This window comes from Euprymna scolopes, chromosome 18, assembly GCF_053919585.1.
Source record: "Euprymna scolopes isolate OS-2025 chromosome 18, ASM5391958v1, whole genome shotgun sequence".
Taxonomy (NCBI): domain Eukaryota; kingdom Metazoa; phylum Mollusca; class Cephalopoda; order Sepiida; family Sepiolidae; genus Euprymna; species Euprymna scolopes.
Genome location: NC_136499.1, coordinates 78,385,977 through 78,530,155, shown reverse-complemented (window position 1 = coordinate 78,530,155; position 144,179 = coordinate 78,385,977).

Here is a 144,179-nt window from a genome sequence, read left to right as displayed (position 1 = left end):
GACTCCTTCTTTTTTTTCTTTTCTTTTTTTTTTTTTACAAGCTTGCTTAAGTGATTGATCAATATAGCTCGTTAGAAATGTCCTTTTTGGAGCACTTCACATAACTTGGAGTTATTGGCTCCAAATTTTGTTAACACATTACTAAGTTGGTTTTCACCCTCAATCCACTCAACATCAATTTCCTGTTTGCCTATGGATTCTCAGATGCTTGAGATTTCGAATTGAAGACGTCTATCCTCGAGATGGTTGCATGAATGAGCAGCATCGTATAAAGATTTGTTATCCGTTAAGCAAGTGATGGGTAGAGAGAAATCCTTTTCACCAAATATGATTTCGGCAATTAGTTTGGACCATGAATATGCATGATCAGAACCTTCAGCAAGAGCCAAGGTTTCAGCTGCTAGTGCAGATTTTACTACCCTTTTTGTTTTCGAAGATCTCCAGACAATGGGGCATGATAATTCACCATTTGTTAAAAATAAAATGTATGCAGCCTGACTACCACCGCCTTTTGTACTGTTAAAGCTTGCATCTGAATATACCTTCAGCATCAAGTTTGACAGAGTTTCAAACCTTGGAAATAATATTGAGGAAGGCCTTGACTTAATTTCTCTAACTAATTTATTTAGGTTTTTATGTTTTCTATAGTTGGTGCTTTTTGAGAGATACTTGCTTGGTGTACACTGAAACTTAGATCAGGTCTTGATGCGTTTGCAAGCCAATTAATTTTACCCATTGTGGATCTGAGTATTTTGATCTCTTCAGTATTTAATGGAGAAGATTTATCTGCAGATCTGTCTTTTACTATAGCAATTTCGGACAAACTTTGGCCATACTTATTCTGATAGATACAGATTGACTTATCAGCATATTGAGTTAACTCTCTTCCAACATACATAAAGGCACTAGTGTTTTCAACACCCACCACAAACAACGACCTCAGCTTTTCAATAACTTCCTTTTCAAATTGCTGTGTACCACCCCACAGCTGATCATCTACATAAGTGACTAATATTCCTTCCAGATTGTCATTATTATGCCAGAAGAACACACCAGGATCAACTGAACTCTTCCTACATCCAACGTCAAGAACAGCTCTTCTTAAGGTAATGTACCACTTGCGAGGTGCATCTTGAAGCCCATACACGGACTTGTTCAAGCGCCAAACTTTTGATGTTTTTGCTTCTTTAGGTGGTTGAACAAAGATCTTTCTTTCAAGCTTTTGATTCTGAAGGAAGGCAGTTTTGTAATCAAGGGAATGCAATTTCCAACCCTTAGAAGAAATGATACATAACGCAACTCTTACACTCCCCTTAGGCAGGTAGGGCTGTCTGTTCTAAAGGTGGCATTTTCTTCAAAGCCCCTAGTGACTAACCGTGCTTTAACAAGGTGTTTGCCATCTATAATTTTTGTTTTTAAAATCCATTTTACTGATATAAGGGTTTGACCTGTATTATCAACTTCGTCGTAAACATTATTTGATTTCCAACTGTCCAGTTCTTTCTGTTTTGCTGATAGAATTTCTTCTTTAGCTTCAATAATATAAGTATAGCACATTAAGATTTCATCACCAATTTCATTACCAACCTCCTCTTTTGACTTAAGTTCTTCTGTGACATCCACTTTCCAATCTTGAATGTTCCTATCAAAGTCAATAACCGTAGTCTGACCATCCTTGTTTATAGCATTCCATTCATTTCCATATTTTCCACTTTTCCAGATCGTGATACTAATTTTATAGCTTCCCACGACTCAGAATTATTCTTTTTGATGTTTAATTCCATATTCTTCTTAAGTGGTGGAGAGGTGGTAGTCATTGTTTTGTTCACAGCACCTTTTAATGATTTATCTTGGAGTTGTAGATTATTGCCAGAGCTTCCATTTTTGTTGATGCTTGCTGCTGGATCAGTATTATTATTGACACACTGTTTACTTTCTTCACTATTGCTGTCACTCAGTGAATCATCGTCTGATATATCTTCAAATGATGTTTTATTTTCTGTTACCTGAAAATGAGAGTCTTTAGATTGTTCATCTGTAGTAGATTCATGTTTCAAAGTTGCTGAGTTCACTCTGCTTATCACCGATTTTGTGGGCTTTTCTAGTCGAAGGCGAGAATGATGTACTCTGACATATGTGCTACCATGTTTCACCAAAATTTGCTGACCATCCTGACCCAAAACAGTAGCCGCCCCCCTCCACCTCCTTCTGTCCAAACGTTTATAATATACAATGTCACCAATGAAGTACTTGATGTCTCCTGAAGTTCTAACATTGTGTCTACGTGCTCTCTTCAGTTTTTCTGAATTTTCCATAGCAATAAATGCTTTCCGAGCTGAAAGTAATGCATTTAAATTCTCTCTAATGATATCACTGGAAACCTCTGGGTTCAGTGCAGGGGGTTTATTTGTTAATAGAGATGGTAGTGTAGTATTCCGAGAAAAAACAAGCTGGAATGGGCTGAAACCATGAACATTTATCAGACTGTTCTTTGCACAGAGACACCACATAACAGCAAATTCAAGTGAAATAGTCAGAATTAGCAACTGTTTTCCGAATCATTTCCCCCATGATTGTGTCTTTCTACTAAGCCATTTGACCAGGCAGATTCAGCCGCTGTTGTTTTTACGTTAATATTCAGTTGTTCGCAGAACTCTAAATCTTCTGCATTTGCAAATTCCCCTCCATTGTCAGTAAGTAAACTACAGGGAGTACCATGAATTGAAATCCAAACTTTGAAGAGCTCTCTGACGACTGTAGATGGAGATTTATTTCTTATTACTGTTCCTCCAGAAATTCAACCAGATGCAGCAGAAAAACCTTCCCAAATTGTTTGAGGTCCACAGCAACACTCATTGAACCTAGTTGCCATGGGTGAGCCAACAATTGGCCTTGGAAGGGCTCTTTGATATTCTTTGCAGATCTTACAATTCTTTGATATCTTATAGATTTCATTAATAATTTCTTGATTATCATTTCCCTCAATATGTAGCAGTTCAATGATTTTCCTCGGAGGACAGTGAAAAAACTGACGATGCAGTTTCAGGGCAGCATCCTTTGGAGACATGTGCTTATTACAAAGTGTAACCTGGACCTTTGGATTCCTACTTGCTTGAACAAAAATTTGCTTTTGTTTAGACAAAGGAAGACAGTAGTGACGACTACTAACTAAAGATAGCAAAAGTTTTTGTCCCATAATTATAGCGGTATCATCTTCACAATCAATTTTTGCTTTTGTAGATTTCAACTCATCTTAAGCCAGCAAAAGGCGAATGTCTGCATCTATAATATCAGTGATGATAGAGGTTTCAATCTTGCCAATAGTGACCGGTATACAGGCAGTCTTCGAAGCAGGAATCCAATTGCCATCACCAAACTTGAATTTGTTATGGCTATCTTTATATTGTACACTTTTTCTATCATTTTCCGATAAGGAATCTAAATAACATGAGAACCACACTTGTCCACAAACTGTTTTCTTGGCACCACAGTCAAGAACAGCACTATTCATAGCTTCACCAACCAGACTCTTCATATTTTCAGAGCTGGAAAATACATCCTGAAACAAGGTTATTTCATGATAAGTGTCCTCACTAGGATGATCTTGATAATCACAATCATCAACAACTGATGTTTCTGTTGTGTATGACGTATTTCTGGACAGTTTTGTACCCAGTGATTCTTTGAGTCACAATTGAGACATCTACTGACCTGACCATATTGATCTAGGTGATTTTTGAAATGTTTTCTCTCTGTTACTTTATGATGACGACTAACAGAGAAAGAAGAGTCACCTTTAAAATTCCGTGGAGGCCATCTGCCTCTTCCACGTTGGCCTCTACTTCTGCTTTGAAAGTTTATACCAAAAAATATACCATGTACAGTGGGTTTTTCTATGAAATCAGTTTCTACTTTGATATTGAACTTTGAGTCTTGAGGGGCACTTCCAAATATCTTTTTCATTTGTTCACACATCTTATCATAATTTAATTCAGTGACTGTGGCTCTCACTAGTTGTTCTTGATGTTGAGGTAAGTTTGCCGATTTCAGCAAACGATAAGCAAGTATATCTGTTGACATAGTCATGCCATGTGTTTTTGCCTTATTCCATCTAAGTTCAAATTCTGTTATATAATTTGGAATAGTAAGAGACTGTGGTCTTTTGTAGAGTTCAAAATTTTCATACGCTTCAAAAGCGTTGATATTTTTTTTTTCAAAGAGTTTAGACAATTCTAAAATAACTTTATCTGAACCTGTATCTGTAGTAATATCAGTATTTCCTAGTGCTTCTAAGACTTTATCTTGAGTCGCTTCATCTAGGCATAAAATCAGCAGTCCACCATGTTTCTTTTTTGTCGACATTTGTACTTGATTTCCAAATACTAAATTTCTTCAACCATTTTTGGGAATCATCCTTCTCTTTATCAAAAGGCGGAGGCGCCTTATCGGTGAATACATGTGCTTGGGTCATTTTTTTTTTTTTTTTTTTGATTGCTGCTCTGCTGTGTTAAACACCTTAGTTCCTTCACTGAGTAAGCAACTGGAATAGTCTCTGTTGCTCGGAGACTTCTTCTGTTAACCACTTGTGATTAAGTTATGTCTTGGAAGAGGCTTACCTGTGCTTTTACACACAAAGCATCTGCAACAAAAGAGAGAATTAGAGACACTTTAACAAACATTACGTGAGAAAAATGCCATTCATGATGCTCTTCTTATAATGCTCATGATGCTCTTAGAAATCCAGCATTTTCCACACTCCTTGAGTGTTTCTCCTCCCTCCATGCCATGGTACATCGAGAATTGCATCGGATGGAGAATGAATGGTGGCTGAAGAAGGCTAGGGAGATCCAAAGCCATGCAGATCTTGGCAACACCCACGGTATTTATGTGGCAGTAAAGATGATCCATGTCCCAAGGCAATACTCCATGCACTATGTGCATAGTAACGATGGTGCTTTCATCAAAGAGAAGAATAATATCCTAATGCTATAATAACTTTATTAATCGAAAGAAAGCCTGGAGTTGAGCACCATTATCAGGTGTGGGCATGCTCTTTCTAATTTCTGATTTTCTTTAATCTCAATGATCTGCCCTAAAGATTTTATCTTCTTTAGGAAGAACTTGCATTTTTCACACTTGAACCTGTGTTTTTAATTTTCTGAACTTTTGTAAGATGTGCCCGAATGAGTACCAGAAAATAGTGAATGATAAAATTTCGATCTCATATAGAAAAATATTTGTGATAACGAATCCGAGATCAACAGAGACACAGATAACTTTTCCACAAAATTAAAAATCAAGGATAAAGAAGAAAAAATCAACAATAAGAATGCTTATATCTTGGTAAAGGACCACAAGAAAAATTTTCAAAACAATAAGCAATCCAGGTTGATGAATCCTACCAAAATTGACTTGATACTGAATTCGAAAAGAATCCTTCAGGCAATTATCAGAGCAACGGGATTCAACCTATGGAGGAATTTATATGACACTATATAGTAATTTAGAAATATAAAAGATAAACATAGAGCTGCCTTCATACAATTCGATGTTATGGATTTTTACCCCTCAATATCAAAGGAGCTATTAACTAACAACATTAACTACACCAGCAATTTGACTCCACAGAAATTGCAGACTTAATGGGCATTTTTATATGTTCAGCAGTATCCTAAACCCCAGGCAAATAGGACTTTACAGGGATGATGGGCTGATAATGATTGAGAACAGCAATTGGCCCTTTATATCGAAGATTCATAAAAATATTAGGCATTTAAACATCTATAACTAAAGATTATATGGATGAGATAGATATCATACTGAATCGAACAGAAGAAATATACTAACCTTATATTAAAGATAACAACACACCCTTATACATTAGCACTAACTCTATTCACCCTAAGTGCACAATTAAACAAATACTGATCACAATACTAGAAGAAGTAAATTTTCAACAAGAAATATTTTTCAACAGTAAATCCTTAGTAAATCCATTTTGCAGGCGATCCAACATTAACATTGGTCATTTTTTCTTGAGACTTTGGGACTTCAACACAGAAAAGCCTCTTTGCAAAATCGTTTAGAAAATTTGTAAGGATTAGTTATTCCTGCACCAAAAGCATGAACAGTATAATAAGTTCACTCAACAAGAAAATATTGGCACACCAGCAGACAATACTATACTGAGCACACTCAAAATATAAAAATCCAGATATCAGATTCGATATTAGAGAGAAACTTTAAAAAAATTAGAATTCGAAATTCAAGAGAAATCTCCAAAACAATAAAAAATTGAGAATTGATTAAGAATAAGAAATAATAATAAATAGCAATAGAACTGGAAAAGAATGATTAAAGCTAATTAAATAATAAAAAAGTATAATTATATTATATAGTAATTTATGAAGATATATGGCAATTCGTACTCATCACATCATATGAGTCCAAAAAATGATATTGTTGGTATTGGGTTACCCGATATTTTTCCAGTCAGAATTCTTTCTAGAAATACATCAGGTACTTATGGGAAGGACCACGATAAAGGTGCCAAAGTAAAAGAGAATTTTTGTGGAACGAGCTGGATTCAAACTTGGTACATTCAGGTTGTCAGTCCGTGTCATTAACCACTGAACCACTATCACCTTCTATATGACTATTAAGCTACAGAGAATTATGAGATTTCCCATGAGGAGTCGTCCAGCTGGAGAGTATTCTATCTTGACGATGCTCTATGGGGACGCATTGTGGAAGATTCTGTGTAGCTTAATTGCCGTATATTTTCATAAATGTGTACCTAGCTTTTCTCACTTAGTGCATACTCTTCAAGCAAATACTGAAAATTGATACATAAAACATTATCTTTTCTTCATAACATTTCAGATAGATACGTGATATATATATATATATATATATATATATATATATATATATATATATCTATAGAAATATATTATTTTATAATATATACGAATCTTTATTTAATGTAATGTAATTACAGACCAATATAGTGAATAAATTACAAAAAATAATATTCTATATACGCTATTTCTTCTGATGAGTTAAGGGCATAATAGATTCACTGATTGATATAATGATATAAGTGATTGATTTTCCGCTACGAAACAGATACTGTCAACAATTGTAAATGTCAACTGAATTAAAGCAATAAATAATAAGATGGTCAACATCATGAATTTTTTAATATAGTTTTTTTTGTCATTTATTCACTATATATATATATATATATATATATATATATATATATATATATATATATATATATATATATACATAAAAGGTAAATTGCTTTGTTTTACTGAACGTTTATCTTTTCTTTTGGCATCTTTTATCTATTGCTGTAAGTATCTATTTGTTATTCGCCAAATAAAGAATCCGTCAAAGAAAATGTGAGTTTCCTAAAAGGAGTGAAATCAGTTTCTTCTTTTCTGTGAGGAATACCAAATATCATTAGAATATTTGGTATTTGTAGAAAATCGAAAATAGTTTCAAATTCTAGCTTAATGTTATTTCCTCTCTGACTAGAGGTAAAGGCTTTAACCAAAACTCCTTAGTGCATTCTTCTAACAAACTGAAAATAGTATGAAAAACAATTTTAAAGTTGGGCCTATACTTACGTCGACTCGTATATACGTTTGACTGTGTTGAGTCTCACAGAAAAAAGCAGATATTTATAGGTGCTATTTATGGAGATGTGTTTGCGTGCATATCTATTGCTTCGCATGATATTCAATGTGTTATACTTTTTAAAAGGCAACTACTTGTAACATGTGCCTTTGGCAACTTGGTATTAATATTCCAGAGTGCTTCCACATTTTGGTAATGCTTTATAAGAGGCGCAGACATCTGCGAGATATTTATATTTGAATAGGAAAGAAAGTTATCAACAGAGCTCGAATTATATCAATAGTTTTATTCTTTGTGTTTTATTACAGTGTTTATTGATACATGTATCTATCTGTAGATATACGTGTGTGTACACATATTTATGCAGATGTTTTCATATGTATATTTATGTGTATCTGTGTACTGGTATATATAGATATGTATATGTGTGTGTCAGTATGTATATGTGAGAATATATGTATATAGGTAAATTTAATGTTTATGTATAGATTATATGTGCAAATAGGTATATGTGTGGCTGTGTATTTGTATATATATCTATTATGTATATACAGATTAGTGTTTGCACACGCACACAAATCTGCATATACATACATGGATATATATATATATATATTTATATATATATATATATATATATATATATATATATATATATATATATATATATATATAGTCCTGGTCAAAATCATAAGACCACTTAAGAAAGTAAGCGTTTACACATATTATCGAATTTTTAATCAAACAAATGGTTGAAACCATTACCAAAAGGGAAAATATGATGGAAAAAAATGAAATCTGCTCCATTCGAAACCTTAACCCTGATCTAATAATTATTAAAATCGGCTAGTTTTGAAAAAATGAATACGAAAAGCTTTCTATGTTACTAAAAGCAACTTGTTAGTGGATAAAAAACATCTTACTAAATTATAAATGGCAAAAGGGAAACCATTATCAGAGTTTGAGAGAGGAAGGATCTTTGAGCTTAATAGGGGTGGACTCTCCCATAGATCCATTGCAAACGAAGTGAATCGTAGCAAAACGGTCATCACAAATCTTTTCAGAAATCCAGATCAATATGGGCACAAAAAGAGTCCAGATCGACCAAAAAAATAACCCCATCACTGGATCGCCGTATCAGAAGAAGTTTAAAAAAAACTCCAGTATGAGCTCAAGTCGATTGAAAAGCCAAATAGCAGCAGAATGTAGTCCTAAAACCATCAGAAGGCATCTGAAAATGAAGGGTTTCAATCATTTAAAGCGATTGCAAAACTAACTGACTTAAATATGCCACCAAATACCAGACTTAGGATGAAGAGAAGTGGGAAAATGTAATTGTCTCCGATGAGAAAAAGTTTAATCTAGATGGTCCAGATGGATTTCAACATTATTGGCATGATAAAAATTTGCCCAAAGAGACTTTTTCTACTCGGCATTGTGGAGGAGGGTCTTTAATGATATGGGGTGCTTTCTTGTCAGCTGGAACCCTAAAGTTGTAAGTAGTGAAAGGTCGGCAAACATCATTGGCAAATCATCATTTCAATGCTTGAAAATGCTTCTATCAGGACTGAAGGTCGACGTCTGTGTGGAAGAAATTGGATTTTCCAGCAAGACAACGCTGCAACACACACTTCTCGACATGCACAAGAATACTTTTCTTCAAATAATATAGAATTGTTAGATCATCCAGCTGTTCTCCGGACCTCAATCCCATTAAAAATCTTTGGGGATGAATGGCAAATGAAGTGTTCAAGGATGGAACCCAGTATGATTCGATAAAGGAACTTTCTGATTCAGTTTTCAGTACATGGGATAAAATTCCTTCGCAACTGATAAAAAACTTAGTCGCAAGCATGCCGAAGAGAATTTTTGAAGTAATTCATAATAATGGAGGCTATACTAAATACTGAGACCATTTTTAGTAATTTATAATTGCCTTTTGTCAGATAAATTATCAGTGGTCTTATCATTTTGACCAGGTGAAAATGTTTTGTTTTTTAAAAAATAATTATTAGATCAGGGTTAAGATTTCGAATGAAGCAGATTTCATTTTTTTCCATCATATTTTCCCTTTTGGCAATGGTTTCAACCATTTGTTTGATTAAAAATTCGATAATAAGTGTAAACGCTTACTTTCTTAAGTGGTCTTATGATTTTGACCAGGACTATATATATATATATATATATATATATATATATATACGTACATGGATCAGATTAATATTTTCCAGAGGTGAAGTAACCAATGAAGTTTTAATAAGATTAACATAAGAGTGTTCAATACCGAAGTAGGGCAAAATATACGTTTTATTTGTGTTAGATAATCATGCAGCCCGTCACCAGAAACTAGCGATCTCATTTAGGCGACATAGTTTATACAAAATTAAATTCCATAATGACTTACAGACTATACTTTGGATACGCAATATTGCTTATTAACTTCTGTCTTATTTTATCCTTAAGTACACCTAACTACAGATGGACTACTTTGCAAGAACTTGAGTCGATTTACTTTTTCATTTTATTAGTTTCTTTTTCAGAACTTTACTGAAAGTTTTTTTTAATTTTTGAAATATTTTAGAAATTACATTTTTTTCTTTAAATTTGGAAGTTTTTAAAAGACTTTAAAACAATTTTGCAATATTTTTATAAATTAAAGAAATTTTTCTTACTATTTCATTTTCTCATAAAAATTTTTGAATATTCTTTTAGAATTTATTGCTATTTTCTGTCCCTTCTCTCTTTTACTTCCATCATATCGCCTTCTATAAAATATTTTTCCCGATTTTAATTTCAAAAATTTTTCCATTCAAAATCTGAATGTTTCCAAAGTCGGTATTGTCTTTTTACCTTTACTTTTGTTTAATGCCGGCGTTTTCTCCTCTTCTGACGAGAAGCATTTAGCTTTGAAATGCCATAGCATAAAGAGGTTTTATCTTTATTGCTCTTTCTTAAATCCTTGTTGACTTGATAATAAAGTTCCTATGTAACTTTACACTTTCTCTTCTTAACTTATTCTATATACAGTATATCACAATATATATATATATATATATATATATATATATATATATATATATATATATATATATAAAGTGTATCACAAAAGTGAGTACACCCCTCACACTTCAAATATTTAAGTATATCTCCTCATGGGACAACACTGTAAAAATGATTCTTTGACACAATGAAAAGTAGTCTGTCTGCAGCATTTATAACGGAATTAATTTATTTTCCCCTCAAAATAATTCAAAGTATAGCCATTAAAACTAAATCCCTGGCAACAAAAGTGAGTACATCCCTTACGAAAAGTTGTCAATATTAACATACAGCATGTCAACTCTCAATATATTGTGTGCTGATCTTTCAACTGTTGTAACTCGTTATTCTAGTGGTCTTTATCAATTTGTTGTTTTGATACCCAATTGTAATACAAATCCCTATTCCTGAATTTTTGGAAGTGATCTGGTATATGCCTTTTGTCTTGGAATTCCACTACTTACCTTCTCATTTTTCGTAAACTCTTATCTGAATCTATTTATTTCCACATCAATTCACAAGATTATACCTGCATTCTGATTTTGCTATACTATGCAAATACTTTATGGATTCATGAGGATTGTACTAGTGACTTGATGCTTCACAAATTTTTACCTTGTTGTATTTGTAAACAGTTATCATATTCTTCACCTTGGAACATTCAACTAAAGATTTCACTAGAACTTGTATCATTTTATTTTATATTATACTAGCAAAGATACTTTGCACGGCGCTTTGCTATACACTCAGGTACCTGCAAAGCGGGTACGCGAGTGTACTTGATCTTGACCTTGAAAATAGTGTGTATCATCCCTAGGTCAGAGACCATCATCGTGCCAGGTTTGGTCATGAGCTATCCAATGATGTGAGCTGTAAGAGAGTATATATACACATGCTATGACCTTGACCTTTGACCTTACCCTTGAAAAATGGTGTGCATCATCCCTAAGTGAGGGACCATCATTATGTCAGGCTTAATCATGATCGGTCAAGTGGTGTTGGCTGTAAGAGGGCTGTACACCCCCCACACACACTACATTATACAGTTGTGCGCAAAAATATTCGACCCCTGTCTAAATTTTCTTGTTTCGTTGAATCTATACTTCAAAAATCTTCATAACCCTTTTAACGGCTAATTATGAATAAATTGTATATTTTTCAACAATAAATGAGGAAAAGTAATTCGAGATTAATAATATATATCAATTTATTTACAAAAAATATAAATATGGATGTTGCAAAAATATTCGACCCCTTTAATTTAAAGTTTAAATAAAAGCGTCATTAAGTTTATTATTTTAGTCTGACCTTGTATTTATTTCCTATAAATAATATTTATGACTCTACTGAATCTAACATCAGTTCAAATCGAACTTCAATGCCATATTGAATGATTGAATAATTGTTTCAAGTAAAAGAAAATTCTTTTTCAACGTTAACAAATCTGCAACTATGACAAAGACCAAAGAGTACTCTGAAGACATTAAAAAGAAAGTAATCGATGCCTACCAGTCTGGAGAAGGTTATAAAAAAATTTCCAACGTTTTTCTATACCACGGTCGACTATTATGTCGATTATCAAAAAATGGAAAGTAAAAGGGATTGTATCAAGTCTTCCAAGATCAGGTCGTCCAAGAAAAATTACGACACATGGGGCTAGGAAAACTGTTAGACAAGTTTCAATAGACTCTAAATCTAACCTAAAGGACGTGCAGAACGATTTAAAGAAAGAATACTGGCTCAGATGTACACTTGTCAACTATTCGTAGGGCATTAAATCGTGCCGGATTGCATGGATGTATTGCCAGAAGGAAGCCCTTACTTTCCAAAGCTCATCAAAAGACTCGATTAAATTTTGCAAAAAAGTTCCTAGAAATGCCTATTGATTACTGGAATAATATAATTTGGTCAGACGAAACGAAAGTGGAACTATTTGGACGCAACCAGCAACACTATGTTTGGCGAAAAGAAAATACTGCTTATAATGTAAAGAATACCGTTCCACCCGTTAAGCATGGAGGTGGATCAATCATGGTGTGGGGCTGTTTCAGTATAAATGGAACTGGAATATTAAGCATAATCGATGGAAGAATGGATTCAGTAAAATATCAGTCCATACTGAAAGAAAATCTTGTTCCGCCTGCGAACCAGTTGGGGCATGGAAGGAGGTATACCTTTCAACAGGACAACGATCCTAAACACACTTCAAAGAGCACTAAGGCATTGTTAAAGAATAATAAGGTGAAAGTTCTAGAATGGTCTTCCCAGTCTCCAGACCTAAATCCGATTGAGCACTTATGGCATGATTTAAAAATTGCGGTACATAAAAGAAAACCATCTCATTTGATTGAATTAAAACAGTACTGTCAAGAAGAGTGGCTTAAAATTCCAGTGGACAGATGTAGAAGTCTCGTTAGATGTTATAGGAAACGTTTACTTGCAGTAATCAAGGTCAAAGGAGCTTCAACCAAGTATTAATGAAAAGGGGTCGAATACTTTTGCAGCATCCATATTTTTATTTTTGTAAATAAATTTTTTTATATTATCAAGCACTAATTACTTTTTATTATTTTTTGTTGAAAACTATACAGTTTATTCGAACTTAGTCGTTAAAGAAGGTTTTAAAGATTATTGAAGTATCTATTCAAAGAAATAAGACACTTTTGGTAGGGGTCGAATACTTTTGCGCACAACTGTATATGTAGATTATTTTATTTTATTTTATTTCATTTTTTAACTTATTTTGAACACCTTTTGAACATTTTCTTATCATTTTTTTCATTTTCAGATCGTTTTATTTTTATTTTTTTTATCTATATATGCATTTACGCATCCCCTGTTTACTGTTTCTATCTCCTCATCTCCTTTCTCCACTTTCTCTTCTATCTTACCTATTTTTTCCTTTCTTCTTTTATTATTGGCTCTTCTTTAATGATCCCCATTATTTCATAGTGTATGTTTTTACTATTTATGGTATATATATATTTTTTAATATTACCTACATATATACTACCCTTCTGATTCATTCTCATTTGTTGTACGTATTTGTAATTACCATTTTATCTTATTCCTTCATTCTTATTTCATTTCTAACTGTCATTAAACCAGGTTTTTTTTTATATGTAAATTTTGTATAATTCTGGTCTGTCTCCTCTTCTAATGAGAAGCATCTGGCTTCGAAATGCCATGGCCTAAAGAGTTTTTTTATTAAATTTTCCCTTAACTTTTTCTTATTGTTCTGATGACAATAAAGTTATATAAATTTTTTATTCCTCATCTTCCATTTAATATATATATATATATATATATATATATATATATATATATATATATATATATATATATATATATTTGGAAATATACATCAAGGGTCAGAGAGAACAGCACCATGTGATTTCCAGGGAGATGTTTTTTTTTCTATTGGCTGGCAAGTTTCAAGGAAAGGGGTCGCATCAGCAAGCAGTCATCAAACGAGGATTGTGAGCCAAGCTACCTGTCTACTTATCTCACTCTCTCTCTCTCTCTCTCTCTCTCTCTCTCTCACTCACTCACACACACACACACACACATACGAAAATGTGATTGTTCTTACCTATTTTAAATAAATCTCATCAAAAACTAAACATTGCCGTTGAAGTTGTTTTGTGTAAACAGATGATCAAAAACTTGGGTTCGCGATGACGTCATAAATGTTTTCAATTTTCTCATCTTTTTTGCTAAGTATGGCAGACATTTATCTTTTTTGCTAAGTATGGCAGACATTTATCTTTTTTGCTAAGTATGGCAGACATTTATCTTTTTTGCTAAGTATGGCAGACATTTATCTTTTTTGCTAAGTATGGCAGACATTTATCTTTTTTGCTAAGTATGGCAGACATTTATCTTTTTTGCTAAGTATGGCAGACATTTATCTTTTTTGCTAAGTATGGCAGACATTTATCTTCTATTTAGGAGACTTCAACTTAGATATCTTTTGAGAAAACCGCCCCTGTAAACGCAATTGTCTATATCTCTCTTGCACTTGATTCACCGGGTATATTCATCAAGTAGTTTTCAAATTCTTTTTCATGAGCCCGATTGCTCTTATAGTGATCTTTCTAAGATTCCAATTTTCATGTCGTACATAAGACTTTGGTATTTAATTATTTTTCCTGCTCAGATTCATTTAAGCTAGCATCATTGAGGACATTCACTTCAACTAGGATTGCTACATTTTCCCTCTTGTCTCCTCTCACTATGTCAAGTATAGCAGATCCGTTTTCTATGTATGTAACGGTATGCATTGCATATAGTCAAAGTGGCTAGTTTTTTATTTATTTCTATCAGTTCGTATTGGTAAATGTTCCAATGACCTTGAAACAGGATATTCAATGTTATTCAGAGGGTTCATTCTATTGTGCCATACTGAATCGTAGCCCTCTCCCAGCAGAACCTTGCAGCTGAATGTTAAATGGCTTACACTCTACTTTTCTGTGGAAGACCCTGCAAGTATTGTTGTTGCTGAACTTACTCATCTTCTTGAAAGCATTGGTTATGAAGCCTTCATCTTGGAATCCTCTCTAATCATAATGGAGCGATTTTCTTTGAAGCAAATCTGGCCTTGCTTATCTTCTTTATCTATATGTGCCTGAGATAGCTCATCTAGAAAATACTTGACAAATCGTTGGTTAGCCTGTTGTTTAAATTTTCTGCACGAGAAGATCTTGGTGTATATTTAGCGGTAATTTTGGGCTATTTCCGTGGTAGGTTTTTGTGTTTCTCATTTGTAAAACACTCCTGTCCAAAATGTTCTGTGATGAAAGTTGTTCTACTGGCTCTATTTGCTTGATGTTGATGTACGATCATAAGAGTTACGGTTCTGGGAGCTCATCAAATATTGGCAGGTGCTTACAATACTGACTTGATGTGGATGGTCAATTTCTGAATGATGCGTATGTAAAACCTGCAAGAGTAGACATGTCAGCATCTGAACTTGCATACAACTTGAGGTCAGCCAGTAAAGAAAATAAGCTGATTATTGGAAGATTCTTTACAGATCTTAACGTCAGAGATTGCTGTTGTTCTATTAGTGTGGCTTAATGACATGGTTGTTTGCCACGTTTTGATATGGACAACTAGATTTTTCTTCATTATATAATTGAAGGCATCGCACGAATGAGGCACACTATTTATGTCTTTTCCTATTCGTCCAATTCTTAGTTTTCTCTGTAACTTTCTACATTTTTCAAGGATAGACTTGTTAATGGTTCTAGGTCCCTAATCGCTTCATTCTGCATCCTGCTTGTTACTTTCAAGATATGCTCCAGAAGAAAGGTGTTCACAGATGCTGCCTACAACCTGACTAGTGAAGAGCTTATAGGTCAGAATGAGACAGAAGATGGGTCCGTATTTACTAAACTGTTTCAATCGCTTTATTGCAGATTAGTAAAATATCAATTTTTCACTGTCACAACAAAATGACAATTATATCATTAAACGACTGCTTTAAGGTTAGTTATTTCCAAAAATATTATTCAAATTCATGCGATATTTGCGAAGTTATGACATTTTATTCTTTATCATGGAATTTCCACTATCCATCGCTTTATTGCAGGTCTCTTAAAATGTTGTTTTAGGGCAAAAATACAATGTCTTATCGTGCAAACTTTATTTTTCATTATATTTTTCTGTCAAGAAATAATGAGAAAAAGCACATCCTAGATGATAAGCCTCAAATAAATGAATTATTTATCGACATATCCACCACTTTTTAAATAACTTAAAACAATCTTTTGTCTCATGGGGAAGTCAATTGTTTTACTTCAAAAAAGACCAATATCAACTATGTTCTCCATAAGGCATCCTTTGAAGTAAATTGCTTTCCTCCCTCATAAACTCCTCTTTTTAATATTGGCCAAAGATATTCAATGGGGTACAGGTCTGAAGAACACGGTGTTCAGGAGGTCATGAGAGTTCCTCCAAAGAAGCCCATAGATTTAAGGAAGGCTGCAGTCACCCTAGCAGAATGGGGTGGTGCATTGTCACGCATAAAAATCATCTGAAAGCGACGTGACAATGGTAGGTCATCTAACTATGGTGGCAAATGTTTATCCAAAAAGGCCGTGTATACATTGCTGGTAAGTTTTACACCCTCTGGAACTCGGAATGGTCCAACCAACTTATCCCTAATGATTCTCGCCCAAAACATGATGAATCCACCTCTTCGTTGGCGATGAATTTTGTAAGAGGTTGGAGTTCCATTCGATTTCCAAACTTTGGGCCATCCATCCAGACCGTCAAGAGTAGTATGGGTCTTATCTGTAAATAGGACACGTTAGAAATCCATTTTCATGTAATTCTGCGCCCAAGCCTTTCGTTTTTCCCTCTGTTGTTTGCTCAATGGAGGCCTTGGAATAGTTTTGATTTTCTTTGCCATCTCATTCAACACATTACATCGGGCCATGGAGCGATTCCAACTCTTGCAAAAATGGAAGCACTGGTGCTGTTTGGGTTTCAGTTGACTTCTCTACAAATTTTCCGAATATCACGATGTGAAAGGTTTCTCCTGGTGCCCTTATCCTTTCTCGATTTGGTGTTGGAGTTGTTCACGAATAGAGCCAAAGTTCTTGGATCCCTTTCCATAGCTCAATCTTTGATGAACAATCCTTTTGTGAGTCCAGCAACAATCTTTTTCTTTTTGATAACCATTAATTGCCCTTTTTTGGCATTTTAAAAGACCTGCAATAAGGCGATGGACAGTATACATAACTAACCTTGAAACAGTCATTTGATGACATAATTTTCATTTTTGTGTGACGTATATTTAGTGAAATATTGATATTTTATTAATCTGGCAATTTTTTTGTGATTTTGGAATTAATCCAACTTTCACTCTATCATTTCTTGACTCTTGTATTTAAAGATTGTTGTCATTACTTTGACCCATGTCCAAGAGCCACTAGGTCTCTTTATTATATCGTCTCTCATCAAATGGCAGCTTTTAGTGTTCTTCATGCTCTTGCTTTTTGCATGACTTTTCTACTATGATTATTTCTCTTCTGAGATTCCTGTATAAAAGTCACTCATTTTATTTAATTCTTTGTTTTCAGTTTTTGTGGTGTTCTTATTGTCCTTTGTATTCTTTTGGCACGTGTTTTTTATTCTCTATATCTGTTTTATATTTTGAACTGAACTCCCAGATGGTATTCTTTAGCTGTCCCTGCACTGTAAAGGCTTCAAAGAATTTTCTAAACTGAGGCAATTTCGTTCTTTATAGGTTAACTTGCTTTTAAAGCTTCAGTTTCCAAGCTGTTGTTCTTAATATTCTGAACTTTATGAATTGAAGGAATGTTTTCCTGACAATGTAAAGTCCTTCAGCATACATATCCTGGTTCGGCGCTGTGATGGAGAAAACAAATCTTAGGAGAACGATGTTTGTTCTTTTTATCTTTAGTACCTCACGAGGCTTGGATTCTAAGCAGTTAAAGTTTTTTTCTTTAGCATTATCATCTGAACTTCCTCAATAGTACCAATAAGTTATTCCTCAAGAGTTAACTGTCTATTATGTGCTTCCTGCGACTCAAAAGTGAAAGTGCATATGTATGCATAGTTATATGTCCAGACACGTTTGGTTTAATTCGACGGATTTTTTTCTTGTTTTTATGTTAATTTTCTCGATTTGACGGGCATTTCTTTTGGTTTCAGGTGGTAAATTGTGTAATATGTAACGGAGTGATTTTGTGTCGGTCATATTGCTCGAGTGTAATCGATCCATGGTCGTCAATAGGAGGAATTTTGTAGTTAAAGAGAGATGTTCGGTTACTTTTATATAGATAATTTATTAACTTGGTTTTATTTCATCTTGATTTTATTTATTTGTTTAATTTTCTTTATTTAACTAAGTTGTTTGTTAGAGATCGAAGCACCTGAGAAAAAATGGACAACACAAAATCACTCGGTTATGTATTACACAATTAACAACCAATTCTCATCAAATCGAGAAAATTGACAGGAAAGGACAGAAAAGGCAGTCTGTCGTATTTAAACAAACTTTCCTCAACAATGACTTGCTTTATAGATATACACATACATATATGTGTCTATATGCATATATTTTCACATTTATATATGCATACATATCTATCTATATTACATTTTAACTACGTTTTTATTGACATTCTGCATGCTTCCTTAAATAATCTCAAAGGATTGGAATAAACATAATCTGTATACGAAGATAACAGTTTCAAAAAAGGCGAGAAAAAAGTAACAAAATACATAATATATTGTTAGAAATAAATTTGAATGTTTTAGATATGATATATATCTACGTATATGCGTGTACAATTTTTTATGTATAGACGTGTAAGCATATATTTGCATGCATACATGTTTACATGTATCTTAGTATATATATATATATATATATATATATATATATATATATATATATATATATATATATATATATATATAGCACATTCCTTCATATATATGCATCAATATCTTGTTATTTGAAACATTACATTTGCTGTCGATTTCCAGTTTTATAGTGAGTAATATATTAATTTCTTAATATATATATCAGGTGTGTGAAAATAAATACTGATAAATGTTGAGGCATTTTAGCAAATTTATATCATTAAACTCCATAAGGGAATATTTATAATCCTTACAAACAAAATTTCCAGCACAAATGCAACGAAATGACGATTTTTGTGTTAACAACATCTATGTCCATTCATTCTGACTCAACCCTTTTTCAGTCTTCTTTCTGTAGAGATTCTTTATATGTTCTCTAAAATTACTTCCCCTGGACATTTTTTCATAATACAGTTTGCCATACACAAAAATATTTACATCAAAGAAAAGTTCAGAAATGTATCAGATCTAAAGAATGTCGCTGAATTTTATGTGATATAATTTCTAAAATATATGTTTAAAATTGTAAGTTTGGCTTCTGCTTATAGCTTTTTTAATACTGACTTTTCAAAGGAGTTGGAACTTTTTAAAATTTATGTTGCATATATTCTGATTTTACTATGATGCATATACTAATAATTTAATGTATTTATTTCATGCAATACTTAAAATACAATTAATTAATATAATTAAATATAGGATTCCGTTCGAAATTGCATACACATTCCTGAGAGTTTAACAGAGTTCGGGAAGAGACATGAAGATGGTTGCAGGTTATATCTGCCGAAGCGTATTGACACAATAACACTCAAGATGTGTACAGTATGTTTGTAAGTTTTAGATTAATCATACGATTGTTCTAGAGTTTGAATTTTTTGATCTAGTTGGAAGTAAGATTACATTTTAACTTAGTCTAATTAAATTTTTAATTAAATCCATCAACCAATTAATAAAAAAAATTAATTATAATAAGTTGAAAATTATACTCCTAGGGTTCCCTGAGAATTCAATTATCTTAATAATTCGTGTAAACATACTTCCAACTAGATCCCAAAATTCGGAATCTTGAAGTGCAGAGCTGCCCCCTTTTTTTCTTGCCAAAACATGGCGATTTTTACACTTGAAAAAGGTCGGAGGTTACATCGACCAAAACATTTTGCAGATATCACTAAAGATGAACAATTGTCCAATTAATATAAACAATGTAAGCATTCATACCTCATCTAAAAAATTCAGAACTGTAATGTAAACAAACACCCCGGATATCTTAGCACTAAGTGAGACTAACCTACATTCCTCCATCCCCTCTAACTACTTTAACACGGCCGGATATCTCCCACTCTACCGTAAGGACTCTGACAGACATATGCACGGGCTTGGAGTCTATATTCAAAACACCCTCCCCCTGACTAGAGAAAGAAAACTAGAATCGAACGATCAAGCCTTTATGTGCTTTAGACTTAACATGCAACATAATATTAGTTACTTTTATTTTTTCTATCGCTCTCCCTCGACCCAGGACTGTACCCTAATAAACAAAGTCTCTGACATGATAGATACTTTCCCTCGATACTAGCGCACAAGTTCATGTATTTGGTGACTTCAATGTCCACCACAGTAACTGGCTTGGATTCTCTAATTACACAGACGCAGCTGGTACCACAACACATAGCTTCTCTATATCTCATTGCCTATCACAAACGGTTACGTTTTCAACCCGTTTCCCTGACCACAAGAACAACACGCATCACTTCTAGATATGTTTCTGACCACAGTTCCTGATGATTGTGTTACGAACACCCACAGCCCACTTGGGAATGCTGATCATGTAGTGATAATAGTTAAAATCGTTCTAAACTCTAGAGCTAAAATGGAAGAGCCATTGCCCAAAACAACGAGATATTATAAAAAGGACGACTGGAAAGCCACCAGGGAACTCATTAGAGACGCCCATGGTGAAATATCTTTTCAGTTCCTGCTGAACATTGCGCAAATAAGACCACCGAATGGTTCAAAACAGCAATTGAAGCACCTGTCACCAGACGGAAATTTTATAGCACGCCCCACTCTCCCCAATGGTTTACTTCCACATGTGCAGCTGCCATTGCGCAAAGGCAGTATGCGTACCACAGATTTAACCGACATAAATCCAGTTCAAACAGAAGTATATAGAAGCCAGAAGTAACTGTAAGAAAGAAATAGCGACAGCTAAGAGAGAATTTATTGAAACCACCCAAAAACGCATCGAAGCTCAGAAATTAGGAACCCGTGACTTCTGGAAAATCTACAACAGTGTAGTAAATAATGGGCAATCAACAATTCCCCCACTATCCAACAATCATGAAGTTGTTTGCTCAGCAACCGAGAAGGCTAACATACTTGCCAGTCGTTTGCCTCCAACTCCACACTAGACCCTGCTAATCACCCTCTCCCAGACTTTCCTTTGCGGACAGACGCCACACTCGACGATCTGAAAATCACCCCTTCTCAGGTGCATGCCATTATAAAAAATCTTGGTACTGCAAAATATGTGGACCTGATCTCATCCCAGCTGTGCTATTAAAATAGTTTTCTGCCGAAGTAGTTCCAATCCTCTCCAAACTTTACAACAAATGCCTTAATAAATCTTGCTTTCCTGCCTGCTGGAAAACTGCTTCTGTAGTACCAGTTTTCAAGAATTCTGGCGAAAGAACTGACCCAGCAAATTACCACCCCATTAGCCTCCTCCCACTTTTTGCCAAAATATTTGAGTCCATAATTAACCAAGCTCTAGTCCATCACCTTACAGATGCTAAACTTTTTACCGACCAACAATATGGATCTATGCAAGCCCGTTCCACAGCAGACATTCTAACTGTAATCTCTGAGCATATATACCATTCACTTGACAAAGCAGGTGAGAGTAGAACGGTAGCTCTAGATATATCTAAGGCTTTTGACAGGGTATGGCACGAAGGTCTTCTCAGGACAATCAGATCATACGGTATCACTGGACGAATACTTAACAATTAAATCCTTCTCAGGTAAGAGAAAAATCCAGGTTGTCCTCAATGACCATACATCTAAACAATATGATATAAATGTGGGAGTGCCTCAGGGGTCTATCCTTAGACCTCTATTATTCCTAATATTCATAAATGACCTCCCTGACTAAATTGTCTGTGAGATGGGTATATATGCTGATGACACCACACTCTATAACAGACATGACAGGAAAACAAATGAACACATATCTAAAGAAATGTCAGAAACACTAGAGAATGACCTCCAATCTGTAGTGGAATGGGGACAAAAATGGATGGTCACATTCAATGCTGCCAAGACTAAACTTGTTTCCTTCAATAACTACAAGAAACCTTCTCTTCCACCAATAGCAATGGCCAGTGACTCCCTATCTGAGAATACATCTTTCAAACTGCTTGGCCTAACGTTCACAGGAAACATGAGTTGGAACAATTACATTGAGAGCATTGCCAGGACTGCTGCGAAAAATGTAGGTTTTCTCTACCGTGCTAGAAAGTTACTGACCCCTGAAAGTATCCTGTACCTCTATAAGGCCACCATTCGCTCATGTATGGAGTATTGTTGTCATATTTGGGCCAGTGCATCTGCTACTAGTCTCTCACTCCTAGACAAGGTTCGAAAGAGAATCGCCAACCTAATAGGTCCTGAACTATCATCCAAGCTTCAGCCTCTGTCCCATCGACGCAATGTAGAATCCCTCTGCCTGTTCTACAAGTACTTTAATGGTGTATGTTCCGACGAGATGCAAGCACTTCTACCCTCTCTACGTAAATACCCCCAACAAACCCGACAAGCAGTACAATCCCACCCCTTCACAGTAGAGATCCCTAGATGTAAGAGAGCCTTCTACTCCAGTAGTTTCTTCCCCAGAACCGCTAGAATTTGGAAGTCCCTGCCAGGTTCCTGCTTCCCCAACTGTACTGACATGCAGAAGTTCAAGTGTAACGTGAACCGACATCTTGCTGCCCAACTCCCCACCTAGTGTTATATATAGGTTTTCTTATTAAAAGTGTGTCTTAGAAAGAGAGTCTTAGTGAGAGAGAGAGAGAGTCTTATTAAGAGGGATGTTGTTGAGAGTCTTATTAGAAGCACAGTCTTGGAGAGTCTTAGAGTCTTATAGAGTTTTATTGAGAGTTTGTTGTTGTTATTGTTCTTTGTTAAAATTGATGCTTAGAGATGTTGAGTTCACATTGTGTATGTAAGATGTGTATGTAAAGACATTTTAAACCACATGATATACAAGACATATAATAACAATTTTCACTTTACCTTTTGGTAGAATTACAACACAAAGACGACGTTTATAAAAACACATGATTGGTTTATTTCTTCTCCCGACCGGTCGTGGTTTTCTGAGTCAAGAATTCAAAGCTTCACATATTAAGTTTCAAAAGTGACCGTCTCGCTTCTAGACGTTCGAATGTCCATGTCTGGACTGTCGTCTGTCGTCCTCAGACTCTCTCTCTCAGTTTCTCCCCGTCTCTCTCTGTTTCTTTTTTTTTTTTTTTTTTTTTTTTTTTTACAAAGGCATCACCACATTATCAAGGCCCAGAGGCCACTCAAGGATAAGGGTTAAAGAGTGTACAGTAGAAGTTGGTCAATATAGTAATCATTAGTAATGAAAATTTGGTAAATTTAATAACTTATATGGAACGGCTCATCAAGAACTTATTTACCTTAGACTTGAACACAACCATATTGTAGTCAGCCGGAAAGCAGGAAAACGGAAGACAATTCCACAGGCGTGCAGTTCTAAGAAAGAAGCTTTGTTCATGGAATCTATGTTTAGGTTTAGGCACAGATAAAGAGTGGGGGAAATTATTGATAGTGTTTACAGCTAGACGAGTGTTTCTTGTGAAAGTTTGGCGAGGGGGGACCATAGATTGAAGCTCAGTTGAACACTTTCCATGAAAATAACGATACATCAGAGACAAACTCGCAACATCTCTTCTGTGAGATAGAGGTTGTAAGGAGGAGAAAAGGACATCTCCTACGAGGCTACGAAGTCTATTTTGAACTCTATCAAGGCAGGACAAGTCCTTTCTAGCAGCTCCTGCCCAGATGTGGCAACAGTATTCCATCCTTGGACGTACCTGGCTCTTATATAGATAGAGAATAGCATCAGCAGTGAGATATCTACTGGATCGATAGAAAGATCCCACCATTTTTCCAGCGGCCTTGGCAACAGATTTGATATACGTGTTCCATTTAAGATCAGGAGTAATGGTCAAGCCCAGAAGCTTGTCAAAACTTGAGGCCTCCTGAAGACGAGAGCCATTCATTTCAATTGATGACAAATGTGGATTAAAATGTTGATGATGTAAAGAGAGAAGCTTGGTTTTAGATGCATTAAAAGTAACCATCCACTCCTTTCCCCATTGTACTACATGCTCAAGATCAGAGGAGAGAGAATTGGAGAGTACTTGCTCGTTTACTGTCTTAGATGTGGTACCATAAATGGTAGTGTCGTCAGCATAAATGTCTACAAATGATGTAAGGATATGATTTGGAAGATCATTAATGTAGATCAGGAAAAGAGTTGGGCCCAGGATGGATCCCTGAGGGATACCGGCATTAATACTGAGAGCTTCTGATTTTTGCCCCTCAACTACTACTCTTATGAACCTATCAGAAAGAAATGATTTAATAATTGAGAAGACTTTTCCAGCTATACCATAGCTAGCGATCTTATGAAGTAAACCTTTATGCCATACCCTATCAAAGGCTTTAGATATGTCAAGAGCAATTGCCCTAGAAAGATTGCCACCGTCGAGAGATTTGCTAATCCTATGCGATATAACTGTAAGGACATCTGCTGTAGATCTAGCAGAACGGAAACCATATTGAGTGTCACTAAGAAGGTTATTTTTGTTGAGATGTTTGATTACTTCTGTATTTAACACAGATTCTAGCAACTTACTCATGACGCACAGGAGACTTATTGGCCTGTACTGAGAGGGGGATGAGCGATCACCTGAATTCTTAAATACAGGGCATACTGATGAGATTTTCCAGGGAGATGGGAAACTATTCTCCTTAAGACAACGTTTAAACAGTTTTGTAAGTATGGGCGCTAGTTCAGGTTGAAGTTTTTTGAGTACTATAATTGGAATACCATCAGGGCCAGTTGCTTTACTGGAATCAAGGTTTTTGATTAGCTTGGCAACATCACGTACAGATATACGTATATCACATAGCGTGTTTTCTGATACAGGAGGAAATATTGGGGGTTGGCGGTCTTGGTCGCAAAGGGTAGAATTAGCTGCAAAGTTCTTGACAAAGAGTTTGGCTTTGTCTGATGCTGACGAGATTACCTCAGGTTCATTGATAATAGTTGGGATGGAGCACACGCTTCTGTTCAGGATTCTGTTTGCTATTTGCCAAAACTGGTGGGAACCAAGCCGCTGCTCAGCTACTTTGGACTTAACAGATTGAGCATACAACTCTCTTGCGTTCCTTATTACTTTCTTACAATGGTTGCTGGCAGTCCTGAAAACGGCTTTAGTTTCCATACATCTATTACGTTTGAAGCAGTGGAAAAAGTGATTTCTGTGCGCAATGGCAGCAGCACATTCTGGAGAGAATCATGGCTGGCTGTTAGGTTTTTGCTGAAACTTTTTAGAGGGTATGAAATGGTCAATACCTACAATTAATCATTCAGTTAGGTCTAATACTATAGAGTACACATCCTTTTTAAACATGGAATGCAGAGGTAGATCAGATATAAATGTACGGAAGCTATCCCAGTCAGCCTTAGTGTATCGATATACTGTACGATGAAGTGGTACGTCTGGGGACTTATTACATTTCATTTTTATCTTAATTGATACAACAGAGTGGTCGGAAGATCCAAGAGGCGACAGAACAGAAACTGAACATAGTTCAGGGCAAGTTGTGAGAAAAAGGTCTAGTAGGCTCGCATACTGGCCGTCATTATCGGGCACACGGGTAGGTTCCTGAACAATCTGAGTGAGGTCATAGGCAATGGAGAAATCATGACAGAACCTCCCCTCATCATCGGTCTTGTTTGAGTGGGTCAACCATTCGACGTTGTGAACATTGAAGTCTCCACATACGTGAATGTTAGCTGAAGGATAAGTAGAAAGGACTTGGTCAATTTTCTCAGATATGCTTTGAAAGATAGTAACTCCGCTGTTGTGGGGGCGATAGAGAGTAAATATAAATGCAGTAGTGTGAGCTAAAGCAACCCGGAAGCACATCTATATCTAGAACTTCCCATTTTCCATGACGTCATACACATGTTAAAACATGTGTCTTCTTTCACGTGTTCTAGACATGCGTGTCCAAAACTTTTTCCTTTGTTTACAAAAGGAATTTTAACCTATATTCCCAGTAACCTATTTTTCCAATATGTTAAAAGCATGTTTATCAAATTATCTTGTATAGTTGCATTCCTCAATTGAATTTTTCATAACAGAATTGACAACGCACATTCTTTTCTTGAAACTATTTTATCTCTAAGCTAAACAATGGTTTGTTTTACATTCCATTCTCTAATTCTCTCTCGTAATCTATTTCTAAACCTAATTTACGAGGTTCGAATTTCGTCTATTCTATTTCATTTTCATTTTAACTAAATCTCTCTATTTTTATACTTACATGAAAAGGGGGCAGCCCTTATCATGTAACATCCCTCCCTTCTATATTTCACAAAAAAGTATGCATTTTTAAATTTAGTACATTTTTTTTTACATTTACACAACCACACAGCTAGGAAAGATCAAGCTAAAAAAAATCTCTTTCAATCAGCTCTCCTCAGCCGACTTCACAATTATTATATTTTTATAAGATCAGAACCTTTCTGATCTTCTTGGCATTTACTTTTTTTGGGGTGTAGGGTCTTTACCTATGATTCACATCAGCTACTTTCCAGCCACCCATATGCCGCAGACTAGAGGTTTCCACCTCCCTCGAAATGGACGACTCCCTTCGTCCCAAAAGTGTCCTGATCGTCTCTTTCCGCATGGTTAGTCTTATCAATTATGGCTTTGTTTTTTATTCTATAACTATCTTATCCGGGACATACCAAAGTTCATAACCAATTTTCTTGGTTGGCGTTAACTATCAAGATATACCTTTTTTTCTATCATACGGATTCACTCGGATTTCCTTGCTTGGATTCTTGAAACTTCGACGAGGATTTAGAAATATCACCCCTAACTAACTAACACCTTTTTTGCGCCACAACACCTTAATTACGCCTAAATTCTATCTAATTGCCCGATGTTTTGTGATTTTTCTTTTCTCTCACCAGAGCTTCCAAGATCCATTCATGCGTCTCTAAAAAAAAATACAAGGTTATATCTTTCTTACGTAATCTACGGCATATTTTTGCCTGTCTCTTACTTCATTAAGCTATATGTGATTGCCTCGGGACTACCTATCATCGGTTTACTGGTCTCCTTAAGAATTTTCGTATTCTTTCCAACGCCTGTTTATTAATTAAGCCAAGTCTTACCACTTGCTTGGAGTCGTTACGTGCAACCAGCTCATTTTAAGCACTTAATTAACCAGGTTCCAAAATTTTTCAAATAGGGGCACATCTTGTGCTTATCAATCCCTACCAAGTCACTTTTCTTGGAAAAAATTATAGGATCTCTAAAAAAAAAAAAAAACAAATGCTAAAAAAAAAACATCTTTCTTACGGCTTATCACATCTAAAAACTCTCTTAATACCCGTTTACGTAATTTTAATTCTTGTCCCCTTCTAAAATTCTAACTGAATCTGTAAGCCAACCATACGTCTTAACTAGTTTTATTTTCTCCTAGACTGTTTAAATCTAATGTATATTTACTGATAACTTTGAATTCTTGCTGTGAAAACAATAACATTTACATTACAATATGGTTCAACATCAACACATTTTCAAAAGAAAATACCTTAAACATTTTGCAACAAAACAAACAAAAAAATTCGTTACATTATACATTTCAAAAGTCCGTTTACACAAAACAAAAAATTGTCCCTTTTTCAAAGACCAGAACAATTAAAACACACTAAAAAGCCGAAAATTATTCACAATTTGATTTTCATTTCTGCATCCTTCTTTTTTTGCTATAGTGTAGTTTATTTTATTTATTTATTTATTCATTCTTCCTTTTAATACTCGAGAATTTTAAATGTACTTTCGACTTTTGACACTAAATTGTTATTTATTATGATTGACAGTTTCTCTAAACAATTCAGACATTAACACACATTTTTATGAATGACAACTGTCCTATTTTCTACTTGTGTGCATGCGTATTCAAAACATTATCCAAATACAACAATTTTTCTCTTTTTTTAAACATTTTATTTATGAATGAAATATTCGTGGGTAGTTTTTTGAACTGACCGTATCTCTTTTATCATTCATTACGGCATATCGGCCTTTTTTTTTTCTTTTTTAATATTTTCTTGTAAACTTTAGTTTTCTGTGTGCGTGTGTGTTCAATTTTTATTTCTTTTTGTTCGCATTTCTGTGATCGTGTAATTTTTTTTCCGTGGTATTATTTATTTATCTATTTTTTTTTAATTATCTTGGACCCTTTTAAAACTTTGTGTTTCTTTTTTTTATTTTTCCGTGGTAACCGAAGTTTTTTCCTTTTTTTTTTAAACTCACGCTTGCTGGGTGGTCAGGTCGCTACGGCTCCAAATTGTATTTATTGTATTTACCCCAGGTTCGGTATTGCATCGTTGATGCAAACTGATCAACGGCCACCAAATCGTGTTATAGAAGTCTTATTAGAGTGATGCTGTTGTGTCTTAGAGAGAGATGTTGTAAGACTTAGAGATTCATATTTATAAAAATGTTCATACTTAGAAGTGTAGATATGAGATGTAGAGTTCACATTGTGTATGTAAGATGTGTATGTAAAGACATTTTAAACCACATGATATACAAGACATATAATAACAATTTTCACTTTACCTTTTGGTAGAATTACAACACAAAGACGACGTTTATAAAAACACATGATGGGTTTATTTCTTCTCCCGACCGGTCGTGGTTTTCTGAGTCAAGAATTCAAAGCTTCACATATTAAGTTTCAAAAGTGACCGTCTCGCTTCTAGACGTTCGAATGTCCATGTCTGGACTGTCGTCTGTCGTCCTCAGACTCTCTCTCTATCTCTCTCTCTCTCTCTCTCTCTCTCTCTCTCTCAGTTTCTCCCCGTCTCTCTCTGCTTCTCTCTAGTTTCTAACTATATCTAGAACTTCCCATTTTCCATGACGTCATACACATGTTAAAACATGTGTCTTCTTTCACGTGTTCTGGACATGCGTGTCAAAAATTTTTTCCTTTGTTTACAAAAGGAATTTTAACCTATATTCCCAGTAACCTATTTTTCCAATATGTTAAACACATGTTTATTAAATTATCTTGTATAGTTGCATTCCTCAATTGAATTTTTCATAACGGAAGTGACAACGCACATTCTTTTCTTGAAACTATTTTATCTCTAAGCTAAACAATGGTTTGTTTTACATCCCATTCTCTAATTCTCTCTCGTAATCTATTTCTAAACCTAATTTACGAGGTTCGAATTTCGTCTATTCTATTTCATTTTCATTTTAACTAAATCTCTCTATTTTTATACTTACATGAAAAGGGGGAAGCCTTATCATGTAACACTAGTACCCCTGTAGCCTGTGTCCCTAATAGTAGCCCCCTACATCAAAGTGGCAATGTTTCTTGTTTGGGGTGATAATGTAATAAGAAAAAAATTGTGAACAATCTAAATAATAAAAATTATATTCTCAGTTTAATAAAAAAAATATAGCCTCTAATTTTGACTTTTTGATTTCATGTTATAAAAATTCCTTTTTTCTTTTATGAAACTAAACCAGTCTAGTAATAAAATCATTGTAATTTATTTTAAAAATGATTTACAATTCCAAATAAAAGTTTGTAATATTTGGAATTAAGAGTAAAATTTATGAATTATTTTAATTCATATTCCTTTGAAGACATAAATTCAGACAATAATTTTTGGTTGTATTCTTTTCAAAATAATAGTCAGGATTTCCCGTTATGCAATATATTTAAAATGAAATTATTTTCAATGCAAATTTTTATTTCAGATTTATTAATAGATAATAGATAATTAAAAAATAAAAATTTATGAATTCATGCTTGATAGCGGTGATCTTAATTCTCAAAAGATTTCACTTTGTATGAATAAAGTATTTAATTTAACAAGAATACAAAACCATTAACCTTCTGATTTATCATTCGAATGCATTGTCCAATTATTCTGGGTAGATAATTATCTTAAATGGACGAATTTGTTCTTGTCCATGTATATTTTTAGTCCAAAGAATCAAAATATTCCAATTACATGCAAACAATTTACTGTAAAAAATCTTATCTATTTGAAACTATTTATTTACTTTTCAGGTGAAGACAATTTTTTTTATTTATATTTTTTTATTTATATTTATTTGCTTTATTTTTCTAAATTCTAATGGATTCCAATTCCTTGTTTTCCAGACCAAACTTATCATTAAAGAACGACCAACACATAATCGTGAAATAACTTTTGACCTCGCCACGTCTGCTGACAGACGTCGATCCAGAATTCCACACCTAGAACATCGACTAGTGAAGAAGAATGATTCATTGCTGATACAGGTCACAGTCGGATTGGCAGTAAGTCATTTCCTTATGTATTCTGTAAATTGAAATTTTCTGAAAATAAATCGTTAGAATATATCATTATAATTAGTATTTGATGCATTTTAAACTATTTGTCATAATTTATCATAATTAAGTTTTAATTAAAATATGTAATAAGGAATCAGTAAATAGATTTTGCTTTGTACCAAGTCTGATCACTTAATGCCATTCACAAAAGTAACTAATGAAGAATATTACTTTAACGGTTAAACAATACATTTCGGGTCTTTTACATCATCACCAAAATGAATAGAGATTATATTATTCTTGTAATGACCTTTCCCTTGTTGATTACGGTATGATGCTGATCCAATGCAGTTCTCGGAGGTCCCCCCAGGCTTTGCCTTCACTCTTCCACAAGAGATTAGTTTATTGCTAATTGCATGAGGCGCCCTACCGATGAATGCATACAGGGCTACTCATGTATGTTTTGCAGGTCATAGTGCTCTACCTTGGGGGCACTAATTTTTCAATCTCACTTTCCAACCCTTGTGTCACATTTCTCGCCGTAGGAGGTAAAAGTACCACATTTATGATATTTGACGTTTGTAAAATACTCATTTTTTATACTTCTAATGATTACATGTACATAAATGTTTCGTTCATTATGATGTAACATAAATACCATTAAAATGCAACTGATAAAATGTGAAATGTTTAAACTAGCTAAGATATAAATGTTTCATTCATTATGATATAACATAAATACTATTAAAATGCAATTGATAAAATGTGAAATGTTTAAACTAGCTAAGATATAAATGTTTCATTCATTATGATATAACATAAATACTATTAAAATGCAACTGATAAAATGTGAAATGTTTAAACTAGCTAAGATATAAATGTTTCATTCATTATGATATAACATAAATACCATTAAAAATGCCAATGATAAAATGTAAAATGTTTGAACTAGCTAAGACATAAATGTTTCGTTCATTATGATATAACATAAATACCATTAAAAATGCAAATGATAAAATGTGAAATGTTTAAACTAGCTAAGACATAAATGTTTCGTTCATTATGATATAACATAAATACCATTAAAAATGCAAATGATAAAATGTGAAATGTTTAAACTAGCTAAGACATAAATGTTTCGTTCATTATGATATCACATAAATACCATTAAAAATGCAAATGATAAAATGTGAAATGTTTAAACTAGCTAAGACATAAATGTTTCGTTCATTATGATATAACATAAATACTATTAAAATGCAACTGATAAAATGTGAAATGTTTAAACTAGCTAAGACATAAATGTTTCATTCATTATGATATAACATAAATACCATTAAAATGCAAATGATAAAATGTGAAATGTTTAAACTAGCTAAGACATAAATGTTTCATTCATTATGATATAACATAAATACTATTAAAATGCAAATGATAAAACTTGAAATGTTTAAACTAGCTAAGACATAAATTTCATATTTTAAAACTAAATTACACATTAATTTGATTTGCAAGTATTACCTGAAGATCTTTGTTACCATAGCTCACAATCCGAAAGCCCAACTCTTGTCTGGAGGTAACAAGTTAACTTCCAGAATATTCACACAGTCATCTCAAATTATTATGCAAATCAGATGAACTTAAATAACTCTTAACAAATTCGAACACATCTTTCTCAAATTTAAACAAATCAATTTTCACACTCATTAAAACAAGATTTTGAATTACTTGAAAATAACTATTATTTCTGATGCATAGAAGTTACCCATATTGACTACAATGTAAAAAACTATGAATGTAAAGCTCAAAATACACATTTATAACATCACATAGGTAAAGCAAATAACCAATACAAACGTTATTGAATGAGCGAATTTTTACTTTGGTAGCATCAAATAGACCTCACAGAAATAATTGAATGATAAAGATAGCTGTTGAAAATCTATATAATTTTAAAGTAGGAATCAAACGAATAGACTTAAAGAACTTATCTTTTCGAAATGAACATAAACTAAGTTGAGACAACCACTTTTGCCCAGTGAGCAGATCTTTGAACCGATTTTAATTGCTATGGTCAAGGCTGACAAAAGGTATAAATACTTTTCAAATTAAAATCTGTCAAGATGTCTCTGAGGCAAATTTTCTTAATAAATCAAATATTTTAAAGCATCAAGAATGGGTCATGAAGTGCATAAAAACTGATTTTCTATAGTAATCCTCATGATCGAATTTCAACTGACACTCGATTGATCTGGCGAATGAGCCAAAGGATTGAATTTATCTGATGCAGATATAACCGTGCCTAAAGGACGACGTCAAGAAAGAAGCAGTGTGATTATATGGATGAAAATTGTCAACCTTATCATTACTGGATCATTCAAATTCAATGAGGTCGTGAACAATGAGTGAACAATGCTAGATATTGTGATTTCATGTGATTTCCATTGAATGGTACAAGTGTCAGCTTCACACTTTCACAGTAAAATGTATTTCTGCACGACTCTTTTCTTTCTAATTTAAGATTACTCATACATTATACAGGGAAGAAGGTAACTATTAAGTATAATCATATGAGCTGAAATTATCGACAACTATTATTGAATCATTAAAAGTAAATAAAATAGTTAAACTGAATAATTATAACTATTGTAATACATAGACAGTATATTCTTAGAAGGATACAAGTATTAGCATCACAGTTTAAGGGGTGGGGCAGTAATAACCGTCATGTGTTATGAGTTGATTTTACTAAACATGTACATTTTTTTTAACTAATGTAATAATGTAGATGGTAAAAATGATTTGAATTAATTATTGAAACAAGCATTCGGAACTTATTGTGTTAATATAAAAATATGATAGATTATAACTACAATGTATTTGTAACATAAATCACTTTAAGTATACAAAAATAAATACAACAATTATATATATTATTTTAGTTATGTATTATTTGTAGTGAAAATGTATACTGCAAATAAAGATGGCATCCATTTTTTAATATAAATTTTCTACTGATAACAAATGTGGCAGCCAATGGGAAATCTTCACAGCCGAAATAAGTATTTTTGAAAGCAACTCAAGCGAAATATTTCATTTTGTTTTTAAAGTTGTCAAAATTTAAGTTTTAGAAACCGGTTTAATTTTATAGATTTCAGTGCTTACAAGTGAATTGAATCTGAGTATTTTTTAACTTTTTATTTACAAAATCATTTTTCTGTTCGGTGAGCGATTTCAAAACGTAGCTGTCTACCTAGATCATAAAAATGAGTAAATTTTAATAATTTAATTTCAATCAAATAAATAAAATATTATGAAATATGGGAATACTCGTAAGTGCAAACGAAATGATCATCAGAAAACAGAAAAGGCATGACAAGGTAATCGAAAACAAAATAATATCTTGTGCCGTGGCAAAAGATGCGAATGGCAGTACTAACGAAACTGTATAGCACTCCTTATTGACGGTCAATGAAGAAAGGTAGCATTGTAGGAGGGAAGAAATGGAAGAAAACTTGAGGATTATTTAATTGACTTTTATGGCATTTTGTTTAGTTTCTCTGTTTTTATTGTAAACTGCTCTGTTTAGCAAAAAAAAAAAACAACTTTTGTAGATCTACTATATACGATTAATTGAAGACAACTTGCTCTTTTGGTCATACTCTCTTCCAACAGTATTAGTAAGTAACAGATCAGAATAAGTCCACGAGGATTCAAGTTGATTCCATAGTCTGTAATGTTATCTATTAGCCCATGGAAGAAACTGTTTGATTTTTGAAAACATCGACTGAAGTAAAATTAAACAAACAAAAAATATATATGTATTACATTCTATTACATTTTATTATATTTATTAATCATTTTATTTTATTTTGTGATATTTTATATTTTATATTTATTAATCATTTTATATGTCTGTGTTATACACAAATCAAAGCACAATTGCTGAACGTGGATGAAAAAAATAATTAAATGAAAACTGAAATGGAAAGTTATAATAAATACTTTAGTGAATTCAAAGAAAAAAGAAATTATAGTCAAACTTATTTCACATGCATAAATGCATTAACCATCTTTATACAATATCCATAGACTGTAATAAAATTTCACTTTTAAGAGACTAAGATTTTGGAATGGTGAAACAACTTTTCTTTCTCTTTATAATATAATGATAGTCTTTCTAAAAGGAAGTGAAACTTTAGTCATAGATAATAACCACTCGTAAATACCAAATACATTTCTGGGCTCTAATAAATAATGATAAATAAAATAATGCATAGAACATATTGCATAGGTATATTTGTATGGAAATCGCTCCAGACAAGGCGTAAAGCTACTTGATGTAAGACGAAAGATAATTATCACAAAGACAGGTGATGGCTATTGGCCTAAGCCTTGAAAAGAAAAATACTGAGGTAGGAGGAAAGCAGTCAGCAGGAAGAGTTCCACAAGCCTACAGTTCTGGGAAAAGAAACTACTGGAACAGAAAGCTCTATTACAATGAGATATCAAAACAGCAAATCCGTAGAGACCACGAGAACAACAAATGAAAGGAGCCGAGACAAATAGAGCAAGGAATAGATCAAACAATTGTGAAGAACACATGCCATAATTGTATTTATCAATGAAACACAGAATTTTAGTTAATCGTAATATTTAGATGGAAATATCAATTGGGAATATCAGTCACCATAAAGAGAGGATCATTGTAAAATCAATTTCTTTAATAACCTTGTCTTTCTTTAATAACATTGTCTTTCTTTAATAACCTTGTCTTTCTTTAATAACCTTGTCTTTCTAGCAATGCATTTTGCTACAATTAGATCCACTAAATTATCAAACCTTGACAGGGTAACTAGAATTTTTCCCCACTTATTCCAGTATTGCTTCTGGTATATTGGATTTCACTGTCAGTAGACTAAATTTAGGGTCAGAAAAAAGTGTGAGTGAAGATTGAGCAACATTTGTTTCATTATAATTTCTCCTTTCACAATTACTTTATTAGCGGATATCAGTTGTGTACTGAGACAGAAGGAAGCCAGTTAGAAGTATGTGGATGTTGTAAGTGAAGTTAATTCTGGAACAAAGCCAGTCATTTTGTAAGTAAGTAAGCAACTATCTTGCTAGTGGTAAGCAAACTGATTACTTTGAAATTACTTTATCTGGGCTCAAACACTGAATATTGGCACTATAGAGTAGAACGACCTCAGCACTACGCATACAAGATATATTGTATATTTAATAAAGAAGTACACAGCTGGAAAGAATCTCTCATCGGTTAAGTTTGTTTCGATTTCTTCAATGGAAAAGTGTATGCGTTCATTATTCATAATTTGGAGAGAATTGTCTTACAGACATTTCATTAGTTTTGACATAAGTTTCTAAACTTCGATAGCAACGAGATTGTCTCTAGTTGAGCTAAGATTGATGAAGAATGTTTCAATTTATTCCTATTTTAATATTGGTAGCCATACAGCCAAACCAATAATTTATGTGACTGACTCAATTTCTTACAATCAAATCTCTGGGACATCAATGTAGGAATAAACAAGTGAAGCATGCATGGTCTCCCGTGAGTGCACAATGAACGAGGCATAAAAAATGACTAAGTTCAGCACTGCCCCTCCATTTAGCCCCAAAAGACCCCAGGGATGTCAAATCCAGGTGAAAATGAACAAACGGTGCAGTTTTAGGCCTTGACATATGTAAATTTGAGTTCTGCATAAAGGAAAAAAAAGAAATGACTAAGTCCATCATTTGCACACCCTACCATTTAGCCCCAAAAGTCCCCAAGGCCTCAACATATTTAAATTTGAGCTCAGCACTATGCAAAACTGCTAAATAGACATACACAGAAAATTTTGACAAATATGGTAAAATTGTTCCAAAAATAGAGTGTTTAGCCTAAAAGAGCCCCCGAGACACACCCACGAGTTATCGCGAAGAACAGACAAACAAAATTATATAGAAATCAGTTAGTTACAACTTTTCAGAAAGTTTTATAAAAATCCTAGGAATCAGTTCTTTTTTAATAAGTACAAAAGTGTCAATTTTAGCCATTTTAATCTGAAAGGCATCCCTAGGGGATCAACCGGAGTTTTCCCAGAAAATTCGTTCTGTTACTTTTTTACTCATATCATGTTTAATGCTTGTGGAAAATTTCAAAAAATTCCATGGCGTAGTTATTGAGAAAAGTGTGGACAGACGAACAGACGAACCAACGAATGAACAAGGCGAATTTCAGGTTCATCCTCCTTTTGTTGGGGGACCAACAAAATTATGGCATATTCATTAATATCAGTTACAAGAATTTAACATCCTTACTGAGACAAAAGTTCTTTATTGATTCAAAGTTGTCCCATCATCAGCACCGATATCCAAACACTAGAATTAAAAGTCAAACAGTTAACATCATCAGCACCGATATCCAAACACTAGAATTAAAAGTTAAACAGTTAACATCACCAGCACCGATATCCAAACACTAGAATTAAAAGTTAAACAGTTAACATCATCAGCACCGATATCCAAACACTAGAATTAAAAGTTAAACAGTTAACATCATCAGCACCGATATCCAAACACTAGAATTAAAAGTTAAACAGTTAACATCATCAGATCCAAACACTAGAATTAAAAGTTAAACAGTTAACATCATCAGATCCTAACACTATAATTATAAGATAAACAGTTAACATCATCAGCACCGATATCCAAACACTAGAATTAAAAGTTAAACAGTTAACATCATCAGCACCGATATCCAAACACTAGAATTAAAAGTTAAACAGTTAACATCATCAGATCCAAACACTAGAATTAAAAGTTAAACAGTTAACATCATCAGCACCGATATCCAAACACTAGAATTAAAAGTTAAACAGTTAACATCATCAGCACCGATATCCAAACACTAGAATTAAAAGTTAAACAGTTAACATCATCAGCACCGATATCCAAACACTAGAATTAAAAGTTAAACAGTTAACATCATCAGCACCGATATCCAAACACTAGAATTAAAAGTTAAACAGTTAACATCATCAGATCCAAACACTAGAATTAAAAGTTAAACAGTTAACATCATCAGATCCTAACACTATAATTATAAGATAAACAGTTAACATCATCAGCACCGATATCCAAACACTAGAATTAAAAGTTAAACAGTTAACATCATCAGCACCGATATCCAAACACTAGAATTAAAAGTTAAACAGTTAACATCATCAGATCCAAACACTAGAATTAAAAGTTAAACAGTTAACATCATCAGCACCGATATCCAAACACTAGAATTAAAAGTTAAACAGTTAACATCATCAGCACCGATATCCAAACACTAGAATTAAAAGTTAAACAGTTAACATCATCAGATCCTAACACTATAATTATAAGATAAACAGTTAACATCATCAGCACCGATATCCAAACACTAGAATTAAAAGTTAAACAGTTAACATCATCAGCACCGATATCCAAACACTAGAATTAAAAGTTAAACAGTTAACATCATCAGATCCAAACACTAGAATTAAAAGTTAAACAGTTAACATCATCAGCACCGATATCCAAACACTAGAATTAAAAGTTAAACAGTTAACATCATCAGCACCGATATCCAAACACTAGAATTAAAAGTTAAACAGTTAACATCATCAGCACCGATATCCAAACACTAGAATTAAAAGTTAAACAGTTAACATCATCAGCACCGATATCCAAACACTAGAATTAAAAGTTAAACAGTTAACATCATCAGATCCTAACACTATAATTATAAGATAAACAGTTAACATCATCAGCACCGATATCCAAACACTAGAATTAAAAGTTAAACAGTTAACATCATCAGCACCGATATCCAAACACTAGAATTAAAAGTTAAACAGGTAACATCATCAGCACCGATATCCAAACACTAGAATTAAAAGTTAAACAGTTAACATCATCAGATCCAAACACTAGAATTAAAAGTTAAACAGTTAACATCATCAGCACCGATATCCAAACACTAGAATTAAAAGTTAAACAGTTAACATCATCAGCACCGATATCCAAACACTAGAATTAAAAGTTAAACAGTTAACATCATCAGATCCAAACACTAGAATTAAAAGTTAAACAGTTAACATCATCAGCACCGATATCCAAACACTAGAATTAAAAGTTAAACAGTTAACATCATCAGCACCGATATCCAAACACTAGAATTAAAAGTTAAACAGTTAACATCATCAGATCCTAACACTATAATTATAAGATAAACAGTTAACATCATCAGCACCGATATCCAAACACTAGAATTAAAAGTTAAACAGTTAACATCATCAGCACCGATATCCAAACACTAGAATTAAAAGTTAAACAGTTAACATCATCAGATCCAAACACTAGAATAAAAATTTAAACAGTTAACATCATCAGCACCGATATCCAAACACTAGAATTAAAAGTTAAACAGTTAACATCATCAGCACCGATATCCAAACACTAGAATTAAAAGTTAAACAGTTAACATCATCAGCACCGATATCCAAACACTAGAATTAAAAGTTAAACAGTTAACATCATCAGCACCGATATCCAAACACTAGAATTAAAAGTTAAACAGTTAACATCATCAGATCCTAACACTATAATTATAAGATAAACAGTTAACATCATCAGCACCGATATCCAAACACTAGAATTAAAAGTTAAACAGTTAACATCATCAGCACCGATATCCAAACACTAGAATTAAAAGTTAAACAGTTAACATCATCAGCACCGATATCCAAACACTAGAATTAAAAGTTAAACAGTTAACATCATCAGATCCAAACACTAGAATTAAAAGTTAAACAGTTAACATCATCAGCACCGATATCCAAACACTAGAATTAAAAGTTAAACAGTTAACATCATCAGCACCGATATCCAAACACTAGAATTAAAAGTTAAACAGTTAACATCATCAGCACCGATATCCAAACACTAGAATTAAAAGTTAAACAGTTAACATCATCAGCACCGATATCCAAACACTAGAATTAAAAGTTAAACAGTTAACATCATCAGCACCGATATCCAAACACTAGAATTAAAAGTTAAACAGTTAACATCATCAGCACCGATATCCAAACACTAGAATTAAAAGTTAAACAGTTAACATCATCAGCACCGATATCCAAACACTAGAATTAAAAGTTAAACAGTCAACATCATCAGCACCGATATCCAAACACTAGAATTAAAAGTTAAACAGTCAACATCATCAAATATTATTGTTAGGGAAAAAGTGAGGTGCAATATTAAGACCAAATACCAAGATTCGTATCTTTCCTGAAACAATCTATATATAAAGTAGTAGCGTTCGTGTGTCTGTGTGTACAACTCTCCTAGAGTCCACACCTTATCATGGTCTTTATCATGACTGTCATGATGATGGTCCTCCACCTGGGGATGGCACACACCATTTACCAAGGTAAAGGTCAAAGATCAAGGACATAGCCTGTGTATATATATACTCTCTTACAGGCCACACCATTGGACCCACCATGATCAAGCCTAACATGATGATGGTCTCCAACCTAGAGACGGTGCACACTATTTTTCGAAGTAAACGGCAAAGGATAAAGTCAGAACTTTGTTACTCGGGTACTTTGTTGTATGCTCGAATACCCGAGCATACAGCAAAGTCCATGCGAAGCCTGGGTATCTTTGCTAAAAATATATAATAGAACACATATCTAAAAATGTATAAAAATACATAAACGCCACGAGTTCAGGTAAACGTTACTATTGGCAACATAAAAGGAAATACAATTGCTAAATTTTCTTTTTATTACTCAATTGTGACATGTATAATAAGATGATTGATACAGTACTTCATTCCCAACTAATATAAATGCTAACTTAATATACTTAAATTTTATATTACTTAATATACTTATATTTTATATTACTTAATATACTTAAATTTTATATTACTTAATATACTTATATTTTATATTACTTAATATACTTAAATTTTATATTACTTAATATACTTAAATTTTATATTACTTAATATACTTATATTTTATATTACTTAATATACTTAAATTTTATATTACTTAATATACTTAAATTTTATATTACTTAATATACTTAAATTTTATATTACTTAATATACTTAAATTTTATATTACTTAATATACTTAAATTTTATATTACTTAATATACTTATATTTTATATTACTTAATATACTTAAATTTTATATTACTTAATATACTTATATTTTATATTACTTAATATACTTATATTTTATATTACTTAATATACTTATATTTTATATTACTTAATATACTTATATTTTATATTACTTAATATACTTATATTTTATATTACTTAATATACTTAAATTTTATATTAAATATTAGAATTTGTTCATAAAAATATGCCACAAATAATAGTTAAAAAATCAATTGTGACCCTTCGTGATTTCGGAATTTTCAATACATATTTTAATGTGCGTTACATTGAGGCCGTGTCGTTTAGTTTTAGCTTATGTGGAATTTACTTGACAGTCAACTTTAAAATTGAACCAAAGTATGTACTAAAAGTAGTTTAAATGTTTCCCTCAATGATCAATATCATTCATATTCGAAGATTATATTAAAGCACTTTCATCCAGTGTAGCTGAAGGCATTGACTAGTTTGAGTATTTGTGACTACACAAACTTACACTAACAGGATGGATATAATCAAAGAAAAGGCCTTCAAAGAAAATGTTTAATTGTTGCCTACTGTTTAAATCAGTTGTATATATTTCTGACAAAACGTTGAAAGCCATAAATTTCAACACATGTTGAAAGGGAATCAAACATTAAAGCAAATAAAAGCAAACAATTTTTATCTTTTTTATTTAGCAACTACTACAACGAAAGATTAATGTAATTTATTACATTTATTTTTTATCAATATTTTTATTGTGGGTGTCAATGCAGCTGCAGAGATAAGACGAAAAATCGTTTTTTGTTTGGCAAAAAAATAAGATCCTATTTGCTTTAGCTCAATAAAAAATGGATCCATTTCTTGGTGCCCACAAAAAGGAGCATGCTTCATGTAGAAGGGTTTGATATGCAAATTAACTAACATCTTTGGAGTCATCAGTTTGAAATGGCAATCTAATTATATTGGTAACGAAAACCTATTTAATTAATTGGAATTCCTTATTGAGATGAGTATTATTTATTCATTTATTTATTGTGGACTATCATCCTCATCTTTTAGTTGTTGTTTTACGACGTTTCGGCCAACTATTCCTCTAGCCTTCGCCAGGTGGTTATCGCAATGAGATAGGAACTCTGAATCTCCTAACTGCATTCTAATCGTAGATTTATAAGACCAAAAAATCCTTCAGGGCCCGTGGTGCAGGGAATAGAGACGTTGAATCTTTACAGTTCCAGTTGAGCATTGTCTGAAGATAGCGGTTTCAATCTTACCCAAAGCCGGCCAAAACGTGGTGAGACGACAACAACTATGGAAGGCAGTGATTGTTGAGAATGCAGCTAGGAGATTCAAAAATCCTATCCCATCGAGGTAACCACCTGATGAACGCCAGAGAAATAGTTGGCCGAAACGTCATAAAACAATAACTAACATATGAGGATAATAGTCTGCAATAAAGTAATGGAAAACTGTCACATTTCTCCAAGATATTATTTTAATCTGAGACATGGCAAACTGTTTAATCATTTATAAATTAATACAGCTGTCATTATCTCTGTACAGACTTGGTTAGATTTTGATTCAAAGACTGTCATTTATTATAAAACTGAAATTATTACAAGGAGATTGCTATGCACTCAATTGATTCTGGAACAACATTTCTATTCTATGCAAGTTATTATTTTGCTTATGAGTAAGAATTGCGAGTTCATACCTTTCTCTTTCTATTAATGTACAAGACGTAACTAAAATTATACACAACAAAACAACCATCATTTTTGCTATATTATCAAAGAGAATTTGCAGTTAGATGTGCCTTATTACTACTCGCTTGGCAGTCATAACAACCTAGTTACGCAAAGATAACTCAAGAATATGGCTTGAATATGGCTTGAATACTCATTTTTACAGAATTGAGATTTATTATGAACCGTTTTAAAACAAACCCAAGATAAACGATAGCTCAGTTTAAGATTAGGACACTCGGTTGAGCATATCATTAAATCTCATTTGAAAATTATTACTTTTAACTTTTTTTTTGAATTTTGTAAATATATGTTTGTGACAAAAATGTCTTGCAAAGTTGTTTTTAGAGATATAAACTATTTTCTACACAAATACTGTTTTTAAATTTGCTTTTTTTGTCATAATAAGCAAGAAAACTTTAAATAAAAGTTAAATAATTTTATTCTTTCTAAAGAAAATCTGAAAGATATATATATAAGAAAGAGAAATCGTCTAACACATAGTTTACCCTTCTCTATCATTGAGGATAAGAGGATGGTAGGAAGTTATTAAAAAATTCCCTTATGGTGTTTTACTTTTTGTTTCAGACCAGATCATTAGATTTTATTCCAGCAAAGAAATTCGTTCTTTTCATGGTTATTTAAAATCATAAAACAAATTAACATATTTGACTCATAAAATGTAGAAAACGGTTTGCAATTGAATTATTATCTAAAGCTTACAAAATAATTATTTTACTTTCATCAAAACAGAATCAAAAGAATAGTTTTCGAATCTGATTATATTTATATGCATGATAAGTCAAAGTTATCAACTTATTATCAACTTTCAGAATAGATTCCTTATTTTCATTTTTTTCTAAATTATTTTAATGTTTTCTTTCGATGTATCGTTGCACTTGTATGATTATCGTGATTACCACGGAAAATTTTACTTACTATTATCTATTCCATTTTGTCAAAATGATAGGATGAAATGTTACATTTTTCGATCAATTCAAGCAAGCATTAAAAATATTTTTATATTATAAGTTTATTTACATTTGAACAAATAGTTATTTTAATCAACTGTTTCTTCTCGAATATTATTTTCTGATATTTATTTTGGGGTATGATTGAAGAGAAAAATCAAATGTACTGCTTTATACAGGGATTGAACTTGCATCAGTCAGATTATGTGAAATTTGTGCTTAATACACGCCTCATGTTCCTTCCTTTCACTAGTTATCATTCCATTCGCCCTTCATTGTGATCTGTTACACCATATTCGGTAGTGATCGAACAAATGAAATGATACGCGAACACACATATAGTTTAACATTATTGATTTCCTTGTGTTCTGTTTCTTGCAGTCATTGGAAACACATACATTTATATCGTTTTTTTTATCCATTTTACAAAGTCAATAACTTGTTTTTCAAATATTTTTATAGTAGATGTATATTTATTCAAAACAAATGTATAATATATACAATCCATGATTACAAATATTTTTATTTATTTATTTTGAAACAAAGTATTCTGTTGCAGTTAGAGTGTATTTCTACGAAATGTTAGCAATAAATGACATTTTTCTGTTTAAATTTTTCAGCTGAGAAGATTTCAAGTGTATCATATTTCTTTAAAATATACTGCAGAATTCTGATTGTTTCATTCCAGTCATTTAAAAAACCATAGTCGACAGTAATTTTGCAAAAACTTTTTGTTTCAATTTCATTTCATGATTTAGCATAAGTATTTGCTTGATATTTGTTGTACTTTTACAAAAGAATGTTTGTAAGAAAAACAGAGATTATAGAATGTTTCTAAAACCCCCAAAGTAAAATATTAAGATGTTGCATTCATTTTACATATTATTGTTTTAATGCTTTCTTTGACAACTACCACTTCGTGCTAAATCACTTCCTTTTTATAATTGTTGTTATTCACAAACTAATGATAACTAAGCTTTAATTATTTTTGTATTTATTACTATTACAAGTTTTCGAAAATAGTGTACATTTAGTATTTATCTCTTTTGATAACATTGTACTTAAATACATTATTAATTTAGTCAGAAGAGAAATTGTTTTATTCGTTGTTTAATTTAATTTGAAACTTGCAAGATTACCCGGCGTTACCAGCATCATATGGAAAATTGTGTTAGAGAAGAGTTTACTTTACCAGCAACCTTAATGTTGTCAGCTAAATATCTTACTCACTGAACTATTCAGATATATTTAAATACTCTTAATCTAACGTTTATAAATAGATTAATTTCATTGTCTAACATGTTAGAAAACTGTCAGTAGTTCATTTAAGGTGCAGCTCAGAATGCAGTACTACTTTCATTGTATTCACGTGCAAATTTTACGTGTGAATGTACTTATATTGAAGGTATACGTCCTAGTATGTCTTCCATTTTATGGAAAAATGTACACAGACAAAGTGGTGCTCTTTATATATATATATATATATATATATATATATATATATATATATATATATATATATATATATATATATATATATGAACAAATGATTAATAAAACATGTTAAAAGACATCTTGAAAAAGAGTTAAAAACATATTTAATTTTAAAAAAGTAGCACAAGATAAGTGGATAGTCCTTAATCCGCGGAGTTTCGAAGAAATACTCTCCTTCTCACCAGAGGGCAGGAATTAGCAAAATGCGGGATCGGATTTTGCATGTAAAAGTATTTAGTGAAACTACAAGTAAGTCACAGATCTTACTTGGTTAAAAAAAGGGTGAGGTAAGGGGAGTAGGAGGTAAAAGAAAAATGATAAAAAGATTTCACATGAATGGATAGTCCGGTGAAGGGTAAAAAATCTTAGAATTGTAAAATCCAAACACGGTAGAATTAAAAATTTCCGATCCAACAGATAAGTTCCAAATGGTCCAAAATGATCCAAAAGGCAGAATTCCTTGGAAAAAATCACAAATGGAATGAGTTCCAAGTTATTAAAAGAAAAGTTCAAATGTGCACAGAAAAAGCACTGGAGAGAATATTTAAAACACGTCTGCCAAGGCCAGAGGAATCAAGTAAATTAAGGTTTAAAAAAAAAAAAAAAAAAACCGGAAAAACGGTGAAAGTTTAAATTTGAAAAGCAAGGTCAAACTGACCCAGACAAAAAGCGCGAAAGTTAGCGTTAATAATTAGGTCAACTTAAATATGCACATGAAAGTCCCAGAATGAAACACGAGTCAGAGAAACAAATAAATGGCTAAGTTTATGAAATGAAGCGTCTATTATATTAAAAAAAAAAGTAAGAAAAAATGTAAAAACCTATATACACACACACACACACACACACACACACACACACACACACACACACACACACACACACACACACACACACACGCACACATATATATATATATACATACACATACATATACATACATACAGACACACAAATGCACACATACAAGTACATACATACACACACGCATATACATATATATACATATATGTATACATATACAATAACACACACACATATATATATACAAACACACACACACACGCATGCATAAATATATACACATATCGAAAAACATATACAACTTAAACAAATACATACATACATATATACTTACATACAAAATAAGGGGAGGGAGAGGCCAGTATCTACAAACTCTGGAATAAGGCAAATAAATGTGTATGTAAATGCATATAGTAAAATATAAGTAAACAAATACATAGAATAAAAATGAGTAGGCTGATGTATATATTTAATTAGTAGGTATACTTATACCATAAAACGGAGACAGAAGAAAAAATGAAAAAAAATTATTATTATTATTATTATTATTATTATTATTATTATTACAGCTGATTGTATGATTGAAAATAGAGGGGCTGGTTGATTCGTTTGTTGGATTAATAATTATATCAGAGGGAGGATCGGAGGAAGGATAATTTGGTGGCAAAATGTTATTGTCTATTATGGGAGAATTGCGTGGGAGCTCTGTAATTGTGCATGAATATATTACATCTTTATGGATGCAATCATTATTGAGTGGACAAAGATGTCTGTTAATACAATTACAGTTGCTTTTTGGTTGGATTGGGAAAGGGATTTTTTGGGCTGATTTAATTTTTTTGTTATTAGATGCTAAGATTGTTTGTGCTAAATTAGGCATAGTAGAATAAGAAATTCTTATTGAGTTTTTATTAAAAATTGAACTATATCTGTGTGGGTATTTGAAAGAGTTTTCTACAATATTGAAGAATTCTTTAGGTATATTGGTTTTAACATTTACGCTAAATGGAGGATTAAACCAAATATTTTTCTTTCTCCTAGTGTGACAGGGTGGGTTAGAAGTATTACGATTAGCATGTTGGTTCAGATTATATTTGTGGAGTGGACCATTTCTATTGATAGCAGCAGATCTTGTTATTTGAACTGGTTTCTTGCGAGTTATATTGTGTGTGATTACAGATTTAAGACGGCATACAGGTAGAGCATAATGGTTATATTGAATCTTTTCATTATATCCTGAATTTCTTAAGGCATTATTGAAGAAAGTAGCATTTTGATTAAAGGTTTTTTTATCGGCTGAGAGCGTAGAAATTCTTCTAGAGACGGATGGTACTATAAATTTTATAATTGAATTGGGGTGGTTAGAAGATTTATGGACGTATAAAAGCGTAAGGTTGGGTTTATGATAGGGGCTATAAGTTTCAGTATTAAGATTAAGTGTAATGTCTATAAAATCTGAAGTTTTTTTTATTTGGTTCAATACTTATAGAAAGGCCAAAATTATTAAAAAAAGTTATGTAATTTTTTAATTGTATTATTGTACTCTCTTGGCCTGGCTGTTGTTGTAAATAGAGCATCGTCTCTATAAAGGCCCCCTTGGATATGTTTAAAGTGGTATTTAAGTTCTTTCAGTAAGAAGAGTCCCACTAAATCTGTAACCTCAGCAGAGTCAGAAGCACCCATTAAGATGTCAAAATTATTGGGGGTATCTTTTCTAGTCGAAAACTCATTGTTAAATTGTATAAGGGATTTTCTGTCTAGGAGAATTAATTTAATTTCCAAATGAGTTAAGTCAGAATTTCTTTTAGCAAAGATTAGAGCCTTATGTAAGAGGATCGGTGAAATTGATTAATAATAATTGTTGATGTCAAAGGTTATGAAGTTAAGAAGGTGTTTATTTTTAAGGGAAACAAACCAATTAATTACAGAATTCGAATTTTGCCAAAGGGGGAAGTTAACTTTTTCTTTAATAGAGGGGATGATTCTATCTAAGATGTTTTTGCTTACCGCACCCAAGTCAGAGCTAGATGGGCAGATCAATCTAATGGAGGGGTTATCATAAAAATTAGGTTTATGGTCTTTGAGGGTGAATCTAGGAGTACCCGGAGAAAGTATTTCAGTGGAGTTATGAATGTTCATAGAAGTCAGTAGAGATTTAGCTTCAGAATTAATAGAATCCAAAGTGTTGTGGGGGACTATTTTATAAGATTTATTAAGCTCTTTATATATAAGTCTTTTATATGTAGGATAGTCAAGTTTATAGTAATTTTTAGTCTTGTCAGCAGGGATAAATATATGTTTATTCTTTTTGACTTTCTTGGCAAAATTATTTATTTTTCGGGTAACCGGGTTGTAGTAGTGTTTTTATTTCTTTAATCTAATTTTTTCGACTAAGTTTAACATGGAATTTTCGAACTCCTCAAGGTAAGGGTTATATTTATGGTGGGCAGTGGTTTTTAGTCCATACAATTTGGTAGCCAATCTTTCAATTTTCTTTTGTTCTCTTTGGGAGTTTGTAGGGAGTCCATTTGTTAAAGTTTCTGGGTGAATAATGTCTTTAGACGAAAAAGGCGCTTTAAGCTTATTATTAATGTTTAAGTCATGGTGATAAGCTTTCCACCTTATATTTTTTAGGAAAGTGTTTAAAGCTAGAACAAATTTGTGGATATATTCTTGTTGGGTAGGGATAGGGATAGGGATAGGGATATATATATATATATATATATATATATATATATATATATAAAGTGTATCAAAAGTGAGTACACCCCTAACATTTTATTTCAGTATTTAATTTATGTATTTCTGTTGTATTAAATGCTAGCTTAAATTTTTTTTTTTTTTTTTTTTTTTTTTTCTCGTCCATAAATGTTTATCTACCAAGTTGATCTTAAATATTGTATAATCAATCCATTATATTATCATTTTCAGTCCCCCACCCCTAATTTCTGGCTCCCATCTTATCTCGCAATTACTTATAACGTCACCAACTAACTTCGGAAGAACCCCCCCCCCATCCGATTTTGTTTTATATCATAAGTTGCTTAAAACGTGATTAGTTAAAGTTAGAATAAAATCACGCTTTCTCTTAACGGTTAATTTAAAAAAAAAAAAAAACTTCTGAACGCTATTAAAAGTTAAATTCTACACTAGTTTGGAGACGGAATGCGTTGTTGTGATAAGTGATTTTCTCTACTAATTCGCACTTTTTATTTTAAGATTCAAATATTAATAACTACATTTTATTTCAGTATTTAATTTATGTATTTCTGTTGTATTAAATGCTAGCTTTAATTTTTTTTTTTTTTTTTTTTTTTTTTTTTTCTCGTCCATAAATGTTTATCTACCAAGTTGATCTTAAATATTGTATAATCAATCCATTATATTATCATTTTCAGTCCCCCACCCCTAATTTCTGGCTCCCATCTTATCTCGCAATTACTTATAACGTCACCAACTAACTTCGGAAGAACCCCCCCCCCCATCCGATTTTGTTTTATATCATAAGTTGCTTAAAACGTGATTAGTTAAAGTTAGAATAAAATCACGCTTTCTCTTAACGGTTAATTTAAAAAAAAAAAAAAATCTTCTGAACGCTATTAAAAGTTAAATTCTACACTAGTTTGGAGACGGAATGCGTTGTTGTGATAAGTGATTTTCTCTACTAATTCGCACTTTTTATTTTAAGATTCAAATATTAATAACTACATTTTATTTCAGTATTTAATTTATGTATTTCTGTTGTATTAAATGCTAGCTTTAATTTTTTTTTTTTTTTTTTTTTTTTCTCGTCCATAAATGTTTATCTACCAAGTTGATCTTAAATATTGTATAATCAATCCATTATATTATCATTTTCAGTCCCCCACCCCTAATTTCTGGCTCCCATCTTATCTCGCAATTACTTATAACGTCACCAACTAACTTCGGAAGAACCCCCCCCCCATCCGATTTTGTTTTATATCATAAGTTGCTTAAAACGTGATTAGTTAAAGTTAGAATAAAATCACGCTTTCTCTTAACGGTTAATTTAAAAAAAAAAAAATCTTCTGAACGCTATTAAAAGTTAAATTCTACACTAGTTTGGAGACGGAATGCGTTGTTGTGATAAGTGATTTTCTCTACTAATTCGCACTTTTTATTTTAAGATTCAAATATTAATAACTACATTTTATTTCAGTATTTAATTTATGTATTTCTGTTGTATTAAATGCTAGCTTTAATTTTTTTTTTTTTTTTTTTTTTTTTTCTCGTCCATAAATGTTTATCTACCAAGTTGATCTTAAATATTGTATAATCAATCCATTATATTATCATTTTCAGTCCCCCACCCCTAATTTCTGGCTCCCATCTTATCTCGCAATTACTTATAACGTCACCAACTAACTTCGGAAGAACCCCCCCCCCCATCCGATTTTGTTTTATATCATAAGTTGCTTAAAACGTGATTAGTTAAAGTTCAGAATAAAATCACGCTTTCTCTTAACGGTTTTTTTTTTTTTTTTTTTCCTCGTCCATAAATGTTTATTCATCTACCGAGTTGATTGCAAAAATAGATTACCTAATTGTACTCATTTTTAGTTCGTGGGAGGGGAATCTATCACCATACTTTCCCTTAAACATGTCCGTTGGACTTTTAATAGTTATTTTTTTTTTTTTTTTTTTTTTTTTATTTTTTTTTTTTTTTAATGGAGAGTAGAAAACGCATTGTGGATGCGTTATCGGCAGCTCCTGTTACTCTCGCTTCTTCTTATTTGTCCCTCAGTCCTCATTTTTTAAATGAGTGATTTTTCTGACAAAGGGAGAAGAAAAAGCTGTTTTCTAGGTTGGCAGTATTTTTGCGCGAACAGTTGGCAGAGTTGGTGGAAATTTTCTGTTTCTATGTCTATCCTTGTAGCCATGTCACTAGTAAGGGTGCTGGAGGTAAACGTTTTGTCTGGGCTGACGTTATCCGCCTGATAGTCAGGGACCCGAACCTTGGATTAACCACTAAGGAGGCTGTCCTATCAGCAGGTGTAAAGTACTGGGGCTGCTGTATTGCCATTTGGTGAATGGAATCTGGACCATGCAGTAGCTTCTGGTGGGGCCTCTCGATGCCATACTAGTGGGTAATTGTTACGGCTTTACCTTATCATGTGGTACAAAAAAAAAAATTCTTCGTTTCTTTTTCTCTCTTAGTTCCCCCTCTCTGTCCTGCTCTAAGTAAATCTGTCGACCTAGTCCACAAATTCCAAAATTTCATCATGACAAGTTTCAAGAAAAAATACACGATTAAACCCGGTTCTCCAACTTCCAACGTAGACCCCTACTACCATGTCTCCTTCTCCAACATCAGGGGTCTACGTTCTAACCTTCCAGAGGTTGAAACCCAATTACAGGAGACTAAACCAGACCTTTTATTTTTAAGTGAAACTGGCATTGGACAGGCTATTTCCCTTGATGAGTTTGCAATTACAGGATACTCTAACTTAACTTCTAAATCTGACCATGGGCATGGAATATGTGCCTATATAAAAGATAGCTTTCCATGTGGGAGGGACATCTCCAGGGAAGATCCTAACTTACCCTATATGTGCTTCCGGGTTGCTTTAGCTCACACTACTGCATTTATATTTACTCTCTATCGCCCCCACAACAGCGGAGTTACTATCTTTCAAAGCATATCTGAGAAAATTGACCAAGTCCTTTCTACTTATCCTTCAGCTAACATTCACATATGTGGAGACTTCAATGTTCACAACGTCGAATGGTTGACCCACTCAAACAAGACCGATGATGAGGGGAGGTTCTGTCATGATTTCTCCATTGCCTATGACCTCACTCAGATTGTTCAGGAACCTACCCGTGTGCCCGATAATGACGGCCAGTATGCGAGCCTACTAGACCTTTTTCTCACAACTTGCCCTGAACTATGTTCAGTTTCTGTTCTGTCGCCTCTTGGATCTTCCGACCACTCTGTTGTATCAATTAAGATAAAAATGAAATGTAATAAGTCCCCAGACGTACCTCTTCATCGTACAGTATATCGATACACTAAGGCTGACTGGGATAGCTTCCGTACATTTATATCTGATCTACCTCTGCATTCCATGTTTAAAAAGGATGTGTCCTCTATAGTATTAGACCTAACTGAATGGTTAATTGTAGGTATTGACCATTTCATACCCTCTAAAAAGTTTCAGCAAAAACCTAACAGCCAGCCATGGTTCTCTCCAGAATGTGCTGCTGCCATTGCGCACAGAAATCACTTTTTCCACTGCTTCAAACGTAATAGATGTATGGAAACTAAAGCCGTTTTCAGGCCTGCCAGCAACCATTGTAAGAAAGTAATAAGGAACGCAAGAGAGTTATATGCTCAATCTGTTAAGTCCAAAGTAGCTGAGCAGCGGCTTGGTTCCCACCAGTTTTGGCAAATAGCAAACAGAATCCTGAACAGAAGCGTGTGCTCCATCCCAACTATTATCAATGGACCTGAGGTAATCTCGTCAGCATCAGACAAAGCCAAACTCTTTGTCAAGAACTTTGCAGCTAATTCTACCCTTTGCGACCAAGACCGCCAACCCCCAATATTTCCTCTTGTATCAGAAAACACGCTACGTGATATACGTATATCTGTACATGATGTTGCCAAGCTAATCAAAAACCTTGATTCCAGTAAAGCAACTGGCCCTGATGGTATTCCAATTATAGTACTCAAAAAACTTCAACCTGAACTAGCGCCCATACTTACAAAACTGTTTAAACGTTGTCTTAAGGAGAATAGTTTCCCATCTCCCTGGAAAATCTCATCAGTATGCCCTGTATTTAAGAATTCAGGTGATCGCTCATCCCCCTCTCAGTACAGGCCAATAAGTCTCCTGTGCGTCATGAGTAAGTTGCTAGAATCTGTATTAAATACAGAAGTAATCAAACATCTCAACAAAAATAACCTTCTTAGTGACACTCAATATGGTTTCCGTTCTGCTAGATCTACAGCAGATGTCCTTACAGTTATATCGCATAGGATTAGCAAATCTCTCGACGGTGGCAATCTTTCTAGGGCAATTGCTCTTGACATATCTAAAGCCTTTGATAGGGTATGGCATAAAGGTTTACTTCATAAGATCGCTAGCTATGGTATAGCTGGAAAAGTCTTCTCAATTATTAAATCATTTCTTTCTGATAGGTTCATAAGAGTAGTAGTTGAAGGGCAAAAATCAGAAGCTCACAGTATTAATGCCGGTGTCCCTCAGGGATCCATCCTGGACCCAACTCTTTTCCTGATCTACATTAATGATCTTCCAAATCATATCCTTACATCATTTGTAGACATTTATGCTGACGACACTACCATTTATGGTACCACATCTAAGACAGTAAACGAGCAAGTTCTCTCCAATTCTCTCTCCTCTGATCTTGAGCACGTAGTACAATGGGGAAAGGAGTGGCTGGTTACTTTTAATGCATCTAAAACCAAGCTTCTCTCTTTACATCATCAACATTCTAATCCACATTTGTCATCAATTGAAATGAATGGCTCTCGTCTTCAGGAGGCCTCAAGTTTTGACAAGCTTCTGGGCTTGACCATTACTCCTGATCTTAAATGGAACACGTATATCAAATCTGTTGCCAAGGCCGCTGGAAAAATGGTGGGATCTTTCTATCTCACTGCTGATGCTATTCTCTATCTATATAAGAGCCAGGTACGTCCAAGGATGGAATACTGTTGCCACATCTGGGCAGGAGCTGCTAGAAAGAACTTGTCCTGCCTTGATAGAGTTCAAAATAGACTTCGTAGCCTCGTAGGAGATGTCCTTTTCTCCTCCTTGCAACCTCTATCTCACAGAAGAGATGTTGCGAGTTTGTCTCTGATGTATCGTTATTTTCATGGAAAGTGTTCAACTGAGCTTCAATCTATGGTCCCCCCTCGCCAAACTTTCACAAGAAACACTCGTCTAGCTGTAAACACTATCAATAATTTCCCCCACTCTTTATCTGTCCCTAAACCTAAACGTAGATTCCATGAACAAAGCTTCTTTCTTAGAACTGCACGCCTGTGGAATTGTCTTCCGTTTTCCTGCTTTCCGGCTGACTACAATATGGTTTTGTTCAAGTCTAAAGTAAATAAGTTCTTGATGAGCCGTTCCATATAAGTTATTAAATTTACCAAATTTTCATTACTAATGATTACTATATTGACCAACTTCTACTGTACACTCTTTAACCCTTATCCTTGAGTGGCCTCTGGGCCTTGATAATGTGGTGATGCCTTTGTAAAAAAAAAAAAAAAAAAAAAAAAAAAAAACATTTCTTCAAATATTTAAGTATATCTCTTCATGGGACAACACTGAAAAAATGATTTTTCGACACAATGAAAAGTAGTCAGTCTGCAGCATATATAACAGAGTTAATTTATTTTCCCCTCAAAATAACTCAAAATATAGCCATTAAAATCTAAATCCCTGGCAGCAAAAGTGAGTACATCTCTTACGAAAAGTTTTCAATATTAACATACAGCATGTCAACTCTCAATATTTTGTGTGGCCATTATCATTATCCAAAACTGCCTTTACTCTCCTGGGTATGGAGTTTACCAGAGCTTCATATGTAGCCACCGGAATGCTCTTCCACTCCTCAATTACGACGTCACATGCTGGAACACTGCTCTGCGACCCAGTTTCTGGTGGGAAGGAATCATGCTCTGCTGCCGTATTTGACAGTACATGTTGGAGTTCATGTTTCCCTCAACGGAATGTAACTCTCCAATACCTGCAGCACTCATGCAGACCCAGACCACGACATTCGCAACACCATGCTTGACTGTAGGTATGACACACTTATCTTTGTACTCCTCACCTGGTCGCTTCCACACATGCTTAAGGCCATCAGAACCAAACAAATTAAATTCCGTCTCATCAGACCATAGGGCATGGTTCCAGTATAGGCTTTGTTGACATGTCATTAGCAAACTGTTTGCCGGCTTTCTTGTGTATTGCCTTCAGAAGAGGCTTCCTCTTGGGGTTACAGCCATGTACCAATTTGATGTAGTGTGCGGCGTATGGTCTGAACACTAACAAGCTGAGCCACAACCTCTTTAATCTCTGCAGCAATGCTAACAGCATTCATAAAGAAAGCATTTAGATGTGACGCTCAGCACCTGCGCTCAGCTTCTTTGGACGACATACCTGAGGCTTGTTCTGAGTGGACCCTGTTCTTTTAAAATGTGGAATTATCTTAGCCATTGTGCTGCAGCTCAGTTTCAAGGTGTTAGCAATCTTTTTGTAGCCTTGGGCATCTTTATGTAGCACAACAATTCGTTTTTGAAGATCCTCAGAGAGTTCTTCGCCATGTGGTACCATGTTGGAACTTTCATTGACTGATAAGAGAGAATGTGAAAGGTGCACTACAAATTTGAATACACCTACTTCCTATGAATACTTGGCATAGTTACACTAATGAGTCACATGACATTTTGGAGGGGGAAAAGCAGTACAAAATTTAAACATTTAGGAGGGTAGTTTTTTTAGGATTTACTCACTTTTTAGGTGTGTAGTTGCTTGGGGTGTATTTACTTTTGTTACCAGGGATTTAGCTTTTAATGGCTATATTTTGAGTTATTTTGAGGGGAAAATGGATTAATTCTGTTATATATGTTGCAGACAAACTACTTTTCATTGTGTTAAAAATAATTTTTTCAGTGTTGTCCCATGAGGAGATATACTTAAATATTTGAAGAAAATGTGAGGGGTGTACTCACTTTTTATATATATATATATATATGTATATATATATATATATATATATATATATATATATATATATATATATATATATATATATATATATATATATAAATATATATATGTATATACATATTCCAACATGGCACCACATGGCAAAGAACTCTCTGATGATTTTAAAAAGTGTACTATAATGCTCCCTATCTTAGGTTGAGCATATTGGGAAGTGATATACAAATTACCATTAGCGTATGAAGTGATGCTCTTCGTGTAAACAAATTGAGCTTAGGTATTTGGACAATGACAAAACATTGTTAATTCACTGCCCGCATAGTAGCAGCCGTATAGCCTAACAGTTAAAAACTCCGACTGGGCGATCGGTTTTTGATCCTGGCTTGAGGTAGTTGCTTGTCTAGCCGCACTGATGAGCTGTGAAACAGCGAAACAGTACTGTATGTGGATGACTATATATGTATATGTGTGTGCGTGAGTGTGTGCGTGTGTGTGTGTGTGTGTGTGTGTGTGATAAAAAAACGGAGTGATAGATAAATAGACCTAGATATATAGAGAGATAGAGAGAGAGAGAGAGAGAGAGAGAGACAGACAGACAGACAGACAGACAAACATAAATGAAGATGTTTGGTACAACATGTATCAAAATTCTTCATTTATTCTTTATCATATTACAAAAAAGAAAAATCTATTCTTTTAATTTTATATAATTTTATTTCAAAATAACAGAGGAAAAGAGAGGTAGGATTGAAACTGCACATTCAATGTTTTTAGTTTGATACTTTCTAAACTAAATAATTCAAACATTCACTTTTAAATAACATTCATAAGAAAAATCGAATATATCGGAAAGTTTGATTGTGTTCTGCCTTCATGGGTCACTTAGAGGTGGGACACATAAATATTCAGTGTGCAGAGGTAACATAGAGATTTGAGACCACTTATGTGATTTTAAACATATGATTTAAGTTTTACAAAAATAATATATATATTTAATGTTTTTTAAAGGACGTTCGATCCTCCTAACCGAAATTGAGAGGGTACTTACAGATTTGGGACTTCTTTCATTCTCCTCCTCAGAAAATTTTATGATTTTATGTAGATTTTCTAGGTTTTCTTTGTATAAAGAACACCCAAACATTACACCCACAAAAATTCTTATTTGTCATATGCAGCTATATAAAATATGTGTCTTCTTTTATTAGCTTTTATTTCATATTCACAAAATAAATTCCTTTTTTATACTTTTTAAAGATAGCTCAATAAGACATATTCAATTTAAGGATAAGTAAGGAGGGTGAGGGGGAAATTTATAGCATAGGTTGAGTCGAGTGAGTCTGAGTTTTGACTCTAATCTCATTTATATCACACGTTCGAGCAATATTTACTTTTTTCCTCTATTTCTTAGCTTTGTAAAGATATCTCAATCTATGCCTTAACTTGATGCAAGATTTCAATTTATATTTGACTAATCTTATGACTGATTTCGAATTTCATCTCATAGTTAGAATCAGTTGTTTTTTCCTTAATTCATTTGAGTCAAAATTTGATTTCTTTGATTACATGTCGCAATTCTAAACAGGATATCACAATCATGTAGCAGAAATGACTGTATAAATGATAAAATAAAAAAAAAATGATTTCCGATTTTTGCTGTTGTTTAGTGGAAAAGTTCTTACTAAAATGTGATGTTTGTACATTACCTTGTAATATGCTTACTGTAATGTGAGGTACATTTGTGCGTGTAAAACTCTGCTGTTATATCAATGTGTATATTAAGCAATGAGGGGATGTGTTAATATACTGTTGCGTGTATGCTTGACTTGTATAAACAGCAGTAATACAAGTAAAATATCAGCACGACGTCAATTCCTGTTTATCACTGCATTTCCTTAGTCATCTTGTTAAATTGATCGTTCATGACAAACAGATTAGTCAATGAAAAAATAACTCAAGATATTAGAAACCAAAAGTGAGAATTCAATTGATCCATATCTTGAACTAAGATTATTTCTGTAGTGATAAGGAATACTAAGTTCGAAAATGGAATACATGGAATTTATTAAATTAGAAATTCCTATTTTTTAATTACACTGTTTTTTTTGGTTCTTTTATTGCATGTTGTGACCCTTTTGTAGTTCTTTTATTGTAACTTGTCAGCATTTCTAACGCTTAATTAGACATGCTTAAGGTCGCAATATCCCCCGCCCCCGAGAGTATTAACTTCGTGGTTTATATAATAGTTAGCAGAGTCCATTGCGAGTGAATGGGGGAGTCTCTATAACAATGTATGCAATATTCTATATTTACCAGTCCTCTTCCATCTTGTGTCTTTTTACACAAGTTTTGCCTTGTAACGTTTTCTAGGAATTCGAATTCAATGGTGACATTAATTTTGTATTTGGATTTTACAAATTTTGATGTGGATTCTTTGTTCAGAACAGACATTTATTTTACATTTATTTGCAACTCGAAAATTCTACAAATTAAAACATTCAAATAAAAATGTCAATATATTGGAAGCACGATGATCCTACGCCATTCACTGCAAATGTCGGGAATGTCTATTAGTTACAAATATTATAAGACTTCTTTAAAAATTCTCATATATGTTTGTTAATCAGAAGATTGGCTAAGTTTTCTGAACTTCTAAACCTTCAGGCTGGGATCAAAGTGTAGTATCTGATCTACCTTAGGTTAGATGAAGAGAAATCCTTTTCAATTTATCACGCAACTTTTAATATTGTTCCATGCAGAGTCTCCATTTTTGAGAGAGCTGAATATTCAGCACATTACAAACTGACCTCATGTATAAGCCTGCCTTTGTTGGGAGGCAAATAAATACAAACTAGATAAGTTTTGTAATTTTGATCGAATGGTTTTTTTAATTTTTCACATCAATTTTTCAGCAGCCGTTAAAATTATGCTTATGAATTTTTCATAAACACGTAGCTTGATGAAATATTTCTAATATCAACTTCATTTATTCGGTTGATACAAACTTGATTAAAAAGTGCAATTTGGTTTGTTTTCTTCCATCATATTATAACTAATTTATCTACTAAAACTCAGTTATCTTGTTGGATTGCTTTATACACACTAGATGATTTTAACAATAGATGACGTCATCAACTTAAACAGAGTTGAAAATCAATGCATGAGTCATTTATGATGATACGAAGGGATGGCAGCATCCACAAAGACAGGCTATGATGTTATGAAAACTGACAAAACAAAAAGATGACGTCATTCAGTATAACAGAAGAGATCAACCGTGACTCAAATGCAAGTATGTTGACTGTGACGATATATGTTTCTAGTATAATATATTTGGATAAAGCGTCTGCCTCTGGATGTTCGAAAATATTCTAAAAGTCAGTTTTTGCATTTTCCTATTGAAACTGGATATCTATTTTTGCAGATTCTTTTCTATCTCTCTCCTTACACACACACACACACACACACGCACACACACACACACATATCTATCTATATATATATATATAGAGAGAGAGAGAGAGAGTGCGTGAGAGAGAGACAGCGAGAGAGAGACAGATAGAGAGATACTAAGTTTTAAGCTTAAAAATGCAAGTAAAATATTACAGAACTTGTTACTTTGAAAAAGCTCTTATATGATAAGTCGTCGTTTTTATTTCACATTTTTAATAACTTGATGGAAACTTTGAAGCAATCCACAAGATTTTTCAACGCATACAAAGAAGTGACAATGGCAGTGAGAATTTTGTATGTATTCAAATAAAAATAGAATATTGCTTTTATAAGTTCACAAACAACTTGGAATTAATCTAATCTAATACTGTCATGTGTTTTCGTTACATCGTTACAAGGCGAAATTTGAAGATCCAACACAGAACATAAACAAATGAACTCAACCATCGAGAAAAAAGTTACATTTCTATAAAGCACATCAAATTCATATATATATATATATATATATATATATATATATATATATATATATATATATTGGCAGCAAATCATTATTCAAGCACGTCTGATTGAACACAACAGAGTTATTTTTCCGATTTTTCTGGATATCTTTTCCATTCGCCGAGCGGTCCTTTTAATTTCAGCTGGCATGTTGTATAGAATGGCGCCCAACAGTTGTTGTTCGACCATATGCTTTTCAAGTGCTTTCTATCTGTGCATCCGTTTATCATCAGGAGCGATTGTTGTTGCTGTTGTTGTTATCGTTTTCTTTTTCTTTTCCTTTGAGATTTGGCGTATTTATAATTTCTTTTTATTGGTTATAAAGGTGGGTGCCGGAGGGTTGGGGGCGAATTATTTTATTTTATATTTTTTAATTTCAATTTTCCTATTTTATAGTTTATTTATTTAGTTTCTTGTTAGTTATTAAATACTGTTAATATATTTGCCCCAGTGTTAAATGTGATCCGGTTCAAAAAGGGCTATTGTTTTTTTTATAAGTATGACTTCTAGTAATTTTAGTCGTCATGTGCAGTTGTTAAGGTATCGAATTTTAGTACTTTTAGTTAAGATATTTCTAATGTCAGTCGACTGTCAGTCTTATCATGTTAGGTGTTGTTTTATGGCACCATTATCGGCTAAATGAGAGGTTTGTCGTCAGGAGAGTGTTGTTGTTATATGGCCTATGTATGCATTCTATGAGTTTTTAGAGTGGGTTCGGAAACATTCTTCAAAGAGGCAAATAAATTCATACACTACATTAATTTGGTTTAGTGTGGTGTTAGTATGTTTAGTGTTTTTAATTATTAAATTGGAGGTTTTACATTTAGTATAATATATTATTAGTTTAATCTTTTTGTTTTGGTCGGTGGGTCTGGTGTATCTTTTAATTCGGTTTCTTGTTATTTTTTCATCTGTTTTGTAGAAAACTTTACCCCTTTCAACATCAAAGCTAAAAGAAGCAGCTAAAGAACTCTACAACAATAATGACATCACGAATTGCTGACAAATCCAATATGTACACAATCTTAAATAAAACCGACTACAACTTGAAAATAACAACATTCTCTGTGATAAAACAAAATTTAAACCACTCACAAAAAATCCTACAGAACAATTAAAAAACAAATTAACTATATTATAACAGCAAACAACGCCGAAATCGGAACAATAAAACTTAATAAAATAATAGGCGACTATAAACCCGGCTACATATACGAGAAAATTAAAACTCACAAATCAGGATACCCTCTAAGAACCATAATCTCAAATCCCAACCCAAGTATATAATATCGCTAAAACAATCAATAACATTATCCAACCTTACACAACTAGTAAATACTGCATAAAATCTTTCACCAACTTCATCGACCTTTTACAAATAAACTCCCTCACAAATGCATAACCGCATCCCTCAATGCCGAAAACCTCTTTATTAACGTCCCTATAAATGACACAATTAAAATAACCATTAATCAAGTATACAACCACAATACAATACCCCCTCCAGCAATTTAACCCCAAACCCTTGAAAAGTTATTATTAAAATGCACCACACAAGTTCCCTTCACTGACCCTAATGGGAAAACATACATCCAAATAGATGGCGTCTCAATGGGATCACCTCTAGGCCCGACATTCGCAGAATACTATATGACCCACCTCGAAAATAAGATTTTCTCTGATAAAAAAATGAATCCACTATTTATGCCTGATATGTCGACAACATATTCATTGTAGCCGAATCAGTACAAGACATTAAAGCACTCAAACTAAACCTAGAAACACACTCTATCCTCAAATTCCCCCATGAACCAAACATAAATAACAACCCCACTAAATACACAACTTCAACATACAAAAAAAACTACCGACAAACGAAACACTACCGACAATAATGCAATGCTCCTAAATTACCATAGTGAATGCCCCCCAAAATATAAAACTGCCCTTGTAAAAAAAATTGGATCCACCGTTCATAAAATATAGTATCTACCCACACAAATATTTTACAATGAACTGACAAATATAAAACAAATCTAATAAACATTAACTTTCCAAATAAAATAGTTGATAAGCACAAAAAAGTATATTTAAACTTACTCGACAATAAAAACATAAACCCTAACACTACCAAAACCAACACCATCAAAATATACTATAAAAATACACTAAATACAAATCAGATGAAAAAATAACAAGAAACCGAATTAAAAGATACACCAGACCCACCGACCAAAAAAAAAGATCAAAATAATAATATATTATACTAAATTTAAAACCTCCAATTTAATAATTAAAAACACTAAACATACTAACACCACACTAAACCAAATTAATGTAGTGTATGAATTTATTTGATCTTCGAAGATTGTCTCCGAACCCACTCTAAAAACTCATACAACGCATACATAGGCCACACAACAACAACACTCTCCTGGCAACTAACCTCTCATTTAGCCGACTATAGTGCTATCAAACAACTCCTTACATCACATGATAAAAACCTACAATCTTCCGACATTAGAAATATCTTAACTAACAAAAGTAAAATTCGATACCTTAACAACTGCACACGATGACTAAAATTACTAGAAGTCATGTTATAAAAAAACTACGGCCCTTTTCAACCAGATCTCATTTAACACCGGGACAAATATATTAACATTATATAATAACTAACAAGAAACTAAATAAATAAACTGAAAATTAGAAAATCGAAATAAAAAATAAAATAAAATAATTCGCCCCCAACCCTCCTGCACCCAATTAAATAAAATTATAAATACACCAAGCCTCAAAGGAAAAGGAAAAGAAAACGATAACAACAACAATCGCTCCTGATGATAATCGGATGCACCGATAGAAAGCACTTGAAAAGCATATGGCTGAACAACAACTTTTGGGTGCCATTCTATTTAACATGTCAGCTGAAATTAAAAAGACTGCTTGGCGAATGGAATATATATATATATATATATATATATATATATATATATATATATATATATATATATATATATATATATATATATATATACAGTGGTGCCAAAAAGAAAGCCCACACTTGGGAGTTCTGTCAAACGAACCGTATTTTCATTCATTGTCATGAACACTAGGATACTTAAATTCAAAGTAAAAAATGAACAGGTAAAATTATAGAGGAACAAAAAGCGAATCGAATGTTATAGGTTGTTTAAACAGTTACATTGAATTTAGTTAAAATTTGCTTTTTTGGAAGAAATGGCAAGTGCGGACTTTCTTTTTGGTGCCACAGTATATATATTTGGCGCCACTGTATGTGTGTATATATATATATATATATATATATATATATATATATATATATATTTATATATATAAACGATAATTACGGTTTTCAAAAGGCGAACAATTCAAAGGCAAATATATATATATATATATATATATATATATATATATATATATATATATATATATAATTCTTAACTTTTATCAAAAACATATTATTATAACCTTATATTTAAGCCAAATTCAGATCTATAATTTTATTCTATTTTTTATTCTCAACCCATATTACTTTGCTTATCAACTCTAACAAGTAAATATTTTCCTTTTTATTTTAATTTTTTCCATATACATCTGCCTTACTTAAAAAATTGCTAGGTTTATTGATGAGCTCTTTTACATATAAAAAAAAACCACCCAACACTTTTGCTGATGAGGAGACTTTGTATAAAAAAAACTATGTCAAAATTACTGTCCGTGACTTAATGTCTATCACAATAAAAACATCGTTTCCGAAACGATCGTACAAATTATTGACTTTGTTGTTGTTCCTTCTTATGAAACAGATTTTTAATTTTTAATTCTAATTTGAATTTTAAATTATCAATCACATTACTAAATATTATATATATATATATATATATATATATATATATATAGTGGCGCCAAGTATATATATATATATATATATATATATATATATATATATATATATATATATAATTTAAAGGGAGTTAGAGCAGTTTTCTTTAGAGCAGAGTGTATTTTAATGTTATAGTAAAAATACTAATTTAATTAAAATACAGGAAAAGAATAATGCTCGTTGTAAAGCCGATGTATCGAAGCTGAATAGGCAAATATCCTAAAGCTACTTTTATATTTGGTAAGGTGATTGATAGCTTATAATTCAAAATTAAAATTTAAAAATAAAAATTAAAAATCCATTTCATAAGAAGGAGCACAACAAAGCCAATAAATTGTACGATCGTTTCAGAAATGATGTGTTTATTGTGACAGGCATTGAGTCAAGGACAATAATTTTAGCATAAGCTAAGAGTTAGAGCATGTGTAACTCTTATACATGCTCTAACTCTAAGAGTTAGAGCATGTATAAGCTACAGACAACATCTAAATGAATTGTCCTGAGGATTATTACGGTTTTCAAAGGATGAACCATTTTAAGATTCACCTGCACTACTTAAATGCTAGGTTTATTAATGGTGTCTTTTATTTAAAAAAAAAACACCCAATATTTTGCTGAGGAGGAGACTTTGTTTTCATAAAAAACTGTATGCTAAAATTATTGTCCTTGACTCAATGTCTGTCACAATAAAAAACATCGTTTCCGAAACGATCGTACAATTTATTGGCTTTGTTGTTCTCCTTCTTATGAAACGGATTTTTAATTTTTAATTTTAATTTTGAATTATAAGTTATCAATCACCTTACCAATATATACATATATATATATATATATATATATATATATATATATATATATATATATATATATATATATATATATATATATATACAGAAAAGCTTGGGGAAGGAAATTACTGATCAAGAAAAAGCAAATTCCAAAACCAAATATAAATATAGTTATTTATATCTTAATCCCATTAATTTAAATATATACATTTAAATTAATGGGATTAGGATATATATATATATATATATATATATATATATATATATATATATATATATATATATATATATAATTATATATATATATATAACTATATACCGATGTTAGAAAATAAAATCTTTTCCCCTGCCACGTAAGTTATTATATATTTTGAACCAAAAGCTTCATATATTAACTGAAGCCATTATGCATGTGCCCAGAAAATATAGATTCATTTCTTCCTCTTTCCATATTTATTACATTTTTGTTGGATTATAGAACTCTCCCAAATCAAGGTTCTAAACAGAAAGTGGCAACCTATTTCAGATACTACTACTTATTTACTCTCATCAGACTTATATTCACCGAGTGTTTTCTTAATTAAAGATGTTTCTTTAAATCAGAGAAATTAATTCAGTTCGAGTTTCTTAACATATTTTACATAATAGACACACTTTTAAATTAAAGTAAGAATCGTTCTCTCCCACAAAAAGCAATATCAGAATTCTTCTTTCGTTCGGTCAATCTGAATAACCGTTTCTTATACTTTTTGTAACTATTCCGATTTACCGGCAAAAGAATTATTAAACTCTTATTTAAGGCTTGCAAAACCTTCATCTCAATGATATCGTCACAAGTAAATAATTCTTTCCTTAAGAACATTGACATTAATGATAAAAATGAACTCAGTCTAGGATTTCTTTTTCATTAACTTAAGCTACAACATATGGAAATATCTTTTCTTGCTTTTACAATTTAACGAATAACATTGTAACTAATTTGTACGTAAATATTTACGGTGAAACGAAATGATGTTGATCTTCAAAACTATATTATTCATAAATATACAGGCATTTTTCCTAACATTTGATTTTTCTTTTTTTTTTTGCTTTTTTTTCAGTTTTCAACTTTTTTCAGTGTTTTTATTTTTTCTTGCTTATGGAGTTTAGACTTTTCCAGTTTTTTTTTTCTTTCTTTTGATATTTCATAAATCACATAATAATTGTTGGCTATTAAGTGTAAAGAAAACACATCTGCCCCCAAATAAGCACTGAATTGTTATCCAACAATGCGTAAATTTAGGATTTATATACGCTAAAACATGCCAGAATCCTATTTTAGGCATCTAATTAATTACCGTAAAATGGGTTCTTTTCTGATTTTTTGTTTCAGAATTCCTACTTTCATTTTTATTTTTATTTTTTATTGTTTCATTTTTCTGATTTACGAAAAAGTCTTACAAACACAAAAATATAAAATAAAACAAAGCATGAGCAAAGTAGAGGAAATAAACGAAAAGCTGATTGAATAAAAAAAGTGTGAATTCTTTTACTATGAGCTCTGCTAAGCATACGAAGCTGATAAACATATTACAAAGCAACAAGCAATAATAATTGTCTGGAATTAGTTGTGTTGTGTAGTTGGTTGGATCTCTCTCGTGATGTGAAAAATTGAAGATCTGAGATGACAACTTTTTGGCATTGGGCTTAGGTTAACCGAAACATTGTTGGTGATTCTTGTTCTCTACCTATGATTTTCATGATTGCCATTGAAAAAACATAAGACATTTGTACCTAAAATATATGTGTTTTTATTTTAAATTTTTATTTCATCCAACGATACATATTTTTATTGTCTAGAGATATAAGGAGATAGTGTCAAAGCTCTCGCTAACTTTTATGACATATATATATTTTATGTCTACTGTTATTTATTTCCTATAGACTGAATTCGAGCTGGTTCAAAACCCCACCATACCTATGTGATCGTTTGGTTCTTCCCATCTCACCCACATATTCTAATGTATCTAATTTGGGACCTGTGATATCCATCTTCTGGTCTTGGTCAGCTGATCAACTGTGTGAGTCTGGTTCAAGGAGTTTTCACAATGCAACGGTTGACCAAAACTGAACAATTTGTTCTAGATGAATCTTCGATGAACAAACAACATTTGTTTTGTTTGACTGGAAAGATTTCGTTAAGATTATTTCGTTCTTTTGTTCAATATTTCAACTTTCGTTCTTATTAGTATGTCATGTAATCAAAACAGATTGACATTTTATGGAAGCTAAAGGACATCGAATGGATTTTTTAACAAAAGATTGGACAATAGGACTCGGAAATTGCTTTAAAAATAGCAAAAAGGTAAATATAAAATACAGTTAAAACTAAAACTAAAATAATTACTTTATTTAAAAAAAAAAAATCTCATATCAAGTTGAAAAATGTCCAAATTACAAAAAGTATAAATCACCATGTAAAAACCAGTGAAAGTTTAGAATTCGCATAATATTTTACAACATTTACATAGAAGTTAATAACAAAGATGTTTTTTAGGAACGATATGAAAATACGGCTCCTTTGTCAGAACTCACAACAATGTTAATGATTGTTTGTTTTGTTTCATATTGTTTCATATTGTTTCATATTGTTTTGTTTGTTTATTTTTCATTTTATTTTAGCTTATTTAATATTTCGACAACGTCAAATTATTAGTTCATTTTGAAGACTGCAACTTTAATGCTAAAATATCTTATATGAATGTATGTAATGCATTGTGTTTTAACGTATATATATATATATATATATATATATATATATATATATATATATATATATATACACACATAAATGTATGTATGTATGTATGTATGTATGTATGTGTGCATATATGTACATGAAATTATTGTTATAGATACGAGGGGCGTGCAATAAGTAATGCCTCTGACCCACTTCCAATTGTCTGATCTAGCTGAAATTTTGCAGGTGCAACGATTTATATCTCCACGGGTTATGTGGCAAATTACAGCTCTGAACTAATTGTGGTTTCTGTTTTATAGGTGTTTGAACTGAGTCAGGTGTGAAATGGAGCCTGTTGAATGTCGATCAGTGATCCGGTTTTTGTATTTGAAAGAAAGCACAACACAGGAAAGTTTTGATGAAATGAAAGAAACTTATGGTGATAATGCCTCATCATATGACCTTGTAATAGGCTGGCATCGTGAATTCAAACATGGCCAGAAGTCTGTGGAAACAGCTCCCAGACCTGGTCGCCCCCTTCTGCCATTGATGAGGCATCTGTCCGTCAAGTTGAGACTGCCATTTTGGAAGATCGGCGCATTACTATTCGCCAAATAGCCCAAGATGTCAAGATTAGTGCAGTGTCTGTGGAAACTATCATTCATGACCATTTGCATATGCATAAGATGTTTTCCAGATGGATTCCCAGGTTGCACACACCATTCCAGAAGCAAGAACGCGTCGAGTGCTCGAGAATGAATTTGGAGATGTGCCAAGAAGATGAGTCAAAGTTTTTCAAAAGACTGATTACACAGGATGAAACCTGGGTCCATCACTATGATCCAGAAACCAAAGCCCAGTCAATGAAGTTTAAGCACTTGGACTCACCACCTCCAAAGAAGGCAAGGCTGCAGCCCTCCGCTGGCAAGATAATGCTCTTCTGGGACCAGGACGGAGTAGTGATGACAGATTTCCTGGCAAAGGGTACCACAATTACAGGAGCCTATTATGCTTCACTTTATTAAAGGAAGCTATCAAAATCAAAATGCGGAGCAAGATCAGCAAAGGTACCCTCCTCCTGCAGGACAACGCTCCGGTTCACAACTTGCATGTCGCCAGATCAGAAACATGGGCGTGTGGTTATGAAATCCTCCCCCATCCTCCCTACTCTCTTGACCTTGCACCCTCTGACTTTCACCTCTTTCCAGTCATGAAGTTGTTTTTGAAAGGAAAGCGTTTCCCAGATGATACAGCCTTGATTTCTGAAGTCACGTCGTGGTTGGAGGACTAACCTGGGGTGTTCTACAAAAATGGTCTCCAGAGCTGCATCAAACGATGGGAGAAATGCATAACTCTAGGTGGTTTCTATGTAGAGAAAGACTAATAACTGTGCCAAGTTTCGTTGCTCTACTCTTATGGGAAGTGGGTCAGGGGCATTACTTATTGCGCGCCCCTCGTATAATCGCTTAAGCCCGTGTACAGGTGTGCCTACATAAGTTTTGATCTTATATGGGTGTGTTTGAAATTGAAACTTTTTAGGTTATTCGGTAACATGTGTATGCATTTATATGTTAATATTTTCAAAATGTTTTAATGTTAAACCGTGTCATATGTTCCGCATCAACATGCGTGTGAGAATTTAAAGATATATAATCGTGCTCTATACATGTGTTTTAGTTGTATAATAATATTTATAGTACTTTAACATGATCTCAGGACGGCAAAAAGGAAGGGGGTAGGCTAATTATCCTCCTCTCCCCACTTAAGCCAAGTGACTGTGTCCGCGTCTGAACAGCTGCTACTGATTAGAAAATTTGATTGTCTGAAATATCTGACTGACTCTTTTAAATGAGTTGTTTCGTTAAAAATTTTCATCATTTAATAAAAGGAAATGACAATATTACTTGGTGTTTCAATATTTTCATTTTAACCTTACAAAATAATGTTTTAAGTTGTCAACCACCTCAGCAAAAGCAACCTATTCAACATAAAGCAATATGGATTTCGTTCTGAGAAATCAACAGCTGATGTGCTGATAGTAATATCACACAGGATCAGTGAATCTATTGGCGATGGCATTGTTTCTAGAGCAATAGGTCTTAACATATTTAAGCTATTTGATATGGTTTGGCATATAAGTCTATTTCACAACTTCTTCATAACCTTTCAACCATCAGATCCTTTCTCTTAAATAGATTAACATAGGCATTGATCGGAAGAAATCCGAAATTCCCAGTATTAACATTGGTGTGTTGCATAGAACAATTCTGGACCCAACTGTCTTTGTGATCTTCATTAACAATCTCCCAAATCATTTTCTACGATGATTTGTCGACATCTATGCAGACGATGCTATCATCTAGAGTAATACTTCAAAGGCCGACAATGACCTAGTGTGCATAATACAATGGGGTGAAAAGTAGCTAATTACCTTTAATTCATCTAAAACTAAACTTCTATCTTTTCACTACCAACATTCAAATTCACAGCCCGAGGTGAAATTAACGGCTATTGTTTGGAGGAGACATCCTGCTTCGACAAACTTCTGGAATTACCCTCCACTCCTGACGTGAAACAGAAGAGCTACATCAGATCCATTGCCAAAATTACTGGGAAAATGGTTGGACCATTCTAACCCTAACCCCAATATGTATCTCACTCCCGACACAATCCTCTACCTGTACAAAATATGTTCTAAGATGCAGTACTGCTGCCACATCTGCGTTGGAACTCATAATAGTACTCTTCCCTGCCTTGACAAGGTAAAAAAACATTTTCGAAATCTAGTGAGTGAGAAGCTTTTCACCTCCCTACTTCCTCTTTCTCGCAGAATAGACATCGCGAGTCTATATCTCCTCCATCATTACTTTTAGTTCCAATGTATAGATACTCCCATCCAATGTATAGATACTCCCATCAAATGTATAGATACTCCCATCCAATGTATAGATGCTCCCATCCAATGTATAGATACTCCCACCTGTAAAACTTTCACAACAAATACTCCTCTAGCTACAACAACCGTCAACAATTTCCCTTACTCTACTATCTGTGTCTTAAACTAAACAAAAATTTCATGAGCAGATTTTCGTTCCTAGAACTATGGAATACAATACAGTTGGGATGCTTTCCATCTTACTATAGCGTGGTCGTTTTCAAGTCTAATATAAGCATATCTTTTGTATATATTAATCCAATTGTGGATAAATAATTAAACAGACAAGAATATACCTTTATTATAATCGATACATAATATATATATATATATATATATATATATATATATATAATATGTATGTATATATATATATACACACATATATATATATGTATGTATGTATGTATATATGTATGTATGGATGGATATGTACCTACATATACAAGTTTAGAATGATTTTCACTTACATATTCTTTAATACAAAGCTGCTCAGTCGATGTATAAATAGAATAAAGATGATTTTGTATAGACTGTCAGCCATTTGAATAATTATAATAAAACCTTTTATATTCAATGTGTTTGTTGTTCATTGTTACGACTGATAATCAATATTATATTTTTGTCACACGCCAAAAGAAATAATCAAACCCGTGGATTTTTTTCCTCGTTTAAAAAAAAGATCCAACATGATTTGATAATGAATGGAAAATAAGCCTTCGAAACTGCCAAGGAACAAAATGCATCTTGAAACTTTTTTTTTCTTAGGAAGAAAGCAATATTTATTTACATTTGTTTTTATTAGTGTACATCAAATAGATTTTTGCCTGAAATTTTTTTTATTGTTTTCCCACTATTTATTAATGTTTGTTTAAAAAATATTAATGTATCAACACCTGCAGCATTTGTAAACTGCAGTATTCATTCACGTTCCCGCTTTAATAGTTTGGGGTTTTATTTAATTTTTATTTTGATAAATATACTTGGATGCATTTGTTGTGAATGAAAATTGACAAATAGAAAAAGCAAAGAAAATTATTTAGTCTTCATTATTAATCTGAAAATCTTTTTGTAAATTTTTTTCTAAACATTTACAGAAATATGTTATATGGATATTTTTTTGCATTTTATTATAATTTAAAATCGTGCAATATATAAGGTTTATTTTCGTCGATTGTGTAGCAAATATTTCATATTAAAATTTGAAAATTTACCATTCAATTCAAAGTGTACATTTAATGTCTCTGTTACGTTTGGTGTTTAAATCTGTCCTGTGTACATGAAGCCAAATCAATCGCTTTATTATCTTAAACGTTTTAGTAAAACCTTTAATTGGCAATGAATTTCGTTTATTAATTGATAAAACGTAATTGAGAATTATTTTTATTCTAATAAAACATTTACTGATGAATTTTAAAAAATGTTAAAAATCAGTTTTAATAGTAGGCCGCCCGTAAATATGCATAAACATTATATTTTAATTCATGTAGATTTCTAACTTATCATTATAGAACCAATTCTCTGTTGATTAGTATCCAATATATAGTAATGATTTCCAAAGTTATAAAAAATATGCGTTGGCATTATTCACTGGAATAGAAAGCAGAACGTTTAGCACTCCTGCCTTAGTCGTTATTTATATATTCTACAGTCGTTACCGTCGGAGCCACCAGACATACGAAAGGTTAAAAATTAAACGACCTTGAGGTATGAATGTTTCATTTTGCACGTGCATAAATGCAACAGCAGGAGTATTTTTTTTTCACTTACCCTGCTTGTTTTTTTTTTCAATTTTGATTCCTTAGCAGCAATTTTGCCGGCTAAAAACCAAATCGAAAGTGTGCTACAGGTCCAAATACCCGATATTTCAAATTTAAAATTTGTAGACCATATATTAAGAGATGAGTTTGGTAGAGATTTTTGCACACAGATCGATAAGTTACTTTTTTTGTGTATATATATATATATATATATATATATATATATATAAAGTAAGATGATTAATAATTTATAATTAAAATTAATAATTCAAAATCGGTAAATTGTTCGATGGTTTCAGAAACAATGTTTTTATTGTGATAGACATTGAGTCTTGGACAATAATTTTATCATATAGTTTTGAAAAAAAAGTTTCCTCGTCAGCAATAATATTGGGTGTTTTTTTTTTCTAAAGACACCAAAATAAACCTAGCATAATGCTAGGTTTGTTTGGGTGTCTTTAGAAAAAAAAGAAGAAAAAGAAAAAAAAAACCCACCCAATATTATTGCTGATGATGAGACTTTGTTTCAAAACTATATGATAGAATTATTGTCTAAGACTCAATGTCTATCACAATAAAAACATCGTTTCCGAAACGATTGTACAATTTATTGATTTTGTTTTGTTCTCCTTATGAAACCGATTTTTCATTTTTAATTTTAATTATAAATTATTAATCATCTTACTTAATATTAAAAATAGCTCTAGGGTGTATATACCTATCGAGCTTATTATATATTTACATTACAACGTGCACTGTTTTCTTTTCTCTTAATTGTATTATTGAATGTACTAATATACATTAAAATATTCTCTGCTGTTTAGACTCTTGCTGTAATCCCCTAAGTATATATATATATATATATATATATATATATATATATATATATATATATGTGTGTGTGTGTGTGTGTGTGTGTGTGTGTGTGTGTAATATTTTCATATGCTAGAACGTTTACATCTTGAATCTAGTGCAATTATGCAGAATGTAGAAATCATGCATAAATAAAAGTCAGCGTAATAGTGAAATGAAACTAATCAACTAATAAGAAACCATAAAAAATGTATAAGTAATTAATATACACTCTTTTTTAAAGGAATAAACAAATTAGTTAACCGTTCTGTAGTCACTCGCATATCCATGAATCAGTATATTAAAAAAAAAATTGACATAACAATTTCTAAAAAGAAAAAGCTAAGAATACAGTTTAATATTTCTTTTGTTGCTACACTTCAGTTATTTTGCCCTTAGTCAATGAAGGGGAAACCTTTCTATATTAAGACAATTTTCATTTTTGCTTATTTTTAGAGTGCCCTTTTTTGGGGGCAGCTGTTTTTCACCCACATTAAAAACGAACTTATGTCATATTTTTGCTTTTATGGTGAAGCAAATGAATACCAATAGAAAAAGTAGGCTTTTAATATCAATGTCAGAACGAGAAAAATCATTTTTATAGATACATAGATTACATTTCAAAGTAAACATATGCAGTCGCATTTACACGCAGAGAAAAGGAAAGTTTGAGAAATCGTATGTAGACATGAATTTCAGCTGCTGACATGTTTCTTCTAAGAAGTAAAGTGGTGCATTCAACTGACAACATAATGAGCTTAACTGCCCTGGAGAAGATGCTTTACTTGCTGCAATTTTTTTTTGTATTGAAGATATATGAATAAAAGACAGTCTGTCTCATAACTTTCTTGCTTATTAAACCCACTGTTGTATATTGAATTTCAGTATTAAGAGAAACGAGGTAATTAAGGTCGAATATAATTATTATTGAAGGAGAATACTGGAATCGAATGTAGTTATCAAAAGTTAAAATAAATACAGTATTGCTATTTAGATGCGATTCCAGGAATGCAGTTAATTATCCATTGTAGTTAGAAATAACTACACAATGGATAATAGGTGGAACAATGAAATTAAGGAACGTCTTTTGTGTTGCCAGGATACGTATTGGCAGCATATGCAATGTCCATGTGCATGAGATGCACATGTTTGGTCGCGTTCTGACGTCACAAAGAAATATAGAATCAATATATACATTTAAGTTAGACTACAGTCAAACAGAGTTCGAGACAGTCGGTCAAAGTTCAGTTGGAGAGAGAGTTGGAGAAAGAGTTAGCCTAAGCTCCTTTAAGAAGTAGAGGGGAGAAAGATGAGACAATGTAGCAATTTCGCCAGGCATCGGATTCTCATCATTTTCATCACCAACTGGAAATAAATGTCTATTTCTTTGTAAGCATTTTGTTTTCATCGTCATTTCAACCAAGATAATGTGTTTTTGACTTTCAAGTTTATATGTATCAACACGTTCTCCCATCGTCTTGTATAATGAACTTTGTATGAAACCTCCACGCAAAGTATTGACTGTATCCCCCTATTCCATAATGTACTCTCCCCGATGTTTAAAGAACTGTTCATTACCCATCTCTTCACATCTATCGCCTCTATGTCATTGTCATTGCTGTGTACCCTGTTGTAATACATGTCCCCTTGCTATACAACACTACAAAGTTGAAAATTGGTAAGAATGATGGGAAGGCGATCTTATTTATGTTTGTTCTTCAGGCATATCTTGGAAGGAGTGTATTCCCAACTCACCTTTAAAATCGTTTACATCTGATTTTAATGAGTCTAATATAACAGACACAGAATCTAAACACCGACATCAATCAAATGCAAGGGAGATAATCCCCTTTTAAATTCAACACAAGGAATACAGTTTGAATTTTTCACTTGAATTTTACATGCTAAAATGAATAAGTTTACTTCAGAGGTTAGTGTGATCGTAACAAAATGTTAAGTTAAAACTAAGTATAACAATCCATCTCTCTGTTGCCAATATAAATTCAAAATACATCTTTTAGTTTGTTAAACTTTTAATTTGACAAAACTTTAATTATCAATAAATATTATTTATTTAAAAAGAATAAGAAATTTATGATAGTGTTTATCTAAACAAACTATTTGATTTTTAATTGGTTTTATTACAGTTAAAAATTAAAAGCATTTTTGTTGCAGTTGAAGCAAAATTAAGGTGAAGTTAATTGCTTTTGACTCAAATTAATTCATGAATGTTTATACTTATTTCCTTCATAATGAATTGTAATTGTAATTTTCTCTAATTTTTCAAATTTGTTTAAAGGAGTAGACTATTTAAAGGGGGTTTGATAATCAGATTTTAAGTATGTGTAGAGAGTAGAAAGCTGAAAAGAAGAATGCTTATATATAAGAAGAAATTGTGCTTCTATTTTAAAGACTTATTATATACTGAAATTTATTTAATTCATCGCAGCAGCTGCTATGGTAAAAATATAAGCTCAACACTCAGGTGGAATGAGTTTCATTGTGAGATATCGCAATATTCAGTAGAGAAATTGTTTCAAAAGTAAAATAATTTGAAATCAAATAATTGAAATGTGAAACATGTTTGGGAACAACTTTCATTTTAAATTGCTTCTTACATCAAAATGGTAAAATGCGCTGATTTAATGAATGTTCTGTTCAAATCTCATAAGATATTTTGTAATTTACGTGCTAATAGTGTTGGCAATAGTCTAAATCCAAAATTTATCCCAGATAAGGAATAAGAATAGACATTTGTGTTTAATTAATGGTATACAATAAATAGCTATTGTGTTTTGACGTAGCTCTAATATAATATTAAGGAAACTATTAACTGGTTTTATAATAATATTCAACCTCTTTTTTATTACTATTTCTATTTTCACATTTTGTTTCTGGCTGTTGTAATTGCCGATTCTATACTAATAGGCGGATCATAACAAATGACAGTAGGCTACCGGCATCTTCTTTTCTCAGTCTTCCGGTACTTTCTGCAAGATTCTAGTGATTTCCAACAAGGAAGTTTGAAATATTCCAACATTGCACTAGATCCGGATTTTCTCAGTGCACTTGTAAAATTGTGTCAGTCTCCCGAGGGCTCCTATCACAGCGAGTACAACTTCTACGTTCTTTAACTTCCACAATCTTTTTATCTCCTTTTGCATGTTAATCTTAGAATAGCATTACAATTGAGATCATCATTTGAGAAAAGACAAAAAGACATTTGGTATTTCTATCAATAAATTAATCATATTCTACATTTTAGATTACGATAGCAAAATAACAGAAAAATAGTTATATGCTAAATTCAAATTATTTCTTATAATTAATTGATTATTAACATAGTATTAGCACAATCTGATGACATAAAATAATAATAATAATAATAATAATAATAGTAACAATAACAATAATAATAATAATAATAATAATAATAATAATAACAATAATAATAATAATAATAATAATAATAAGAAGAAGAAGAAGAAGAAGAAGAAGAAGAAGAAGAAACACAGATGGTAAATAGAAACTAAGAATTTTCTCCAGTTGGTAATGATGATGAAATAATGATGAAGGTATGCCATGTGAAAGGATATAATGCAGTTGATTAGCTTCATCTCTTCTCATTTACTTTACAATCCAGGATAAATATCAATGTCTACTTTCTTCATTACGCATCATTAGATTTGCCAGCAATTCGGCACTGGCTTGCCTCGGCCGATAGAATGATTCTTAATCAATCTAAGATTGGTGTGCTTTGACATTTTGGTAGTTAGTCTTAAGCTATTTGCATGGAGTTTGGAAATTAAGTCAAATCAAGATTATATATAGGCTCAGTTAATTGGGATGCATTCATCAGCTGGTGTCAGTTAAATATCTTTCCGTTTAGATAATCGCATAAACTATTCTTCTACTCGTTATTTAAAGATGTAATATTGGCAGGAAGTGAATTGCGATATGAAATAATTCGCAAGTGTATTGCATTACAATTAATCCTATGGATGCTTTTAATAACAGACTGAATCGCATGGAAAGCAATTAGATAAATTTATAAGTAACTAAATGTTTTAAATGACAGTCCCTTGAAGATTCAATCTTCAGTACAGGCGACACTAAGAATATAATAAGGAATTACTTAAAACAGAGGTTTTAATACTATGGCGAAGAGAAAAAGTGTAACATTTTCGAAACAGAGATGTTCAATAATATAAAACGAAGAACGTTAAAGGTGCGGACATGGGCTGAACATGGAGAAACATAGCAGTGCGTGGGGACACGGGGAAAACAGGGGGATACATAGTCTTTTCACACACGCATGTGATGCTTTTACGTTCAACAAATGCACACTCGTACGTTATCACCGGTGAGCAATGATGAAACACTGTAAAATTGAATAAGATTTATAAAACAACTTTATTGATTATCTTCGTTAGTAAGAAAATGTATTTGTATTATCAAGAGTTCCTGTGTAGAGACATTGAATGATTAGACAGACCCGTTGAAAGAGAGAGTTCATGAATATATGCTGAAGTTAGTAGTCAGAGCATGCGTCGATGTATGGACGAGGAGAGAAGAAGATTAGAGAATGTTGTGGGAGAAGCAGAGTTCATGTGTGCACCGCATTGAAGTTCGTGTGTAGAGATAGCCATGTTGGCTTTTTGTCGACCCAACAGCAGAGTGTGTAGTCAAGTGAGAGCCAGGAAGAAAGAGGGAGAATTGCCATGTGTTTAACCTTTTATAAACTCAATCACGTGATCAGCTCGCTTGAGAGATGGCGTCTGATTAGGCAAGTCAGAAAGACAGCTGACTGCTACAAACAATTAGCAATGATTTCATGAAACCAAACTATTCAAAATATTAAGCCGTGAGTATATGCTGCAGCTACAACACAATTTGATTACTAAAGTTTTTGTACACACGTGTGTCTGGCTTTTTCCTTTCCGTCGTCGCTTTCATCTGGCCGTGATTTTGTATCGTTAAGCATCCAGTATATTTACTTTTTTGTTACACAAAAAGAATAAACACAAGGAAATTGTTGATTTAAAAGATTTTATTGAAAGAGGAGGTTCTTTCGAAATGGGGAGAGACAGAATAATCATTCTTTATAAAAAAGATAATCTACAATTAATTATTTCTTATCTAAGAATTTGTCGACGAAAGGCAGTCGTTAGGACATTCGCTTTTGTCACTACATTATGTTCATGTGTTGTATCTATGCCTAAGGATGGAGGTTATGAGATCAGTGCAATAGTTTGAATAATCAAAATAATTCAATTAATATTAAAATAATATCACTTAAGATAAATATTGGACTGAGATCATTCAAAAATATTTTGACATATTTTTGTATCAACTGTTTGAAATGCTAAAAAAGAATTTCACAAATGAGGATGGACTGTTCAGTTTTTAACAAAGATACTTTTGTAGGCATTTTTTCTTTTTTACAGAGGAATCACCACTTATCAAGGCCGAGGGGCCACTCGAGGATAAGGGTTAAAGAGTGTACAGTAGTCAATTGGGCAATTGTCAGTAATGGACATTCAGTAAATTTGTTAATTTAAGGGGAACTGCTTATCAAGAACTTGTTTATATTGGATTGAAGACAACCATATTTTAGTCAGCTGGAAAGCAGGAAAACTGAAGACAGTTCCACAGGTGTGCAGTTCTCAGAAAGAAGTTTGTTCATGGAATCAACGTTTAGGTTTAAGCACAGATAAAGAGTGGGGGTAATTATTGATAGTGTTTTCAGCTAGATGTGTGTTTCTTGTGAAAGTTTGGGGAGGGGGGACTATAGATTGAAGCTCAGTCGAGAACTTGCCATGAAAATAACGATAAAGCAAAGACAAACTCGCTACATCTCTTCTGTGAGATAAAGGTTGCAGGGAAGAAAAAAAGGACATCTTCTATGAGGCTACAAAGTCTATTTTGAACTCTATCAAGGCAGGATAAGCTGCTTCTAGCAGCTCCTACCAAGCTGTGGCAGTACACCCTCCTTGCATGAACTTGGCTCTTATATAGATAGAGAATTGCATCAGCAGTGAACTACCTACTGGATCGATGGAAAGATCCCACTATTTTTCCAGCGGCTTTAGCAACAGATTTGATGTACGTGTTCCATTTCAGATCAGGAGTAAAGGCCAAGCCCAGAAGCTTGTCAAAACAGAAGCCCTCCCCAAGACGAGAGCCATCCATTTCAATTGATGCCAGATGGAGATAAGAGCGTTGATGATGTAAAGATAAAAGCTTGGTTTTAGATGCATTAAAGATAACCAGCCACTCCTTTCCCATTGTACCATGTGCTTAAGATCAGAGGAGAGAGTATCAGAGAGAACTTGGTCGTTTACGGTCTTAGATGTACTACCATAGATGGTAGTGTCATCAGCATGAATATCTATGAATGATGTAAGGATGTGATTTGGAAGATCATTAATGTAAATCAGGAAGAGAGTTTGGCCCAAGATGGAACCCTGAGGGACTCCAGCATTAATACTATGAGCTTCTAATTTCTGCCCATCAACTACTATTCTTATGAACCTATCAGAGAGAAATAGTTTGATAATTGAGAAGACATTTCCAGCTATACCATAGCTGTAGATCTTGTGAAGTAAACCTTTATGCCATACACTATCAAAGGCTTTTGATCTGTCAAGAGCACTTGCCCTAGAAAGGTTGCCTCCGTCAAGAGATTCGCTAATCCTATTAGATATAACTGTGAGGACATCTGCTGTAGATCTAGCAAAACGAAAAGCATATTGTGTGTCACTAAGAAGGCTATTTTTGCTGAGATGGTTGGTTAATTCTCTATTTAACACAGATTCTGACAACTTACTCATGACGCATAGGAGACTTATTGGCCTGTACTGAGAGGGAGATGAACGATCACCTGAATTCTTAAATACAGGGCATACTGATGAGATTTTTCAGGGTGATGGGATAGCAATTCTCCTTAAGACAACATTTAAACAGTTTTGCAAGTATGGACGCTAGTTCTGGTTGAAGTTTTTTGAGTACTATTATTGGAATACCGTCTGGACCAGTTGCTTTACTGGAATCAAGGTTTTTGATTAGTTTGGCAACATCACATACAGATATTTGTATATCACATAGCATGTTTTCTGATACAAGAGGAAATATTGGGAGTAAGCAGCCTTGGTTGCAACGGGTAGAATTAGCTGCAAAGTTCTTGGCAAAGAGTTTGGCTTTAATTATCTCAGGTCCATTGATGATAGTTGGGATAGAGCAAACGCTTTAGTTCAGGATTCTGTTTGCTATTTGCCAAAACTGGTGGGAACCAAGCCGCTGTTCAGCTACTTTGGACTTTACGGACTGAGCATACAACTCTCTTGCATTTTTTATTACTTTTTTACAATGGTTGCTGGCAGTTCTGAAAGCAGCTTTAGTCTCAGTACATCTATTACGTTTGAAGCAATGGGAAAAGTGATTTCTGGCAGCAGCACATTCTGAAGAGTACTATGGCTGGCTGTTAGGTTTTCGCTGGAACTTTTTCGAGGGTATGAAACGGTCAGTACCTACAATTGACCATTCTGTCAGGTCTGATACCATAGAGAACATATCCTTTTTCAACATGGAACGCAGAGGTAGATCTGATATAAATATCTAGAAGCTATCCTAGTCTGCCATAGAGTATCGATATACTGTAGGATGGAGAGGTACATCTGAAGACTTTTTATATTTCATTTTTATCTTAATTGATACAACAGAGTGGTTGGAAGATCCAAGTGGAGAAAGAACGGAAACTGAACACAGTTCAGTGCAAGTTGTGAGAAAAAGATCTAGGAGACTTGCATACTGGCCGTCAAAGTCGGGCACACAGGTGGGTTCGTGTACAATCTGAGTGAGGTCATAACAATGGAGAAATCGTGATAAAACCTCCCTCATCATCAGTCTTGTTTGAGTGAGTTAACCATCCCACATTGTGAACATCGAAGTCTCCAAATACGTGAATCTTAGCTGAAGGATAAGCAGATAGGACACGATCAATTTTCTCAGATATCCTTTTAAAGATAGTAACTCCACTGTGATGGGGGCGATAGAGAGTAAATATAAGTGCAGTAGTGTGAGTCAGTGCAACCCGAAAGCACATATAGGGTAAGTTAGGATATTCTCTGGGGATGTCCCTACCATATGGAAAGCCATCTTAAATACAGGCACATATTCTATGCCCATAACGATCTTGGGGGTCATATTTGGAAGTTAAGTTAGAGTATCCTTTAATTCTGAACTCATCTAGATGAATAGCCGGCCTAATACCAGTTTCACTTAGCAATAAGTCTGGTTAGTTTCCTGTAATTGTGTTTCAACCTCTGGAAAGTTAGAATGTAGACCCCTGATGTTGGAGAAGGAGACATGGTAGTAGGGGATCTATGTTGGAAGTTGAAGATCCGGGTTTAATCGTGCATTTTTTAAAAACTTTTCATGATGGAGTTTTGGGATTTGTGGACAAGACAAGACAGAGAGGGAAAGTAAGAGAGAAATAGAAATGAAGAAATATTTTTTGTAGCACATGATAAGGTAAAGCCGTAACAATTACCCACTAATATTGCATCGAGAGGCCCCACTAGAAGTTACTGGATAGTCCAGAATCCATTCACCAAATAGCAATCCAGTAGCCCTAGTACTTTGCACCTGCTGATAGGACAGCCTCCTTAGTAGTTAATCCAAGGTTCAGGTCTCTTACTATCAGGCGGATAACGTCAGCCCAGACAAAACATTTATCTCCAGCACCCTTACTAGTGACATGGCTACAAGGATAGACATAGAAACAGAAAATTTCCGACATCTATGGCGGCTGTTCGTGCAAAATACTGCCAACCTAGAATACAGCTTTTTGTTCTCCCTTTGTCAGAAAAATCACTTATTAAAAATGAGGACTGAAGGACAAATAAAGAGAAGCAAGAGTAACGGGGGCTGCCGATGACGCATCCACAATGCATTCTCTACTCTCCATTAAAAATAAATAGATAAATAAAAAATATTAAGTATTGTACTTATAAAAATCTAACTGACGTGTTTAAGGGAAAATACAGAAATAGATTCCCCTCTCACTTACTGAAAATAAATGTAATTATTTCCGCTGTAAAAAAAATTAACTTGCTAGATATCAGGACATCTGCGGACGAGAACATCTATTATTAAATAAAACAAATCAAACAAATTAAAAACTGAAGTAAATATGTAAATATTAACATTTGCAGTTAAAAATAACATTAAATAGTACAACACACTTATTTGCCAAAATTTTCGGTCCATTCTTATTCTTATTAAAGACTCTTCACTTCAAATACGTTCAGCGTTCTAAACATTTAAAAAATAAACCGTCAGAACGTGATTCTTCTTTACCTCACAGTTTTTCATATTTGTCATAACTTGTGGTCACTTATTAGCTCCAAAACTTCACAATTGCATCAAATTTGGCATGAAGCATACTTCAGATGAAAACGGTGTTATACAATACTGGTGTGAGCAATGAACTCATAATAATTTTGACATGCGACAGTTTTTCATCAAAGAAAGGAGTCAGCGAAACGTTATATAAAAAAGAGAACATTCAAAAGAAACAGGGCAAAAAGCACGATATTATCTGCCAAAAGGTGTTAGACTGAAGGAGTCAATTAAAGATTGTATCTTACAGTATGATTTTATTATTTGTATTGAACAAGGTAACACGATATTAATTTCTGAGTAATTCTTAGTACATATTAATTAATCTTATGAGGGCCAGGTCAATATTTAAAATACAATGGACAATATTTTCATAGAAATACATTATTAAACTAATATGTGTTGTGTGTTATTGGTTTTTCTGTCCCACACCTACTTTTATGCTATTTAAAAACATATTAGCTTATCAAAACGTTTGTTGATTAAATATATTTCTCATTTCCACAGATTCTGCTAACGATAATAATTCTACCAAATCTTTCATGATAAGAGAGTTAACATTATAATGCTACTTTTACTGCTCCGACTATTGATCTATTAACTGCCAGGCTAGACGGCTACTTATTGCAAACAAAATAATGTGTCCATTTTTTTATCCTCAATTTCTCAACACTTACTCAATTATAAATGAAATAGCGATTTGGAAGCTTCACTGAAAATTAAGTTTGAAACAGATCAGAGCACACACAAAAAATATTTTTACAAGTATGTTGATATTGATAAAAGTGACTCTACTTTTTTTCTGAAAGCATTCTATATAAATACACAACAGAATGAAACTTCCAGAGCACATCCATTTTGGGAACAGTGTTCTGATTGTTAAACTATTTTATTATGATTAGAAAATATTTGTGACACTTTCTTCTATAATATAAATCTCGCCTGTCTATTTAAATGTATGTCTGTACGTCTGCCTAAAACTTTCGATAGAGGCGACTGATTTTTACGTTTTGAAGTTTGGCCCTTCGGACGACAAATATCGAAAAATTGGCCAAAACATTAATTACTTTTTCACCCTCAGCTGGGCATATTTCTACAAGTTGGGGTCGCTTTTTTCGCCGATATTTTCGAAAGTCATCGCCTCTTTTCGATTGTCTAGCCTATATTTAAACCTACGTCACTTCCGGTTTGGCGATATGCTCAACAGCAAACACGTCACGTTTTTTGTTTTTCACTTTATTTTCCTCCTTCGTGGTATGAGTTCGAGCCTGCTTACTGCTCCTATTTTTTTTTTTTTGCGCTCGCAATTTTCCTTTTCTTTTTTTTGCTCAATCAAAACCCTTACACACACCTCCACTTTCTTTTCCTCCTTCGCGTCACGGATTGGAGCCTTCCTACTACAACTTTTCTTTCTTTTTTTTTCTTCAACACACACCTCCAAACACCCAGACTAGTCTATTATATAAATATCACCTGTCTGTCTGTCTGTCTGTCTGTCTGTCTGTCTGTATGTATGTATGTATGTATGTATGTATGTACGTATGTATGTACGTACGTCTCGCAAAACCTTTCGACAGAGCCGACAGATCCTGACAAGATTGGTATTATTTTGAAGCTCGAAATCTCGGACGATAAATATCGAAAAATTGGCCAAAAACATTAATTCTTTCACCCTAAACTAGCAAATTTTGTACAAGGAGGGGTCGATTTTTTACCAGCCACTTTTGTAAGTCATCGTATCTGTTGGATTGACTTTGTCTAATTTTAACGTTCCGAACTTCCGGTTGCATCATGGTAAGACATTAGATTTTCTTTCATTTTCTTTTCCGTTTTTGCATCACGGGTTCGAGCCTGCCTGCCTGCCTACTACTACTTTTTTTAACACCGCTTTTCGCCCTGGCTGCATACTGTTGTTTTTATTTCGTCCCCACTCGAGGTTCCTTATTACACCAGCTACACACACCCGGTCAACGCTAAATATCCCCCCGCGCTACTATCATTTTATTTTACCCCTCTCTCCACCCGATCTGCCTATTGTTGTTTTGATCCCCCCCCCCGCTACTACCACAGTTTTTTAACAGCTCTCTCCACCCGGACTTCTTATTGTTATTTTATATCCCCCTCCACACACACACCTCTCATAAAGTATTGCATGAGAATTTTAAAATATCCAACAATTCAAGTGATTAAACCTTCAGATTGAAAAGTAATTAACAATTATCTATTTTGGAACAAGATACTGTAAAAAAAAGCCCTGAAGATGATTGTTTTAAAATCGTATGAATTGATGTTAGATGTGATGTTGGTGACATTTTCAATGATGTTTTTCTCTTTTGTTCACAACCAGTTTAATGTGCTTCGTGATCCATTCAAAATGTCAAGATATTAAACGCAGAAAGTAAGAATATTTTTCTTAAAAACAATAATTTTATTACAAAGTATTTTACTCTTTATGTTTAATGTGTTGACATTTAAAAAAAAACAATTATTTTGAGACGTGAATCGATACTTTTCAGTTTAAAACCCTTGCAAACAATTACGTTTTTTTATGCAATCATATGTACATTTCGCTTTTGTTTTCTAAAAGTATGAAACTGAAATTCAGAAAGAGGAAATTATCTTGGAGTGCGAAAGAGATATTATTGTAAGAATTGATAAGATTTTGCTTCAGAACATCTAAGAGGCTTGGTTTAATATATGGAATATCGTAGTTCTTTTTACTTATAGCATTATATCGGTATGATTGCTTTGCTAGATATATCGTGCTAGTATCATTGGCTTTCACCTACATTTAGTTCCAGACTACTCTCAATATTTCAGCAGTTGAACGTTGCTTTTCTACCAACATTTCGTTGACTACTTCCAATACATTGTCTTTAGGGTTAGAATTTGGGTTATCTTCAGGTCAGTTTATTTGCAAAAAAAGTGTTTCACAATCAACACTTTTTTGTGAGAAATTGTGCTTGCGTTAAAGCCAGGACACATTATGTTTTCTGCTAAGCTGTCTAATCTGTCTATCCACACTAACAGATACTTTGGCGAGGACATAATTGTCCGTCTCTCGTTTTTGTTTTTGCTTTTGTCCGTTTCTTACTTGTTTTTGTCCGTCTCTATTGACATTTTTTTTATCTCGATTTTTCTCGTTATGTACTGAATATTTGTTGGTGAAACCTATATAAAATATTTTCCTTACTTGTTCTACAGAGTTTTCTCGTTTAGGTAATTTAAAAATTTTGCATTTGAAGAAAATTATTTAAAAGTTTTTGTTTTGAAAATTCAGATTTTTATTTTTAAGAGATTACATACAATGAAAGGGTTGCATAGTCGCCGTTGGAAGACAAATATACAGATTGAGAGAAAGAAAGAAAGAAAGAAAGAAAGAAAGAAAGAGAGAGAGATACAAAGAATGAGAAAAATCTATATTATATATATTGTCTTAAATATACTATACTAAAAATGTATGACTGCTTGTCTCAATGTTTGTTTATTTGTCACGTAATTTGAGGACATGTTTTAATATATCTAATTGCAGTTTGATATGCATTAATTTGCACGTCAATAAGGCTTCGCATTCAAAATGACGTAATAAAAAATCTGAAGTCGAGATGGCAGGAGAATCGAGTTCTGAGAAACGAACTGAACAGGTCGGAATTTACAATACCGCTCGAATGCTGGCAAAAATTCATTTTTTTTTATTTATTCAACCCTGAAATGTAAAGTCGATGTGACCGAGATGAAAGTGGAACTTTGAAAATTGAAAGCATCGAGAGATGGAACTATGAAATGATTCGCATCGAACTTTGAAAATTGAAAGCGTCGAGAAATGGAACTGTTAAACGATTCGAACGTTGAAACTTGAAAGCGTCGAGAAGTGACAATTTTTAAATGTGATTAGAGTCAGACTTTTTTCTAATTTTCGTAGTATAATGGAGAATTACGGTTCGACTGACGTTTTTCTGTTTGAGACGCTAGTAGCGTTTAGCACTGTTTGGGAAACTAGTAAAGCCTAGCACTGTTTTAGAGAGTATAGTATTGTCTAACTTTTTTTTGAGAGGCTAGTATTGTTTAATATTTTTGTTTTAGAAGTTAATATGGTCTAGCAGTTTTTTTTTTGGTGAGGCTAGTAAAGTCTATCAGTTTTTTTAGAGGCTTGTAAAGTTTGAGAGACTAGTAGTGTTGTAAGGAATTATTCTCACATCCCAATTTCCTCCTGGCAGAATCAAAAGAATTCATAGCTTTAAATCTCAAAATTTATTCACAAAAAGTTTATTGGTTCTGGTATTGTCCTTTTCCAAACGGTGGCCTGTTTTGCCCCCACACGCCTGGAACCAGTAGTATGAATTCCTACTATCGGAATGTTAGTTCTTTGTTCCTCGGAAGGATCCATGATGTTCATAGTAAACTCGGCGAGAATGTTGGCGCCTATATGTGATGTGAGTCACTTAGGACTCAAGATGAATTGAGATAAGATCCAATATTTGGTAAATAAACATGAAGAACTGTTCTTGAATGTCATCCTTAATTTGGATAGATTCAGCAGGATAAAGTTGTCTCTGGTTGTAGAGATGTGGTCCCTCGTTCACCAACTGTTTGGTGTTACAACATGAAGGAATTGTCTTAGCTTCCTTCAGTGGGAGCTGCTGGGTTTGAGTCCATCCCGATGCCGAGTTCTGCCTGGACTGCAAAAAAGAAAGCATGATACAAAAAGCGCGTCAAGCGAATCACCTGACACGTTCAAATTTAACCAATGACGGTCGACCACTAAACTGCGTGGGCGGCTGAACAATCAGAAAGATGGCGAGTGTATATGGAATTTCTCACAGTTTCTAGCAGTGTTTGAGAAGCTAATAATGTTTAGTAATATTTGAGAAGCTAGTAGTGTCTAGTGATGTTTAAGAAGCTAGTAGTGTCTAGCGCTGTTTTAGTGTCTAGTAATGTTTAAGAGGCTACTAGTGTTTATCGGTGTTGGAAGTTAATGTGATTGCCGATCTTGGCGCGGGGTTATGAGGTGATCTTTAAGAATCAGGAGGGGTTAGTGTGATATGTATTGATTTGTATATCGATGAGAATTGGCCTCCAAAATGACGTAACAAAAAAACCTGAAGTCTAGCTGGCACGGAGTTGAATTCTGAGAACCGAACTGAACAAGCCGGAATTTACAATGTTGTTCGAATGCTGACAAGAGTCTATTTTTTTAAATTATACTAATAAAACAGATAGGAGAAGTAGACACTCCTGCTCTGGAGACCTTCTTACCTTTATTTTGTGCTTTCAGTGGTACTTTGGAGATCTCTTTAGTGTTAATTTTTTTCACTAATCACTTAAATAATAATTTCTCTTTAAGGGGTAGGTGGTTAAAAACTTGGTTTTAGTAGTGGTCTTGAAATTTTCATAATTTTATTTAGTGCTTTCAATAGCGCTCTGGAAGCCTCTTGAGTTTTAATTTTTTCACAGTACACTTCATTATATTTTGCTTGAAAATGTAATGTTTTTAGTATTTTTTCGGTAGTGTTCGGGGGGGGAGGGTTTTTTTCTGATTATTTATTTATTTTTTTTATTCATTGGCTGGGCGTTTGATTAGCCAATGAAAAAACGCTACTGAAATGGAACCAGACCGCTTTCAAATTGGAAGAAAGGGAATAAACAAAAAAGCTAACGGACAAATTTAGTTTCAAACTTGCCAAAAACGATAATGGCAGGCACAGAAATAAATCTATGCATATTAGAAAGAGAAATGAAAACATCGATGCAGGCAATCTCATATTCTCAGAAGAAACTGCTGTCAAAACAAATGAGGTGCAAGATTTGTAAACAAAAATGCTTACTAAAACAAAGATCGTGTGTTAAGGACAGTTTCTTCTGGAGATGCACAAATGGTAAGTGCAGACAATGGATTTCCTTGCGCACAAGATCGGTTTTTGCGCGATCCAAGTTGGAGATTCCCACAATAATAAAAGTAATTTATTTTTCGACGTTCAAAATGGCTACTCTCAAAAAAGATGCGAAGGGAATGTTTCAGAGCACACTTATACAGACTGGAGGATTTTTCTGAGAGAAATTTGCCAGGAGTATTTCCTAAAGAATCCCCCACAGATCGGAGGCCCAAGGCCCAAGGCAGTCGAAAGATGAGTCTCTCTTCAACCAAAGGAAACACAACGTAGAGAGAATCCTCAAACTGCTCTAGGTCTTCGACGGCTATGATATCACCGACAAAGAGGGTTTTGGGGTGACTGTACCAAATCGCAATGCTGAAACCATTCTTTCAATATTAAACAAATATATTCTGCCGGGGACTGTAGTCATATCCGACTGTTGGAAGGCCTATAGCAAAGTAGGAAGAGAAGGGTTCCACCACCTGACAGTGAATCATAGTATGCATTTTGTAGAGACTGCGACGAAGACAACAACAAACCAAGAGGATGTGGAAGGAAGCAAAACAGCATAACAAGCAAGAATGCGGGACCAGCCGGGACCCGGGAGTTTCTGGGTACATATTTACTTGAATTTATGTGGAGACAAAAATTCGGAAACGATGCTTTTGTCTCCATCATAAATCACATTTCTGAAAGCTACCCGGTTGGGAAGCTTCCTTCCATTTTCTCTACCCCATCTTCTCTCTCTTTGCCATCGATGGACGTTCAACAGTCGACCAGATTAAAGATTCCTAAGGAAATATCCTTATCTCAAAAAAGTTCTTCCGCTGATAATGAACAGCCGTAAAAAAATAATAAATAAAAATGAAAATATTAAATTTTCTTGAAAATACTAAATTTTTTTCTGTACATGCATCTAACAATTTACGCTTTTCTAAAACATAATTTTCATATTTTCTTTAAAATAATATATAAAAAATTTCTGTGGAACCCCCGCCCAAAAAAAACTTTACTGAAAAAAAAAATTGTACTTACATTTCACAATTTACTGTTAAAAAGGTAAAACATTAATCTTTTTTGAAGAAAAAAGAAAAAAAATTTTTTTGATAAATAATTTGCAAAGATAAAAATAAATCAAAATATTTTCAGTCACTTTAAGGTAGGTTTACAAAAACAGAAGGCAATGTGGAACGTGGTAGATGCTTAATTCAAATGTAAATACTCTAAATACAGCTGGTATATGTTATAGTGTTACTCTTATTAAATCATATGCTGAATTAAACAGTGGTCAATACATTAAATAGAATATATTTGAGAGTAAAGAGAGAGTAAGAAAATAGAGATATAAAGAAGAAATAGAAGGGGTGAAGAGAAGAGTAAATTTAATTGTATATATTTTTCTGTTGTACTTTTTTATGTTTTAAATCAGATTTTAATCATTTTTATTACAAATAATTTTATTTTTCACTCATGTAGAATATTGAAACAAAATTTTTTAACTTGTTACATGTATGCAAAAACATATTCATTTTTTAATTAAAAAATTAAGTAAAATATAATCTTCAAAAATGAGATACGAGTTAGAAAACTATTTCTTGCAACGAATGAAAATAGTTAAACAAAATGTTTTTTATAAACTTAAAAAATTAAGGTTTAAGATTTAATTTTAAATTTACTAATTTTCAAAGTAAACTTTTATAAACTTTACAAAGTATAAAAATTTAATTAAATTAAATCTAAAAATTACCTTGATTTATTTTATTACATTTTGTTGCATTAAAAAAAAATTAATTGAAAACTTTATATCTATATCATTAATTGTTAAATAATAAATATATTTCATTTCTTAAGTGCAACAAAATGTACATAACAAAATTAATCTACAGTAACTTTTAGATTCAATTGAAATTAACTTTTAAATTTTTTACTTTGTAAAATTTATAAAAGCGCACTTGGAAAATTGATAGATTTCAAATGAAATCTTGTACTTTAATTTTAAATTAACGTTTATAAAATCATTGTGTTTAACAATTTGTATGCCTTGCAACTAATGCTTTGCTAACTGGTATAAATTTTAAAAAAATATTTTGAAAATCAAAGGTAGTGGCCAATTTATGCGCACATATTTTTGTCACTTCAGACAAGAAATGGAAAAGTATGCACTGCAATGTATAATTTCGATAGTGTCTGTTCACGTTAAATTTTATTTGGCATTCAGAAATTTAATAACTTCTCTTGCGTGGGTTGAATATGAATAATGTGAGCATCATTATTGAGAATAAACTCCCACAAGACCAACAAAATGACTACACCCTCATATCAGTTGAATATTTGATCATTGCTTGATGACAGAAAATATTTATTTATTATACTTCTGTAACTCAGTTAAAATAGCAACGTGTCAAATACATTATTGAAATTATCAATAGTAACTTTGGTTTTATATGATAGATTGTTGAGATATACTTTCACATTTCACATTCATCTAAGTCATCAGAAAACAACAAATTTATAGCAGAAAACATAATACAGTATTTTTAGCTTAGCAAAAATTAAAAAACGTTTATTAAACTTCTCTTTTCCCACAATAGCTATAATGATATATTAAATTACTTGAGCTACTAACATGAATAAATGAGCTTTTTTTAACAAATTTCTCCTTCCCTGTCAATCGATGTTAATTTTGTTTCTCTGACTAGTTGTGTTATTTTGCACATATTTTCCATATTATCAACTGTATAGACTGTACTACTCTTTGAACAAGCAAGAGAGTTTTTGCTAACAAACCTAATTTTGTTTTACGTGAGTACCAAACATAGTTATTATTTGGACCCAAATTGGTTAAGTTTAAAATCAATGAAGCACACTTAATATTTCGATCTAAGTTTTACAGTTTCTAAGTTTTACAGTTAGTGTTTGATTTTTGGCTTCTGAAAATACATACTCCTCTAAATTTGCTAACTTTTCACATCTTGGAGTTTTAGTTATGTTGTATTAAATCGTATATCATATTATGTCGAAATTATTTTCAATCTGAACAGTTTTTATTAGATTCATTGTAAAAACATATTAAATGAAATTCAAACTTTTATTTTAGAAAGATTACATTAAATAATATCAGAATCACAAAGCTGCACTCTCAACCACAGAATAAAACTTTTCAAGAACCAAATTAAACCTCTATGAACAAAGTTTTGTGTCTTAGGACGCTCCACTTGTGAAGCAGGATATCATAAACTTTTCGCCATGACCGTCTTCATCCAGGCCCAATTATGGTCAATGGTCAATTTCAGCTTTTTTTTGTTTTTTTACAAGGGAGTCACCACTTATCAAGGCCCGGAAGCCACTCGGGGATAAGGGTTATTGTGTGTACAGTACGTTAGTGTTGGAGATCTGATAAAGTGTCTTACTTAAGGAGGCGGTTCATCAGGAATTTGTTCACATTGGACTTGAAGACATCCAGGTTGTAGTCAGGTGGGAAACAAGCAACATGAACAGAGCGGTAGAAGGATCCTACCATTTTTCCAGCAATCTTGGCAACTGACTTGATGTACGTATTCCATTTCAGGTCAGTGGTAAAGGTCAAGCCCAGAAGCTTATCAAAACATGGAGCTTCCCCTAGACGAGAGCCACCCATATCAATTGATGCCAGATGGGGATCATAGCGTTGATGATGTAAAGATGGGAGCTTGGTTTTAGATGCATTAAAAGTAACCAGCCACCTCCTTCCCCACTGTACCATGCGCTCAAGATCAGAGGAGAGAGTCTGAGAGAACTTTGTCATTTACGGCCTTTGATGTGTTGCCATAGATGGTCGTGTCATCAGCATAGATGTCAACGAATGATTTAAGTATGTGTTTTGGAAGATCATTGATGTATATCCGGAAGAGAGTTGGGCGTAGCATGGACCCCTGAGGGACTCCAGCATTAGTATTGTCGAGCTGCATTCAAATCATGATCAACAGTTTTCGTTATTTTTTCTTACTCAAAGATGTTCATGGCTTAAATATATTCGTAATTGGCAGCATTTAACATACCGATCATTTCAAACCATACCAATACACATTCTCTTAATTTGGGGCCATGATGCAAAACGTTGGAGTTTGTAAAACAACCATTATTGTAATTATATTACTGAATGAAAATCAGTCTAATTCAACTATAAGATGTTGATAGACAAAACTGTTCACATCTAGAATCTGTTTAGTTTTTGATAGTCTTACAAACCATTTAATATGTGAAGAATGGAAAAGTTTTCCTAATATTTTTTTAATGATGAACGATTCAACATAATTTCTTTAAATATATCTATTCATTTTTTTACTTTTATTACAAAATAAAAGGAAGAGAACAATTTTTCTACACGTTTCATTTTATTTGGTTTGTTTGACAAATGCACTAATTTGACTGAGAGAACATCGCTATATGACTCCATATATAGTCGAAATGAAAAATGGTGTCACTACGTTTCAGTCTAGTAATAATTTTTATGCCAATTGTTTTCGCAGACTAAAATAATTTTGCAGTTTCAGTTGAAATAATAATATATTGTACAAAATATTTATTTAGTTTTACCAATACATAAGAAAGAATATATTTCTTTTGAATTGAATTCTGAATTACTTTTTTTACAACGAATCTAATAATAATTCAGGTGGAAACTAAACTATATGATTTCGACCTCACAACATATATATATAACATAGCAACATATACATATAACATAGCAGCATATACATATAACATAAAACATATGCATATAACATAAAACATATACATATAACATAGCAACATATGCATATAACATAGCAACATATACATATAACATAGCAACATATACATATAACATAGCAACATATACATATAACATAGTAACATGTGCATATAACACAGGAACATATACATATAACATAGCAACATATGCATATAACATAGCAACATATACATATAACATAGTAACATGTGCATATAACATAGGAACATATACATATAACATAGCAACATATGCATATAACATAGCAACATATACATATAACATAGCAACATATGCATATAACATAAAACAATCATTTTAGTTTATGCTTAATATAAACCGAAGTTTATTTCCTCCCATCATTAACACCTATTTGGTTATTTTCTCTCAATCTAAATGAACAGCTTTCTATTAGAGGAAGCTCCTTGTTTAGATAAACTGCTAAGACTTACTTACACTCCGTATCTAAAATGAGAAGCTTATATCTAATATATTGCTGTTTTTGATAAAATTCGAAACTGCAAGACAATACCTAACCCTAACGATATATAAGAGTCTGATGCATTCTAAGATGAAATACTGCTACCACATCATTTTCTAGACAGAGTTCAAAATCAACTTCGAAATCTAGTGATAGATTATTTTTTTCTTTCTTACAGCCCTTTTCTCATGGAAGAGAAGTCACTAGTTTCTCTCTGCTCTATCGTTACTTTTATGGAAAGTGCTCAATTGAACTTTTATATCTGGTTCCTCCCTTGTAAGATATTCACAACTAGAACTCAGTTTGCTACCATAACGAAAACTAAATTTCCTTTCTTCCTTGGTGTGCGTAGTATCAGAGCCTTTTTAAAAGGGCTTCTCGTCTGTGTAACACATTGCCTTAGTACTGCTTCCCTATGGATTTCAATATGGCACTCGTCAAATCCAATGTGAACTATTTCCTGTCATAAACCGTTTCCACAAGTAATCAAACTGGTCCATTCCATTAATCACCCTCAATCATCGCATGAGATTCTTCATCTTTCAATTAGCCATAATTATATCTAATTAACCCTTATCCTTGAGTATCATTAGGCCTTTATCAAAATTTATGCATTAGTAAACAAAAAGAGAAAGTTGTTTACAATTAGTTATGGCTTTAAAATAAAAATCATAACTTTTCCTGTATAATTATCATTATTATAAGCGATTATTATTCACTGAACTATACAAAGAAGGCAACATCAGGGAAGCTGGAATGAGCTACACTATCCTCTGGAAAAGCAAAATTCTTAAGGACCCACACATCTATGGTGTCAGCTTCACCATCCGTTTTCAGCTGGTGCAGCAGCACAACCTCACTCCCAAGGCCATCAAATGAGCGTCTGATGGCTGTCCACATTCCCATCATGTGGGATACCTCACACTGATCTCTGTCTATGCCAAGACTTTGATCTCTATCGATGAAGACAAAGCTGCCTTTTATACCCAGTTCGACTGCACCATCCAGGCAGTGCCTCCTAATGACAAGCTCATTGAGCTGGGTGAATTTAATGCCCAAGTAGGTAAAGAACATCGCCTATGGGAGGGAATCCTCGACCACCATGGCATTGTAAGCTGCAATGCCAATGGCTAACTCCTACTGGGTCTGTGTGCATCAATTCGTGGTAACCAACATCATCTTCCAGTTACAAAAACGATTAAAGACCATATAGAGACACCTGGCACACTTTGGACTACATTCTGACCAGAACCAGAGAAAGAGTAGACGTCTGCATCACCTGATCCATGCTCTGAGCGGATGATTGCTGGATGGACCACAGACTCCTGATCTCTCAGCTCTCTGTGACGCCTTTCAACCACCTATAAACACACCCGACAGTATACCACACCAACTCTTTGACTATAGCACACTCCACACTCCACATTTGGCACAGAACTTTAGGGAGGTCTGCGAATGGCACAGTAGAGTACAATTGGATCACCCTCAGAGACGCCATGGCCCATGCCGTGAAGAAGACATATGCTACACCACCAAGGAACGGCAGGACTGGTTCGATGAGAATGACACTACAATCTTTCTACTCATTGGAGCCAAATAACAAGCACATTTGACTTTGCAGAACCAACCTACAGCTGCTAACAACCGTGCTCATAAGCTAGCTGTAGCAGACTGCCAAGAGATACAGAGCTTCACTGACCAACGTGACCTGTACTCTGCAGCAACAAAGGAAATATTCGGCCCTGCATGGTCATCAATGGGCGCCCTAAAGGACACAGGTGAGGTCACAACTATCACAGGCAGCAAGGGCATCCTAGACGGATGGGGTCTCACTTTGAGAACCTCCTCAACAATCATGCTTACACCCCAGATGATTTCCTGCGAATGACACTGCAGCATCCCAGCCATCTCTGGATGGTTCTACCACACTACATCTAGAACTTCAACAAGACTCTGAAGCGCATGAAGCCCGACAAAGCCCCACGGCCAGACAGTATCCTGCTCGAACTCCTCACTCACATTGGCCCCAAGTTGAGTAACGGTTTGATATTGAAAATATGGGTGACCAACACTCTACCTAATGACTTCAGCGATGCTAAAATCATTCTCATCTTTATGAAGGGGGACAGGGAGAACTGCAACAACTACCAGGGAATATCACTACTAAGCATCTCAAGTAAGATTTTCACCCATGATTCTTTCTTGACCACCTCCTCATCCTTAAAGAAGACGTCCTACCAGCATCTCAGGGTTACTTTCGACCTTCTCACGAGACCATAGATATGATCTGATGTGTGCAACAACTACAAGAGAAGAGCCTGGAACAACAACAGCCCATCATGTTCATCCTCTGGGATCTGAAAAAGGCCTTCAGCAAAGTGCCACAATCTGCCATATGGGCTGTCCTTGCAAGGTTAGCCAGCCAAATTTGTCAAACTGATGCATACCCTCCATGACAGAATTGTCAGGAGAGTTTGCCATCAGAACTCTCTCTCAGCGGCCTGAATCTGGGTTGTGTTCTTGCTCCAACATGTTTCTCACTCTACACGGCAGCAAACCTTAATGAGATTCCCCCATGTACACCCTCGATCGACCTACTGTTCCATATGGATGGAGGCGTTTTCAACCTCGCATGACTCTGCACCAGAACTAAGGCTACCTTGTGTGCAGTTCGAGAACTGTACCATGCTGACAACAATGCCTCCTCAGGTCAGACAACAGAGGAACTGCAGTCGGTAGCAAATGCATCCAATTCTTCCTATGAACGTTTTGGGATTCAGGTCAACACGTACAAGACCAAGATCACTGTCCAATATCCTCCAGGACTGCTGCTCCCAAACTTTAACACCACAGTAAACAACCAACTACTAGAAGAAGTGAATCAGTTCTCCTACCCAGGGAACATCTTAACATCTGCTCTCACTTGCAAGAAGTTCGTAGAGAACAGGATCAGGACAGCCCACTCTGCCTTTGATACTGTGATACTCAACTGCTGCATATTCAACAACCAAACATTAACGATAGCCACCAAAATAATAGTGTTCCGGGAAGTAGTCCTCTCCATACTCCTCTATGCATGTGAGACACAGCCTTTGTAAATATATAACAACTCTAGAACGCTTCATGTAAACTAAACTGAGGCAGATTTTGAAAATCCCCTGGGAAAGCCACACCACCCATATGAGCCTCAGTGACTAACGTAAAGGCCACCATCATCCACCATTAACTCCACTGGGTAAGATGTCTACAGTATGGATAATTCAAAGCTCACCAAGAAAATACTATATGGAGAACTGGCTCAGAGCACAAGGTCACGGGAAGCTAAAAAAAAAAAAATGCGCTACAAAGACTAACTCAAGTGCACTCTGGCCCTACCCTCTATTGTGAACACTGTCCAGGACTCTTCCACCAGAAACTCGGACTTAACAACCACATTATACATAATCATCCACCCCAAAGATATGAGACTAGTGACAAATGATGGGACCCAATACATGAACACAAGTGGGTGCTGCTGCCGACGGCGACTCTTACTAGTATTATTATTATTATTATTATTATTATTATTATTATTATTATTACTTGTTATATTGTTACAGTAGTAGTAGTAGTAGTAGTAGTAATAATAATAACAATAATAACAATAATAATAATAATAATAATAATAATAATAATAATAATAATAATGATAATCCTGTAAAACAAATTTTGCCTTGAAAACATCAAATTTTACTTCCTCCTAAAAGTAAACATCTGTTCATGGATTTGTGATAAGGAAAGAAAAAGTAATAAAAAAATGTTCGAAAGCTGATGAGAGTGAAGAAATCAAAATTTTTCTATTTTGTTTTTAATATCATTTATTTTATCAAATACATCTCAACTTAATCTTATTGGGATTTAATTCATTCGTCAACTATTTTTTTGCATCAAAAAATTATATTCCCATTTTATGGCTGCATTAGCGAAATTAATTTTGTTTTCAAGGTGATAATTTTAAATTTGATTACTAGTTTTTAAACGATAATTTGGCAATGTGTTTTATCACAAGAAATTCCTTGACATTTCAATAAAAGATTCATTGGTTTTGTAATATCAATTTTCAAAAAAAAAACTGCCCTTTAGCCGAGTTCTTAGAGAGGAGGAGGAGGAGGAGGAGGGGAGGCTTTATCTTAGCGCCATAATTACTGTTCTTAATTTTCTTTTAAATTCAAGCATTCTTTTTGTATTCATGTCCATGTGTTTTACGTGCTATTTTTTCCAGTCTTATAAAACGTCATTGTAAGAACTTTTCTCCTAGTTTTTGTTTTCTTGCCTTTCTGCTTCCCACTTTGTTGCTGTTTCTATTGTTCATTTTGGTGGTGCTTTTGAAGTAGTAATCAGATCTTTTTATATTTTGGGTAATGTATTTTCCTACTTTTTTATCCAACCATTTTCAGTCTTTTATATTTACATGTCCTCTTCTACCTTCTTTCCTTTTTACATAGTCGGTCAGTATCATCCTTCAAACACAGTGCATTGTGTATTGTGATTAGTATCCTAGTTTTTTGGTGCAGATATTTCAGTTCTTTTTATGAATTATCTTAATAGAAATACTGGCAAAATATTTATTTTATGTTAAGTTTCTACTGTATAGTTTTATTTCAAGTATTTTTCTTGTTCTTATGTTCTTCTAAGCGTCTGATTCATTTCTGTTGATTTGATGGTATTCAATCCCAAAATATTTAGGTTATTTAATGCCGAATCTAGTGATTTTGGAGAACGATTTTTTAATGGAGTATATTTGTTTTTTAAGTCGGATTCTATTTAACCCATAGTTGGGACCCTAACAGGTACTACCACTCCAGGTCAGAGTGGACCTGGGAGCAATGGCAATTAAAGGGTGGCTCCACACTCCCCAAAGCTCGCAAGCTGGGGCCTCACCATTGGATATAGTTTTAGGTCATATCCAGCACCCTCTTGCCATTTAAAGTAGCTATCTGTGATCATTACATAATAATACCTATTTAATGGCACTGCGTAGTTTATATGAATGCGTGATCAAAGAATATCCGTCTTTGCCTAAGATTGAATTCTTACAGGTGGTGATTCGGCTGCTAATTGACACTCTTTACAATATCTCACCAAATCCTCAATGTCTTGGTCCAATTTGGACAATACGTAAAACTTTTCTTTAGTGATTTTATTCTGGATATACCATGAGTATCTAAAATTAATTTCTTTCAAAACTTTCTTTCGAAAAACACGTGGTATTATTACTCTCTGCTCATACATTAACGTCTCGTCACACATTCAAAATGGTGATGCTTTCAGTTTTTAATTCTTCTCATTCGCTTTTACTTGTTTAATCATGTTGGTTATTTACTTGTCCGTTTTAACTGTTTTTTTTTTCATTATTTCTGTTAGCATAACTCGTAATTCGCTAACGGTTAATCAATACTTGCGTTAGTGCTTGTTTCACTGTTTTGCATTGTCCGCTATTAGTCTCGAAAGATTATCTGCATGTGCAGTTTTCTTGGATGGCATATATTGTATTTTTCAAGTTGTAATTTAATAAAATCACATTCCGTCTTTGTAACCTATTTACGGAATGGGTAAGAACACCTTTTTTTGATCGAAAAATCGGCAATAATGATTTATGATCGGTTTGTAGAATGAATGTTCTTTGTTGAATAAATCTATGTGTTTTTTTCACAGCATGCATTGTTGCAAGTTCCTCTTCAATTTGATTATAGTTTTTTCTCCGAAAGTAGTAAAACTCTTGAAACATGAGCTATAGGTTTCTTACTCCATCCTGAATTCGTGTAGGAGCCCGATCGCTATGCAATAATCTTTGCAGCTATAATTAGTTCATTTTTCGGATCGTAGTGTGATGAAGCTAGATCTGATAATAAGCACTTTTTATTTTATTAAACGCATTATCACATTCTCTGGTCCAGTACTATTTCTTATTTTTACTCAACAAAGTTATTCAATGGCGTTCTCAATTCTTGTATATTAAGAATCTATAAATTTTAGTAGTTTGCTAATCCAAGAAATGATTGCAGTTCGTTATTCAGAATTGGCATATTTTTATGGTTTTCGTTCTTTTGGGGTTCGATCCTATTCCTTCATAATCGATATATTCTATTTCTGATTGTTTTTCTTTGGTACATAAACTTTAGGTGATACTTTACTAATTACTCCATTTTTTTCTCCGTCATTTTTGTCTATTGTTTTTAACGAGGAAAAGGCAACTTTTCTTTTTGGTGTAAATATTGGTTTTACGTTGCCTTTCCGTTCGAATCTCTTTTCAGTCTTCGTCAAGTTCGTCAGCAAAAGCTTTATTAAATTCGATTTAAAAATCTTTTAACAAATTTTTCAGCCTGTTGTGACTTTCCATTAATCTGCAAAACGCATTTATCGACTTCCATCATAAATTAAATAAAAATATTAAATCAATGTCGAACAAATTTGCATTTCCCTGTCATAACATAATATTCATTTTATGCGTTTTGTCGTAGAGTGTTACTTTAGCATTGAATTCCCCTTTGAATTTTACTTGCTTACCGAAATACCCTTTGCTATTTTTCTTGTATTTCGTAATTCAAGTTTACCTATCTTTTTCCCAGGTAGTTCTGTCAATTGTAGAAATGTCATTCCCAGAAAATTATTTTTAAAATAGTATGTCAACAAAAAATAAACTTTTAAATTTACATGTAATCATAATATATGCTCAAATGTTTAACTATATATCTAGAACTAGTTTTACAGTTTATTAAATGAAATATAAGTTGCGAAAAAGATCATATATTTGTGCATGAGTTCTAGGTTTATAATTCAAATCAAAACGAAATAACAACTCTAATATTCATTGTTAGGTTTTCATTTATTAATTAAGGTGTAAATAACTTTAATATAATTTACCTAGGATGTAAATCGCATTGAAATAATAAATAAAACAATTATCACTAAACGGCTTCATAATCCGTTGAAGATTCCTTATATATATATATATATATATATATATATATATATATATATATATATATATATATGTAAATTTTTGGTACAACAAAATGGAAGGAGAAATTTCAGAGGAAACATAATTTAATTTAAATACCAAAAAACAAGAAATGGGCAGGTGAAATTAAAATTACCTTAAGGCCTTATCGTCTGACCCTCTAAGAGGAAACGTCAGAATGATAAATTAAAAACTAAGAAAACGAATGAGGGAAGAGGGGAATTTTGGTTTCAGTTGGAAGAACAGTGAAAAAAAAAAAAAAAAAAAAAAAAAATTCTCACTGTTCAGGTGGTTTTAAATCAATGAATATCTCCAACTGATGTTTCAGAATCTTTTGTCTTTTGTTGGAGATATATATATATATATATATATATATATATATATATATATATATATATATATATATATATATATATAGTGCAAAATTTTGTTGAAAATTCAGACACACGTTTTCTTTTTATAACCTTCGTTTATTTCCTGGATTTTTTCCCATTACAGCTGTTTCATTAGTGGGAAGGCAATTTTACGAATTATGTGTTCATAAAAATATCCTGTCCCCACCAACTCCTTCAAATGTTTTTCCATTAGATTTTTACAACACAAAGTATATTTTTAACATCGTATTCGGGTAAAAAGACTTTCAAAGCCATATTTTAAAAATAACAATCTAGATCCGTTAAACGAAAACGGTATACATTGAAATTAACGATATTTCAAAAACAAACTTATGCGCGAATTCTGTGGTTGCTTCTTGTTTTTATATATGTTGAGGATTTCTAGTTAGCCAATCAGCTTTCTAGTATCCAGCGCACCTTCCTATCAGCCAATGGGCATGCATTTTATCGAACAAAGGATCTGTTTTAGAACTAGGTTAGTGGTTTAAGGTAGACGTTTTCCTTCCTTTTTATATATATATATAAATATACCTATGTGTACGCACACACACATATGCACATATATATACATATATATATATATACATATATGTGTGGTCGTTTATGTATATTCATGTTTATTTACTTTATTTATTTGTTTGTTTTCTATTGTTATTGTTAGTTTTAAAGCTATTTTGTATCGCTATCCTAGAGTAAGTTTTATTTTCTGAACACAGTTGTTTGCTATTTCTCGTCTACAGTTTAATAGATTTTGAGGTTGTTTAAAGTACAGGATAGCAAATTTTTTATGGAGGCATAATTTACATGGGCCGTCTAAATGTCTGCACGTGGTAGCTTGTCTCATTATTTTCCATTCGACTACCAGCGCGGTGGATACTAGAAAGCTGATTGGCTAACTAGAAATCCTCAACATATATAAAAACAAGAAGCAACCACAGAATTTGCGCATAAGCCTGACGAATCCTATAGTGGATGAAACGCAGAATATTCAGTGTAGCTTAATCACCATATATATTTTATAAATTACTAACTAGCTCTACCTACGTATTGAGCACTTTTGAAGTAAATACTTAAAGTTTACGCATAAATCTATATTTTCGTATATTAGGTTTATGTGAGTTCGATATATATATATATATATATATATATATATATATATATATATATATATATATATATATCGAACTTTAAATTTAAATAAATTACCGAAAAATATTTTTATTATACTAATATTTCAAAGATTAATCTTTGGCATTTATAATTTAAATACAATTTCGGACATATGATCCCACACCCTACACGTATGACGAGTACGAATGTAAAACGCAATTTCCAGATTTTTGTCGTTATCAATACACCGCTGTTAACATTTTAACAATCTACCCCACTCTCAAATCATTTTTTTTTTTTACATATTTTGATATTTTCCTTATTCATTTCGCTTTTAAAAATCATTTTTATTGCAAAACACAGTAAGTGCTGGATTTTTCATAGACCTGATAAATCTATGAAGTTGTAACATTATCGGAAATATCAGGTTTCAGTCTCGTATATTAGCTATATAAAAAATAAATTTTATTCAGTAAATTCGATTGAAGAAGAACTAGCTGAAGTTGATGCACAATATTGTGTTGAAACTTTGAAAACATATACGATACATAGATGATGAGGAAGAGGAGGAGGAGAATAACTGCACGTATGTATAGAAAAACGTGTTTACTCTGAATTCAACAGTTAAAAATTAATTTACCAATTGAAATATTTCCGCTTATTATTTTAACAATTTAATTTTCATTGAAAACAAGAAATATACATTTAAATATGAAAATTATAAATATACATTTAAATCTTGTTAGAGTGAACTGTTTAAAAATGATGGTTTATTCTAGAAAAAATAATCGCATAAAAGTGGCAATTTCCATAACTTACACTATTTCAAAATGCGAAATTTATACTGTGTTTATAATTTGTTTAAAAAACAAATATCTTAATGTAAATTTTTAGATTACAAAGAAATTTTATACGAGGAAAAATAGAAAAATATAACTCAGTCTTATTTTTTACTGTTGAATTCAATTTAAACACGTGTGGTTATTATTATTATTATTATTATTATTATTATTATTATTATTATTTACTCACTATGAGTAGTTAGGACATCATCAAAGATTTCTCTTTAAGAAAACTTCTGATGTTCTCTGGAGTCTGAGTGACAACAAGTCTCCCCAGATTTCCAGTACTCTCCGCCTCTTAAGATAACATTTGCAGATGAATTTGCGTTATTGCAGCAGCCACTTACCATTAATTCATCATTGGCAGCGACCATTGATTTTCATTGAGATTTGGATGGGAATAAGACTCCCTAACTCCCAGTCCTTTCTGTACTCATCCAGTGGAGTTCTGGTTAATGCTTTCTCTCCTCTTATTTGCTGTGGTGCCTGTTTATAGTGATACACGAAAAAAAAAGAAGGGCGGAAAGCAGGAGCATGGGAGAGGGTTAAGTTACTATTATACCGTTTCAGTTTACATGAGTTTACACTAGGAGTTCTCACACATGGCATCATCAGAGATTACTCACTCATAATAATCGATAGTGTTTCCTGAAATTTGGGTGGCAACAAATCTCTCCAAGTTTCACGTACTCGCCACCTTTTTGACTTTGCGTTATCGTGTTATATTTCATTATTTTTATTATTATTATTGTTTGTTATTATTATTGTTCGTTGTTAGGACTTTTTAATAGTGAGAGTCTTAGAGTCTTATTAAGAGGGATGTTGATGAGTTTTAGAGAGAGGGATGTTGTAAGAGGGATTGTTCGTGTTATGATGCTTCATATATATAAAAACGTTAGAGGTGTAATAGAAGCTCTTTGAGTGAGGAAACAGTGTTCAGACAGTCTTAGTGTTCATATTGTGTATGTAAAGACATTTTAAACCACATAATATACAAGACATATAATAACAATTTTCACTTTACCTTTTGGTAGAATCACAACACAAAGACGACGTTTATAAAAACACATGATGGGTTTATTTCTTCTCACGACCGGCCGTTGTTTTCTGAGTCAAGAATTCAAAGCTTCACATTCTAAGTTTCAAAAGTGACCGTCTTGCTTCTAGAGGTTCGAATGTCAATGTCTGGACTGTCGTCTGTCGTCCTCAGACTCTCTCTGACTCTCCCCCAGTTTCTCTCAAGTTTCTAACTATATCTAGAACTTCCCATTTTCCATGACGTCATACACATGTTAAAACATGTCTTCTTTCACGTATTCTGGACATGCGTGTCCAAAACTTTTTCCTTTGTTTACAAAAGGAATTTTAACCTATATTCTCAGTAACCTATATTTCCAATATGTTAAAAACATGTTTATTAAATTATCTTGTATAGTGGCATTCCTCAATTGAATTTTTCATAACAGAATTGACAACGCACATTCTTTTCTTTAAACTATTTTATCTCTAAGCTAAACAATGGTTTGTTTTACATTCCATTCTCTAATTCTCTCTCGTAATCTATTTCTAAACCTAATTTACGAGGTTCGAATTTCGTCTATTCTATTTCATTTTCATTTTAACTAAATCTCTCTATTTTTATACTTACATGAAAAGGGGGCAGCCCTTATCATGTAACAATCGAAACTAGAACATCACGGAGATGTTTACCTAAGTCACTGATCAAGACAAAACGTACAACACATAATGATGGATAAAGACCAGTTAAACCTCTGTTGCAAAGACTGGCTTAACACTTCATAAAAGTTTGTCTGCTTTGATGAAAGCTAACAACTGCTGAACACAGAAGTTTCATAGGCTACATTCTACCTAAAAAAGAATACGAAAGTGTAGTTCGCAGAAACCGTTGTTACTATCAGAATTTGTCAGTCCCAATACATCAGTTTCATAAAAGGTGGGGATGTTTTAATTTGTCTGTGCGGGACGACGATGATAATTTAACGTTCATAAGCAAGGACTGTAACAACTTTAAACTAGCAGAATTATCAGCAGATGATTTTAAATGTCTCATATTTACTCAAGGGCTTGTGTCGACAAAATATGCTTAGATTAGATGGAGAGTGTTAACGAAACATGAAAGTGAACCCAATTTCACCTTATAGAAAGTTGCAGAGGATTGTCAAAGGGGTATGACTGTGAGAAGCGATTCTAAAAACATAAAGAATCGGGCGTAGCACACGCCAGGAAAATAAATTATACATCTAAAAATAACACCTCTAAAATAAGAAGAAAGACGAATATGTCTAGCTAGAGTCTCAGTATAAAGTAAAGAATTACTTCCCTGTAATTACCACCAAGACCATGTAACCGATGTGGAGAACTACACTGAGAAACATTTTGCCCGTTTCAGAATGTCACAGTGTGGAACCAGATGCAAACCCCAAAAAATAGAATCAGATAGAAAAAACCCGACGAAAATCCACACGAAAACTTACACACATAAGAAATAATCATAAAACCGTGAAAATACAGTTACAATATATTAAGTCAAATTGCAAATAATTGGCAATATCAGGTACATCATACAAGATACAAAGCATGCTCATAAACGCCACCAAAAATAATTAAAAAGAAAAGTCATTCAGATGACACTAGATGTACATTACACGATCGACGCAATTTTCGATACGTTTTATCTTGACCCACTCCAAGCAGAACAGCGACAGTAGAGAAGAAAGAAAATTCTTCAACCACTGACTATCGATCTACAGCAGACAATATATTAACAAGCTTTTTGTGGTGTAAAAATGCTTAGTGGGGGCGGGGGTTACTCACCCATGCACTTTCGAAATGTATAAATAAACTGAGTAGTACCGACTGTCGGTGTGGCCTGTGTATTTTCACAGTACGCCATCTTAGCGGTAAGTGCGATGACTATTGCTCTCTGTATATTCTGTTTAGTTTCAGTACAAAAAACACCTTTTCTAATTGCTATCCGTGTCTGTATTTCCTTACTCCTCTGCAAGAATACTATTTTAAATATGCTTTCAGCTAAAAAGGTCAAACTAACTCAAGAAAATTTGATGATTATTAAATGTTGATGTTGAATATTGCCAAATTCCAATGCGTTCATTAAATGAAGTAGCACTACAGTTGGATATTAAAAGAAATTAATTATTTTTCTTTTATTATTTATACCAGTGAGGGGTACCCGGCGTTGCCTGGATGTTGGGGGGGGAAGTAAGTATGAGGATCGAACCGAACCCTTGAGGCAAAGTTTAAAAATAAAGCGTGAAAAAAAAAAAGTGCGATGTTAACAATTGCCCCACCGCGAGATGCTAACGGAAACATGTTTGAATTTATTTAATTAGTTGGATTTAGCAGGTGACCGTTTTAAATGAGGTCAAGTTTTGACTGTGGGATAGTATTCATTTACTGCTGAACGCTCTCCCTATTACATAAGGGAGGGAGAAGAAGAGGATTTAACTTGGACACTTTACTTGAGGGATACTGGTACCCTGGTGATGACGTGTCCATTTTACTAATGAAGAGAAGAAGTTTACGACGATGAGAGAGAGATATTACAAGTGTTAAGAGACGAGAGAACGGGACCCAAGATCCCTTAAACCGTTTGTCTAGTAGTTAGGACGCTTGTTGTGTATTTATGTGTTTGAATTAAAGAAGATTCATACCTGGTTCCGCTGCTCTGGGAGAGTCTTCATCTGGGTGGAGCTCTCTTGCTGTTTTCGCCGGAATACACAAGATGAAGACAGATGTTGGGTTTTCAACCTTTTATTCTCCCAGGCATGATCTGCAGATGCCGCCATCGATGGTCTCCACTGTGGGTACCTACCACGTCCCACGTCTGGGGCGCGCATCTCCCCCCTTACTTAGGAGAGAACCATTTTAGACTTCTGCTCGGCTCGGCATTTTCTGAGAGACTCAACGTTTCACCAACCTTGCCACGTAGCATCACATGACATCCGGTTAGATGAAACGTCACTTCCTGCAACGTGGATTAACTACAAAAATATCTCTCTGACCTCCTCCCACCCTCTCCCTCTCTCTCTCTCTCGATCTACTATCTAATAGAGACACAGAGAGAGAAAATAGAGAGAGAGTATGAAAGAGCCAGAAAGAGAGAGAGAGAGAGGAGAGATGCTCTTTAACATACCCCCCGAAGATGTTATAGGAAAAAGACTAACCCACATGAGACGAGCGACAAATAGAATATTTATCTTCCTGAAAGCGACCAAATTAAACAGACAGGCAAGCTTTGTTGTTAACTGTGAGATATTACGATTTGTATGTGATATAAAAAGTTTTTAAAAGTTGTGAACCGACCGACTGCGTCTCTGAAAGAAGCCTTTTGTAGACACACAGAAAAGCGAACACACACACATACATACATACATACATTTTCGCTTTTATATTTATTAGATTACTAATGAACATTCATTTTACATGAAAGTTAAAATTAAGGGTTAATACACTTGTACACAACAATTTTTATACAATTCTTAATCATATTACATTATGAAAATACAGTAGACTTTTAGAACACTCAATGGCTATCAGAGTCAAACAACTCAAAAAAAATAAGTTAAGAGCAAGGAAATCCAATAATGAATTCATTTTGATATTACTCCGCGACTACATGTTGACAACAAACAACAATAACAAAATATTGTTTGCTTCATCCTCATTACTGTTGTCATTGTCCTCCTCCTCCTCCTCCTCCTCCTCCTCCTCCTCCTCCTCCTCAGCTATCACTGGTCTACCTCTGAAATGTTTTCACAGATGGATTGGCGCCAAATAGTTTAATCACTGATTGGAGACCCTTCCTTATTCAGAAAATTCTTACAGTCCTTAAGATTTGCCCCTTCTTTTTTCTTTTGATCACCATTTATCAAGGCCCGGGAGTTACTCAGGGATAAGGGTTATTGCATGTACAGTACGTTAGTGTAGGGATGTAATAAAAGTGTCTAATTAAGGGGGGCGGTTCATCAGGAATTTGTTTACATTGGACTTGAAGACATCCAGGTTGTAGTCAGGAGGGAAGCAGGCAAACGGAACAGAGTTCTACAGTCGAGCAGTTCTAAGAAAGAAGCTCTGTTCATGGAATCTACGTTTTGATTTGGGCACAGATAAAAAGTGGGGAAAATTTTTAGACGGGTGTTTTTTGTAAAAGATTGATGAAAGGGGGACTAGAGATTGGAGTTCAGACGAGCACCTGCCATGGAAATAACGATAAAACAAAGATAGGCTCGCAACGTCTCTTCTGTGGAAGAGAGGTTGCAGGGAAGAGAAAAGGGCATCCCCCACTAAGCCACAAAGTCTATTTTGTACTCTGTCAAGGCAGGATAGGCTGTTTTTAGCAGCTCCTGTCCAGATATGGCAGCAGTATTCCATCCTTGGACGTACTTGGCTTTTATGTAGATAGAGAATTGCATCAGTAGTGAGATATCTTCTGGAGTAGTAGAAGAATCCCACCATCTTTCCAACGACCTTGGCAACAGACTTGATGTACGTGTTTCATTTCAGATCAGCAGTAAAGGTCAAGCCCAGAAGCTTGTCAAAACATGGGGCTTCTTCTAGACGAGAGCAATCCATTTCCATTGATGCCAGATGCGGATCAGAGCGTTGATGATGTAAAGATAGGAGCTTGGTTTTAGATGCATTAAAGGTAACCAGCCACGTCTTCCCCCACTAAACCACGCACTCGAGATCAGGAGAGAGATAATCAGAGAGAACTTTGTCATTTACAGCCTTTGATGTGTTGCCGTAGATGGTCGTGTCATCAGCATAGATGTCAACGAATGATTTAAGTATGTGTTTAGGGAGATCATTGATGAAGATCAGGAAAAGAGTTGGGCCCAGGATGGACCCCTGAGAGACTCCAGCATTAATACTGCAGGCTTCTGATTTTTGTCCATCGACCACTACTCTTATGAACCTATCAGAGAGAAATGATTTAATGATAGTGAAAACATTTCCAGTTATACTGTAGCTGGAAATCTTGTGAAGTAGGCCTTAATGCCATACCTTGTCGAAGGCCTTTGATATGTCAAGAGCAATTGCCCTAAAAAGGAAGCCTTTGTCAAGAGATTCACTAATCCTATGAGATATAACCATTAGCACGTCTGCGGTAGATCTTGCAGAACGGAAACCATACTGCGTATCACTAAGAAGGTTATTTCTGCTGAGGTGGTTGACTACTTCTCTATTTAATATGGATTCCAGCAACTTACTCATGACACACAGAAGACTTATTGGTCTGTACTGAGAGGGAGATGGCTTATCACCTGAATTCTTAAGTACAGGACATACTGATGAGGTTTTTCAGGGTGTTGGAAAGCACTTCTCCTTAAGGCAACGCTTAAACAGTTTCGTAAGTATGGGAGCAAGTTCTGGTTGAAGCTTTTTTAACACTATAATTGGGATGTCGTCAGGGCCAGTTGCTTTACTGGAATCAAGGTTCTTGATTAGCTTGGCGACCTCATGCACAGATATTTGTATGTTACCTAGCATGTTCTGTGTTATAGGAGGAAATATGGGGAGTTGATGGCCTTCGTCGCATAGGGTAGAATTAGCTGCAAAGTTCTTGGCAAATAGTGTGGCCTTGTCTGATGCTGACGAGATAACCTCAAGTTCATTGATAATGGTTGGGATAGAACGCACACTTCTGTTCAGGATCCTATTTTTTATTTGTCAAAACTGGTGGGAACCAAGCCGCTGCTCAGCTACTTTGGATTTAATGGACTGAGCATATAGCTCTCTTGCATTTTTTATTACTCTTTTACAGTGGTTGCTGGCTTTCCTAAAAGTAGTTTTAGTCTCAGTGCATCTATTACGTTGGTAGCTATGGAAAAAGTGATTTCTGTGCGCGATGGCAGCAGCACATTCTGGGGAGAACCATGGCTGGCTGTTAGGTTTTTGTTAGAATTTTTTAGATGGTATGAATCTGTCTATGCCTACCATTAGCCATTCGGTCAGGTCTGAGACTATAGAGGACACATCCTAGTGACATATGGCCGAGTGGTCCTAGACGTTGTATCAAAGTTTACAGTTACCCAAAAGTGCTGAGTTCAATCCTGAACGAAGGCAGTGAAAAAGTAACATTGAAAAACAGAGAATCAGCAACTATGTCCCAAAGCCTAGCTGGAGTCCGAACACGGTACCCCCGTAATAATAATAAAGGGTTGGGTTCGAGACTCCTAACAAACCGTTCACCTGACAAAGGCCGGAGGGCAAAACGGCCGAAACGTTGTGACAATAACAACCAAGATGAGGAAGTCAGTCCGACAATCTCAATCAATGAAAACAACTCATCTCAAAAATACAGACAATTACTATTACTTATTTACTTACTTACTAGGAGATTTTACACAGGCTATCATGATAGATGTATCTTTGAGAACAAACTGGTGTTTCCTGTAATCTGAGTGACAAAAGTTTTCCTAGATTTTAGTTCTTTCAACCTCATTAGATAACTTTTGCGAACGAATTTGTGTTATCGCAACAGCTCTTTACCATTCATTTCTTGCTGGCAACGACCATTGGTTTTCACTGGAATTTGAGTGTAAAAAAGCCTCTCTAAAGTCCCAATACATATCGCACTCAACAAGTCCAGGTCTTGTTAGTACTTTATCTCCTCGATTTTTTAATCCTCCTTGACCTTTCCTGACTACTTGGTGTGCTACCAGTTGATGGCACCACGTTTTTAGGGAGAAAGTCAACTTTAAATTATCCGTTTCAGTTTTCTTGATTATATGTGGTGTTCCTCTATCTTTTTGCTTTTTACTTTTGTTGCATTTTATTTATATGGTCGGTTAGCGTTTGTAGATCATGTGTATTAGTCCCTGCATTCAAAGATATTTTTAATATTTCAGCCATTTCCCTCATTGCTATCCATTGTATCTTCTTAATTATATAACTGTTTATCAAAGTTGATGTAACAAATGAAAGTCTTTTTAATTGACAAAAAAGTATAAAGGTATGAATTTGCATTGAGTTAATGAAGGAATGGTTGATTGAAAGCGTAACGCAAAGGTTTTATGAAGTTCACATAAATGGCATTAGTTTGCAACTGAAAAGTGTAATGGAAAGTATTAATTTGTATAAGCATAGCGAAAACATTAATGGTTGCATGAACGTATATTATGTAGATCTTTTTTGATCGATGATTGTAAATGTATAAATTTAATAATGAAGAAAAATGCAAATAATTATAATTGGTGTTTGCTTTAAACATAAGTCTCGATGTAAGAAAATGTAAATGATTGTTACATTTTTGAGCATCCATAAATTATCACAAGTGGTGTAGATAACATTTGTATACGTGACGAAATATCGGAGCACAATAATGCTGGTAGCAGTAAGAAGAATTGAAGAATTAAAATAAGGGAAAATCTCACTTTACTTTATATATAAGAGAAAAAGATGTGTGTTAACATATCAACTGCATATATTGTATTAATATGATTCAATATTTTGGAAGAGAAAAAAGGAAAACAATTGTATTTTTAAACCCTATTTTATTTTCACACAGACATACAAAATTCAATATTATTATACAATTATAATTTATATTTATTTATATATTATATTTATATATATTATATTTTTATACAATTATAAGTTTCATCAGTAATTCGTTTTAAACTTTCTACCTGTAAATTAAATAAATGCATACATAAATTGAATAAACTGTTGTAGTTTAACGTAAGGTATCATAGTTAAACGTGGAGGGTATTAAGGAATGTCTGCCATTGGGTTTGTCTGTAAAAAGAAGCTGTGATTTTGCTGAGTCATCTAGTTACTCCTATCGATGTGTATATGGAAAACTTGTTGCCTCCTGCTTCTACCACTCTCACAGATTTTGCCCATCAGCATGGTATTGGTCAGCTTAGTCAGATTTTACAATTTTTAATTCTCGAAGTGGATAATTATGTGTAGCATTTTTGGTATTACTCCACTGTTTGCGAATTCGGTATTTACCTTGGAGTATTAGAAGAAGGTACTTTATGATGCAATCATAACGTCATTGCTGAAGACATATCTACGTCTTGAACAGACGTATTATGGGATTTTATTAGCTATTTGGCTGCACAATCATGACAGATTGGTAAGCATCGCTATCTATTGTCATTTAGCTGTTTTGACGATCAATGTTTTTTGTTCATCACTTTTGGAGATATTAATTCAGACGATGCACATTTTGCTACACTTTAATTTTCCAAGAATAAGTTATACTTGTATGCCATTGCTGGAATACATAACAGTAATCCCGTATATTTATCATTAACCACCATAGTTTTTTCCTTTAAATGTCAGAAAAATATACTACTGTCTTCTGAAATGTGAGTTCCAACTTCAACATTTACGTCAAGAATCCCAAGCTTTTGAAGAGGCTGTGTTGCACATATTGTATTATGATCGCATCTAGCAAATGCTTGAATTTAGCTTTAGCCAAAACTGTCACTATCTGGCATTTGCCAGCATGTCATAAACACCCTGATGAATGGAATATAATAATTCCCATAATTGTCTCAGCATTCTCCAGTATAATTACTCATTTCAAAGGGTATAATGTTTACTTCTTATGTCAAAATCAGCAAATTATCTACAGAAGTTTATGCAGAATTATTTTCATGTGTATCCTGCCAAAGATTGACATTTGTCATCCATGGTTACTATGGCCACGGTCCTGTCTCATGTAATTATTCTTAATTAGGGACGTCGCTTCTATGTGAAACTGAATGATTCGTGTTGTGCCTATATTAGTTGCTGCATCTTAGCTTGGTGCAGTAGGGTGTCCTAATATTTATTCTGGTGCAGCTTTGAACTAATACAACTAAAAACCATTTCTTGTTCACACAATGATGTTAGGATGAAAATTAAAAAAATCATTTGGTAGAGTTCGTCGTGTCTAGACGTATCTGATTGGAATTTAATGATGAATCTTTCCATCGGAAGTTGAATGATTACTTCTAGTCCTAGTACTTTTTATACTATTTTACCAGTATTTTCGGTAGATCCTGTAATAGAAGTTGGAATCACATATAAAAGTTTAACATGCCTTCTATATTGTTTTAGAAAGCTGCATGTTCATATAACGTCGAGGCTACCAATTTTCAGTGATGGAAAGGTCTGGGAGAATATCATGACGATGGAAGCCATTTAGTAGAGTCGTGGACATATTTGAGCGAAATTGAATATTACATAAAAAAGGGTTGGTATCTTCCGCAAGTATTCAATAAAGCATAAATAAACTGAATAAAATAAAAAGAATACTGCAATATAATGAGAATTATTTGGCAGGCTAGATTTTATTAAAAAAAACAACAAACAAAAAACAGAATGCAACAGGAGTTTTATGGCATTTGGCTGTTTTGAATGAAAGACAAGAACAGGATAACACGTCTTATTACTACCAAATCTAATTGGGTGCTAAGACATTTTTTGGCACCAACTCTATTAGCGTGAATTTCAAGTTGAGTCTGTAGAGGATTCCTACAGTTTGATAAGTATAGGCGTCATCACACATGTGCCAAGCCTAATCACAACTTAACATAATGCGAGACGTTGTACATACAAACAAAATAGATCTGTTATACAATTGCTAAATATTTAACAGTTGTGCGTTTTTTATTATATCCAGAGCCTTGTCTGAAAAAAATCTCATTAGAAGCATATGCTAAACAATAACTAGACACACAGTACTTCTGCAACAGGAAGTATCCTACACTCATCCCTCCATTTTAGAAAAGTATCCTACACTCATCCCTCCATTTTAGAAAAGTATCCTACACTCATCCCTCCATTTTAGAAAGTATCCTACACTCATCCCTCCATTTTAGAAAGTATCCTACACTCATCCCTCCATTTTAGAAAAGTATCCTACACTCATCCCTCCATTTTAGAAAGTATCCTACACTCATCCCTCCATTTTAGAAAGTATCCTACACTCATCCCTCTATTTTAGAAAAGTATCCTACACTCATCCCTCCATTTTAGAAAGTATCCTACACTCATCCCTCCATTTTAGAAAAGTATCCTACACTCATCCCTCCATTTTAGAAAAGTATCCTACACTCATCCCTCCATTTTAGAAAAGTATCCTACACTCATCCCTCCATTTTAGAAAAGTATCCTACACTCATCCCTCCATTTTAGAAAAGTATCCTACACTCATCCCTCCATTTTAGAAAAGTATCCTACACTCATCCCTCCATTTTAGAAAGTATCCTACACTCATCCCTCCATTTTAAAAAGTATCCTACACTCATCCCTCCATTTTAGAAAAGTATCCTACACTCATCCCTCCATTTTAGAAAGTATCCTACACTCATCCCTCCATTTTAGAAAGTATCCTACACTCATCCCTCTATTTTAGAAAAGTATCCTACACTCATCCCTCCATTTTAGAAAGTATCCTACACTCATCCCTCCATTTTAGAAAAGTATCCTACACTCATCCCTCCATTTTAGAAAAGTATCCTACACTCATCCCTCCATTTTAGAAAAGTATCCTACACTCATCCCTCCATTTTAGAAAAGTATCCTACACTCATCCCTCCATTTTAGAAAAGTATCCTACACTCATCCCTCCATTTTAGAAAAGTATCCTACACTCATCCCTCCATTTTAGAAAAGTATCCTACACTCATCCCTCCATTTTAGAAAAGTATCCTACACTCATCCCTCCATTTTAGAAAAGTATCCTACACTCATCCCTCCATTTTAGAAAAGTATCCTACACTCATCCCTCCATTTTAGAAAAGTATCCTACACTCATCCCTCCATTTTAGAAAGTATCCTACACTCATCCCTCCATTTTAGAAAAGTATCCTACACTCATCCCTCCATTTTAGAAAAGTATCCTACACTCATCCCTCCATTTTAGAAAAGTATCCTACACTCATCCCTCCATTTTAGAAAAGTATCCTACACTCATCCCTCCATTTTAGAAAAGTATCCTACACTCATCCCTCCATTTTAGAAAAGTATCCTACACTCATCCCTCCATTTTAGAAAAGTATCCTACACTCATCTCTCCATTTTAGAAAAGTATCCTACACTCATCCCTCCATTTTAGAAAAGTATCCTACACTCATCCCTCCATTTTAGAAAAGTATCCTACACTCATCCCTCCATTTTAGAAAAGTATCCTACACTCATCCCTCCATTTTAGAAAAGTATCCTACACTCATCCCTCCATTTTAGAAAAGTATCCTACACTCATCCCTCCATTTTAGAAAGTATCCTACACTCATCCCTCCATTTTAGAAAAGTATCCTACACTCATCCCTCCATTTTAGAAAAGTATCCTACACTCATCCCTCCATTTTAGAAAAGTATCCTACACTCATCCCTCCATTTTAGAAAAGTATCCTACACTCATCCCTCCATTTTAGAAAAGTATCCTACACTCATCCCTCCATTTTAGAAAAGTATCCTACACTCATCCCTCCATTTTAGAAAAGTATCCTACACTCATCCCTCCATTTTAGAAAAGTATCCTACACTCATCCCTCCATTTTAGAAAAGCTTATTGACCAGCATGCCAGTCGGTTGACTTTCAATGTTTTTACACCATACTCGATCTTCTATGCATTTCTTCGTTTTGATTCAATCAATATTTAATTAAACCTGTTATACTAGTTTCAGCCCTTTGCAATAGTTAATAGAATGTTGCTCTTATCTTACATTGAGAAAATTGATATGCAACTTGGTACAAAAGTCTGAAGTATAGAGTCTGACATTACTAATACTTTGAGAAGTGAAAAAATGTATCTTCTAAGTAACGCTTTATTCTGACTTATGTTTGCAGGAATCCAGAAAATCCCCCTTTGAATTTTCCCTATTGAGACATGTCAGAATGATATTTCTATTGAGTCATTCAAGAATCTGAAGTTGTCAATGCATCTGGCTTTCCTAAACATAATCATAATTATATAATCAAATCTGCAAGTGCATGTATTTTTCAATGTGTACAGTCGAAGATACGAATAGTTATCCTATTTTCTGGTGAAAATAATCATGTACTGTGCGGGTGGGGTGTAGAGAAGGATATGATAGTCATTCCTTTTAGGTAGAACGCTTTTTTATAACGATGGCTAATTGAATAGAGACGACGTATGTGGCAACATCTTGATTAGTGCCTTTTTGAACAAGGATTTTCTCGTCCTGGTCTCTATTAATTTGGGGGAACATATGTTACACGTGCCGGGCCCAAAAGGTTACAGCATTCCTTGTTTAAATCAGTGCCCATTATTCTTTAAATGGATTAATTAATTAAATTATTAACTGCCACCACATTGGAAAGATGAGGTCGGAAAGTTTGGAGATAATAAACTTACATTCTTTGGCAATTTGAACAGGTAGAATTCAGATATATATATGATATACATATATAATTTACTAAATATCAACCCTTTTACATGTAGCTGGTCCTCTGGTGTGCCCCAAATTTGATAGGTATTCGATTATTAATGCTTCTTATAATTTCCTGTATTTCAGGACAGCGTCAGCAACACAATTGGTATTCATTTAGTGCGGAAGTTGGTTTGGTCTATGGAGATATACCCGAATTCTGCATTCGCTTCTGGAATTAAATTTATATCTATTGTGAGGAATGAGGATTGATCAGAAGCTCCCCTCCCTTCTCTTCTTGGAATGTGTTTCCATTTCAAATGGTTATATTAAATTAGCTAAATACTTCAGTTGCCTTTGTCTATATTGTTGGAACCTTTTATGTGCCTTTCAGTTGGAAGAATTTGAGGTTATGTCATGCTTGTTGCTGACCTGTTTGCAAACCCTTGTTTTGTTTTCTGACTCTTTTACTCCATACACCTGATTATTCCACAATTAAAACAGGCCATTTTTGTCACCACTCCATTGATCCATCTGAGTGTGAAGTCTGCCCTTCACAGAATGTTATGTAGTCTAGAAAATCTTAGCTTTTTTTAGGTCCTCAATAGTCAATGCCCAGCGATATTTCACACTGACTGGTTCATCCTCACTACCAGTGCACCTGCAAAAAGAATCCAAATCATGCACTATTTTACTGAGTTATATATTCATGCAATAAAGGTTATATACTTCCTTAGTATAATTCACTACAAAAGCGCAAAAGATTATATGTCCTTCTATAAAAACAGGAAAAGGTTGTATGTCCTTGTGGCTCATCATAAAAACAAAATAAAATTCAGTTATAATCAAAGGCGAGTATTCGCCTCCTACTATAGTTTTTTTTTTCCTCTCATTTTTTTTTTAAAGATTAATCTCCTGGACCATTGTTGCTAGGGGGTTCATACATTTTTCCATGATCAAAAAGTTCCTCTAATCCTTTATTCAGGCTAGAGGCGGTTGTTCACCTTTTCTTTATTTTTGTATGATTATCTCTCTCTATATTTTTTATTTCTAATAAGTTCGTTTAGTATGGATGTTTCCCTGGGTGTAATTTTGTCACAGACACCAATATAATCCGATGCAATCTGACCCACCTCGGTTAAGATAAAACACAAAGAAGACCGCAGTGTCCACACAAGTACAAGCGCAGTCCTAGATGGTTTGTCTCGAACGACCACCAAGGTCTTATGACGCAGTTCCATTCGCTTTCATGAAGACAGGATTGATATGACGTTGGGTGCAGTTGTTGATGATCCCATTTATTTCTTCCTTTTTTCACTGAAAGGAAAGATCATTCAACTTGGCTGGTTTTTTTTCTTAAGTTCACTTGTAAAAATTAGCAACAGTAAACAACAATGACTCTAGTTGTAGTTTTCGCATGAAATTAATTATTTACAAAAGGGAAAAATAAAATATTAAGTACAGTTTTTCACAGGAGAATAAAAGATAAAAGAAATAAAATGTCGTTTGCAAGTTTCTTTTTTTCTAGTAGTTACGATAGTTGATGAACAGATGTTAGTCTGAATTTCAACAACCGATTTCTTGCTTACAAAAACACATTTGATCGGTCAGAGGACGAGTGCTTCTCTAATGACGGGGTGTGGAAGTGGGGACGTTCTCCCGAGTTCAAACTCACTACTGAAAACTCCTTGCAGACTCTCTGCAAACTGATTTTTCTTAGTCTGCACCAACTTATGTATATCGGGTTGGTGTGATTTGGAACATACCGGCATATTCCAGCTAACCAATCATCGTCCAATCTGTCACACCCTGGTCCGTCCTGATTGGATAATCAGCTACTTCTTCCCCACATCCAAATTAGGAAATTTTCCATAGAACAGGGTTCTCATTTACAATTTTCTCACACACCAGGAAATCGTCCTTGAGCTGCCCCCGGGTCAAATCTCTAGCCTAAACAATCCGCCAGATATCTTCAAATAATCACCTTCACGATTTATTGTTTCATAACTTCAATTTTTTTTTTTTTTTTTTTTTTTCGTTACAAGAAAAATATATTTCACATCGGCGACCACGCCATCTTCCTTCTAACTGGCAATTTTCCCGACCTGCCATTTTGCTGGCCTCCTTTCGGGGTAATTTTGTTCCAACGTGGCTGGTTGGGTCACATTTGTATTTAGGATAATGTGACGTTATGCATCTCGTTATAGTGATGGTGTGTGAACTTATCTGTCATTTCTAAACTGAACTTCTAATCAGGTAATAGCATGTGCTAATATGTTGTACTGGTGTTCGACACTGGCAAATCTTGCTAATATTTTTCTGTATGTTTCTAGAATAGTTTATTCTGTTGATGCACACAATTTTGTGCAACCTTATCAATTCTTATTGTAATAATTGTTCTTCTTGCCAAAGCTGACTGTATCAACTCCCAATTGCTGAAATACATTCTGTTCACCTAAGAAGTGTAAGCCATTTTAAGTTTGTTCCTCAGAAACACTTGCTCAATTATTTTGCCGATTTCTTTATGATACCATTAATCAATAAATATCGACCAGCCACTGTTCATTATGGTACTATTGTAGGTCGATTCATCACAATATCCTTCTTATGTGGATAATTTTTAATAAAAGTGCATGACTTGCAAATGCTCTAACCCTACAGCTGGTCTCGTTTCCACGTTTCAAAGATATGAATACTGAATATTCATAAATTTTCGTAGTTTCATAAAAATTACATATTCATTGATAGGATGTAAAATGTCAGAGCGACGGGTATCAAGTTTTCTGTTTCAGATGGTTACTTAATACTGTTTTACAGAAGACAACTTATATTGATCTTATTTATAAGGGTGGATGGGTTAGTTCAATATTATTGGTACGGGGGGTATTGGTGTCGGTTCAAAGGACGTCTGTCTATATATGTCTGACATATTACTTTACAACCTTAGAAAACTTTTATTAAATTTATAGTTTGTCTATTTTAAATAAAATATCGCATATAAGTCCAATAGAATTACAATAAACTACGCTAAAATTATATAACTTTTCAATTATTCATTTTTTATTGGAGATAAAAATAATTTTGTTTATCTTTAAAGTGCATAAACTTCAAGTTCTTAAGAAGAACAAAATATTTCTTGGATAATATTTAAATTACCTGCTCAGAATTGTTAATTAAATGAAGATTTCCCTCAAAAAAGCAAATACTTAAATAAACAGCATCAGATATTTTTCTTACATTTCAAAAACTAAAATATTTATTGCGAAATAAGAAACTTTGGACAAAAAGAAATTGCACTTTTGCACGACCGCTGACTCCGAGAAACATTTTAAAATAAAGCAAAAATAGTGGCATGCTGCTGTTATTTACGTCCATACACAACAAAATCATTTTTTGCACTCAAAAGCATTTTCATGCGCGAAATAAAAATCACTCTTTTGAGGCTAAGTAGTTGAGAATCAGAATTTTCAGTATTCGAACAATTGGACCAAATTAATAACAGTTTTCTAACACAATATTGTGATCAGCTTCTCTGCTCCTAAAAGGAGCTAAAAAGAGCAAATCACAATTTTCAACTCACACGGACAATGTCACACATACACACTGATAATTGCAGACAAAACTAAAGGGATTCACACACACACGCTGTCACACACATATGCTCAATGATAAAAAACGACACACACAATGTCTTATTTTCTCACATTTTTCTATGCATATATATACGCTAACAAAAAACAAAAAAATACTCACACTTACATTGTTTTTGCTTTCTTCTAAAACTTGTTACAATATGAGAAGTCAATTAATTTTTCAAATGAAATATTTGGCGATTGTAAATTTGTACATAAACCCTGTGTATCGCTTTATTGCAGATCAATATTATTTTAATTTTGAAATTTCTATGAAACGTAAAGAAGTGAAATTTAGTACACTGGAAGAGCATAACAAGGTGTCTTATTTCCCTGATTTTTGTGAAATTGGAAAAAATATTTAAAAAGTTATGCTAATTTTTTTTTTATTTTTTGGTTATTTTATGTGTATCACTGTATTGCAAGTGTCTAGAAATGTATGTTTTCGGTAATAGAACAATATTCTAACTTCATATTTCTATTTATATGAAATAAATACCCAGTAACAATATTAACTAACAACAAGAAAGAATTTCATATTATTTTGTTTAAGGAAATATTTACTTATCAACATAACTCATATGCTTCGAAATCATTTTGAATTGCATCTTGTCAACTGATGATGTCGATTGGCAGATTTGAGATGATGTGATGCTATATGAAACTTCCAAAATCTTCCTCCAAAGTTCATCCTTTGACGAAAATTGAACACTTCCTTCATAAAATTTCATTTTTATTATTAACTAGAGCTGCTCAATTGGATTTATATCTGTATTTCTGAACCCAAGCCAAATATGTTTCCTTATGAGTTTGTTTTAAAACAAGTCTTGCTATGGGCTTAATGCTTCTTTCAATTTCGTTTAAGACATTGTAGCGTGTCTTACGGGACAAGGAAGGTATTCCAACCTTGTCAAATATAGCAGCACTGTTACTGCCCAGCTGCTTGATAAGTTGATGGCAAATTTTTCTAACATCACGAGCAAAAACTGACTTTCTTGTGTTTTTATTCTTCCTTGGTTTGATTTTTGTATTTTCAATGAATGAAAACAATGTTCTTCGATCTCTTCCAATTTCCTTATCTAGATCTATGAGAGATTAACCTTTTGCAAGGCCTGCAACAACATGTTCCTTTTCACTAGCTGTCAATCGACCTTTTCTAGGCATTTCGGGAGACCTGCAATAAAGTGATACACAATTAAAATTACTAGAAAATAGAAAAATTAGCATAATTTTCAAAATATTCGTTCAAATTCCACAAAAACTCCGGGACATAAACCACCTTGTTATGCTCTTGCAGTGTACCAAATTTCACTTCTCTGCATTTCATAGCAATTTCAAAATTTAAAAAAATATTGACCTTCAATAAAGCGATACACAGGGTTATATAAATGCATTGTGTTCGTTAAACATGTTTTTCTATTTTACTCAACACTCATTTTTTAATCTGTTTTTTTATTATCTCCCAACAATATTGCATAATTATAGTCAGTGCTGTAGTCGTAGCACATTTTCTAAGATAAAATTGTCTACAGAGTTCAAAAATAAGATTGTATACAGAAATGATAATAAATGTGTAAATTGTATTTCCAGATTAAATATCTATTCATGTCTGCCACGTTTCATTAGAAACTGATTTGCACGCTGTCTTTTAAGAATCTTAGCAAATAATTATTTGTTAAAAAGGAATTATTGCATCACATTCGAATGTTGTATTTTCCTGCTTGTTGTTTTCAGAAGTCTTTTACTTCTTACTACCTGAAAATACAGTATCAACATTGATTTTTCTATTTGATATTGTTCCTATTTACAATGCCTTTCCACGGGACAGAGTTAGTCACAAGGGTAGTTTTTTAATGTGAAGAAAAGGAACAAAAATAAAAATTGTCTCAGTCGTGAAGGATTTCTCCTCCACTTACAGATAACAAGAAATTGAAGTGCAGCATCTGAAGAACAGATACTACACTTTGATATTGACCCGAAGGCCAAGCAGTCGGGGAAACTATGAATTTCAAAATGTTTCAAGCGTAAACATATTCAGAATTATATGAGAAATGATGTAAGAATGTGTAGTAGTAATAGTAGTAGTAATAATAATAATAATAATAATAATAATAATAATAATAATAGTAATAATAATAATAATTCTGATTTCGTTTAATAATAGTAGTAGTAATAATAATAATAATAATAATAATAATAATAATAATAATAATAATAATAATAATAATTCTGATTTCGTTTATGAACGTCTCTCTGGAAAGGGATGAGATTCATTTCCAGAGGATTTCCCTTGATCCCGGCTTCAAACCAGGAGTTTCAAAGATCAAGGGTTTTCCTAAGGATGTTGGTGGTACCTAAAATTGCAGAGGTTTGAAGGCCGCCTAAAATATCGGGGATTTGTAGTTTTTTTAATTGCCCTTCCAAACGACTTGATACTACTCCTAGTGTACCAACTATAACCGGGATTATTTATGTTTTAACCCCGTGTATACGCCTTATCTCTAAGGCCAATGGAGCATAATTGCTCCACTTCTCATTCTCCTTCTCAAATATTCCTGTCCCAGGGTACTGAGAAGTCTACAGTCTGCCAGTTTTTTGAGACCTTGTCAATGACGACCAAATCCGGACTATTATGTTCCAATTGCTTGATCGTTATGACACTTTTGTCCCACCATACCTCTACCTTGCCATCCTCACTTGTTCTCACTTCATCAGGCACCTCCTCAAACTATTTTCCAGCACACTTCACCCCAACCCTCTTACACACCTCCCAATATATCTGGAGTCCCATGCGATTGTGTCTTTTGCGGTACTCTCTCTGGGCCAGTCCACTACACCCTGCTGCAAGGTGCGCAATTGACTCTGACGTCTTACCACAAATCCGGCATTCTGCAGCAACTTCCTCTCCTAGAACCACTTTTTTGAACAATCGTGTTCCTAATGCCTGCTCTTTTGCTGCACAAACAAAATCTTCAGTACTCTTAGCCAGATACCCAGCTCTAAGCCATTGCCATGATCTTTCATCAGCCACTTCTGCTATATCTTGGAAGAACCTTCAATGCATTTTCTTCCTAACCAGTTCCTCTGCCCTTTCTCTTTCCATACGTTTCACATAATCAGCCTTGGTCTCACATACCTCCACTTCATTGGCCACAACCTTAAGCATCCACTCCTCACTTCTAACCACATGCTCCTTCAACGACATCTCCTCGGTTCTAACACAATCTTTTACACTTTTCAATCCTCTCTCACCATCTTTCCTTTTTTGATACAGCCTTGCTATGCTACTTCGAAATGTGAAATATACCAAACATTGCTAAAACTTTTCTTGTTTTGATATCCATGGCATGCAAATCCTTATCAGACCATTCTAAAATTCCCGCACTGTATCTCAAAACACTGACTGCCCATGCATTTACTGCTTTCATTAGGTTTCCTCCATACAGTTTCGACTTTGCAATTAGTTTCACTCTTCTAAAATACTCCTTCCTGACTTTTTCCTTCATTTCTCTGTTCATGATGCCTACACGCTCCAGCATTCCCAAATACTTATATCCTGTATCTTCTATTTCTTTCATGATTTCTCCATTTGGCAGCACTATTCCATTCGAATGAACCTTTACTCCTCTTTTCATCACCAGCACCGCACATTTACTAATCCCAAACTCCATCCCAATGTCTCCTGAGTATGTCACCACAAGTTCTACCAGTCTCTCCATTTCTCTTTTCATTTCTACCGAATATTTTCAAATCACCCATAAACAGTAGATGGTTGAGGCGTCTGTCACCAGATCCAAAGTTATACCCCAGTTTTTCTCTCTTCAAGAAAATGCTCAGTGGCATCAAAAAGAAGCGGCAATAATGAATCTCCTTGAAATATCCCACGTTTAATGCCACCCTGCCCCATCTCTTTTCTGTTTGCTGTCAGCACCGTTTTCTATTGAGCCGTACTTGTCTCCAAAAGCCCTACCACATTCTCAGCAACCTTCATCATCAATAGTGTTTCATGTATCCATGAATGAGGAACCATGTCATAAGCCTTTCTGTAATCGATCCATACTACGCTCAGATTCCTCTTCTTCTTCACATCCTGCATTATTGCTTTATCAATTAGTAGTTGCTCTTTACTACCTCTCGAATAATAATAATAATAATGATAATTTACTTTCTTCAGTTAGATTATATATATATATATATATATATATATATATATATATATATATATATATATATATGTTTCCTTCAGCAAGTCGGATCTCTACATCCTTCCAGTTGAGAAACGCTTGAGCAATATTAATTGGACGTAACATGATTTTTCATTTCAGAGACATTGTAGCATTTTAGAACACTAACCAAAAATTATTTTCCTCATGGAAATAAATTCTGTAAGCATTTTTTTTTGGGGGGGGGGTCTAAGCGATTGCGCATAGTTTTGCAACTTTGCCAGTCAGACCTCGGCTTAGTGAACATTTTCACAATATTAGAGTAGCCTGGAAATAATGATTATTTATCATTTTAGGTTTAATTAATGTACGAAAGTTTAAATTAAAAATAATTGTTTCTGTTTTTTCTGACAAGATTTTCCAAGTGTCCATATGCAATCGTATAAAACAAAATGAAAATCAAATAAAACAAAAGGAAAATATCATTTTTAAACAATATTAGTAAAAAGTATTTCTATTATAATTATTTGTATCTTGTTTTTTGTTTCGTTTTTTTTTATTTTGTTTCGTTTTTGCATTAAAACAAATCAATCTACTACATATCTATGACATTGTCAGTAGTAATAACCGGGCAAATATTTATGAGTAGAATAAATACATGAACATTCTTTAGTAGAAAGAACGTATCGAATAGTTAAGAATACATTCACATCCGTTCTTAAGTTAAGAATTATTTTCTATATAGTAATTATGTTATTTAGAAACTCATGTTTAAAATGAAGAGGAGACTATTCTGTTCTTATATCGTTTTTTGCATAACTATCGTTAATTATTTTCAATTCTTTATGAAATATCCAAATAGCATCTGGCAACTAATGACAAATGCAAATCGGTTTTGTTTTAAAAGAGAAATGCATCTTTAGCTGTTTCATTATTTTCAACCAATTAAAAGGAAAACATTCGAGAAAAAGAACCCCCCATATATTTAGTATATGTCCCTTTCACACAAACACTAAGTGCATTTTTTGTTTGCGAAAATATTTGCAGACATGAGAAGGTTTTAAAGTAATTCTAAAAAAAAAAATACAGACAAAAACAAATCATTAATTAAATATTTAGAAATTTAAAAAGAATCGGAATCGGGAATCGTATCGGATCAGGAATTTAAGACAGAATCAGTAATTGAATCGAAATCGGGAAAAAATTTGGAATCATCCCATCACTAGGATATATATATATATATATATATATATATATATATATATATATATATATATATATATATATGTATGTGTGTGTATATCTGTATGTTTATATATATATAAATATATGTATATAAACATACATGTATACACATATGTATAAATAAAGATATATATATATATATATATATATACATATATATGTATGTGTGTGTATATCTGTATGTTTATATATATATAAATATATGTATATAAACATATATGTATACACATGTATGCATATATACATATATACATGCATACATCTAGGGATCGGACAAAAGGACAGCGGACAAAACCCACCAGCTAATTGAAGAAAAAACAGATTAAATCCCAAATAAATCAAAAACATTAAAAATCACTTTTTATATTTTTATTTTAATTTAGTTAAATTTAGGAAAATTAGACACCGGGGAACTAATTTTGACAGTGTATGAAAATTAAGCAGCTACAGAATAAATGTCAATTGAAAATAAAGTTTAAGGCCATTCTTTAAGACGATATAGTTTAAAATAGGATTCAAGTGTCTCTCACAGAAATATACATATTTTTAAATATTTACTCTTGTTTGAAAGCAAGTAAGTCGATTTTTCTAAGTTAGGTACGCGTTCTAAGAAGATTTTTCTTGTATTATCTTTTACAATTATTATATTAATTAAAAGAAATAAAAAAATTAAAATCCTATTACCAGAATTAATTCATCATAATAAATATCGGTTTAATCATTAATATTTCAGTGATTATAAAATTTTGTTAATAGTTTTAAAAAAATCAATTACTCCGTGATTGTTCGAAACTTGATAGAAATTCGGCAGTATTTAAACTATCGAATAGAAAGCCAATTAAATAGTATTTGAGGTGTAGCGCTTCGTTCCCATTTAAAATGATATCCTTTGATATGACGATCATAAAATCTGTTTACAGTCGATTTGTATTCTGTACTTGCTTAATGTTTCTACAATTCCAAAATTACGTAATTTTCTGTTGCTTATTTTCCGTTATCATTTAATTATTAGTGACGTTTGAAAGTATTTTTTTTTGACAAAATGTTTTGTTTAATTTTTCAACATTTTTGGGACGTAAATCAACTGCTTTCTTTGAAAGGTTACCTAGAGAATTCATGCAACTTTTTAAAATCTTTACAAATAAAATAAATTTACATCGTATTTTGATGTTATTATCATTTTAGTTTTAGTGATAATTTAAAAACAAGTATTTATCATTAGTACGAATAATGAAAAATTAAATAAAAATTTAAAACAATCGGTTTTGGAATCGTAAATTAGGGACAAATTTTTCCGATTCCGATACCTCCAAAAGTTCCGATTTTTTTACAACCTTTTCGGTATAAAATTTCAAATTTTTTGATAGCTTTTATTTATTTTTATTTATTTTTTATTTCCTATTTTTATCCTCACAAGATTCCGCCCTCATCGTAAAATAGGAACACCTTTTTCTGATTCCGATACCTCCAAAAGTTCCGATTTTTTACAATCTTTTCGGTATAAAATTTCAAATTTTTGTAAACTTTTATTTATTTTTATTTATTTATTCTATTTTCTATTTTAACCTGTCAAAATGCCGCCCCGACATGAGCCGCTCGTACAATAGGGCACATTTTTCCAATTCCAATACCTCCAAAAGTTCCATTTTTTACAACCTTTTCGGTATAAAATTTAAGATATTTTGTTAGCTTTTATGTATCTTTATTTGTTTTTCTGTTTTTAGCCCCTAAAAATGCCCCACACACACGAGCCACTCGTAAAATAGGGACACATTTTCCGAGACCCCCGAAAGTTCCGATTTTTACAACCTTTTCGGCATAAAATTTAAGATATTTTGTTTTTATTTATTTTTATTTATTTTTCTATTTTCTATTTTTACCCTCTCAACATGCCGCTCATAAAACAGGGACATATTTTTCTGATTCTGATATCTATAAAAGTACCGATATTTTACAACCTTTCCGGCATATTTAAAATTTTTTGTTCGCTTTCATTTATTTATCTTTTTTTACCCTCTCAAAATGCTGCCCTCTGGAAGTGCCGCCCGGGGCGGACCTCCCCCCTCCCTCCGCCCCGTCCTTACTACGCCACTGTCTCTAAGGTGTTCCTTGAGCTTAGGGTATAACCAAAAGTCACAAGGAGCAAGGTCTAGACTATAGGGAGGGTGAGGAACTGTCTTGATGCCCAACTTGGTTAAATAGTCTGTGATCTTCTCTGATCACCCCTGGGACAAACTTTACACAAATCTTTCTCAATAATAATTATATTCTCACACTGTCATCAAACTGTATACTTATTGTCTCTATAGACACATGATAGTCCTTATCCATGAAATTTTGATTTAGCCAATCAACTCTGGTGTTTTGACATCCTTACTCTGCCAAAAGCTCTCATCATCCATTATAGACTCCCTGCCTTCCTTGAATCTCTTATGCCACTTTAAAACTGATCCTCGATTCATGCAAGATGGTCCAAATCAGTCTGAAGAATTCCATGCGTTTCTCTGGCAATTTTTCCAAGTTTAACGCAGAATTTTATTGCATATCGTTCTTTTAAATCATCCTCACGTCCAGATTGCATTTTTGAAATTCATCAGCTGTAAAAATCAGGCTTTAGTAAGTGTATTCCAATTCCTGCTCTAACTGTTCATTTGAACCTGAAATCATCTCATAAGATGTAAAGCAATAACATACTGAATTTTCAAGAGTCTATGAATATTTTAAATGCCTGTACAAAAAAAATTGGAAACTTGTTTAAGACACTTCAAATTAACATTGAATTTGTAGATGGATGATGACACTTTAAATACAATACATGTGGAATATATTTTATAAATATAATTATTTACTGACACAATAACAATAATTGCTTAGTTTTTTCTGATACGTTTTTCTTTATTTAAATAATTATGGTCAAAGTCAAGTAGTTTTCTTTACTAGTAGACAATTCATATTCTGACTTTATGTTATTCCTGTTGATTTTCTTTATATTGTGTGCAAAAAATATTATTATACATTGTTCATGTATTTAAAAGTACACACACACTGCGTAATTAGTAGGTATAATTGAAATTCTACTGATTTCAAATTAAATACTTCTGATGATACACTTTCTTTTGCAAAATATTAGTGCTAGCAACACCCGTGCACTGACGTTTTCCGGTGTAAGTATGACACAAAACCAGAACAGAATAGATAAAGTCCCCCCTCCCCTGAAACAAATAAAACTATGATTGTAATTGGGGGGGCATTACTAGCTCTGGAAAATAGTGGTCATTGGTAGCCATGGCTCAAATGAAATTATCTGGCTTTCGCTGTTGAACAATGGCAGCTAGCAGAAGATCACTGGCGATTGGTGCTGGTTTGGGGCGTTTACTGGCAGGCACTGGCTGCCTTTGTAACTGGAACTCACTGGCGGTTATGATCTATGTCGGCCTCCATTGGAAAGTTGGTAATTGAAATTGTGTCTTCAACTGTTGGGCACTAGCATCCACTGGCTGTCACTGGATGTCTGTGGCAGGAAGTGATGATCACTGGCACTTAGTGTTGTACTAAGGTGTGTATTAGCGTTTATTGGTGGACATTGGGTGCCTTTACAACTGTCACTGTCGGTCTCCGGTGTGGCTTCCACTAGACTGCTCTAAAATGAACTAATCGCTTGTTTTTAAATGCTGGGCCTTGTCATCCATCAATGTCACTGTCATCCGTTAAGTCCAAAGTAGCTGAACATCAACTTGTTTCCCACCAGTTTTGGCAAATAGCAAACATGGTCCTGTACAGAAGCTTGTTCTCTATCCCAACCATCATCAATGGACCTGAAGTAATCTCATCAGCATCAGACAAAGCCAAACTCTTTGCCAAGAACTTTGCAGCTAATTCTACCCTACCGTATTTCCTCCTGTATCTGAAAACATGCTATGCGACATACAAATGCTAAGCTTATCAAAAAATCTTGATTCCAGTAAAGCAACTAGCCCTTACGTTATTGCAATTATAGTGCTGAAAAAGCTTCAACCAGAACTACCTCCCATACTTACAAAGCATTGTCTTAAGGGGAATTGCTTCCCAACACCCTAGAAAACCTCATTAGCATGTCCTGTATTTTAAAATTCAGGTGATCGGTCATTTTCCTCTCAGTACAGACAAATAAGTCTTCTGTGCACCATGGAATCTGTGTTAAATAGAGAAGTAGTCAACTACCTCAGCAAAAATAACCTTAGTGACATGCAATATGGTTTCTGTTCTGCTAGATCTACAGTGGATGTGCTAACAGTTATATCTCATAGGATTAGCGAATCTCTTTATGGAGGCTTCCTTTCTAGGGCAATTGCTCTTGACATATCAAAAGCCTTTGATAAGATATGGCATAAAGGGCAGAAATCAGAAGCTCACAGTATTACTGCTGGAGTTTCTCAGGGGTTTATCCTGGGCCCAACTCTCTTCCTGATCTACATTAATGACCTCCCAAATCACATCCTAAAGTCATTCGTAGACGACATTTATGCTGATGGCACTACCATCTACGGCAACACATCAAAGGCCGTAAATGACAAAGTTCTCTCTGATCTTGAGCATGTTGTACAATGGTTACTTTTGATGCATCTAAAATCAAGCTTCTATCTTTACATCATCAACGCTGTGATCACCATCTGGCATAAATTGAAATGAATGGCTCTTGTCTTGGGAAGGTTCCATGTTTTGACAAGCTTCTGGGCTTTACTCCTGATCTGAAATGGAACACACACATAAAATCCATTGCCAAGGTCGGTGGAAAAATGGTGGGATCCTTCTACCACTCCAGTAGATATCTTACTGCTGATGCAATTCTCTACCTAAACAAGAGCCAGGTACGTCCAAGGATGGAGTGTTGTTGCCGCATCTGGGCTGAAGCTGCTACAAAGACCTTATCCTACCTTGACACAATTCAAAATAGACTTCATAGCTTAATAGGGGATGCCCTTTTCTCTTCCCTGCAACCTTTTTCCCATAGAACAGACGTTGTCAGCCTGTCTCTGCTTTATCGTTATTTTCATGGCAAGTGCTCGTCTGAGCTCCAATCTATGGAAAAATACAATTACTCAATGTAATTCTATTTAGTAAATATTACATGTCTCAGCTAATTAACTGAGCCGTTTAGGATTTATTGTGTTTTTGTTTTCATTTTGATTTATGCAATAAATTTTATATCTTATTCTTCTGAATGATAAATTTTGACGAGAATTCGTGTTTTGTTGATATATTCATTTCCTATGAATCTTATTTATTTTAAATTTTATTTTCTTGCATTAGAATTTTTTTCTTTTTTTACATAGGCATCTCCACTTATCAAGGCCAAGAGGCCACTCGAGGATAAGGGTTAAAGAGTGTACAGTAGAAATTGGAATTAAATAATAAATGGGCTATTTTACAAGGCATAAATCTTAGCATAAAATTAATGCTTGAACCAAAATGACATCTGGCAGCATAACAGAAGGAAATCGAAAAAGAAAAAAAAAAGATTTTCTAGAATACAAAATTTAATGGTATGTACATAAAAATGATGTTCATTTCCTCATTAAATTGATTATTTTCAACATTAAATAAAGATATTCAAGCAAATAAAAACAGAGTCTGGATTTCCTTATTAAATGACAGCCCCAGAGAATGGTGTGAGACTAGCATAACATTTTTTTAAATATTATGTGAATAAAAAAACACTTTTCCTATTTGCACCAAATATTTATGCAAAGTTATTTTTCCATAATAAATGTTTCTTTACTAAAGAAATAAAAAATCTAATATTGCATTTTAAATAAATTGTTGTAAGGCATAATTTATTAAAAAGATGAGAGTATCTTTTCAAAATTGTTAAAATATTATTCGTTTTATCTTGTAGGCAATTGCAATCACACACACACACACACACACACACACACACACACACACACACACACACACACACACACACACACACACACACACACATATATATATATAAATGAATAAAAAAGTGGCCATTGGATTTTAGCATTCTATTATCTATCTATCTATCTATCTATCTATCTATATATATATATATATATATATATATATATATATTATAGATGTATATAATAGAGTGCTAAAATCCAATGGTTACTTCTTTATTCATTTGCAAAAAACTGTATATGACTTTATACACTATGTATGTATGTATGTATGTATGTATGTATGTATGTATGTCTGTATGTATGTATGTCTGTATGTATATATATATATATATATATATATATATATATATATATATATGTATATATATATATACATAATCATCATCATATATATACACATATATATACATATATATATATATATATATATATAGATAGATAGATAGATAGATAGATAGATATAAAGTTAAATTATGATATCTTTCACACAACTTTTGAATGGATACTTAGCAATTGATTGCATTCTGAAATAATTTTGTTTGTGTTTGGAATTTTTCTCTCAAAATAATATTTTTCAAACTGTATTAAAGTTAGGATTAATAGTTGAAAACCATTTTCTAAAAAAGGTATAGAAAACAAAAAAATAATTTTTTTCGAAAATTTTAATGATGTTATTGTAAAAATGTTTAATGATGTTATGGTAAAGTTGCAAACTTCCTCTCGTTATAAAGACTTGTTTTTAAGTGTATCTTAAAAGTCAATAAGAGCAGTTTAAAATTTGTGTAGTTTACCTTTCTTAATATAAACTATGTCTTAATATAAACTGGAAAATACCATGATTAGCGATATACCAACCAGCTTGACATTGCTTAGGCGATAGCAATCGATTACCTAAACTATAATAATAATAATGATAATAATAATAATAATAATAATAATAATAATAATAATAATAATAATAATAATAATAATAATAATAATAATAATAATAATAATAATAATAATAATTTTTTATTCCAAAACCGATGACTTAATATAACAAACCCAAAACATATTCAAATAAATAGAAATGCCATATTTGTCATTTCTTCAAATTCAGGATTTGCAATTTCCACTAAAACAATAAAGACGAGGAAATAATCATGGATTTTTTGCTCTAACACCGAACTTCATTGCAAAAACATTTTCTAAATTTAATTTAAACACACAAAATAAACTCAGGGTTGAAGTATATTTTCGATATTTTCAAGGTAGATGAAAAAATCAGCTGCTTGATAGCAGTTCAATCTTGGAACGATAGGACATAAGAAATATCATTCTTATAAAAAAGACCATTATAAATATCGCTGAATCGTATTGAAAATGTTCCCTACAATTTTTGTGCAAAAATACATGCATACAAGTTATCAGGTTTTTGGATTAGGCGATTTTTCACATGTGCAGGAATGGAAAATCAAGAGTGTGGAAGCTGCAAGTTTAAATGGAAGACGAGTTTAAATACATAATTTTTGGATTATTACTAAAATCGCATAAGGATAATGCGAGCAAAATATCAACAAACTGGAAGAACACCTTAAAATAAACGTGCAGGTGATGTCGGAGGAGTATCAGAGGCTTGTAAACGACTTTGCTAGAATATAAGTATATAAAGTGTACCAACAGAATTTCAAGCAGTCCAACAACAAGAAAGAAAGAAAACTTTCCCAGACCCGTGTCATTAATATAATGGCATAATTTCCGAACAAAATTGCTGCAAAGTCTTAAAGAAATTTCTGCAAGTTAATAGAAATAGAAATCACGGAACAAAGAAATTAGTATTAGCATCTAGAAAAAGAGAAAATGTATGAAACTGGAACTGTATGCATTTATATGCATTAAAAAAAACCAGAAAACATACAACTCAATACTAGTTTTGATTTGAGTACGATTTCAAAAAAAGAATAAAAAACAGTTGGGGAAAAATGGACGCAACTAAAATTGAATTGAAAAGAATTATTACAAGTGCATGATACCTTGGGTAAAAAAACTTACAATGGAAGTGTATGATTGTGGTGTTTTGTTTAGGGACAGGATTAATAACATAAAAGCAATACATCAGTTAAGGAGAGTCTTTAAACTTATCAGAGATTAGATTTTTTATTTACTAATGAGTTATTACTTATGCTTACAAAGGTTGAGAGTAATTATCTGTTGACATTGGATTTAAACATGTACTTAATAAAGAAGTAATCTCGTGGTAACATATTACACAGTTGTAAAACTATTGAAAAATATTTTTTAATGGAAATCGTGTTTGAAATTAGCCACACAGAGGAAGAAATAAAAGTTCTTTGAAGTCGTGCCTTACAATAAAGAACAGGAAATTGAAATTATATCACCGTCCATGGAATTTTTTGACTTATGAGGAGAATGGATAAGTCAATAAAGTTTTATGATAAAAATATTGGAATTTAAAAGAACAGCAATGGAACAAGAATATCGGGATTTACATACAAGGAAACTTAGCATGTGCACTAAAACACAATTTGATTTTTAGTTAAAAAAAATTGTCTCATTTGCTACCATTGCAACATTAAAAGAAAAGTTAGGCAGATTAAAAAATAGGAGTCATTTCTGTTGGTGTGATCTAACTTGTCATTTCTGTATATATGGTTGTGTTTCCTATTTATTAGATTTTCTGCTCTTAAACAAACATGGCGTTAAGCTAAATGAATCGTGTGATGTTACAGTATCATTATACTGACAATTTTCTGGTAGAATTTTCGAGTTTGGCAACATCTGTTTCAATTGTAAAACAAGATCTGGAAAATTACGATTGATTGCAGATTTTTTCAAAAGGATTAAGCGACGTCATACTCGATCAGAAATATCCTTTTTCACTAGCTGAACAAGTTTTTTTTTTTTTTTTTTTTTTGCAAAATGAAAGGAAGGGAATATTAAATATTTAATTTTAAGAGGAAGAGTAAACATTTATTCTTATTCATACACGCAAACACATACACACACAAAGGTTTATTTAATTTTAATAAGCTGGGTCAATGTCGCTGACAATATTTCCTAACAATTTATACAGTGTTGGCAGGATTTGTTTCCACTCTTGCATACTTGGATGATTTGATGCAAAACGGCTGACCAAAAACAGAACTTCAAAATATTAAGAATTCTTTACAAATTCGACCTCCTGTCAGGGACAAAATACAAAGTAAATTTTAAAGACTTAGCACCAGCAAACTTCCTTTTTCTCCAGAACAAGACACAAATTTTCGCTTTTATTATTATTACTCATTTGTTCTCTAATAAATGTTTGTTATTTTTAACTGTGGTTTATTTTGAGTTGCCAACAAAACAGACTAGTTATTCAAGTTCTCAATTATATTACATCATCAGAGTCAGTCTGAACATAGAAAACATTGAACAACATTTCGTGCCTCAAAATATAGAATATGACGCTAAGTAACCTCTGCACAGCTGGAACACATTGAAACAGCACGCACAAATGATTAAATGAAAATAGTCCTATCATGCATGAAAACTGTTGCCTGCAATAAAAATCCAGCAAAAATGCGAAAGCAATAATCTTTGCAGAAACAAATTTTTATAGAATGATACATGACCACAAACCACTTTTGGAAATATTTGGCTTAAAAGAAAACTATTTCTTATACATTCTCTTAATTGCTGACAATGGTGAGCTGGGATATACTTTTAATATTGAATACTTATGATCAGAGAGAATGAGACATAATGATAGTCCTTCACGGTAGCAAAAAATACCGAAATCTAGGGGACGCTAGAGGATGCAGTAATCATAGCAATAAAATCTGAGGATGAAATAAAATATATCTTGCGGAACACAATGCGAGCATTATCAGTCACGCAGTGTGATATTTGAAAGGACCCAGGTAAAGATGAAGAGATTAAAAGATGAAAGAAGAACTAAGAAGTAAAATAGAAAATAAAAATAAAGAATTATCTTCTACATGTTATTACTGTTTAATGTACAGAGAACAGAGAGTGATCCCAGAGTTATTGCAGAACTAGGTAATAAAACAATTTCACACTGTATTTCCGGGGAATATTATTGCATGAAATTTGCCTGCGATCGATTAGGACATTGAAAGTTTTGTAAAGTTTCGACAAGTCTGTGCATTATCTACAAAATTATGGATAGTAACCTGATCAAAGACTAATAAGTTATGGTCCAAATTAAATATGCATTATGCAGGCCCAGAAAACGGGTTGTACGGTTTATAGCTATGGAGAGTAGTTTTACTAAATAATCAAAGGTTATGAAGTTATAAAAAAAAAAACAGCATAATTAAAAGAAGTTTTTTTCTATGTTCAAAATTTCAGATACAGTTGTATTAGAAAGATTGGAATGTAGAAAAGGCAGAAAATCAGACTGCATAAGTTTTAGTGGAAGGAAGTGATGGATACAGTTTGCTTAAAACTCTCATAATCCCTTGCGTTTGTTTTAGGTAGAAAAGGATACTACATTCACACCTAACAAGCATTTTAGTTTTTACCTTTGTACGTCCAAGAAACTCTACAAATTTATATAAATTACATTATGTAAATTACATTTATGTAATGAAATCAACCTTTCCCAGTTATTTTGCTGTTAAAAGCATATTATAAAACGTGTTATGAATATCACTGCATTCGAATGCAAGCAGCAAATTAAAAATAGTTGTATTTGTTTGTCATACTGATTCTATCTTGTATCTGTTCTACAATCCATGAATTGAATGACCATCTGGTATTTTTCTTTGCAATGGATCAGAGCTGACTTAGGCTGAATACATGCAGAATATTTATATCATCAATTTGTCCAATCTTTCTGTAGTTAGTCACATCATAAACTCATATGAACTCTCCATTACCATTTTCGTTTTCAAATTGACCTTCACAAGAAACTCTTTATGGTCAATATGATGCTTGCACTGCCTTTCCGAACTAACTATTAACTATTTCAAAGATAGCCCCGCTATCCTAATACATGATCCCGCTCAATCAAGCAGAATGTCTCTAAGCTTTCCTTAACCATCTAACACAACAAAACTGTTTCTATATTTACTAAATTGAGTTTGTTAATTGTTTTCTTAAATAGCTTTATGCCTTCAGTCAATAAGGATACAATTATATACAGAAAATATTGATAAATGTATTTATTATGGATTCTATTTTGTACACTATGCAACTTTTGAGTATCTATATATCTATAAAAGTGTAATTGTGTCTGTGTGTGTTGTCTGTGTGTGTACATTTCCTACCAAACTACTCTGTCAATTTTCAATGTACAGAATCGAGATTTTACATAAGGAGTATTGAGATTTGGGAAAATCTTTTTAATCAGTTTTCGGACAGAAATCTGGCTGTTAGGGAGTCAAAGTTCTACGATTTGACCTTTGAAAACTCTACCAAAGTCCTCTGCAAATTTTGGGCCTAAACACTTGAAATTGTAGATGTAGGTTGCTTTGTCATGTATCAAACTTTTTAATTTGATTTGAGCCAAAAACAATAAACGTTAAACGGGTCAAAATTGGGGTCAAAGTTTAAAAAATTGACCTCTGCGGTCTCTACCAAATTACTCAGCCAATTGTTAGTCTAAAAATTTGAAATTTTACATAAAATGTATTCAGATATAGGGCAAGCTTTTTAATCGCTGCTTTGTTGAAAATGTTGCTGTGTAGCTTGAGCGCCTATGGGAGCGATATTGCTCTCCATTGGGAAGATTAAGACCCCCCCCCCAAACACTGAGTAAGGCCGGGTAATTATGCTGAGATTTTCTGTTAAGTGTTAATTTGATCCCGGACAGTGGCAAGTAACCTATCAAAAGGGATGGATTTATTGTGTTTTTGTAAAACAGACATATATGTTTGAGAAAAGTGACAAGAGATGTCAGATTAAAGTTAGAATTATATCATGCATTCGTGTGGCCTGACGAACCCATGCTCAGAATGTCTTGCTTTCTGAGTGCAAGAGATCAAAGTGTTAACCTTTAGAGTGTGGGAATAAATGTAAGTTCTGATCTGAGAATTGCAAGCCTTGCAGAGGTGCACACACACACACAAAGGATTCAATAATTCCCCGACGGACGTGTTGAATCCTGATTGGTCGAGTGCATTTCCCCAACCAACCCTTTCCCTTGGAATATAAGTGAATGCCCAAGCTGAAATCTTCCGATTGAAGCCGAGTCTCGAGAGAAACATATGCACCCAAGAAGTGCCACTCCTCCTCCATCACCATTTCTATTGTGGAGAACAAAGAATAAGATTTTGACTGCTTTCTGGCGTAATCGAACTGAACAATTGTATATATGTAAAACACCTGTAACTTTCGTGAATTAACTTTTAGTAGACTAGAATCCCATGAGTTTGTTTTCTTTTTGGCTTGCATGAAAAGCAAATTGATTTTCAGTGGAAATCAACATGAAGCCTGCGATGATGAGAATCCTGTTAAACACTCCCGGAAGAAGATGATCATCGGCCATTGAAGTTTCAACAGGGTCAAAGGCCACATATGCTGACCTAAGGTGGGAAGCTTACAGCTGCAAAGGGGTCAAAGTTCAAAAGATTTGACTTTCGCGGTCTCTAGCAAACTATTCCGTCAATTTTGGGTCTAAACATTTGAAATTTTACATAAAGGGTATTCAGGCATGCAGCAAGCTTTTTAATCAGGTTTTGGGTGAAAATTTGGCTGTCAAGAGGTCAAAGTTGAAAGGGTTGACCTTTGCAGACTCTACCAAACTCCTCCGCCAATTTTGAGTCGAAACACTTGAAATTTTAGATGTAGGTTACCTGGACACGAGTCAAACTTTTTAATATATAGATACATACATATGCAAATAAAGTTATGAACAGTACATAGGGCCCGAGCAAAGCCAGGCTGAACTGCTAGTATATATATATATATATATATATATATATATATATATATATATATATATATATATATATATATAAGACACTTTGTGTGTGCGTCTCTGTGCGTGAGTTCGTTCCCTATGGACTCCTAAACGGCTGTACCGATTTTTTCAAAATTTCACACTAATGTTCTTTACGTGTCTGGAAATGTTGTTTGATAGGTTTTTTTTATCAGAATGCCCCCGGTATATATCGGAAATCAATAAAAAAAATCGATTAAAGAGCGAACAGTACAATTTTGACCAAAGTTAACACCCTTATACAGCCTCACATTACAAGTACATTTGAGTAGTTTTATCACTGCACAAGTAGAACTGCTCGCCATATAAAATAAACAGTAGGTTCTTTGATGAGACAGGGGCACATTCGAAACAAAGATTTCTGTTTAGAGCACAATTGAATTATGATACTTGGCTTTTACATTTTAAACTATTTTCAAGCTATTATATAAAATTAATTTTATAAAATCAATAGTGAGTTCTCTACAGTGCAATGTAAACTAAAATGTATTGTAGGCTAAGGCATGTAAAGCTTCCTCCCCGTGCACCACATTGTGTCCTCCCTGATAAAAGCATGCAATCAATCGATTCGATTGAAAAATGGGCAATTTCACCGATTTCAATGACAATAAAAGCATTAGAAGTATGGAATATTTGTTTATTCTCATTCAACCCCGGGCAACGTTGGGGCTCCCTGTTTGTAATTTTATATTGTTAAAGATACATTAATGCTATGAAATTAAGTCTGTTTGATTTTTTTGTAAAGGCATATTATGAAAAGTGTTATGAATATCAATACAATCAATATTATAGCGATAAAAGACATAAAACTAGTCATTATTATTTTAATATGCAAATAGTGTAATACCATTTTAGCAGCATTTCATATTTTCATGTTATTTTAGACATTTTTCTCTTAGATGAGCACTACTAATAAAGCACTACTAGACTTTTTAAGAAAGAGTTGTGGATACAATATCAAGAAATAAAAAGAAGAGTGGAACCCCTAAGAGAATGTGATATTTTAACTGTCCGATTCTGGCAGCTCTTACAGTCCAAGATTAATCACGATTCTCATCAGATATCTTTTATATTTGCTCATATGTTTATACTTCCTTACTTGTGATTTACAACCTTTAGCAAGTGACATATTTTTCATTTTTAGAAAATAAGCTTTGGCTATGCAGGTATAATATGCCCTATCTGTAGATCCCTCTGTCGAGGAAGTAAGTATAGATTACGAGGTTGCTGTGGAGCAATTGTTTCTGTAAACGTTTATTTTTCAAGTTTATCTTCACATTGATTGCAATATAAGCATTTTATATTAAATCTAAATGTTTACTAATAAAGTTTAACAAATTATTGATAGAGTTTATTAATATTAGTAATATTTCAACTTTTTTAAAACATGTTTTTGATATTTTCAATAATAGTGTGTAATTTATTTCCAAAAAAACTGTAGCAAAGTGTTAAACTGACTACAATTGTCTAGTATTGATTATGACGGTTGGTAGTACGATGAAACTGCAGTAAAGTGCATAGGTAAATTTACTAGCATTTATTATTAGGACCGATACTATTTATGCTTCATCTGTCTTTATGTCTAGTAACTTTATGCATGACAAGAATGAAATATTCAAACTAGCTGCTGCTCGGGAGTTTTTTACTTTCATTATGTTGTGCTTTGTTTAAATTTAATATCTCCACAACAATGTTTCATTTTTACTGCAAATATTTTCCATGACTAAACTAGAAAATTATCGAATTATTTTTTGTGTGATAATAGACATTAATGACCTTAGGCGTTAGGATCAAATTACAATTTTTGTTCCAATTTAGTACATCCATTTTAAAGAAGTGGATTTTCCACACATTAACAAGTGACCTTGTGTCTAACTTTGCTCTAATTGGGAGGCAGCAAAGCTTTTTAAATGAAAATCGTCCAAATTAAGAAAAAAACTAATGGACAATGGGTATATTTGTTCAAAAGATATTAAAAAAAAAACATATGCACAATTTTCAGAAATGAAAAAGTTAGATATATGAACAAGGGTTTTTTTTAAATGATGTTATCAAAAGAAAATTGCTAAAGTAAAATAATGGGTTAAGCATTTTATTATTGTTTTATAAAACACAAACTTTATCTCGTTTTGAAAAGAAAAATAATTAGATATTGAAAAAAAGATAAAATAAGTTTTTTCAAGTTGTTCTTTGTTCATGTGATTTTGTAAGTTCTGATCTTACAAACTTAAGTTACGCCAGTCGTAAATGTGCACAGTTTATTGTTCATAATCATTATTAAAACTAAAATTTGTATACAACATTATATAGAAATTATTATATAATTTATTAAAAAGAAATAAATTAATTTATTAATGAAGATTAATAAATATTACCAAGATTAATAAATATAAATAATACCAATATTCTTAAAATGTTTATTTCAAAATTAGATTTACTGCAGAAATCGAAGGTGTCAGTGATTATAAAAGTTCTTATTAATGTGTACAGTTATACATAGTTGTACATATTTCTGTGGAAAATTTCCTCCCACTTCCTTTTGATATGACTAGGAAGAAGAAAAATGTCAAAGCTGATTAATATGTTTTCACTGCAGTTGATTTGAAATACACTTTTAAAACATATTTAGATATATGCAAGGGTGTATGAAATAGACTATAATGCATAAAAACAGAAAGAGACAGGCTTTTCCTTATATATTTGATTAAAACATCTCCTCAAATAACTACTGAAATACTTATTTTTGAAAGAAACTGAAATAGAATACATTTTTTTTAACTTGAGATTCACCACTTACAACAGCCAGAAGACCACTTGAGGATAAGAGTTAATAAATGTAAGGTGGTAGTGTAGTAATCGTTAATGGTGTAGATTGGATAAACTTGGATTATTTATGGGGGCGACTCAACAAGAACTTGGTTACATTCGATTTAAAGGCTACCATATTGTATTCAATTGGAAGCAGATCAGCGCCACAGAAAAGCAGTTTATTGAAAGAAGCTTTGTTCATGGAATCTGTGTTTAAATTTAGGTACAAATAGAGAGTGGAGGAAATCATATATAGTGGTTGTAGCCAGTCGAGTATTTTTTTGTGAAAGTTTGGCAAGGGGGATCATAGATTGGAGCTCAGTCGAACACTTATTATGAAAATAACGATAGAGCAGAAGCAGGTTCACAATGTTTCTTCTGGGTTGCACAGAAAAGAAAAGAGCATCACATACTAGGTTTGAAAGATGGTTTTGAACTCTATCAAGGCAGGATAGAATATGCCCAACAGCTTCTGCACAGATGTGGCAACAGTACTCTATTTCAGAGTGTACTTGACTCTTATACAGAGGATCGCATCGGCACTGATATACCTGCTGAAGTGGGAGAGTGATCTAAACTTTTTTCCAGCGATCTTGCAACAGATATTATGTTCCATTTCAGATCAGGAGTGAGGGTAAGTCACAGGAGCTTGTCAAGACCCAAGACAAGAGCCATTCATTTCAATTGGGGCATGATGGGTGAAGTGGGCGATCAGAGCTATTATGATGAAAGAAGAAAAGCATGGTTTTTGATGCATTAAAATTAACCAGAAACTTTTCCCCCATTGCACAACGTTCTCAAGAGCAGAAGGAAAGAGAGAATCAAAATGATCTTGGTCATTGTTAGCTTTTGAAGTGTTGCTATATATTGTGGTGTCGTCTGCATAAATATCACTTTCAGTGTCCCAAGATGTTTAGAATTTGGTCTCTCTCTTTCTTTGTCTGTGCCCCCTATCTCTCTCCCTCTCTCTCTCTCTCTCTCTCTTTCTTTCTCCTTTTCGGTTGTTTGTTACCATTTTGTTTTTTATTGTTGTTTACTTTATGTCAAATAAAGCGTAACACCCTCCCCCATCTTTCTCCTTCATGATAATATTTTTTGTAAGCTTTTAATGTCCCAACTTAACAAGACATTATTCCATAAGATTTGGACGAATACTGAAAAAACTTGGTTAACATAGATTAGTAGTTCAGCACAGACTAATTATTATACTAAATGTAAATATATTTGTTTTTATGAATAGAAAATTTTATTTGTTCGGTAGAAAATGCAATTTTTTGCATTAAATAAAAATGACTATGTACTGTTTATTTTAATGCAAAATCGATAATTCTGGGAAAATGTACCATTAAGATAGTTGCTTGCTGATCATGAGTTAAGGAATAAAATTCTGATTCTCTTCTACATATAACTATGAAAAATTGATTAGATTAAATATTAAAATCGATGACATTGATTACAATTTTTTCTGTTTTTAAGAACATGGAACAGTATTTGGCAAAAATGATTGATGTAACCATTTTTTATGTGTTTTTTGTTAAGAAAGCTATCCACATTTACTTCTATTAAAAAGGATTATAGTGTTTTTATAAAAGTAAATCAAGTTATTGGTAAAAATGTGAATCAGCAATTTCTCATGAGGAATGCACAAAACTCCGGTTATGACCAATGAATAGTTTCCAAAAAAAACTCCGGTTATGACCAATCAATAGATTTCTTTTTATATTTATATTCTCTAGGCACCTTTTATACTGATGCTCTTTAGATCGTTTCTATACTGATGTTCTGTAGGTTCTTTTTTATGCTACTGATCTATATGCCTCTTTTTATATTTATGTTTTATAGGCGTTTTGTTTTAGAGATCAGTAACTCCTCACGACATACATGTAAGCATTTTATATACAAGTAACCACGCCAAGCTGTTGACACGAAATAACCAACATTTCACATATAAAAAGTTTACCAACATGTACTCTAGTAGCTAAAGATCATGACATTTTGATAAAACGTTGTGTTAATCTAGTATAGCTCCTACAGAATTATGGATTTTTACACCTCCAATAAAATGTGCAAAATCACTTTGAAACTTGAGTATATTGAAATGCAATAATTTGGTAAAGCAGGTTTTACATTTTATTATTGCTTTTTAGATGTCGTTTTTACATTGTGAAATGCAACACTTTTCCATTTGTCAGTTAAAAAGTGGATTTTGAAGTGTTTTCTACCTTGAACCAAAAATGCTTCCTTCACTTTCACACTTAACTAAATTTGCTGTAGAGATCTCGAACTATGAAGATAGTAGGGATATGATCATAAAGCCGATTTTATATCGTTTTCATCTATTTTCTTAATCTATAAAAGTTCTTTGATCCAATATTTTTTCAATAAAATTTTATTTTTATCTCTCTCAAATTTCAATTTTAGTTGAAAATTTTCTCATACACCTATCTGTTCAAAAATATTGTAGTTAGTTCATATACATAAAAAGATAACAAAAAAGATTTAAAGAGAGATTCATGTTTGATTTAATTTTAGACTCTGCAAAAAAAAACAAATTCAAAGCAGTGAAATTTAAAATTAACATTCAGTTGATTAGGTTCCCAAAGACAATAAAAAGCTTATTAACATAGGACAGGTTATTAAATATGATTTTTTTAATTCAAAATGTATAATCATTATAGTATTATCATATTGGCGATGGCATGGTATATGTTTTTCTTACAACAATATAATATCATGAATATCCTGTTGGTTATCGTCTTCAAATCTAACACACATATATATATAACAGATATAATTAAAAGCTATTGGCACAGTTCGATACCATGTTTTACAGATTTATTGAAGACTAGCAGAAGCCGTGGAAATTCCACAGTAGTTAAAAATATTTAAAACACACGATAAATAAAATGAATAAAAATAAAATAAAACAAATTTTTGTAAATTCTTTTTTAATCTTTTCAAACTAAAAAGAATTGATTAAAAAAAATTAAGGGTTTTCAATGAAAATTTAACATTGTTTTGTTTTTATTTTTTCTTAAGTTTTTTATATAAATTATAAGAAACAGATGTCAGTTCGTTTGCACGTTTTTTTGTTTTTAATTTTACAAAGAAACTATAATAAAATAAGTGAAGCATGCATGGTCCCTCCTGAGCACACAGTGAATGAGGCATGAAAAAAATACAAAGTTCAGCATTTGCCCCCTCCCATTTAGCTTCAAAAGATCCCAGGGAACGTTAAATTCTGATAAAAATGAACAAACGGTGTAGTTTTAGGCCGTAACATATGTAAATTTGAGTTCTGCACCATGCAAAAAAAGAAATGACTTAGACCATCATTTGCCCCCCTCCCATTTAGCCCCAAAAGTCCCCAAGGCCTTAAGATATTTAAATTTGAGTTCAGCACCATGCAAAACTCCTAAATATACATACACAGAAAATTTTGGACAAATATGGTAAAATAGTTCCAAAAATGAAGTGTTTTTATTAGCCCTAAAAGAGCTCCTGTGCCACACAAAAGAGTTATCATGAAGTATAGACAAACAAAATTATATAGAAATCAGTTTATTACAACTTTTCAGAAAGTGTTATAAAATCCAAGGCATCATTGTTTTTTAATAAGCACAAGTGTC